At 45.9% G+C, this 140,294-nt stretch overlaps 2 protein-coding genes and 1 long non-coding RNA gene across 3 annotated transcripts; all 3 read left to right on the top strand.

Moving 5' to 3' along the window:
• Positions 1-84,223: 84,223 nt before the first annotated feature.
• LOC119401364 (uncharacterized) lies at positions 84,224-91,698 on the top strand. The gene is made up of 5 exons (XM_037668092.1): positions 84,224-84,424; positions 87,631-87,806; positions 89,050-89,123; positions 89,794-89,874; positions 91,440-91,698. The coding sequence occupies exons 1-5, from the start codon at positions 84,305-84,307 to the stop codon at positions 91,613-91,615; spliced, it is 627 nt and encodes a 208-aa protein (XP_037524020.1). The 5' UTR covers positions 84,224-84,304; the 3' UTR covers positions 91,616-91,698.
• A 15,446-nt stretch (positions 91,699-107,144) lies between these two features.
• LOC119401363 (shematrin-like protein 1) lies at positions 107,145-119,454 on the top strand. The gene is made up of 5 exons (XM_037668091.2): positions 107,145-107,353; positions 113,226-113,401; positions 116,139-116,212; positions 117,958-118,038; positions 118,901-119,454. Exons 1-5 carry the CDS (start codon positions 107,225-107,227, stop codon positions 119,347-119,349), a joined length of 909 nt encoding a protein of 302 aa, XP_037524019.1. The 5' UTR covers positions 107,145-107,224; the 3' UTR covers positions 119,350-119,454.
• Positions 119,455-124,556: 5,102 nt separating this feature from the next.
• Positions 124,557-132,939, top strand: LOC125759696 (uncharacterized). The gene is made up of 3 exons (XR_007417317.1): positions 124,557-124,800; positions 127,323-127,492; positions 132,868-132,939. It is a non-coding gene; the product is annotated as an uncharacterized LOC125759696 (long non-coding RNA).
• Positions 132,940-140,294: the final 7,355 nt, after the last annotated feature.

The following is a 140,294-nucleotide window of genomic DNA, read 5'->3' as shown; positions in this document are numbered from 1 at the left end:
AGCAAAAAGAGCGCACGCAGACATTGTGGCTCGTGTTCGTGGCTGGTAATCACACCGCAGTTCATATTTGAAGATCGGCAACAACATTAATTACCCACTTATTGACGGGGGCAAAGCAGATAATTGTGATGTATTTATTCTATTGATTTCTTTATCCGTGCGTGTGTTCTGCAGTCAGTCATGAATCAGTACCAACTCTCCCAATTGTCAGTACGGTTGCATAATGTTCTTACAGCGGACCAGTACGACAACGCCCTAACGCTCCGAAAAACCGCTCCCATATAAATAAGATATATCCTCTAAGCACCAGTCACTGAAAATGCAATGAATCTATTTCGTATGTTACATGTTGCAAACGAAGTAAACAAGTGCTAAAGGTTTCTGCACTCATTCAAAAAAGACAGGGCGTGCAAACACGGACACAATAAAGAAGTCAGGACGCCTGACTGAAAAAGTCATGTGTCCTGACTTCTTTCTTGTATCCGTGTTTGTACGTCCTGTCTTTTTAGAATGAATACTTACCAACTAGTTAAGCTCTCTGTTATTCTAAGTTTCTGTACTGTTCTAGTTGTTTTTTTCTTCCGCAGTAGTCACAGCTCAGGAGTGATAGAGTTACATTGATGAGCACGAAGTCGCAGTTAGGATTCCCGTGGCCGCTTTTGTTCTTTTTTGTGAAAGAGGCATGAAACAACATGGCTAATCCCTCCGTAATAGGAATCGCTGTAACACGAAAGTGAAACGTGTCTCCACAGAGGTAGTTGATTGTTTACTGTGTGTTGATGTATGAGAGCTTGTACAATGTCTATTGGTGTTTGGCAGTCGCTGCTATCGCCCTCAAAGCAGTAAATGGCGGAGAAACCCCGTTATTGCGTATGGAAGTTGCACTACTCTGACAACGAGCCGCCACACTCTAAAACGACGCGAAATTCAAAGCACGTAAATGCGTCTAGGGCGCCCCCTCGATGCCAGCGCGGCCAGCGTTCCTTCGCTGGCATCGAGGTGCCCTAACTGCGTTAACTCCCTATCGGCGCTCAATGGTGTCATGACGTAGTACTTCACTTCACCGCTCCCAGACGTCGACACCGCCCCGCCATCCAAGAGCCCCATGCGAGAGAGATATAAGGCGTCTTTGTTAAGCCTCATGCATGCGCTTCGATAGCGCAGTGGGTAGAGCTCCCGGCAACTATCGTCGCGGGAGGACAGGTCATGAGTGATTCCGTCAATGAAACTTTTTCTTCTATAGTTTTTTTTATCTCTTATACATTTTACCAACGTCCTATCCGTGACGGAAATACGTCAGTGAAGTCTTCGTAGACACCGGCACAAAGCACTTTTGTGTTAAAAACCCAAGGTAGTCGAAAGAAACAGTAAAGTGCGCGAGTTCGTACTGATTAGTGTGACATGGGTAGCACTAGAAGTAACACGAAACAAGAGAGACCACGGGCTCCCTTACGACATCTGTCACGTCCAACCGGTGCTCTTTTTTAAATAGACAGAAAGTTGACCTGGTTGGTACGGGTTCATGATAGAAGAAGGTAGGCGCGCAAACACGAACACAAGAGAAGAAATCCGAAAAACTTGGAGGACGCTTGAGCAGTTCGCTTTCAAGAGTAGACAGCGATAGCGTAATCGGACCGTGTTCGTATGGCATTCCTATTCGCAAGCCTGGCCTTGCTTCTCGGTCGACACATAAACCTTGCCCCAAGGAAAGCCCGAGAGCGCACGCGCGCCGACTCATATGCATGCGGCACCAAAGAACACGGACAGCGCGCCCGTGGGCCCTCTGCGCCATCTCGCGGGTTTTCTGTCAAGCCGCTGAAGAACCTCTGAAATGTGCGTTCCACCAACGCAAAATGGTGTATATAAATAGCTCGCCGTTAGCATGCTCTAGTAGAGGATGTATGCGTGGTGGCCGAGTGGCCAAACGCCCCACGCCATGGAGCGAGGGGTCGCATATTCGAATCCCCGATCCCACTCGAACTGACTATTTTAGATGCGAAGCAGCTTATGGCGGGGGCTTTGTCCCTCACTTCCGCGTCTCACGGCATCCACCCCCCACTGCGCATGCGCGTCCCCTCCCTCTCTCTCTCTCCTCTCCTACGTCCCCCTCTCTATCCTCTAGGAATACGGAGCGGCGGGCGGCCTCTCCCCCTCTCTCTATCCTCTCCTACGCTCCCCCCTCTCCTCTAGGAATCCTCTACTCTACGGAGCGGCGCGCACGACAGGTGGTGCAACAGCTGCACACTCCGCTGGGGGCGCCACGGTAGTTCTGCGGTATCAAAACGACGGAGCGCGCGCGCCTCATTCTCTCTCCTGTGCAGCGCCGCGATGAGCGCGCGGGCCACTGCCGCGAAACGGGAGCGGTGACGTGGCGATCCCGAACTTCGGGCTCGCAAAGCCGAAAGGAAACGTGAACGGCGGCAAGTGGACCCTGAACTCCGGGCTTGGAAAGCCGAATCGAAACGTCAGCGTCGAGTGGCGTTTTCTCTCTTCTCTTATACATTCTTATTCGTCCTCACAATAAAATTACACCATCTCCCGCTCAAGCTAACCATCTCCCCGCTGCTTCGCATCCACACATGGTTCCCTTTATCGGGTACTGGTTTAATTTTTTTCATTATGACTATTTGCATCTACCTCAAATTTTCGCTCACTGAAAATGCTGGTTTTTCGCGCACTACTGAAGACCCGATGTCTCCGACGCCGGAATTTCTACGAAACGTGCTCTTTAACGCTATCGCGTTAACAACACATGACTGCTTGTGTTGTTCTGATCTCTTCTGCTGTGTCTGTGTCTGCACCTACCTTCTCTCATCACGAATACGTTGTTTCGCGATGTTAATCATCACGTTTCTTCTTCTGGTTTGGGTCACACAGGTTACGGTTGCACCTTGTGGCGGCGGTCATCGACGTTGCAACAGGCAGGCGACTGCTGCGAGTTCATCTACGCCGAGAACTGCGGCACGACGCCAAAGTACCAGATATACCAGCCGTCGTGTTTTCCAGGACTGGGGATGCCGGCATCTTAGGGCAATGCTTGAGTGTGGTCATCATGCTTGCAAATCATGGAGGAAGGAATACTAAGGAGAGGCCCTGACGTCACATTCGTGAAGCCTCCACATCGCAAACACCCGCATCGCCTCCTAGCGAAGGCGCAGCGAAACATTTCGCGATTTCCGTTGCGACGTTTGCAAGCGCATGCGCGCATCGCGAAACTTTGCAGCCTTTTTTTTGTTTGTTTTTCGCCGTGCAAGCGGTGTATAGTCGATTCACGCATGCTGCTCTTTGTGCGTGTTCTTTTGGAAAGCTTCGCAATGCCCAGTGCACTGCGGACAGTACCGGGTGTCACTTTTCATGTGTACGTATACGTTCGCTTCATTACTGATCACTAAGGTACTCTAACTAAGGCATGGTATTTGCGTGCGAAGCTCTCGGATGTGCGCTCTGTTGCTTGCTACTCATTCCGTCAACTCGGAACACACGTGAAATTTTGTTTTTGGCGTCTGACGCGCCGTACACACCATGCGCTGAAGGCATCGTACGTTTTAGAGGCTGTGTCGTTCAAACGAAAGGGCAATAAACTTGTGTTGTTGTTATCGGACTACGTGATGTATGTATTATGCGGTGTGCGCTCGCTGCGTGCTTGTGTTGTGTGCGCACTGGAATTACAAACTTTACGTGCACGATCGCGTATACAATACAGCGGTGTCCTCTTTTCGACGTGAGGTTTTCGACGTCAACTATAGGTTGGCGTTGCGCCGAATTGCTACTAGGCTTACTCCATATACACGAACAAAGAACCGCTAATCGGGCAATAGGTCTGGAAATCGGGCTACGAGAAAGGAAAAGAAAGGTCTAACGCCGAGCAGAACGGGTAAGTCACTGTTAGGCGAGTTCGAATACGATGAGGCAGGGGCTGAATGTTTTTGATTACGGCACGTACCGGTACTTTCTGTACTGTTGCACAACGCTCCACGAAGAATTTCAGCACGCAGCGCTCGGGCCTGCCACGCACAAACGGCCTGGTAAACGTCTGCTTGCAACATTTTACTGCGTGCGAACCGCACAATACGCGCTAAGTTTACGCCAGGACTACAGATTCTAGCAGAAGCGAACCACCGCGGAGAGCACGCCGCGGGGCGTCTGCTGTTTTGTTTGCCCCATACCGGTTTGTTTGCCCCATAAATCTGACGTCACTTCCGCCACACTTTTCGCAATGCATTGGGATACGATAGGGCCTCTCCTTAGTTTTTCCTTCCTCCATGTTGCAAATGGTCCATTTCGGGCGTTTCTCTCTACGATTCTTCTCGGCTTCTGAAACGCTAATGCGTTAAACGTCGTTGTAGTGAATGACGGATTAAAATGATCTTCCTAAAGGCGCACTTTATTGTAAGTTGTACACCGTATTAGCCACACGGTAATTTGAGGGGTTAATTAAGGCTGAAGGTTAACGGAACTTGTTGTATGGCACGACATTCGACACACAAAGAAAAAATACACAGCGGAGCCGGCACCGACTGACAACAATATCCTATCTGAAAGAGCAGCAGCAGCATGAAAAGTGACAAAGGTTATTGAATTTTCACACACTGCGCACAAGTGACAGCGCAGATTAGTGAACAATTATCGAAGAAAGAGAAGGCGTCCAACGTTTCGATTATTGAAGCGAAGAAGATGCACATTGGAGTTTTGTGTATGAGCACGCCTCTACCATTTTTCTTCTTTTTAAGTGTGGTTTTGATAAGGACTATTCTGTTCAACAGCGCAGCATATGCGCATTTATTGCAGCCACCTGGTTTTTTATTGTGTGTGTGCGTGTGTGTGTGTTTCGTACCATAGGTCGGCAACCTCACTCATGAGTCGACTCACTCAGACTATGTCGGGCCGTGAGTCTGAGTTTTGGTGAGTGAGTAATATTTTGGTGGGATTGAGACCCAGCGAGTCCCGTTGAGGAAAACTTTGGTGAGTCTGAATCCGAGTGAGACCTAAGCGCGAAATATATTTCTTGAGGGAGTCTGAGTGCCCTACACTTTTTTGTCGAGCTGTCATTTTGTATCGACTGACCCAAGGGCACAATATTATACCTTTGTTGTCGCTTCGTTCAGTAGTTCTTGCTGTGTATCGACATTCCAGCGCTTTCTTTACCGAACTCTAGCTTAGTTGCGTCACGTTTGCACTCCCCCAAGCGCCCGCGCAACGAGCTACCATACAGAGAAATGCATAGCATGTACGAAGGCTGCTCAGGTTAACTCCAAAAGACTCTCAGTTCTTCAGCAGCAAGTTGTAATGGCTCTTTCGTAAAATAATTATAACACAACAAATATACGCGCAACGCGATCAGACAACAATGTCAACTTACTGAACGGGTCGCGACATAGTTGCACACAGTGTCCTGTAGGTATATGCCTTAAAGGGGCCATGGGACGCCTTTCCAAGTAATTGTTGATTGGCTACATTTCAGATGCCTATTGCCTCACGAATCGACTGCCGCAAAAAGTTTTAGAATCCGTCAAGGATGAGCTGAGTAACGGGGATATTTGTCGCACGCTCCAAGCGCTTTCTCCCTCCTTTCGTACTAGCGAGTGCAGTGCACGCTAGCAGCGAGCTGGATAACAAGGGGGCAAGAAGACGCGTCCCTTCGTCAGCGCACGTCATGACCTTGAGCACACTCTTCTTTTTTACTTGGAACCCGCGGCTTACTTTCAGTGTGATCGCGAATGCGCGCGGGCACTTGGCGGCATCCCGCGGTGGCCACGGTAACTATGCAGCTCACGATGCTAAAATCAGCCGATGGCCGCGGACTTTGGGTTTATGGCGTGGTCATTTGGGTTTATGGCGTCATTTGTTGAGAGAAGATGGAACGATTTCTAGCTGAAATTGAGAATTAATTGTGAATTCCAAAGCGCGTGCTGAGCTTTAATGTTTGGCTCTCGTAAGGGGGCTTTCCGAGTCGTCCCTCGGGACCACACTAAAGTTCATTATCTATCTATCTATCTATCTATCTATCTATCTATCTATCTATCTATCTATCTATCTATCTATCTATCTATCTATCTATCTATCTATCTATCTATCTATCTATCTATCTATCTATCTATCTATCTATCTATCTATCTATCTGTCTGTCTGTCTGTCTGTCTGTCTGTCTGTCTGTCTGTCTCGTGCTCGTGTTCGCAGAAACCTCGACTACCGATCAGCAGCGTTTTCTGACCATGATGGAAAAATGTTGCAGGGCCCCTTTTAAACTGTTAAGCCAAAGCCAAAGGCGAAACACTGAAAGCGATAGCGACGCAGGCGTCTCAAACGCTGGCTTGATGACAAGCGTGACGGCGGCACTAGTTTCACACCAGAACGGCATATGAGTGATTTGATTAATAGCGTCACTATTTAAGAGAAGGAAAAAAATTGAACATTACGGGCGTAATAGTATTCAAACTGTACAGCGCCATCTCTCGACAATCGCATAAGCTCAATCCGCCATGATTTGTTGGGCGTTGAAACGAAACCAGTCACATATCGCAGCCTTTCAGGTGCTAGCTGCTGGTTTTCTTATCTTCGTTCGGCGATGACTTCCCAATGCTTCGTGCGCTATTCACGCAACAAGGGAGCACTGGCAATGGCGGGAACAAGGTAACACTAATTTAAATCGAATTTATCAGTTACCTGAACGAAGAAAAAGAAGGTGCCGACGCAAAATTGTTTCGTAAACAAGATCGGCACTGTGCTTTGGTTCGGAAATGACCGGCGCGCGCGAGAGTGCTCTTCAACCTCAGTTTTTATTTCTCCGTGCAATTTAGTTGCTCGCCTGCAACATAAGCTAGACTTGCCGAACAATATTACGATATAAGCATTTCAAAACAGACTGCTGACGTCGCACACGCGCGAGAGAGCATGATTGATCAACATTAGCTTGTCAGTGTTGCAGATCGGCGAAAGCAATTATTTACGTATATAAAAGTGTCTAAGGAGTTCCACAGACGCTTCTACGCGCGTCCGCGGAAAATCAGTGCCGCCAGACGAGACTCGATTGGCGTAAAGATCCCAACAGGCACCTCTCTGCAAGCTTCGCAAGATAGTGTGCGCCGAAGTACATAGTCCGCATGCCGCGTCTGCCCTTCGCTTTACACCTCCTTATCCCTCCCGTTTTATTTTAAAGACGGTAGTCCTTCTTGGGGAACTTAAACGCAGAAATGTTGGTTTGTCTGTCTGTCTGTCTGTCTGTCTGTCTGTCTGTCTGTCTGTCTGTCTGTCTGTCTGTCTGTCTGTCTGTCTGTCTGTCTGTCTGTCACCCGACTCAGCCACCCGGCCAAAGTTGAACCACTTGCCGAAGGCCCAGCCATCTTGAACTGCTGACTAGGTTCATACTTGTGTATATTGTTGATCAAAACGCAAACATTACGCATATCTGAGGCGCAACATCACTAGTTAGGTGTTGTGTTCCTTTAATAGAAAATACATAGATACGTAATTGTAAAGGCCCTAGTTTCTTAGGCTACGCTGAAAATGCGGCTGCGCTGAAAATGCGACGCGCCGACGAAAGCCCTCTGCCACACAGGAAGAAAAGAACTTTCCTCCTCCGTGCCCTCTGCACAAGCTCGTTTCCCGACGTATTGCCAGATGGCGCCCATATGTCACGCAGCGCTCCTCTATCGTCTTTCGACGACATTTGCAGTGAAGCACGCAGATACGCGGCCAATTTTTTTCTGCTGCTTTCTGCGGTCAGCGTGCGCTGCGAACACAGAGCAAAGCGTTACGGAGCCGTACAGTAGAGAGAGCTGTTTGTTCGGCAGATCATCGCGCTCATCGTTCCGCTGATCGCGGGCCCTCATATGCAATTCGCAATAGCGCACGATGATATGTAACGCCGCCTTGGGATGCGAAAGCAAAGAGCGCAATATTTTAAAAATATATGCCAATCGCACACATACAGCGTTCAAGAAAACCAGAACAACAATACTAAATCCGCGCGATAGATTACGATCACAAGGCATCATAGACAACCAGTGTGCAGTAAAAGATCATTACTCGGGCCGCTCTCTTTGTACACAGTTGAAACGCGCGCGATCAGTATTTTTGTTTGATCTGCGGCGCACCGCTCATGCACATGCCCATGCCTTACTTCGGAAAAACTATGATACACGTTATTGAGCAGGGTGAGGCTGTGGCGAAAGAAATGAGCCGAGGGAAGCAGCACAGGTCTGCATAGGTCGCGCAGAAACAACGTGGTGTCGATATCTGACAAGCGTTTGACGCTTGTATGTAATCGCAGCGGGCAATACAATGAGATGTATTGCCGTGCAAGGTTATCTTAGAACTTTGCCAGTCACATCTCCTCTGCAACGAACACTTTTCTTGAACGCCCACCTCAGATAGGAAGCGCACGCCACCAGAGAACAGCAGTTCGGCTTTGAGAAATGGTACGCCTCTTGCAACTGCCTTCAGGATGAGTTTTTAAGCGCGCAGAACTTCAATGTTTTGTTCTCGTCGGTGGCAGCACAGTGAGATCCACTGACCGTTAGGCACTGGATGACGAAAGAAACGGCCGCATTTTCTAGGGCCGAAAGCTTCGCCAAGGACTGTGGCTCAGCCTCTCCTTATGGACACGCTAGCAGACGATTGCGTGACTGCGCCCAACAAGATATGGCGGGCGCACCCAGTGTTGCCGGAGCACCAAGCATTGTGAATATCCCGTATATGCACGCGACGATAGTCGTGGTTATTCGTATCTCCGTAAGCAGTTTAATTCGCCCAGACAGGCGATGCCGTCGTTCCACGCACGAGCTTAGCGAGCTTCTTCCAGAGAAAGGAAACGTTGCCGTGAGACGATGGCAAATAGTCAGAATTCGTCAACCGAGTGGTGGGCCGCGCCACGCACCCCGAGGACCTCGACGAGCCCCTGACGTCTTATCATGAAATAGCCCAGCACTGTCGCCTCGGGCGTCGAACGAAACCACCGCCGCATCCCAAACTCACGAAACCAGAAGAGATCGCGTGGCGTCGCCTTCAAACAAACTTCTTCCCGTGCCCACAGGTGCACGCACACATTTACCCTGATCTGTTCAGTCACACTGCTCGCAGTGTGGCTCCGTCACCTCCCTCTCTCACATATTATGGGACTGCAGCGAGGACCCATCCCCACCTGATCTTCTGACCACTTCCTTGCCCGAGGCGTGGGAAAGTGTACTCTGCAATACGAGCCTCGAAGTACAGTTCCGGGCCATACAAAGAGCCGTGGAAGTGGCGGCCAGGCATGGCCTGACCGCCATCCCCTGCGTGGAAATATTTTCACTTCAATAAAGTTGCTTCTCTCTCTGTCAGTGGTGGGTGATCAGGCCTTCAGATAAAAAATTAGCCCAGCTTCATTGACTTAACATCGCGAAGGCTGATGAAACTGCGAAGCGTTTTCCGTCGCTTCGTCCTGCCATGTTTTAAACTCGGGGTCCGATGCAAGGTGTTCACGTCTAACCTCAGCTTCTCTCACTCGAACCTTCTGCCCTCCGCCAGCGCTTGGCTTCGGCATCTCATGCGCGGGCTTCTGGATCACAACGACGTCGACGTAGCCGTTCACGTGCCGATCCCCGTCGACGCTCCCGACGGGCACTTCTTCTTGCCCGACTTTAGCCACCGCCGAACATTCGAGAAAGACCGCCGGACTTCTGGATCAGACACGTATGCCTCCTGCTGGCACACGAATGCCGATATCGCATTTATTGCATGGCACGTGGCCCGCGAGACGTTAAGGCTAGTTAAAGACAGCTTCTTCATCTTTTAGTGAAGCGGAGGTGAATAGTGGGCTTTGCTCAAGTTATGTGGCGTAACGCGGCTGCCAGTCGCGTTAAGCCGATAGTCACGGCAAAACCTTGACAAAGCGCAGTTTCGATCTTAAAGAAAAAAACATCATACGTAAATATACCTTGTAATTCCTTACGGAGTTCATAAACATCTGCTCAACAGATACGCTAATGTTTGCACGCGCATTTGTCACGCGCATTGCTCTTTGCGACACCTGAAGAGAGAGCACAACTTTATTAAGAGTCCAGTGCAGACGCAGAGGTTGCGCAGCCCAAACCTGAAGCGAGAACGCAACTCTGGCGCCAATAGCAAAACTAAGCGGGATGTGAAGGTGCGTCGCTCGTCGCATTTGTAACCACACACATGACGATCGATCCAGCATACAAAATGAAACGTACTGAACCTCATACTGCCCCATCACCCTCACGATTTTCCTTCGTGCCTTTCGGCGACGCTTGCGTTCACGGGCGAGCACGCGCTGGCGGTCCCAAACGTGCAACCAACTTGGCGTGCATGGCGCGAAAGGAAACCTTCATTAGTGATGCAGTGGCACCCGCTCCCCTCCTCATCTCCCTCACTTTCCTTACGCACCCCCATGTTATACTATACTATACAGGCTATGCTGTGCGTTAACCTCCCCCTCCTTCACGTCACTCCTCCTCACTCCACTACTATTTCTCACCCCTTGCTATACTATGCTGCACATGGCTATGCTACACTTTCCCTCTCCCCTCCTCCTTTCCTTACTACTCACCCTCACATCACTCCTCATTTCCCATCCATTGCTATACATGAGTACGCTACACATGGCTGTGCTATACATCGTCTTGGCTACGCGACGCCAAGGGACGACATGACAGGAGATGGCATGATATGACATGAGACGACCGCCCAAGGTGTTCCGCCCTTAAAATTCGTGGACACCAGCAGACCACACGCAACGTGCTATGACGCGAACGTTTATTGAGGTAGGTGCCTAACCAGATGTCTTGTAAGTACAGCGGTCTACATACGAAGCCGTCTGCTTGCTTATCATACACACCCATTGCTATTAGACCTTAATATAAGTGACGAAATCTAACTCTAATGAAGCATTAAACGATGGTACGTCCTAGAAAAAAACAGAAACATCAGATTTTACGCGACGACGGGAAAGCCTAACGTATAGGACACTCGTGGCATCAGGCTCGTGCGCTTAGTCAAACGGGACCTAAATTGGACCTCTTTAGTTCTTGACGAGTGCATCCGCTCTGGTGTTTTGCTCGACTTAAGTTGGTGCATTGAGGATGTTCAATTAGGTGCCGTTTGCAGTTTGACATGATCTTGATCATCCGGTTTCTGCCTGACTTGCGTCGGTGAGGCCTTTTTTTTATATTTTCTCCCTAAACGCAGCTTTGCTTAAAGAGAAAGCATTTAGTGTTCACACCATCTGCGAAACCCCACGTACAGTTACAGCTATAGCGACATGCGGCCAGCAATTGCACTCCTGCTTTTCGGTCAAACCCTGCGAACTTTCTCTCAAGAATATTTCTATCCGGAGCTTAGAAGTGACCTTCAACAGTTTCAAGACTCTAGCAGGGTGAGAAAGTCCCATCTCATCTTGCAACAATGTTTTATCTCTAACGAATACTTGGTGTTCACATTAAATAAATGCTTATTGTGGTATACTACAAAGGACACGGATTCCATCTCCATAGTACAGGGTAATGCAACAAGATTAACTCAACGAGCAAGCTGTCCGTGCACTCTGAAAACGTGAACATGAACCGGGAATAAGGTAAACTGGTGCGGTAAATGATGATTGCAGGGTAAACATTTATGATTCTGTGGATAACGCGGCCATTGACGTTTTGTTGTCACGAATGAAGCCGCAGGCTCGACTGCTAACCGCGACAATCGCACTTTGATCGGGCTGGAGTGCCATTCACACTCATTGGTCTGCAGGTATCAGATCTGTAAAGAACCCCAGGAAATCAAAGTTAATCGGAGCCGTCCAGTAGTGCGCCAATCATATAATTTAATCAGTTATTGCTCCAGGCACCCATTTTGCTCGTCGAGGTTAAACCCCTTTAAGCTTCTACTGTATACGTCGCTAATCCTTCCCGTCATTGGCTACGCATGTGTCATCTGGAACTCTTATAAGGAGTGCGAAGCAATAAAGCAATAAAGAAAAAAAGCTGTAAAACTTCTAGGTTATCCTTATGACGACAACTCCTCCCCATCTTCTGCATCTCGTTCATTGAATTTCACTTCGCTCTCTTCACGTTGCCAAATCAAATAGTGAAATTTCTTGCGCTGCATCGTCAGATTTTTGCTTACATTCTCAAATAACAACTGTACTAAACTCGCGTCAGGGTCATCAACGATATGTCATCACAAGTTAAACGCGATATCTGCATGCGCTAACATGTTTAAATGTTTAAATAAACCTTTTCACCCGTGCCATTGAAGAGTGGACTTTATTAACCTGGTTCTGCTAAGGCACGTTGCCGGGCTAGTTGGTTGGGAATAATAATTCCCAACCAACAATAATAATTCGTATGGCGTAACGCACCTCGACAGGGACAGATAAGAGGGACGCACACGCAGCACTGTGTGTGTGCGTCCCTCTTCTCTGTCCCTATCGTGGTGCGCTACACCATACGAATTATGATGCCTGGTTCTGTTCGTCTATATGCACCCAGTAGTTTTGTATCAGCCGTCTAATACATACATCGATAACACATTCTCGACTGATGGCCAAATGTATTTATTACCTTATTTATATCATTTTTTAACCCTGTATATTTTTTCCTGTGTACATGTAGCTCGTTAACTCACTTCCGTGATAGCGCGTACTATGCTGTAGCATGTGCAAGAAAATCAATCGCTAAGGAACGATGTCATCGTATGCTCCACGAAGTGCACAAGGATAGGTAAGGTTCCATAAAGTACTGATATATTTAACATATACGCATGCAGTGAAGAGAATACCGGATTTATTATTATGCTTGTTTCATGCCCAGTGCTATCCAGACGTCGGAGAGTGGTATCAAATATACAGGAATTACAACTATGACCCAGTTTTCGGTGGAACTGCGAAGTGCGTAAAGTACAGTCGATACGGAACATACCAGAACTTCACAACGTCATCAGCGTTCTCATACGGGCAAGGAGTAACCGAGTTTGTGTAAGAGATGCAATTTTTTTCTGTGATCTCTACTAAAAGAGTACAGGCTAATTTATTTCGTAGAGGAAGTGTGGACTTGAAGGTGTGCGTATACTCTCCCACCTCCTTTCATATTCAAGTTCGCCGAGCGAGGCTTTAATATTTATTTTTTTATTTTATATTTGGGTGCAGATTTACGCCTACTGAGGTCACCGCTCCACCATTACGTACCACACAATGAGAGGTTTTTAAAAGCTACAAAAATGTAATAAGATTATTAACAATAATAATATGATGTTTGGCAGTTGTCGGAAGAGCATAGAACCAGTACCGTGTGTATCACAATTAAAAGTTGTCCGCGCATTGAACATTTTCTGGGGTCATTTTTCTGATGACGATATCTGCACTTATTTTCCTTTCCGCTACAACCTCTAGAAACTTAGTTCATTTTGTCTGAAGAACATTAAGAACTGCCATGTTTGAAACAATATATTCTTATTGGCAGACTTTAATTTAGGTTATGTACCATTGCTAGTTGTCCAAAGCAACCTGTTCTGGCAATACGATCTAATTGTTGGCCTAATAATCTGAATTCACATTTCAATAGCTGCAAATCTACTGATGCGGAGTGTTCCTTGGGTCTCGGTGTTTACAACACCAATTCGTGTTTCAGAAAGGGCGAGATGACCTTGAGTCCATCATCATGCTACTCGGCCAGAAACACTCTAAAATTTGTGCCATATAACAGTGAGTGACTCATCAATATGTTGTTCGTGGAAAGAGACGGATGGTATTGCGGAACAAATGCTGTTGATGTGCCTGTTGGTTCACAATCTTAAACGCAGGATAGCGCAGATTCGACGCACGACAGAGCAAGAAGACTGATGTGCTCGCTCTGTGCATCAGTGCGCCTTCTAGGTCTAAGTCGAATCAGCGCTGGCCAGAGTTTATGGGTATTTCTGAATAGTGGCTGGTTCGCATGGCGACTCTTATTCTTCGGAGTGCGCCAAAACTTTAAAATTTCTGATAACGAATACACTAGATACCATTCGTAAATATAGATCTTTAATGCCTTATTGCACACATTTCGCACGTAAAGCTCAACTGTGCGTAATACACCATACAACTAAAATGACATCACACTACATTTTAACTCCGCAAACACAGGATATACATAAGACACGATAATTTACGCAGTGATGCAGGCAACATTGCTGAAGAGACCAGACGTGATCGGCGCCAGACCACTAGTTCGCGCTCTGTGTGATAGCAGTTCAGATTTCGATGCTGACCGCTTTTTTTTTTTTTTTTTTGCTCCATCTGTGTTCAACCAGCAGCGTTTTTTACGGGCTTTCTCACGTTAACGAAATTACGGTACTTGCTACCGTTATGAATATTATAGGATGCGAACACTGCTTCATATAAATTGTAAGAATGGTCTGCTCAGTGCTCTTTGTATTCTGAGAATATTCGATGAGCGATTTGATTCGTTTCTAGCACTATTCGGTTCGTATTCCGCTTAGTATAAAAAATTACTCTTCGCGCATGACTATAACGATTATTGATGATCCTAAGCAGTGCAACGAAAACGGCGCAACTGAAAGGAAGACGGACACAGGCGCAACGTAGCGCCTGTGTTCGTCTGTTCCTTTCTGCTGTCCTGTCTAGTTGCGATACTTACGATGCTATTTATGTCCAAACACCAACTCGCCCAACGTTCAACGCCTTTGAACCACCCTATCTCCACGTACGTTCCACTATCCCGTCAAGTTTATGCAAAAATATGCCATGGCAAGTGAAGCTCATGTTGCTCATGTTGAACGAAGTGAAGCTCATGTTGAACAGTGTAGTTATGATGTAAACCATCATAAGGAGAGGGGGGGGGTATCCGCAAAGGCTTGTGCCTGTCTCCTTGAGGCTTTGTGCGTGCAATTGCACTCGTCAATTAAGTTCACAAAAATAAAAAGAGTCGATGATATCAACGTCTACAATTTTTCGCGTGCATTTTCATCGAGGTGCTTCGTATTGAACCTGGTAAAATTGTAAATGGTAATACTACGCACGCGAAGGACAGCTCGGTGAATAGAGTTGGAAGGGAATTGTGTCCAGGCGAAAATATGCCCTGACGTAGAGGGTCTTCAATGCTTCAAACAACGTTTCGTGTCAGATATGCTTTTTTTGTTGTTGACGTTATGTAAGGAGCTTTTGCCGCATAAATAAGGCGCCAGCTACTCCTTAGCTCTTAGAGGTGTCTAACATAGAGCGCATATGGTCCAAATTCCTAAGCACAACTAACCCGCAGTACATACAATATACAACTTAGCGTAACGGTCACGGCATAACATAACAGTCAAAACAGCATAAACAATCACATATATGTTAACAAAAAGAAGAGCAACCGTTGCATAGCATAACCAATACAAAAGTAGTCAGCAAGCACATGAATATACACTGTGCCGTTAAAACAAAACAAATCTTCAATCCGCTAGTAAGGGTTGATTGCTTTCCAACTATGGCGGACGTGGATTCTTCGACATTTCTATCATCGACGCTCCCGTAGAGATTTCTAGCGTGGAGTACACATTCAGTCAACTTGGCAGAGCGCAGCGAGAGAACAACTTTATGAAAATGCCTGCAGAGAGGATTAGGCTCCCTCCACGCAGGGAGGACGTGCTTTCATCGCGACGCCGCAGCGAAAATTAAAAATTTCTTAGTCGCTCTGCGTCTGTTTGTGTCGAATTGTTCGGAATACGTCACATTGTAAGCATACAAACTCGGGCACCAAAACCATAACTGTATAAGAACACGAATACCCTACGACACGCGTAAACAACGCATGTGCGCTTCCAGAAGAGTTGGCCGCGCAAATATAACGAGGTGAAGATATTACACTGAAAGGAATTTACTGCTTGCAGTAGCAAAGTGTTATGCACGGTACTAAGCACTACGTTTTGCAGACTCTGGTGACGTGATTGAAGAAAAGTGTCAAGTAATTTACACGGACTGCGACACCTGCTTCATATCTCGTCATCTTTACGTTAATGACGGTAGGTGTGGCAAGTTTTAAACCAAAGTGGTTGATAGTTGTGCTAACATTCGATCCTGTTATGGGAGGTTCGCGTTCTCTAGAGAAACAATGCGGTTACGAGAGACATCTTAAAAGGCTCCAGAATATATATGACCTCCTATAAGTGCTGGAAATCCACACGCATTAATTACACTAGCGTTGTTTCACCACCCTTTTCCTATTACCATTAGGGCAAGGTACGACATTATTCTCTGCAGCTGAAGTTCACAGCCGCTGAGCCACCCATAGCCGATTCAGTAACACTTAAAGGGACACTAAAGGCAAATATTAAGTCGACGTTGATTGTTGAAATAGCGGCCCAGAAACCTCGTAGTGCTACTTTTGTGCCAAGGAAGTGCTTGTTTTGAAATAAAATCACGTTTTAGTGGTCCGCGTCGCGTTAGCGCACTTCAGCTCCCCCGCCTGAAAGCGGTCTTTCTGACGTCACTGTTGTCGTGCCCAACGTTGCCCGCCTTTACTGCGTGGCGGCGTGCACTGGTGGCATGCACCATTCGGACATCCGGCAACATCACATGCATGCGGCATTTTGTCGAACTTTCTGCCAGAGCGACTTTCATGAGCGCGCAAAACACACGCGGTAGTACGCGATACCGAAACTGCCACTGAGACGCGACCGCGTGAGCGAAGCAGGGCGCCGGGCGAAGCGCAGTTCGGCAAAAACCGAACCTTTGAACCATGCGCGCGTTCCCCATGGCAACGCCAAAGAGGTTCTTTTTTTATTGCAGCTAGTTTGATTACGAGTGATTAATTGTAGTCGGACTCTCTCACATCATCGGGATCATTTCCAAAATGTGCCGCTCGTGGCGATCATCGTGTGATACATTTATCTTAATTTCTCGGTAAGTAGTGCACTGCTGTTGATAATATTGCCGTTTTAGACATTGTCATACATTGAGCTTTCACTCTGACATAAACTGTTACTTGCCTTTAGTGTCCCTTTAAACCACCGCAAAAAAGGTCTATGGCTGTTTAGATGCAAATGTGAGATGAACGCGTTAGGATTACCTTGAGATACGTGGATAGATATACCCAGTCAATAATTTTCAACATGAAATGGTAAGGTTGGTATTATGCAAATAAATAGGGCAGGCTTCAAAACCTCGTTCACTCTTTGCCGAAGCATACCTCCTAATACTAATCCGTTCGAACGGCATCCTAACTAAAAGGTCACAATTGTGGCTTAATTCCTTATGCAGGCTACATTTGGCATTTCCGCGAAAGGGCTACCTTAATTTTGATGCATATTGTTATCAGCTAAAATTTTGTAAGCTACTGTACAGCACTCTCTGAGAAATTTGCATGACTCTTTGCCGGCGGTGGTTCCGCTTTCAAGCACGAGATCCCACTTATTTGAACCCCAGTCTCAAGGAGCTGCACCTAGACGGGAAGCCGAATGTAAACAAACTCGTGTAAAGCGGTTTCACTTTATACCTCAAAAGAAAAACTCAATCTTATCTCGTATGAAATGCCGAGCGTTGGAATCGCATCTCTAACCGGGCCAATAAATTGTGCGGAATCCACATTAAAAATAAACCTGCAAAAATATATATAAGAAAGGAACCGCAAACATTTGCCAATCGATGTGCTAGGTACTTCGTGATAACCCATTTAAAAAGCTTCCATTTCGAAAGTACTGTAGGCGGTCCGATAGGATTCAGGAGACCGTTACAAGGCAAAAGCTGTACTAAGGCTGAATGTTCAGATACTGATATCAGGTAATTACAATAGATGTCGCAACATCTATACTTACGAAGCTGTACCTCATTTATCAATAAATTGTGAACATATTTTTACTGAGTAGAGTGCTGGTTTGGGCCAGTTGGCGTTAGATAATTAATTAACGAGATGGGGGTGAAGCGCTTAAAGGACGACGTGTACTAGGGCGGACAAACGACAGGCGCTTGTTTGCAACTTAGGTTTCTTACGAAAAACACAACTATCCTTTTAGGGCTTCACCCCCCAAGTGATGCAGCATTCACTTTTCACCTGTTCACTTACTCGTATGCGCTGCTTCTTTCGTGCAGGATACGGCTGCACCTTGTGGCGTCGCATATCGACGTTCCATCAGCCAGGTGACTGCTGCGAGTTCATTTACGACGAGAACTGCGGCACATCGCCCAAGTACCAAATATACCTGCCGTCCTGTGATCCAGGGCTGGGGATACCCGGTGTCTAGAAACATGCGTTATAATGCGCATCATGCGTGGTTGTGGATGGCTTGTACTAATTTTCAAACACCTCGTTATGTTCTGAATTCCGCAATTGTCAACCACTACAGAAGTTACTGATACAATAAATATGTGTACGGATTTCACAAAGTGTACAGATTGGTTTAGTCAGGCTATACTAGCTGGGTTTGCAGATCGATATTGTTGTCTAGTAGTTATTTCCAGTAATGCAACAGACAGCCGATTTTGAAACGTTTAGTTCCAAAAATGCCTCGCTCGACAGCTCTAAACAGCGGCGATCGAACATTCCACAAAAAAACAGTGTTCCACGCTCGCCGTCATGGCAACGAGCGGCGCTGGCTAACACTAGAAGTTTTACATGCAGAGAAATATCCAATAAGGTGAACGGGGGCATGACTGTCCCTGCAGCTTAATTCATAGAGCACAAGACGCTTTACCCGAAGGTTCTAGGCTCGGTTCCCATCGGCGGCAAGTTGTCGTTTTGTTCACTTGAATTTTTTTTTACATTTATATCATAATCATTACACTACAGTTAACGGTTACAATTAAAGTAACCTATACATTGATTGGTTTCATTGTCTGTTGGCTTGATTCGGCTGTGTCTAACACAGAAAACGAGTCCTTGATTCATTTCCCCTTCTTGAGATGAATAGTTTGACGAATAAAACTTGTGCTCAAAGCCATGGTTGCATACGAATGACGATCTTGCGTATGCTTTTTTACACAAACTGCGTCTTCCCATAAGGAGAAACATATCGAAGGATACTTCATCAATAGGCATTGGCAGAAGGCAAAGAAAGTATAGTGGAGAATAAATAGGAAAATCTTTTTCTAGAGTTTCCTGAAGGATATGCTAGGATGGAATGACATTATTGCGAACCGTCACGAAAAACAAAGCATGAAACTATTTGCGACAGATATAAACGAACTAATCTGAGCCCTCCCTCTCACACATGCCTGAATAGGCTGTCCCGTGCCATAGGTTGGAATGTCTAGGGCCATACGAAAGTTGCGAAAATCCCATGGAAGCGTTGCGTATGAAATCTAGTGCAACGAATTAGTTGAAATACATAGTAAAGCTTCGTAGCTAAAATGTATTGCAAGTTTCGGCTCTCCCAAAGATGGAATGGCGACGTGGAGCAACCACGCTTGCCGAGAGCGCGTATATATAAACCGCACTTGTAATGCTCTGTACTCGTGGCGCAAAACAAATGTGGACACTTTCCATGAAGCCTTTCGTTGTGGCGGAATAAAAGCCCAGTGCAGGACACGGCGAATTGTCAGGAAAAGTTTCCCTTTGCTATAATTTACATTAAAGTTCTTCCTGTCTGTGTCTGCTATAATTTGATGGCAAAAATGTGTTTCGGTGGTCGCGCGACCCGCCTTCCAGGGGGCTGCTTACGAAGCTAACGAACGCTACAAAAAAAAAATCACAGCATATCCACGGGTGAATGATGAAGAGCTTGGGCGAAGCTCCTGAAGCAATCGTGGTTACACCGTGAAATCTCCAGTGGTTTCGCCCAGCAGTAATCAAAGCGATACCCCGGTACATCATCAAAGACGTGACAAACACTATATATATTTATACAAGAAATTTTATTAATCGTAAGCGGTAGCTAGACGTGGCTTACGTTCCCCCTTCATTATAACGGCTTTATGGTCGGTGAAGTGATGGATCGGTGATGGGTCGTAGTGGGATGTTTGCAAAGACGAAGTAGTGGGCAGTTTGCAAAGGATCGCTGATGGGTCGTAGTGGGATGTTTGCAAAGACGAAGCAGTGGGCAGTTTGCAAAGGTGGTTACGCCGGACAACGGCGACGTGACAAGGTTAGACTAAGAGGAGCTTCGCCCCTAAAAATTCACCGACGATTACGATACCGCCTAGCGAATTCTGAGCGCATCTTCCTGTTGGGGCAACGCCAACTGTGTTTGAAGTTTTTGCTATCCGAAGTCATAGCAATGAACATTCGTTAAATGGTGCCACAGAAACTGCCAGAGCTCGAGTGCTACGCACACTACTGTGTTCAATACAGGCGTCGCGAAACAAGCGAAACGTCGACCACACTCGAGTGTTACTCACACCACTCTGTGCATTGCAGGCGTTGCGAACCAAGTGAGAAGCCGACAGCGCTCGAGTGCTACGCACACCCATCTCTCCATTGCAAGCCGCGCAAACCAAGCGAAACGCCGACAGCCCCGTTACGACAAGCGAAGCCAGCCGCAGTGCACGTGCCCGCCCTGCATGCGCACAAGCGTCCGGTATATACTCTTTAGGTGGGGACTCTTCTAAGCTGAGATGCAGAGCGCGTTCGACCGACCAGATAAAGTAACAACGGCGCGCGTCTGTTGTACCGGTGACGGCAGCGGGTATCTATCGGCGGGAAGACGCAACTTATTAAGGAGAGATAATGTTTTCTACGTGGTCCGCCGTAAAGCCGGCGTCCACTGCATGTTTTGTTTTTTGCTCTTGAAAATTGCCAGGCCTGCGCGGAAAGCGCCGCACAGTCACAGCGAAAGCTGATAGAAACGCCACTTGCTACGGGAACGCGTTTTAAAGACGATAGTCTTTCTTGGGGAACTTAAACGCAGAAATTTTGGTCTGTCTTTCTGTCTGTCTGTCTTTCTGTTTGTCGGCACGTCCCTCGATTCAGCCACTCGGCCAAAGTTGAACCACTTGCCCAAGGGCCAGCCGTCTTGAACTGGTACGGCTGTTCATCCTTGTGAACGTTGTCGATCAAAAAGTAACTATCATGCATATCTGAGGTGCAACATCACTAGGTAAGTATTAGGTGGCGTGTTCCTTTAATAGAAAATGCATACATACGTAATTTTAAGGACCCTAGTTTCTTAAGCTGCGCTGAAAATGCATAAGAATGGAAGCTTGAGCGAGTTGGTATGCGTTCATCTTTGTTGAAACAGCGCTCACTAGACGACGACGAAGTAAAAGAAGGCACAGGACAGGCGCTGCCTGTCCTGTGCCTTCTTTTACTTCGTCGTCGTCTAGTGAGCGCTGTTTCAACAAAGCTGAAAATGCGACTGCGCTGAAATTTGCCTTCCTCCGTGCCCTTCGCACGAGCTCATTGTTGTGTTTCGGTTTCGGTTCTGTATTGCACTGTACGAATGCCATGGGTTGGTGTTGAAAAACTTTAGTTTTCAGAAGGCCAAGAAGGTGAAAAAAATATTCAAAAAATGAAAAAGCAGCGTTGTGGGCGGCCTTCAGGCTGCCGGTTGTGGGCGCCGCTCTGGCGTTCCTGTTCTACCCAGGCGACGTGTAAATAAAAGAGTGTGTGGAGAGTACTCGTTGAGTGCGGACGTTTCTCTGCAAAGGTCTTCGCCTGCTGCTGCGCCGGGACTACCAGCACGCAACACAGCACTCATGTTTCCCGACGTATTGCCAGATGGCGTCCATATCTCACACAGCGCCTCTTCTATCGTCTTTACACGACATTTGCAGCGAAGCACGCAGATACGCGGCCAATTTTTCTGTTGAAGTTGCATCATCTAGCCAATAGGTATCCGCTGCCGTCAGCAGACCGACGGGCGCTCGGCGTTGTTATTTTACCTGGTCGCTAGCGTCTCGCGAGTGTCCTCACACGTTCACACGATCGTGAAGGATCGGCCACCTTCAGAATAATACCGACCGGATCATCCCGTCGATATTAATCAGAAGGATCGCGCATGGCGGCAGAAGCAGACCAGGAGAAAATGCAATGTACCTGCGAATCGGGCATCATTGTTTGCGTGTATAGTGTTGTGGCACGCCTCCGTTGCTTGGTTGACTGGGGTCGCAGGTGTGCGGATGTCAGCTCCGGCGGTTGATTCAAGCAACCCATTTCTTCTGTCCAAGGCAATCAATGACCACCGATCAAGACAATAAATGAGTTGGTACCTTTGTTGAACATTCTGTGTCACCTCTTCCTCGTGTGCTGAACAGCTACCCTGGTCATCCACCTTCACGGAGTGTAATGGCTCACAATTCATGCGCCGATGCAGTTATTTAGCACGAAAGTGTTTTCTGCCGAGGTACACCAAAACTTCAGTGACATCATTTGCGTCTCGAATGTGACTTGGTTAAAATGCACACGAACAGGTGACAAAGAAAAAGCAGAAGAAAATGTTCCGTTGATTTGGATGACCTGCCATGGAGTCCAACGCACGACCTCTCGGCCCGTAACGATACGTGCCGAGTGGTCTCCCTTGCGTTACCGATGCTCATGCATGATGCTTCAGAAAGGAGCCTTACATGTCAAACACCTTCTCCTTGGTTGGTGCGTTTGATCGTGTGTGCGTGGGGTGGGGTCGCCGTCTGCATCATGACACTAACGAGCGCCGACAGGGAGCGCTTCCGTAGTTTCAGCTTTCGGTGCTGCGACAGACACGCCAGCGGGAAGCGGAGCGCCTTCCCGCGTTCACGGCTCAAACTACGAATTCTGCCTCTCGCATTCCCGAAGCGACGGGTGGCATACGCATGCGCACAGGCGTAGGTTAAGCTATAACTGGGAAACGCACAGCTTGGCCTTTCTCTCCTCAAATGACGACGCTTTGAGTGAGTGCATTTCGAGTACCAGTGCTATGAGCTTGCTGATGACATCTTTGCGTGGGATTCAGCATATGATGTGTCCTGATGTATCTTAACTACTTCAGCAACCACAAGGGCGTTAGTCGTCGAGATGTAGATGTGCCACTAGGCGTCAACGTGGGTGCATCCACGTCAAACGGTGCTATTGCTGATGAACACCAACAGACATTGTGCAAGCTCTCATACATCAGTGTACAATACACTGTTCACTTTCGTGTTTAACCGATTTTTATGACGGAGGTATCAGCCATATTTTTATGAGTGCATCCGGTCTGGCGTATCGCTTGATGTGACTTGGGACATGGAGGTTCTTCGACTAGGGGCCAACACAATTTGTGACGTAGTCTCTATCATGCGTTTCCTGTGTGAACGGCCTCGTTACAAATTTTTCTGTTTTCTAGCTAAACACACATTCCTTTGTTATAAAAAGATTTTTGTGTTCACATCGTCTGCCAAGCCTCCCATACTATTGCAGGTATAGCTACCATGCGACCAGCGACTGTTGTCCTGCTTCTGGGTAAAGTCCTGTTATCCTTTTCTGAAGGCAAATTATATCCCGAACTAAGAAGTGACCTGCAACAGTTTCAAGATTCTAGCAAGGTGAGAAAGCCCCATATATTTGCGGTGGTATCTAATGGCAAACTTTTATAGCTCTTACAAATATATCGAGGCCGGGGAGGATCAGTGCTTACGGTGAGGTACTGCGAAGGACACAGCTAGGTTCCGTCCCCGTGGCAACAACACTCTCTCACGAGGAGCCAAGCGTGTACTTTGAGAATGCGATGAACATTAATGGTGAGAAATTATGTTTGTTGTGTTTCGCATCAATAAGCTTTGCGAAAGCCATGCTGAGAGTGCGTGAAAAAGGAATTAAATTCTAGATAGTTAGCTAGATTATAAAATAATATATGCTCGAAAAGTTTACACGGGATGCTGGTGAGTGAAATGGGGCGGTGAATAAACCGAGAGTGCTTGTTGCCTCATTTATGAAGAGGAATCACCTTCTCTATCTTCCATTCCGCCGTGACAGAACCCATATCAAGTGATTGTTGAAAGAGTTTGGTTAGAATTATAGAACTGTAAACACTCGAGCAGCAACTGCGATCTTTGCAGTAAAACGCGCAAGCGAAAACAAGGAACCAGTCGAAGAGAGACGACACGTTCACAGGGCGCACCAGCAACTTCATGTTTATTAAGTAGGTGCGCAGAATAAGTACTGGTTGTACATGAATAAACAAAAGATATGGAAACAGAAGAGATATGACCGTGCATCAAATGGCCACTCGTATGCTGCGCGTGCAAAACGTGTCTTGTAAAGAAGTATGCAAGCATGAACCAACTAGCCCAAAAATACGTCTTGCTTGATGTTGAAAGACATCGCATGATGTTTCGTGTACGTGGTGTGCTCTCACCGCTCTGTGCTGAGACGACAAACAGCACGAAAACCGCTTCGCTCTCTGGAGCGGCCGCATTCGCATAAACCAGCGTTTTGTATAGTTACGCGAGGTCGGATCCAAGAGAGTTAGCTGCTAGCCTTACTTCGTATAACATTCCAATTTGTTGTTATGGCATTCACTGCTTCCACCTTGAAGCGAAACAGGGATTTTTTTTCACGTCCTCAGAGTGTTCTCGTAAACTTCTCTTGAAATTGCCGCTTTGACCTGTGTAGACATGTGTGCAGTCCGCCCATGGGACTCCGTAATCGGCATCTGTAAAATGCTTCCACTCTGACTTATCCCTAACGTTCGAGAGGGTGTTTGCGAGTTTACGCGCTGCGACATGTGAATCAAATCCCGTCCGCGACGGCTGCATTTCGATGGAGGCGAAATGCTAGAGGCCAATGTATTTAAATTTAGGTGCACGTTAAAGAACACCAGATGTTGGAAATTTCCACAACCTTCCACTACAACGTTCCTCATAACGATATCGTGGTTTTGGGACGTAAAAGCCCAACAATTATTACAGGGTCATGCGAGACGTACACATTGTCACTGCCCAGTGTGCCTCATGTGGAGCGTCAATCATATATTACATTGCATGCATTGACTTATTTTCTCTTTTGTTTACGACAGCATTCTTGCATTTGAAGTCAGGTCAGTTCACATAAACCTCAGTTGGAATTTATGGATTGTGCACGTCTCGTCTTTCTGTGTTTAATTTGGCGTAATGCGAAGTTAAAGTTTACATTACATGACCATTTGTAGAGCAGCTGCGTAAAACGTAATTTAAGAAAAGTGACATAAGCTAACCTGAACGAAGCATGCATTCAAGAATGAAGCCAGTGTAATGGTTAGGGCCGGCATATTGAAAGCAGCGGAAGCGCGTGCGTGAGCAAGCCTTCGATTGTCTTTCCTAAATAAGAAATGAAAGCTTAAACGGTTATCTCTGACGTAGGTTGCTCTACCATACCTGCGCACGCGCAGATAAGTTTTGTGTCTTCTACTGCGCTGTGCGTTCTTTCAATTGATAGTCGGCGTTTGTGTTGTCCTCCTATTTTCTTTTGTGTCCGTGCCCGTACGCCTCACCTTTTTTGACGTTGCGCCCAACCAGAACAGCGCGCTCTTTATACTGGATAAGGCTCGGTTGAGAAGTTCCCATTGGCAACCCATCAGAAACATTTGTTAGCCCTGTAGTTACGTGTTGTGCCCTTAATGTTTGGTGACGGTATAATTGCTCACTTAGTGCAGACATTTCTCATCCGTGAGGCCGACCGGGATCGGTTGCTTTTGAAGTTTCAGGAATGATAAATCAGGCTCGTGCGCTTAACGGAACAAGCTCTAACCTGTACCAATTTAGATCTTGACGAGTGCATCCGTTCTGGGCTTTTGGTTGACATAAGTTAAAGCGTGCAGTTTCTACGCTTAGGTCTCACTGACAGTTATGACACGATCTCTATCATCCGGTTCCGGTGTAACTGGCCAGAGTTATGTTATTTTTCTATGTTCTCCGTAATCAAAGCTTTGCTTGTTTAAAAAGAAAGCTTTTCGCTTTCGTATTCGCACAGTCTGCTGAGCCTCACATACTGCTCCAGCTTTAGATGACATGCGGCCAGCGACTACAATCCTCCTTCTAGGTCAAATCCTGATAACCTTCTGTCAGGAACAGTTCTATCCGGAACTGAGAAGTGACCTACAGCAGTTTCAAGACTCCAGCAGGGTGAGAAAGCCCCATCTCGCTTTGAAACAATGTTTTAGCTTACCAATAACCTGTTGCTGGACGAGCTGGTGAATACTTGACGCATCTTGATTTTCGCACTGAAAAAAGACGAATACAGGAGAGAGAGAGAGAGAGAGATATACGAAGAGGAAAGGCAGGGAGGTTAACCAAGCTTTGGCTCGGTTGGCTACCCTGCACTTGGGGTGGGGGAAGGCGAAATAATAGAAAAGAAAGGGTAAAGAAGAAAGAAGAAGAGTAAGAAAGGGATGGATGAACTACACAACATGAACTCGCGCTGTTAGTTCACAGGCGCTCGTGAAGTCCGGTGGTCCTCAAGAAGCACAAGAGGGCTTTCGTGGCCTTGCGCGTATGCGAGACCGTAGGCCAAGGTCCCAAGATCTTCTTTTCTGTCAGCGGTCTTGAGTCCAGGTGACGGAGCTTGGCTTCCATACTACGTCGTTGAGCGTGGTATGATGGGCAGTGGCATAGAATGTGTTCAAGCGTCTCCTCGCAGGCGCAAATGTTGCATGCCGCACTGCTGGCCATTCCAATGAGACACGAATACGCATTCGTAAATGCCACGCCCAACCACATGCGGCACAGTAAAGTTGCATCGCGTCTTGAGAGCCCCGATGGCAAACGAAGTTGCAAATTTGGGTCAATCGAATACAGGCGCGCGTTGGAAAAACCCGGCGTATTCCATTGCAGAAGAGTGATACGGCGTGCAAGTGATTGTAGTCGCCACGCGGCGTCTGTTCTCAAGAGTGGTATGGGTGTCCGCAGATCTTGGTCATGAGCCGATCGTGCAGCTTCATCCGCGCGATCATTGCCGACAATTCCGCAATGACTCGGCAACCATTGAAATATAATATCATGTTCTTCCTCGAGTGACGGCAGGACGAGCCTGTGTCCTGTCATCTCTCATTTGGGCTTCTTTTTTAGCGCTAAAATCAAGGTGTCTTCAGATGTTTTAGCTCCTACGAATACTTTGTGTTCGCAACGGATCGATGTTCACAATTATGTCCTCCAAAGGACACGGTTTTCAAATGCACAGATCTGAGTAATGCAACAAAATTTGCTTAGCAAGCGAGCCGTACGTATACTTTAAAAATACGACAAACGTTATTCGAGAATGAGGTCCACTGCAGAGATCAACAGTCATCGCAGAGGCAAACTTTTACAATTCTGCGAATTACGTGACCATTGAAATTTTGCTGTCAAGAAGAAAGCCGCAGGTTCGACTACCAACCACGACAGTCACGCTTTCATAGAGCTGGAGTGCAATTCACGCTAATTGGTCTGCACGTATCCGTTCTTTAAAGAACCCCAGTGAACCAATGTTAATGGGAGACCTTCAGTAGTGCGCCAGTCACATTATTTAATCGTTTATCGTTCCAAGCATCCATCTTGCTCGTCGAAGCTAAAGCCTTTTAAGCTTCTGTTGTATAACTCGCTAATCCGTCCTGTCACTGAATGCGTATCTGTCATATGGACCCCCTATAAGCAGTGCGTGATTAACAGATCAGAAGCAATGAAGAAATAAGCTGTACAACTTATAAAGATCATAGTTATGATGGTGATTTCCCACCCCCTTCTGCACTTCCTTCACGGAATTTAACTTCGATCTCGTAGCGTCGCCGAATTAAATTGCTAAATTTCTTGCACTGCATCTTCAGCTCTTCGGTTAGACTCTCAAATAACTGTACTAAATTCTCGCCAGGGTCATCAACCAGACGTCATCACAACTTAGACTTGATACCTTACTATGCACGTGCCAACATGTTTAAATTATGCGTTTCCCCCATGCCATTGAAGACTGGAATTGATTACTTGGTTCTGTTCCTTCATGCCCATCCCGCAGTTTTGATTCAGCAGTGCAACACATGCATCAATAACCCATCCTCGTCTGTTGGCCATGCGTATTTATTAAGTGCACTGCACTTATAGACCGAAGGCGAACGGCAGCATAGTCACACAGTTCCAAGCGAAACATCCGCCGCGCTTCGCTGCTAGGCAGAGAAACGCTAATGTCTGACATTGTCGTTGTGCTACTTACGATTCAAACTCACAAACGGAGAACGAAGACCATACGTTTCGGTAAAGGCACTTTTCAATTTAACTTTCTGGAGGTGAATCTGCCCGATCTTAGGAGTTTGTTGCTTCGCGTCCCTTGTCTTCATTGAAAAGAAGTTCATTATACCCGGTCAAATGCGTAGGCCTTTAGTCAGCACCCGCGACACTCGACAACGCGTTGAGAAACCGCGAACTGTCACCTTGTTTCTTGATTCTCTACTCGCTAGCGAGTCTGGTTCAATACTCTGCTGTCTAAGTATACCGTACCATAAACCTTTTAAGCGCAATGCACCTATAGACTGAAGGTGAACGGCAGCATGATCACGCAGTTCCAAGCGAAACAGCCGCCTAGCTTCGTCGCTAGGCCGAGAGAGGGCGCCACTATCCCGTAATTGAAGGCTAGGATGCAAAATGTCTTTGCGACCACCCGATGCAAAGGGAAAGCCACATGGTGAATTCCAGTGGCGGATTCGGAGTGGCCGACGAACTCTACGCCGGAGCACTCCACTCCGGCGGAGAGCAGCCGAAGAAACCTGCCAATGGAACACAAGCGCCCTCGCCAGAGAAACCGGTAGGGGGCGCTAGTGCACACCTGCTTTGCAAGCGCCCAGTATTCCTCGCGTTTCGCGCCGTTTTCGCCTTCACGGGCGCGAGCGGAGATAACGGGCGCGGTCGGATAGCGCATTTCATCGCGCACACGGTACGCCACGCTCTGCGCACGCGCGGGGAGCTTGCGACTTCAGGTCGAATCCGCCGCTTTTCGCGGAGTAGAGAGAGCTGCTCCGTGGAGTGAATCTGGCGCAGGAACTGCTCGAGATATCTGCCAATGTAACATACAGGGAGCACTCTCAATCCGCCAATGGAACAGACTTGCTCCGAATGGAGCAGGAAAACTCCTATCGGAAGTGCTCCGAATCTGCCAATGGAATTCACCAACAGTTTCATCATCAGCGTCATCGGAAAGTTTGTGAGGTTTTCGCCGCTAGGGGCGATCCCACGCAGCAGCCAATACGAAGGCGCTGGCTGGCGGAAGGTCTTTTCGGCCATGGACGCCGCTGAGGCTCCCCGAGAACGACAGCGCGCGCTCGCGCGAGAACGGCGGTGTGACAAAAAACGGATTCGTTAGCCCCGTCTTCAGGGCTAAGCGAGCAGAGGAAGAATGACTACGTCGATTGCTCAACTCTGCTATAGGAAAACCAGGACACAGCAGCTGAACGGCCACAACGTAAGGAAAACCCCAAGGGCACAGCAGAAGCAATACAGGCGAGCCGATCGCGAGAATTGACCCGATCCCAAGGTGCTGGTGCGAAAAAATGCTGGGAAACGAGAGAGACAGATATATATAACAGTCTTTAATCAATTTGCCGGAGATGTTAGCCTGGTTTATCGCCTGGTTTACAGCCTTGTCCCTGTGTTGCGAAAAGAGCAACACAGGGACCATTTACACCGGAGCTGTTTACCAGTTTACCTTTCTTTTTTTTTTCGCTTTCTAACGCCTTCTATTTTTTCCTGTGTACATTCGCTTCTGTTAACCCCCTCAAGCACATAATAAACACTCATACTCGATATGCACTTATTCAAGGTGTCGTGAAACGCGAAGAGAAACGCTACGCGCGTCGAGTCTTCCCTCTAGCCTGGCCATTATTTCTCACAAGGCGAGCGGAGAACGCGATGCGATAGCCAGGGTAGCGTCGGAGAGCTATTTTTCGATATGAATGGATGTTATGAGCTAGGCTAGGGCTTAAGTCACCACCTCGCGGTGTGTTAAAGCGTTGACAAAATTACATTTCTATTGCAAATGCGCCGAATTTGACGGCGGTCGTAGCAATGGCGGTTTTCTTTTTCGATCCTGTTGGCACACATGTCACCACCCCACCCCGTTATAAAGGGGACGCTCATAGAATCCATTCATCCATCCAACAGCACTGCGAGAGAAAAGTGTGAAAGATAAAAGGCGCGTTCGTGTAGCCACCGCTATGTATTTGGCGGTAGCTCAGTGGGCTAAACGCCCGCCAGCCATCGTCACAGACCTAGAGGTCGTGTGTTCGACTCCTGTCAACGGAACTATATCTTAATCGTTTTTTTTTCTTTGCCATTTGATGGCTTTTGTTTTGCTGACGTATTTCCGTGACGGAAATGCGTCATGAAAGTCTTGGTGGACCCCGGCATAAAACACTTTCGTGCTAAAAATCAATAATTAAAAACCATAGTAATGTCCTACTATCCTGCACTACATGCGCGCTGTAGAGAGGGTTCCATAAAGTACTGATATACTTAGTATATGCGTATGCAATGAATTTGGGAAGAGTAAGTTTACCATTATTTTTGCTCTATGCGCAGTGTTATCCAGACATTGGAGAGTGGTATCAAATATACAGGAATTACGACTATGATCCAGACTTCGGTGGAACTGCAAAGTGTGTCAAATACAGCCGGTATGGAACGTACAAGAACTTCACAACGCCATCAGCGTTCACGTTCGGACAAGGAGTAACCGGTTCTTTGTAAGATGGCATTTTTAATTCGATTTCTCATCAAAGCGTAGAGAGAAATTTATTTGGTATAAAAACTGTGTAGAGTTGAAGGTACACGTAGTCTCCTGCCTTTCTTTTAAAGTTCGGCGCGGCTGTAATTTTTATGCCTTTCTTTTAAAGTTCGCCGCGGCTGTAATTTTTATTTTTATGATACTTTGATGGCGCTTGACGCCTACCGATGTCATCGCTCCACCGCTACGTACCACGCGATGAGTGGTTTTGGAAGCTATAAAAATGTAATAATATTATTAGTATTGACATTACGGTGGTTGGCAATTGTCCGTAGTGCATAAGACCAATACTGTGCGTCCTACAATTAGACAGTTCTTTGCGCATTAAATGTTTCCGGTGGCCATATTCCTGATGAAAATATATGCACTTATTCTTCTTTCTGTTACAGCTGAGAAACTTAATTCATCTTGTCTGTAAAGTGTTAAAGGGACACTAAAGAGAAACAATGAATCGGTTTAGATCGATATATTGTGTTCTGAGTACTCTAACGTCGTTAATGTCGCCATCATAGGTTTATTAATAGAGGAGAAAATCAAGTTCGAAGCTTCATTTTTAAATTTCGCGCCGAAATCTCCCCTCGTGACATCAGGAATTTCAAAGTGTAATTGTCCTATTTTGGCGCCATTGGCGCAACAAAATTACCCCGAACATGGTATGTTAAGTATATGGCCCCCTCAGAGGACAATGTACCTCCTTTTTACCGATTAGGAACTACGTAGTCCCTAGTAGGCTCCGTCAAAACATGTGACGTCACGGCGAATGGTGCGGAAACTTGAAGGTGGCGTCGCCACCCACATTTTGTCCTTGCGCGTTTTCTCGCTTACTAAGCGTCTTCTCGGAGCAAGCATGGTGTTTTTGGTATCGTGAAAGGGTACTTTACTAATGAGTAAAATCGTTTTGCTCTTTAGTGTTTTTGATGATTCGCAGTTTAAATTATTAATATTTCTAGTTATCTACAGCAAGCTGTTCTGAAAACGCTGTCGTTTTCTTGCCCAAGCAGTCAAAGTGCAGAGTTCAATAATAGCTGCAAATCCAGTGATGTGCGGCGTTTTTGGGTCTCGGAGTGTTACAACACCAATTCGTGTTTCAGGAAGGGTGAGATTAAATTGACTCCGACATCCTGTTACTCGGCCAGAAACTCCATCAACTTTGTGCCATATAACAGTGAGTGACTCATCAGTATGTTATTCATGGAAAGAGATTAAGGATATTGCTGTTGCTGAACAGTGGCTGGTTTGCGTAGCGAGCTCTGATCCTAAGGAATGCACGAATACTTGAAAATTTTCGATGGCTAATAGACTAGATACGACTCGTAAATATAGATTTTAATCTTCTATTGTGCAAATTTTGCGCGTAAAACAGCAATAATAAGCCGTAAAGGTAAAACGACATCACACTAAATTTTATCTCTACAAACACAGGATAGCATAAGACACGAAAACATACGCAGTTGTGCAGGCAACATTGCTTGAAGACGTCAGGCTTGATCGGCGTTACACCCATCATTCGCGCGCTGTCTTATAGCTGTCCACACGAATAAAACCATTTTTTTGTTTTTTTCATTTGTGCATTTAACATGCAACGTTTTGTTATGGGCCTTGTTACATTAATAAAATGACAGGAACTTGCTACCATTGTTTGTAATATGGGATACGAACATTCTTTCATGTAAATTGTGAGAATAGTCTGCTCAGTGCTGAGAAACTCCGTATTCCGTTCCATGTGCGATACGATTCGTTTCTAGCACTATTCCACTCGTATTCTACATGGTGTCGTAAATTACTGTTCACGCACACCTATAACAATCTCCTCTGGCACAAGTTTCACTAAGCACGTGAAGTATACGCTTAAAAATATGTCATCATAATTGAAGCTCATGTTGAACGATGTTAACGGTGTACTTATCGAGTACAAAAAATAACGGAGGAGGAATATCCGCAAGCGCTTGTGCCTCTTTTCCTGAGGCACCGTCTGTAAAATTCCACATTTCAGTTAATTAGAGCTAACAGACAAGGAGGAAGGAAACAGAAAAAGGAGAAGACAGGGAGGCTAACCAGAAACACTTCCCGTTGGCTACCCTACACTGGGGGATCGGGGAAGGGGAATAGAAAGACGAGAAATAGAGAGGAGGGAAGAGAGAGAGAAGAGATGCAGTGAATTCACTACAGCGTGCGGGATTGCACCACAAGTCAGAGGCGTTCCCACAAGCCTGTCGTTCTCAAAACACACAAGACTCACTGCCCTCGTTTTGCCTCGGAGAGACAAGTACTGTCCTACGCACGGCGGCGACTGGATGATCGGCCAATTTCCGTGCAGGTGCTACTACAGCACCGCCCACATCTCTCGACGGCCCACAAAGCAGTGAAAGAACTAACAGACAATAAAGCCAAGGAAAGCATAGGGGATGTTATTTGCGGTAATTATGATATAAATGTCGAGAAAGTAGATAGGCTTCAACCTTATCTACTAAGTGTTAGTCAGCGCCGCTATTAGCCATGACGGCGAGTGTGGAACACTTTTTTCATGCCTGCTGGCGTCACGAAGCACTTCTTGACGCTAGCGGCGCTGACTAACACACCAAGGCTTAAATTCACATATATATCCCATAAAGTGGACGGAAGGATGACCGCCACCGTAGCTCAGTGGTAGAGCATCGGACGCGTTATTCGAATGTTGCAGATTCGCCCCCTACCGGCGGCAAGTTATCCTTTCTTCCACTTTACTTTCTTGACATTTACACCATAATTACTGCAAATAACGTCCCCTATGCTTCCCTTGGCTTTATTGTCTGTTAGTTCTAATTATTGTCGCGTCTAGCAAATAAAAAACGAACCCTTAAAATTCCCTCCTTTCGTTCACTTGTAACTAAGTACCAAAAGAGCCTAAGCATTGCTGGTTATAATATCTGCAACTTGTCCTGGCATTTTCATCGAGGAGCTTCGGATTGAACGTGATAAAATTGTAAATGTCAATAACGCCCGAAAAATGTCCTAGTGAAGGAAGTTGAAACGTAGGCCGTTTGGTGTCACGGTGTCCATGTGCCCTCAAGCGGCGGGTTCTCAATGCTTCAGGCAACATTTCATATGAGATATTTTTCGTGTTTGAGTGCGTTACAACTATGGCGGACGCGAATTTGTTCGCGTTTCTATTGATTACATTCCTATAGATATCACTAGCGTGCAGTAGACATCCAAGCAACTTGACAGAATGCAGTGGAAGATTAAACTTACTGGCTCGGTTTGCATCTGTGTGCGTTCATTTGTTCGGGAGGCCTCACAGTGTAAGCTCGCAAACACGGGCACAAAAACAGCGAAAACATAAAGGCACTTCGACGCACGGAGATAAAGTATGCGCGTTTCCAGAGGAGTTGCTCACGCGAATATAACAGACATGACATTGAGGTTAATTCACTGATTCAAGTTGTATATGTCTTATACATGTCAACACGCACTGCGCTTGAACTTGCTTTACAGACACGGGTGACTTGATTGAAGAAACGTATCAAGTAATTTATACGGACTGCGACACCTGCTTCGTCTTTCGTAATGTTTATGCCAATGGAGGTAAGCATGGCAAGCTTTAATCCACAGGATTCTGTTACGGAGTGTTTAAGTTACCTAACGCAAAAATGCTCTTGCAACAGACCGCTTTGTGGCCTCCAGAATATTTCTGGCCTCCTATGATCGTTCTTGCAGTGTTTCAGCAACTTTTTCTTAATACTATTAGGGCAAATACGGTATTGTACCCCGCAGATTAAATTAGCAGCAGCTGAGGACCTATAGTCGACAGAGTAACACTTAGACGACCGCAGAAAAGACCTGTGACTATTTAGCAGCAGATATCAGAGAAATGTGTAAGCAATACTTTTAATTCATTCCTGTTTATTTCCAGAATAAAACGAAAACATTACATTCTGGACTGTCTTCTGGGCTAAAAGCTGTAATTAAACAGCTTGACTAGGGCCCAGAAGACCAATTACATGGCAATAAGTGACAGCTGAAAAGATTTCCACCAAATGTACAAGTCATATCACACATGGTAGAAAAAGATTATTTACAGAAACAAAGCATATAACAATACCCGTGTAAGCGTAACAGGGAATGATTTTTGGATAAACAGATTTTTAACAACTGTGATGAGGTTTATTGGTGTAATGAAGTCGCGACGAAAAGGGACCGTACACTGACACAGTGCAAGGCTGGCAAAAAACGGCACAGGCTCTCGCGCAATCAGAACGCGGGTCGTTTCTCGTCCTCCTTCACAGGCGCATACTCGGTCGTGCATCTGCCCCACTACAATGCCCCCGGGGTGAAGCGTAGCCATCCTGGCGACTCAGGGAGTACGTAGAATGATGGGGTCGTAGTAGGGCTTGAGACGGTCAACGTGTACGGTCTCGCGTCCTCGACAGCGCAAATCTGGCGATTGTGTGAGGGTCTCGACGAGGTAGTTCACCGGCGAGGTGGCACGAATGATACGGTAGGGACCATGGTACCGCGCCAGAAGTTTAGAGGAGAGGCCAGGGACGTGGGGGGGTACCCAAAGCCAAACAAGGGAGCCAGGAGAAAACGTAGGCGCTGGGTGATGAACGTCGTCATGTCGCGTCTTTTGTCGACCTTGTGCTTCACCTGTCAGGGAACGAGCCAACTGACGGCAGTCTTCGGCGTATCTGGCGACTTCAGAAACTGGAGTGCACTCAGAGGCATCAGGTCGGTACGGGAGTATGGTGTCCAGTGGGTGGGAAGGTTCGCGGCCGTACAAGAGAAAGAACGGGGAAAAGCCGGTAGTCGCTTGCGTCGCGGTGTTGTAAGCGAACGTAACAAAAGGTAGTACAGTGTCCCAGTTGGTGTGGTCTGAGGATGTATACATCCTCAACATGTCGCCGAGTGTGCGGTTGAACCGTTCGGTGAGACCATTTGTCTGTGGATGGTAGGCGGTGGATTTCCGGTGAACGATGTTGCATTCAGCGAGGAGGGCTTGGATGACCTCCGACAGGAACACGCGACCCCTATCACTGAGTAGTTCCCGCGGAGCACCGTGGCGTAGAATGAAGCTGCGAAGAATGAAGAGTGCAACTTCGCGGGCGGTCGCTGCCGGGAGAGCTGCAGTCTCAGCGTAGCGCGTCAGATGATCGACGCCGACAATAATCCACCGGTTTCCAGAGCCACTATACGGGAGGGGGCCGTAGAGGTCGATACCCACGCGGTCAAATGGGCGAGCCGGGCACGGGAGCGGCTGCAACGTGCCAGTAAGGTGTCGCGGAGGTGTCTTGCTTTGTTGGCATGTAGGGCAAGACTGAACGTATTTCTGCACAAAGCGATACATTCCTCGCCAGTAATATCGCTGACGCAGCCTTTCGTAGGTTTTCAGGGCGCCGTTGTGAGCACTTTGGGGATCCGCGTGGAAATTCAAGCAGATGTCAGAGCGCATATGGCTAGGGACAGCAAGGAGCCACTTCCGACCATCTGGCATGTAGTTGCGGCGGTACAGAATGTTGTCTCGCACGGAAAAGTGGACTGCTTGACGGCGTAGCGCTCTCGTCGAAGGGACAGCAGACGGATCGGTAAGGTAGTCGAGCAACAAGGCAAGGTGTGGGTCTTTACGCTGCTCCGAAAGCATGTCATTGGTGCTGAGTGGTGACAAGGTGGTAACGTGAGGTGACAGAGAAGCCACATCTGGTGTTATTGGCGAGCGGGAGAGTGCATCAGCATCCGCATGCTTGCGGCCGGAACGATAGACGACACGAATATCGTATTCCTGCAACCGAAGTGCCCAACGGCCCAGGCGTCCCGACGGGTCTTTCAAGGTGGAAAGCCAACATAGGGCGTGGTGGTCTGTCACCACGTCGAAAGGACGGCCGTAAAGATACGGGCGAAACTTCGTCAATGCCCAGATGATCGCCAAGCACTCCTTCTCTGTCACGGAATAGTTTAATTCAGCCTTCTTTAGAGCGCGACTTGCATAAGCGACAACGTATTCACCTTGGGTGCCTTTGCGTTGTGCCAAAACAGCGCCAAGACCGACGCCACTTGCATCGGTGTGAATTTCTGTGGGAGCGGTGGGGTCGTAGTGACGAAGGATAGGTGGTGAGGTCAACAGGCGGCGCAACTGGCGAAATGCGTCATCACATGCAGGTGACCATGCAGATATACCTTTGGTGGTGGCAAGCAGACTCGTCAAAGGTGCGATGATGGACGCGAAGTTACGCACGAAGCGGCGAAAATAGGAGCAGAGGCCGACAAAACTTCTGAGGGCTTTCATCGTGGTGGGCTTTGGGAATTCGGCGACAGCTCGAAGCTTATCGGGATCCGGAAGAACGCCGTCTTTGGAGATGACATGTCCCAAGATGGTTAGCTTCCGTGCTGCGAAGTGGCACTTCTTGGTGTTAAGTTGTAGGCCCGCAGAAGTTAGGCACGTGAGAATTTCGTGCAGACGAGCAAGGTGTGTCGGGAAATCTGCGGAGAAGACTACTATGTCGTCCAGGTAACACAAGCAAGTCTTCCACTTGTGGCCGCGAAGGATGGTATCGATCATGCGCTCAAATGTTGCAGGCGCGTTGCAGAGCCCAAATGGCATGACGTTGAACTTATATAGGCCATCGGGCGTTACAAAGGCTGTTTTAGGGCGATCACACTCAGCCATTGGCACCTGCCAATACCCAGAACGCAGATCCAAGGATGTAAAGTACTCGGCGCCTTGCAAGCAGTCAAGAGCATCGTCTATTCGCGGTAGCGGGTAGACGTCCTTTTTTGTAATCTTGTTTAAGCGGCGATAGTCGACGCAAAATCGAATGGTGCCATCTTTTTTCTTCACCAATACCACAGGTGATGACCAAGGACTTTGAGAAGGCTGTATGACTCCACGTTGAAGCATGTCATCCACTTGCTCCGTAATGACGCGGCGCTCTTCGGCGGAAACGCGGTAAGGCCGCTGTCGCAGGGGCGAGTGGGAGCCGGTGTCGATAGTATGACTGATAGTCGTGGTGCGGCCTAACAAAGGTTGTTGAAAGTCGAAAGTAGAGATAAACTTGTCAAGGAGAGCAACAAGTTGGCGGCGATGAGAGGGGGAGAGGTTTTCGTCAATGGCGTTGTCGAACGCTGACGAACTTGATGGCTGAGATACAGGAGTGATTGAGGCAGTGTGACATGTGGTGTCATCGGGAAGATCAAGATCATCGATGTGGTCGACAGGTTGTACAGATCCTAAAGTTTCACCACGGAGTAAGGCAATGGGGTAGGTGCAGGGGTTTGTAACCAGCATTATGGTTGACCCAGAGGCAATTGTGAGTACGGCAAATGGGAGAACGATGCCCTTGCGTTCAGTAAACACTGGAGATGGCGTAAACACTACCGTGGCGTCAGGTTCAGAAGTACACGAAAGGGTAATAGGGACTGAAGCTTCCGGAGGCAAGGTCGTGTCGGTATCAACGATGAGTTTGGAGGGAAGAGGACGGTCGGGCGATGACAAATCACATGTTGGCACAAGGGACACTTCCGCACGGGAACAATCGATGATAGCTTCATGACGTGAAAGGAAATCCCAACCCAGGATGAGGTCATGAGAGCAAGATGGCAGAACAAAAAATTCAACGATGTACATAATGTCTCGGATGACGACGCGCGCCGTACACACAGCTGAGGGATGAATGCGTTGCGCGCTAGCTGTGGACAGCACCATGCCAGAGAGAGACGTTGTCACTTTCTTGAGTCTCCTACAAAAGTTCGCGTTCATCACAGAAACGGCGGCCCCGGTATCTACAAGCGCTAGTGCGGCGACTCCCTCAACAACGACATCAATAACGTTGTGCGGCGAAAATGGAGGACTTGAGAATTGCGCACAAGTTGCAGTTCTTGCCTCCGGAACTGCACTGATTAGTTTCCCTCACCAGAAGGTGGTCGACGACGCATAGGCGATGGCGACCGGCGACGAGGAGAAGGGAAACGAGCACTTTCTGAGCGGCGATCCGAGTTGGAGTGCCTCTGTTCAGACGCTGATGTGGTGGCATGTGGCGGCGCGTAGGTAGGATTTCCGAAGGATGCGTACGCAGGTGTGGGACGGCGGCGGCAGACGCGCGCAATATGGCCAGCGACGCCACACGCGAAGCAGATGGGGCGGTTGTCATGAGTGCGCCACGCGTCTGATTGACGGAAGAAGTGTGGTGGGGGCCTGTAAACTGGAGGCGAGGCGCGATGGGGTGGTGCCGATAAGGAGCTTGGATGCGGTGGGGGCCGCGCAACCACAGCTGCGTAGCTGAGAGGTGGAGATGGAGCAGGCGGTGCGTAGCCGGCACTCGAGAGGGGGGACGGCATGGAAGTGCACGGGTAAGACCCCGGAACTGCAGGGAGGGCCCCACAAATTTCGGTGCGTATGGCCTGCTGCAGGGTTGGGGGCAGGCTTGCGGTGGGCGCGTCGCTATGAGGCAGCAGGGAGAGCTGTCGGGCCACTTCCTCTCTGATAAAGTCCTTGATCTGGTCTGTAAGGGTGCCCTGGCAAACGTTGCCGTTTGCTACTGCGAAGGCCGAGATCGAATCTGGTGGTGGGAGACTTTGCCGGGCGATGGACCGCTGACGGCGCAATTCGTCAAAGCTCTGGCACAGGCTTACGAGCACTGCCACAGTGGTCGGGCTTTTCGCCAGCAACATCTGGAATGCGCCATCTTCGATACCCTTGAGAATGTGTCTGATCTTCTCGTCTTCCGGCATAGATGGGTTAACCCGCCTGCAGAGGTCCAGCACATCCTCAATGTAACTGGTAAATGTCTCGCCAGGCTGCTGTGCTCGGTGGCGGAGACGCTGGTCAGCGCGGAGCTTGCGCACCTCTGGTCGGCCGAATGCTTCGGTGACGAGAGTCTTGAAGGCTGACCAGTCGGCGATGGCGGATTCGCGGTTGGTGAACCAAAGTTTAGCGACGTCAGCCAAGTAAAAGATAACGTAGCCGAGCTTAGAGTCGTCATCCCACTTGTTGCTAGCGCTCACGCGTTCGTACAAGGAGAGCCAGTCTTCGACGTCGTGCTCACCACTTCCGCTGAAGATGGGCGGGTCTCGTTGACGGGTAGAGCCGGGGCAGGGGGTCGGGACAGCCGGTGGTGCTGGCTGGGCAGTGACTGCGTCAGTCATGTTGTCCGGTGGTCGCTCGGCCAACTTGCGAGAGCGGAGCTCCAGGTCTGGTTGGGAATCTCAGCAACCTCCACCAAATGTGATGAGGTTTATTGGTGTAATGAAGTCGCGACGAAAAGGGACCGTACACTGACACAGTGCAAGGCTGGCAAAAAACGGCACAGGCTCTCGCGCAATCAGAACGCGGGTCGTTTCTCGTCCTCCTTCACAGGCGCATACTCGGTCGTGCATCTGCCCCACTACACAACAAACAACACTAACAGAATACTCAAATTTATTTACAGAACAGAAATGGTAATACTGCAAGTACAAGAAAAAAACAGCAATAGTACACCTGTAATTCTGGCAGTAAACTACACGAAACAATAATATCAACACAATATAATAAAGGGAAAGCATGGCAGCTAATCATATCAGCAATATACAGTGGAATACAGTACAACATTATGAAATAATTGAAATGTGTGAACATTAGTAATTCACAAATATTTCACGTAATGTATTAAGCGCAGGTTTATGTAAATGTTGATGCTTATTAAGAATACATGGCAGGTTGAAATGACTGAAGTTTATAGTCAGTGCGAAAGCGCGGTATACGCCAGCCTCCTACATTACGAGTATTGATAGCGTGACTGTTGCGTTGCAGTACAGCGGTTAACTCGATAAACTGTTTAAATGAAGAAGAACATATGTAAAATGACCGCAGGATGCGGAACTCGTACATATATTGGATTTTAATTATACTGTACTTGCGAAAATATATCGATGTCGGTGATAAATAACCAGTGTTGGCAATGTGACGGACAGCTTTCTTCTGCAAAAGCAATATTCTGTTGATGTTACGTTGAGTCGTAGTAATTAAGCCAAACCAGACTGCAGTAATTTATATGTGATTGAAACAGTGCTTGGTATATGCTGACTTTTATTTGTGTAGGGAGAATCTCACGACAATGCGACAGAGCTCCCGCAGTAAAGAAAGTTTCTTGCGCTTATGCAAGAAAGTTTCTTGCATAAATGACTTACGTGAGAGTCCCAACTTACATGAGATGAAAATGTTACACCGAGAATTTTTACACTGAGAATTACCTTGCTTGACCACACAAACTAGTATTATTCGACTTTAAACCATACAGTTTGTACTATGCTAGTAAAATACGGTAAGCTTCGCACATTTGGCACATCCCGTACAGGTTTTGCCGCAGTATACTTACGATTAACAAGGCCTTGAAACTTGTGGATAAACGCTACTAAAATCCACACAATTGTAATCTGATTCCTTGTTCAGGCAACAAATTTGCGTGTGTCCTTGCCTGCTGGGTTTGGGCGACTATGACGTGGTTTATAAACATGAGGACCACTCGTTCGAATCCCGGGCTCAATTAGCTGCACTCAGAAAGGAGTCAGCAGGGGCGTTGAACCCTCCTCCTGAAATTTCTCTGTTTTGCATGTGTATACATTCACGCAGACTGTGTGTATGTGTGTCTGTATAAACACACGCACATACACGCACACGAACATAAAGTATGATTGAACCCTCCCCTCTCTTCCAAAAAAAATTTCTGGTGACGTTACTGGGAGGCAGTGTCTAAACACACACGCTTGGCGTAGCTTTCACGAATGCCTACTCCTCTCGGATTCGAATGGCCAACAACCCTGCATGCAATAACTGCAGCTGCGATAACTGCTAAGAAACGATTGCCCACCTTCTCTGTGAATGTCCCCGCTCAAGTGCTCCAACACAAGAACTTCCCAATACGTTAGATAGACCTGATAATCACTCTTTGTTGGAAGAAAAGGTTCTGCGGCACTGACCGAGTCCGTTGAAAGCGTTGTCTCGCTTTTTAAGGTAAACCGGTCGTAGAGACAGAATTTGAACAGCGTTGTAATCTACTTTAATTTTTTTTCTTCTTTTTCTTATTTTTGCATATGGTTCTTTCGTTTTTGTAGCGTCTCTTCTATTCTCTTTCATTCGCCCTCCCCCGAGCGCAGGATAGCCAGCTGGTCTAAGAACTGGCTAACCTCCCTGTATTTACGCTTGTTCCTTCCTTCCTTCCTCTCGTTTCTGGCGCTTTCAGTACACATAAAGAACACTTCAATCTTAGCATGTATCAACTCCAGAGTGCTGAATTGACCCCTGAAACCAAGTCAATAAATTGTGCAGAAAGCATATTGAACGCAAAACTTTAAAAATCAAGAAGGAAGATATAAGGCGTGCACATGTGGTAACTGAAGTGCTAGATACTTCGTGATAACCACATAGAAAGATAAATTCATGATGACAGTCATATTTATTCATCAGAAAATGAACTGGAACGCCATTGGCCCAAAAGCCCTGAAGGCGGCTCGACAGGAATCAGATGACTGTTACATGGCAGAAGCTGTACTAAGACTGCAAGTTGAGGTACTGATATCAGGTAATTACAACACATGTCACAACATCTCTGTTATGCGGCTGTGCTTAAAGTGCCAATAAATTGCGAATATATTTCCACTCGGTCTCAGTAAGCTGTAATTACATGGAATCTCCCGCTAAAGCAATTCACTTTGTTAAATTCTAGTGTCCTCACAATGTGTAAATACGAGGTATGTACGGCACACCTGTGCGACAGCGGGAGGAATTTGCTGAATGAAGTGAAGCAACATTATCTTTTTTGTTCTTGTTCACTCGTATGCACTGCTCATTTGGTCCAGGATACGGCTGCACCTTGTGGCGTCGCATATCGACATTCCATCAGCCAGCTGACTGCTGCGAGTTCATTTACGACGAGAACTGCGGGACATCACCCAAGTACCAAATATACCTACCGTCCTGCGATCCAGGTCTCGGGATGCCAGGTGTTTAGGACCACGCCTTATGGTGGGCACCATGGTCGTGGATGACTTGTACTAGCTTTCAATCACCGTACAATACCTGCTGACTTTCGTAATATTCCGTAACTGCAGAAGATAGTGATAAAATAAAGTATGTACGGATTACACGAACTGTAGCGATCGGTTTACAAGGGCTGTAGTGAATATGTGCGCAGAACATGATTGTTTCTTACACATTACCGGCCAATATACCACACACGTCAAATTCGGGCTCATTTTGTTTAAAAATGCCTAGCTCAACTGTTTTTAACCGTCGCCATCGAACATGCTGCTTGCGCGAATAAGACCGTAATCTGTTAGATGTGGTAGAAGTTCAGGGGAAGATGGGATATTCAAGGCAATGAAAAATCCTTGAAACATAAAGTGCTGCTAGAGGAAACGTTCAGGCAAGCGGGCTTGTCTTCAAGGCTGCAGCGTTCCGAACATTTATAGCACCACTATAGGATGAAAATAAGGTTATATAGATGCATTCACAGAGTGTGACAGTGCGTTTATTTTTTCGTCTCTTTACGTCACTTTATGTTAACCAGCATTCCTTTGACCGTGGCCTCCGCGATCACCTCCGGTATCGACTCGTAGCAACTTCGCGTTGCCGGATTGAATCGCGGATGCCATGCTTTGGCAAACTCCACGGTGGCAATTTGACAAATGAGGCAAATGCGGGTAAAACGGCGTTGATCCACTAACCCTTGACCACGCACTTGGAAAACAAATGTTCCACGTCATCCAGGCAGATGCGTTCGCGTTCGCTTGTGCAACCAGACACCACGGTAGTTAATGCACTTAGTACGCGAATGTTCTGTCCGCCTAGCCGCGTTTTTGTTCTTGGCTCACAAGTGCCTCTTTCGCGACGCTTAGTCACTTCGTCTTCATCCACGTGGCAGTGTACTACATTACACAGCGAAGAGCATCACAGCATGAACATTACAATGGAACAATGCGAGGCACTGCTGTCCAGCCGGGACCTTCAAGATCCGCTTAAGTTGGTCAAAAGGGCAGAGAGGGTGACAAGGACCAGCGGAGCCCTGGAGTAGGGGCCCCAACCATTAGCGACACTCTGCCTTCAGGGGCCACAGAACTTCTAAATGTGCATTTAAAGTTTATTCTCTTTCTCTCCGTCTACGGTTTGCGTTTCTCGTACAGACACCTCCGACGACAGCAATTTGACTAATGGGGCATTTACGCTTGCGCTTAAAACAACTTCCATGCGATGCGGCATTGATGTGGCATTATAAATAAGTTCTCACAGACCACTGGAAAGACCACTGCCAAACAATGCAAAGAACACTAGCCATGTATAGCCTTGCTGTGTATGGCTAGTGTGCTGTGCATTTTTCCTATGCATCCAGAGACCCCTAGAAATAAATAAAGCAAGACAAATTTTCTTGGTGGGGCTGGATTTCAAACCGGGCCCCCACGCACCCGAGGCGAGTGTCTTCTCCACGGGGCTACGCAACCATTTTTTTTTCTTTCAAGTTATTCACTACACTGCGTACTATACAACGGGGCTGTAGGTGGCATACCTCCTTGGTTTTGCGTCCGTCCGTTAAAAAAAATATAACAGCCCTAATAAGATTTGTTGGGGTTTTGCATCCCAAAACCACGACATGATTATGAGAGACGCCGTAGTGGAAATTTCCGCCCCGGAATTTTCGACCGCCTGAAGCTCTTTAGTGCACTTAAATGTAAGCATGCGGGCCTCTAGAATTTTGGTTTCACCGAAATGCCGCCGCCGTGGCCGCAATTCCCTCCCGCGACGTTCGCGTCACCAGTCGGGCACCATAACCGAAAGACCACCGCGGCGCGTAGCGCGGCAGAACGCCAAAAAGGCGCACTGTAAGCGAATGATCCGGTCGGTAATGACTGCGTGCGGTGGCGATGCGAGTGGACTACCAAAAAACGCAACGCGCCTGCGAATCGGGCCTCGTAAGTGCGTGTATAGTGTTGTGGCGGGCCTTCGTTAGTTGGTCGATGTGGGTAGCAGGTGCGCGGACGTCCGCTCCGCAATAAGATTCACACATCGCGCTATTTTCAAGGCACTCAATGACCACCGATCAAAACTTTCGTACCTTTGTTTAAAATTCTGTGTCGCCTGAAGGACCGACGGAGGTCGGAGTTGCCATGAATGGTTCGATTGATGCAGTCTTGCGCGAAGCTTGGAGCGTTCCACTCCGTCAGTGTGAGATTGCGGGCCATATTGTCGAATCTGCCTTGCAGCGTATGTCCTTGAAAGCGGAATCAGAACCGAAGATCGAAAGGCATGGCCTTGAACTCGAAGATGCCGTCTGGTGTTTTAAAGGCAGTCTTGTCTCGGTCTCTCTCATCGACTTCGATTTGCCAGTAGCCGGTCTTGAGGTCAATGGACGAAAGGTACTTCGCGCTGTGGAGTCGATCCAGGGCGTCGTCTACACGTGGGAGAGTATACACATCCTTCTTTGTGATTTTGTTCAGGCGACGGTAATTGACGCAGAAACGTAGGGTTCCGTCCTTCTTTTTCACTAACACCACGGGTGACGTCCACGGACTCTTGGACGGCTGGATGATGTCGTCGCGTTGCATTTCGCCGACTTTTTTCTTACGGCCTCGCGTTCTCGCGTCGAAACTCTGTACGGGCTCTGACCAGGGCTGGGCAGAGATACTCAAAAATGTATTCCGGAATACAGATATCAAATACATGAACTGGAAGCCTAAAATACAGATACTGAGATACATTTGCTTTTAACGTAACGGGATATTTCGGAGATACTTTTGCAATACGACGAAAAAAGTATTCCGGAATACAGTTACAGCGATACAGATACTGGAATACTTTTTTTATTTGAAGGATGCTTATACTACGCAAAGACACTTATTAGTGCAGCATAATGTTGTTATTAAAGTTACAGCGCATCGAAACATTCAGTTCATTTATTTATTTATTACAGTACCCTCAGCTCCATTAAGACATTGCAGGGGAGGGGGTGAACAAGGTACATAATTAGCAATAATGACATAATAACAAGTATCAATTGCAATAAAAATACGCTATTTTACAGCAACAGTAACAAGGATTGGACACCGAAATCGACATACTTCTGCGAACAAACTAAGCTATGCAAGAAATAGCACACATTAAGCAAATCACTCGAATCACTAATGAACACAAGCGAATTGAGAAAAAGTATGCATTTACTTTGCACGTAAGATTTACTTTGCTGAGAAGGTTGCTGTGTGAGCATCTCAAATAGGCTGCCTTCTAACAGCGTCGATTCGGCCTCAGCACAAGACTCACGAAAGAAAAAAGTCTGTCTACCGCTGAAGGCGAGCACAAATTCGTGTTATAGTGAATAAATATCGCCTTCATAGCCGGATTGCCCTGCAGCGTGGCGATATCTGTTCTCGGGTCATATAGATACCGAAACGTTTCCGCCCTCACTTTGGGTGTTCTGACTGTTCAGAATCCGAATTCTGTCCCCATCTTCGGAATCCTAAGCCGTCTGACGCTGTCGGCTTCAATGAAGCTGTCACCACCACCGACGCTACCAGCACCCATTTCAGAAAGCCGCAACAGGCGTAGTCGGCTCCGGCGGTGGGGGCGCCTGCTATCACAAAAGACCGTTTCACGCATGTAATCAATTAGGAACGCACCCTGACATTGGAGAGGTGGCTGAAAGCGCGTCAAAGATAGCCATATTCTAGTCCCTTCCGCCGCGACTACGGGAACTGCTTTTGGAAGTGCCGCCGCTTTGAGAACAGAATGCACGCGAAGCATTGCAAAGCCTGTTCCAAGGCGGTATCCGCGCGGGGGGTCGCGAAGTAATAGGTTGCCACCCGGAAAAAATTAGGCGTGCTGCACTGACCTTGAGAGACAACGACTTTCGTCGGCAGAGGCCGACAACATTGCCCCCGCGATTCTGCCGTCTGCGGCGTCGCGCGCTTTACCGCATGGACCATTCTGTGCTTGAGCGGAAACCATCGCCGCCCTATCTGTCGGCGACCGGCGGCGCGCCTTTGCTTGTCTTGGCACAAAAAGAACGCCATTCCCCCATTGGAAACACGCCTCAACTCATTTCCGACACAAAAAAAACAATGTAACGAGATACCCGTGTCCAACATAGTATCGCGATACAGGCGATACATCGTAAATGTATTTCACTACTCAGATACAAATACATTTTTCAAATGTATCTCGATACAGAAATACAGATACTCAAAAGTATCTCTGAGATACTATCGCAATACTCTTGTATCGCGATACTGCCCAGCCCTGGCTCTGACGGAACCGGTCTGGCATTTTTTTCTGTATTGATGCGATGTTTTACGACTCAGGTCGGTCGAATTCTTGACGACAAGGAAAAGCTGTCCTTGTATTGCAAGAGCAGGGTTTTCAGCTGTTCTTGCTTATGTTTCGGAAGGCTAGGACTGACGTCGAAAGCTGGTTGAGGAGCTTGATTCGTCGGAGTAGGCTCGGACGAATCGGCGAGGGCGAAAGCATTGGTGGCTTCCACAATTTCTTCGAGGTAGGCGGCCGTCGTGCCTTTGTTCACGTGCTTATGCTCGTTGCTGAAATTTGTGAGCATCACTGTTGCTGTCGCTCCCCGCAACTCGGCTACTCCTCTGGCGAGCAAATCTCGCAGTTAATCAACTGGTGCTGGTCGCCTTCAACGACGCCTTCAAGGTCAGCTGATTTCTGAGTGCCGACGGAAATGATGACGCTGGAGCGAGGGGGAATCGTGACATGGTCTTCCAGCACATTCAAGGTGTTCTTTCCTGGCGGAGTGTGCGGCAGTAGTGCTTTTTCTGCGGATAGTGTTTGTAGAGGGCACATGTGTACCAACTACCGATATAACTCTAGCCGAGTAGGTTATGGGGTGCCCTCTAGTATTTAACATGAAAGGGCGTGTTTGGAATAAACTGGCACACTTCTGCTGGGGACTCGGAGTGTGTGCCTTTACTCCGCGGCCCTCGGGCTTCAGCCGGCCTCCTCGGCCGCCTCGGCTCGAACCCTCCCACCACATGGTGTCATAAGTCGGATGCCTGGTTCCCGCCACTAAACATGGCTAACAAAGACTCTCCAGTTCCTGCTCTCGCTGCCGCCAGTCTCCAGAATCTTTCTCCGTTCTCCTTCGACGATGCCGGTGAGTGGCTGGCCTGGTTACAGCAATCTGAGGACTATGCCTTCGCCACCGGCATGCACGCAGCCCCTGACGAGACTAGGGTAAGGACTCTCCTCTACTGCTTGGGTCCCCGTGCACGCATCCGCCTCAGTTCACTCATGCGCGACGAAGACGCGTACAAGTCCTACGCGGAAGTCACCCGGCGGCTTACAAGTTACTTCGTGCACCCCGTAAACGAGGTGTGCGAGAGCTCTCGGTTTCATAAGCAGACCCAACAGCCAGGTGAAACCGCGACAGCTTCTTTACGGCTCTTCAGAACATGGTGCGCAAATGTAATTATCCGTCACCAGCCATTGAAAAGCGCCTCGTTCCCGACCGTTTCGTCGTGTCGTTGGCGGATTCGCATCTTTCGGACAAGCTGTACCGCATCCTGAGCCTTTCCCTGGACGACGCACTCGCGCAAGCTCGCCAGCACGAAGACGCCGAATGCGAAAAACAACACCTGTCCCTCACCGCTTGGCAACCGCCGACGGCAGCTCACATGGACGAGGCTACTTCGGGGAAACCCGCGCAGCGTGCACACGGACGACGCAACTGACGGGACTCAGGCAACTTTGCTCACTTTGCGTCACGTGAGGGGTCCGACGGTTCGCACACGAGTAACATAGCTGGCGAGGCTTCGAAAAGCGGCCTAGGCTGGCAGTGCCAATTCTGCGGTCACGAGTTTCACCGACGGTCTGGTTGTCCAGCGGCCAAAGCGGTCTGTAACCACTGCAAGAAGCGAGGCCACTTCGCGTCGGTACATTCTAAGAAAAAAAAAAGAGTCAAAAGAGGGTCACGGCAGCGTCACTCTCTTCGGTGTCCATTTCACCCTTTTTGGAAGGTAGATGAAGAGAAAGAGAGTTAGCATTTCGGCAGGAGTCACTAGGCTCTCCTGAAGCGCCTTTCGATTGGCTTCCTTGACGAAGGCGCCGTCGTATACGCCATACATATTGCGCGTTTGCCGTTCGGCGCCGTTCTGGTGCGGTGGTTCGCCTCGCTCGCCGACGGCGCCGGCCGGGCTGGTGCCGCGCCTCCGCCTCCTCTCTCAGTCTCCTCGGTCTTTTGGAATGCGTTGCGTCGGTTGCGCGGGTTGGGTCAGTTACCCGTCGTGCAATTTTGTGTTCGAACAAAAAAAAAAACGCCAGGCCTGCGCGGAAAGCACAGCACAGTCACAGCGAAAGCTCGAATAGCGGCATTTCTAGAGCTCGTTATAAACTCTCTTGTGGCTACTGATACAAGTACACAAGGAACGTACCCACTACGCCACAAATCATAATTTTTGTGAAGTTGGGAAGCACCCACCGGGACATAACTCGTCATTCTGCGGAGAATCGAGGTACCATCTGTAAGGCATTATATGCACTTTGTTGATGCGATGGTTGATGACGATGAAGAATTATGGCTGACCCCTTTGTAATGGGTTGGAAGCTTTAAAGGACCCATTAATTACGTAATTTGCATTGTGTGACGCCCGGTCGTTATTTCATTTTCCCACTACGCTTTATAACATACGCTAACGTTAGAAAGAGATAGAGAGAGCGAACTAACCTTATTGAGACCCTGAGCAAATGGATCGTGGGAGCCTTATGGGCTTCCTTGGCAACCAATAGAAGCGCACTTGCGAGGAACCCACTACGCTATAAATCATCATAATTTTTGTGAAGTAGGGAAGCAGCGACCATGCAATTTTTCTTCATTCTGCGCAGAACCGTGGTACCTGCTAAACACCTGTAAGGTATTATGTGCACTTTGTTGATGCTGTGACTGATGACGATGAAGAAATATGGCAGAGCCCTTTGTAATGGGTTGGAAGCATTCGACAACCCACGCGTTGCGCAATTCGCATTGTGTGACGCCTGCTTACAGAATTCGCGTTGTGTGACACTTGGATGTTATTTTACTCTTCTACCACGCTACATCGCATGTTAATGTGGCTCCTTCCCGATATGAAGCCTGTATAGGGCACAACTACGGCGCCAAAGACGGCCCTTGTTGTGATCTCATAACAGCTTTCGCTGTAAAATGCGCATCTTCGGTGGCGTTGACGCCAGGCTCCGTGCTCTAAGTCACGCTAGGAGGGCGGAGTATTCATGGAGCTGCGGACACGGACAACGTGCGCCAGTTAACGGTTGAGTGTACTGCTTTCGTAAGTACTAATTATACAGCTTTAGCTGGGAATCTGCAGCAGCTCTGCGGAAGTTATCTGCCAGCCATTTCCAACAGCTGCCTGCGTCCGCGGGGCTGTTGCGGATGCCCAACTAAAGCTGTCAGTTAACGAGTTGACACCGTTATGCGCGTTGCTGTACAAGCTCCCGTAAATTGAGCGATGCAAACAATTATCAAGGGTCATTTTTGGCTCGTAGGAACACAAAACACTCGTAGAAATAGAAAACATCACTGTATTTTCAATTTTCTTTACGGAACACTTACTCTGACCGCGGCGCTCAGTCTCTCAGCGCAGGCACAAAGGCGTAAATATCTCATAGTGTGAATAGATCGTCATCATCTCAATCTGTGCTAGAGTCTCCCACTTGGCCGAGCAGACCTGGTGTGGAGCACCTGTTGAAGGCGAGGCCTTAAACTCACATCTCGAGTTCCGATGACGCGGATAGTTTTCTCTGGCAGCTCGTAGTTGAAGCACCCCTTTTTGTGCCTTTTCAGCCCAGCTTGATGACCATGATGGCATTAACTGTGCTGGGGGAGAGCCTGTCTCGGAGCTTTGTCTACAAGTTCATCTGGCTGAACGATTGCTCAACTTCAGCGTTCGAGTAACGTAGTACTAGCATGGAGATGGCGAAATATGCTAGTTCCCCGAACGGGTTTTCCCCATTCCGCTAACTAATCCGCCATCCGCTAAAAACAAGTTTTCGTCGCTAAAGTTATATAAATTCTGCCAGATCTAGCGGAATATACGCTGAGATGGCAACACTGCAGGCAACCGCCGCAACCCGCGCAACCAACGCAACGCATTCCAAAAGAGCCAGGTGACTGAGAGAGGAGGCCGAGGCGGCGTGACACCCCGGCTCCGTCGGCGAGCGAGGCTAGCCAACGCGCCACAACGGCGCCGAAGGGCAAACGCGCGATACGTATGGCGTATACGACGGCGCGTTCACCACGGAAGCCAATCAAAACGCTCTTCAGGAGAGTCAAGTGACTTCTGCCGAAATGCTCTCTTTCTCTGCTTCTGCCTTCCAAAAGGGGTCAAATGGACACCCGAAGGCAGTCACGGTGTCGTGACCCTCTTTAGATATTTTTTTTCTTATACTGTAGGCCGTCACGCTCCAAGTATTTAATTTAAACACAAAATTCCTGTGTCCACTCGAGAATCAGGTACATCACATTGTTCTTGCACTTCTAGCTTGCAAGAACAATGCGAGAGGCGCGTGAAGTACTCCCTGCTTACTAAAAGGGTCCAACTCCACGCTTGAAAACAAACGCATCCGTAGCTAACACCGGCACAGCGCCGCCGCCGCTGGAGCCTTTGGGCGAGGCGCGAAGAAACGGTCATGTGTCGCCAACCGGCCTATCGCAGGGCGCTGCGGCTGGATCAAAACCTTACGCGACTTTTGAAAGATAGAAGGGCTTTAGTTCAACAAAGTTCCGGAACATAACCGCTAGCTCCGCTGAAATGGAACGCGCCGGCCACCATACGCCACCGCGTTGCGCGAGCGGTTGGCGAATGCGAAACCGTGGAGAGCCGCCAGGGGAAATGAGTGAAGATCAAAAGAAAGAAAAGTGTGACGCGCACGCGGCTTCTGTTTCGTTTGTAATTTACTTTAAGGTGCTCACCAACATGCGAGCAATGGACCCCACGCAATTGGAACCAGCCAATACGAGGCCTCCTTCCCTTCTATAGTCTTTTAGCCGTCTGGATATATCTGCTCCAGTGCTTCCCTTCTCAGCCATGCCGAAAGAGGCCCAGGAGTGTGTTTACTCGACAGCACACACTAGGCTCACCATGATAGAGAATAAAAGGAGACCGTTTTCTGCGACGTGTGCGGGACAAAGGACTATTGCACGGCTATGTTTAACTATTGGCGCCTTCAGGCATCATATACAATCAAATTTTTTTTCGCTTTCCTGTCGTAGATACAGGTCGCGCACGTCTTTGTTTTGAACTTCTTTGCATTTATGTAAAAATTTATTCTGCCTACATTTATGACGTTGGAGACCTAAAACGCGCTTGCCTGCCCATTTTTCACGCCTAAAACGTTGTTTTGCCTGGCTATTCTTGGCGCCTAAAATGCGCTTTTTAGTGCCTAAAATCCGGCCTCTAGTGATCGGTAACCTATCTTGGTCACCATATCGATGCAGAGGGATTACATCCGTCAGAAAAAAAAATGTTGACGCTATGAGGCTAGCTCCGGACCCACGAAACGTCACCGAATTGCGGTCAATTCTTGGTATCATAACATTTTACAAGTTTTTGACGAATCTGTCTACGTTGCTCGCTCTATTATATCGGCTTTCAGAGACAGGAGCGAAGTGGGTTTGGGGCAAGAAAGGAGAATGAGCTTTCGAAAAGGCCTGGGACGTTCTGTGCACTGCGCCGGTCTTAAGCCATTTTCACCCAAAACGGGAGCTACTCTTGGAGTGTGACGCTTCGCCCCATGGCGTCGGAGCGCTGCTTTTCCATCGCATAAATGGCGAGAACAGACTGATTGGATTTAGATCTCGGGCATTGACCGTAGCAGAAAGGAAATACTCCCAGTTCGAACGCGAGGCTTTAGCGCTGGTGTGCGCAGTTACTCGGTTCCGGGATTACCTTCTTGGACGTTAAATCACGTTGGTCACTGATCACCGACCCTTGCTAGGCCTTCTGGGGGCACATCGCCAGACCCCTACTACGGATGAAGGTATGGACCGCAGACATACAGATCAAGTGCGCAAGCGTTCTGCCGACACATTCGGGAACCCATCCACCGAACCACAGCAAGACCCGATGTCCACAGAGGAGAGGGCGCTGGAAGAGTCCTGTAGCGCGTCGGACGGCACGAAAGCCCCGCCCCATCTGCGGCGTTCCGCTCGTACGAAGAAGCCGGTAGAGCGCTGCGGTTATTAAGGAGAAAGGAATGCTACCAATGTTACGTCAGGCGAATATTAATGCGGCAACCACCCATGCGCCATGTGCCACCTTTTATTGCGATATCAATTATATGGACACTCTCGGCTGGTTTTTGCGACGCGGTCGCCGTCCTGTCGCTCATACATATCTGTATGTATACATAAAAAAAAGCCATAAAAAAATAAATCGGAAAAAAGAAATTGCAGAAGTGTGCCACCGGGATTCGAACCTCGCTCCGCAGCGAGCCGCTATAAACAACTCGGCCACGCACCACCGATTGGTTAGGATGCTAACGGCGAGTTAACGCTCGCGGCACGCAAAGCTCGGAGGTGCTTCAGCGTGTGCAGTATCATCTGTGAAATTGCGCGAAGGGCGCGCTTTAAAGCAACGCTAATACATTTTTCTTCAGTTTGAGAACTGCCCTTGAAACACGTCCTAAAAAGTGGCCCATTACTGTACCCACTCGCGATGTGGAACGCCGGGTAAACAATGCATCGAACGCCTCCGCGCGGCAAAAGACTCGAAGGAGTCACTCCACGCGCGGCAGTTTTCAAAAAAAGAAAATCTAAGAGCGATGCGTTGCAGTGCGCTGTTCTAACACGAAGAAGTAACAACTGTGACAGTTATTAGTTCGCGCTCGTTCAGTGTATACCTGTGCGTTCTTTTCGAGCGTCCTTCCTTGTGTTTGAGCAGCGCGCTGCAAGCGTCGAGCTGTGACCGTTCTTTGTTCATCTGTGATGCAGTGGCGCCCTCTCCCCTCCTCATTCCCCTACTCCCCACCATCACTTCCTTTCCCCACCCCCTCCTTATTTCCCTCCTCCTCAACCTGACTTCCCTTTCCCACCCTTTGCGATCCAAAGCTTCGTTAACCTCCCTGCCTTTCCTTTTCGTTTCTCTCTCTCTCTTGCTATACTATACCATACTATACTACACTATACTATACTATACTACACTATACTATACTATACTATACTATACATGACTATGCTATACATGGTTTTGTCTGCGTGACGCCAAGCGACGACATGAGATGACAAGGTATGATATGAGATAATATGAGACGACAGCCGGGGCCCCTAAGGTACTCCGCACTTAAACATGGATCGTAGGAAACTACATGGGACGCGGTATGATGCCAACGTTTATTGAGATATGTGCCTAACGAAATGCCTGAGATGTACATCGGTCCACATACGAAGCTGTCTGTTTGCTTACCTTACAAACCCATTCATATTTGAATGTAATTTAAGAAAACTGACAAAATCTAACTAACCAAACATTCAGCGATGGTACAATAGAAACATGAAAATTTACGCGACGGCGGAAACACCTAACGTATAGGGCACTCGCAGCGTCTGACACGTGCGCTTAGTCAAACGGAAGATAAATTGGACGTCTTTAGTGCTTGACGAGTGCATCCGGTCTGATGCTTGCTCAATTTAGGTTGGTGCATTGAGGTCATTCGATTAGGATACGTTCGCATTTTTCCATGACCTCTATCCGCCGTTTCCTGTCGGACTTGCCTTGGTGATGTCTTTTTTTATATATTTTCTTCCTAAACGCGGCTTTCCTCGCTTAAATAAAGAGAAGGCATTTCGTGTTCACGTCGTCTGCAGAGCCTCACACACGCTTGCAGCTATAGTTGAGATGCGGCCAGCAAGTGCACTCCTGATTTTGGGTCAAATCCTGCTAACTTTCTCTCAGGAACATTTCTATCCTGAATTGAGAAGTGACCTGCAACAGTTCCAAGACTCAAGCAGGGTGAGAAAGCCCTATCTAATCTTACAACAATCTTTTATCTCTTACGGATACTTCGTGTTCGCATTGGATCAGTGCTCGTGGTGGTGTAGTGCAAATGACACCGATTCCATCTCGATGGTACAGGGTACCATAGATATAGAACAGGGTAATGCAAAACGATTCGCTCAACGACCAAGCTCTCCGTGTACTCTGAAAACGTAAATCGAGAATGAGGTCCATCGCTGCGGTCAGTAATGATCGCAGGCTAAACTTTTATGAACCTGTGAGTTACGCGACCATTGACGCTTTGTTGTCACGAACAAAGTCGTAGGCTGGACTCCTAACGAAGACTACCGCACTTTGATAGGGCTCGAGTGCAATCCACGCTCATTGGTATGCAAGTATGTGCTCTTTAAGGAAATCAAATTTAATCGCAGCCCTCCAGTACCGCGCCAGTCATATCGTTTAATCAATTATGGTTCCAAGCATCAATCTTGCCCACACATGACAAGTTCACATTCCGTAACTAGCAGTGCCTCAAACTTTTCTCTGAGAATCAACGGAGACTTTACTTGCGACAGCGGCAATGTTATCTACATGCTTGAGTGCTACACGTGCCGCAAGCAATACATCGGTTAAACCGAAACGTCATTCAGATTACGTTTTAACAGCCACAGAGCCCACGCTTCTAACCTACATCACCTTCCGCTGTCAAAGCATGTCCAGATGCCAGGTCACTCCTTTGAAAAAAAGTCAAGGCCACAATACTACAGTCTGGTTTTAAAACTCATCATGAGCGAGAAGTTCGCGAATCTTATACCTCATTAACAAATTCAACTGCATTCACTCATAAACGAAAGCATCGGACGCGTTGCCTTTCTCTCTGTGTAACAAAGTTAGTCATAACCTCACCTCCCCCCAGCAGCCCCTACGCACACACACACCTTTTTGTATATTTGCATTTGCAGTGGTTTTCTTTCACATGCTGCATTGAAATCGTCTGCTCCAATGGTAGTATAGTGACCGAAGTGACTGTTCAGATATTGTTTACTGATCTTTTAGTATCCTAACGTGTGCACTTGATATTTCTTTTGCCACGCATGTTGCCCTAATCTCTCGTGTCACAGCTTAATCAGTGTTGCTTTGCTTTTAACATTTGCCGTGCGACTGCTTCTTGTTTTTACTTTGAGTTACAGCACTTATCTTGTCACTCGAGGTGGCATATCAAAATATATTGTCGCTACGGTTTGTTTTGAGACTTCTGCTGTTTTTCTTGGAATCATAATTATGATTGATACCGCATTTTGAGTGGCCCTTAAAAGCGGCACATGCCTTGTATATTTTTCACTCTCTGACGAAGGCCATGCCACGACCGAAACGTTAGACGTAAAGTATTGCTTTCTCGCACGTGTACCCGCTTGTTTCCTTAAACGTACTGGACCCACTGAACTTTCCATCTGAATATATATATAGACAATTCAGAAGAACGATCTGTAGGTACGGTGTACATGTAGTCAAGAAATGAACGAGCACGCTTAAAAAATCGGATATTTTTACTGATTAACCTTACGGCCTTGGCACGGCCAAAACGATAACCAGTAAAAATATTTTATTTTCGTCAGCAGGCTCGTTCACTCCTTTGCTATATATATATATATATATATATATATATATATATATATATATATATATATATATATGTGTGTGTGTGTGTGTGTGTGTGTGTGTGTGTGTGTGTGTGTGTGTGTGTGTGTGTGTGTGTGTGTGTGAGACTGGACTTATCATTAGTTTTGTCTCATGCGCAGTGTTATCCAGACATTGGAGAGTGGTATCAAATATACAGGAATTACAACTATGACCCAAACTTCGGTGGAACTGCGAAGTGTGTCAAATACAGCCAGTACGGAACATACCAGAACTTCACAATGTCATCAGCGTTCTCCTATGGCCAAGGAATGACCGAGTCAGTGTAAGATATGTCATTTTTGCTACGATTTCTCCTCAAAGCGTACAGGCCAATTTATTTTGTAGAGATAATGCGTAGAGCTGATGGCACACACATTATTCTGCCTCATTTCAAGTTCACGCTCGCCGTGGCTGTAATTTTTATTTTTTTTTATGACCAATGACGGCTCGTCACCAGAGCCCGGGATGCGATTGCGGCCCGAGGGTTCTTGGAATAAGGGACCCTCCCACGTAGAGTGACCTTAAGCTCGCCCGCACAGAAAATTGTCTCAGGAATAAACGCTTATTTCATTCATTCATTATGTCTGGGTGTCGATTAACACCTACTGGTGCCATCGCTTCCCCTTTTCGTACAACGCACGGACAGCTTTTTAAAAGCTATATAAATGTAATAATAATAATAATAATAATAATAATAATAATAATAATAATAATAATAATAATAATAATAATAATAATAATAATAATAATAATAATAATATTATTATTATTATTATTATTATTATTATTATTATTATTATTATTATTATTATTATTATTAATGACAATAATATCTGGGGTTTTACATTCCGAAACAATGAACTGATTATGAGAGACGCTGTAGTTGAGGGCTCCCGAAATTTTGACCATCTGGTGTTCTTTAACGCGCCCTGACATCGCACAGTACACGGGTCTCTAGCATTTCGCCTCCATCGAAATGCGACCGCCGCGGCCGGGATCAAACCCGCGACCTTCGATTCAACAGCCGAGCACCATAACCGCTACAGAAATGTAGTAATAATATTTATGATATTACGTGTGGAAGTTGCTGGAAGCGCATAGCACCAGTACTGTGTGTATTACGATCAAGATGTTGTTTTCGCTCGCCATTTTTTACCTATGAAGATATCTGCACTTATTTTTTCTTTTGTTACAACCCCTGGAAACGTGATACACCTTGTCTGGAGAGTGGTAAGAACCGCGAAATTTGAAACTTGTTTTCTTCTTCACAAACTTTACTTTAACTTATTACCGTTGCTAGTTATCCACAGCAAGCTGCTCTGACAACACTATTTCTTTCTAACGAGGCGAAAACAGCGCACACTTGACGAGGACGGACCGAAGGAACACAGGGCACAAGCGTTGACTAACGAGGCGCTGGCCTCGTTATGATCAACCAACTAGCTCGAGATGTGTTATTCTATTTCTCTGCCAAGCAGTCAAGAGAGAGAGAGCGCGCGAAATAGATTAAAAGAAAACGCAGGGAGGTTAAGCTGGCGCGAGTGACTGGTTTGCTACTCTGCACAGGGGTGGGGAAATAGGGGGTAAGAAAGAGGACAGAGAGAGAGATAAAATGAAAACCAAAACACACACACACACACACACACACACACACACACACACACACACACACACACACCAGGTCCGTAGCCAGGAATTTTTTTCGGGGAGGGGGGCACTTGCTGAAAGCCTTCACTATTTGAGAAAAACATCTATTTTCATTATTTATTTTCGGTAAAACATCATGTATAAGAAAAATTACGGGGGGAGGCGCCCCCCCCCCCCCTGGCTACGGGCCTGGCACACACACGCAAGACGTTCCAAAGTGCACAGTTCAATAATAGCTGCAAATCAACTGATGTGAACCATTTCAAATGCGAAGCCTTTCTTAGCGAACTGCTGGCACTATCTATCTATCTATCTATCTATCTATCTATCTATCTATCTATCTATCTATCTATCTATCTATCTATCTATCTATCTATCTATCTATCTATCTATCTATCTATCTATCTATCTATCTATCTATCTATCTATCTATCTATCTATCTATCTATCTATCTATCTATCTATCTATCTATCAAAATTGGCATAGGAGGACGGGAATAAGCCATGAACACGATTCACAGGTCATCACAAGAATAACGCGGCGTGCCTGTCGCGTGAGTCATGAAACCCTTTCCACCAGTCACGTGTGGCACATACCCGCATAACACGGCCCGTGGCACCTGGGTATGCGCCACAGGTGATTCACTGTCTATATCTAATAAAGCACAGCGAGAAGTTACTTTGGAAATTTTATCGCGGCAGCATTAAGGAGCTCGGGTTGCGGAAATTCTGGTGCCGGCACCGACGGCGTTCTCAATGGGCGAAAAATCCCGATGGAAGCAAGGAATAAAAACGATGGCTCAAGCCGGAATCGAAGTCCAGCATTCTGCACGGCAGTCAAGTATTCTACCACAGAGCCACGCCAGTGCTTCGAACTGCCTAAAAAAAGCTAATGCAATCGTCATGTAGGCGCAACGCCACTTGTGGCTGCAGCTTTCGCTATCCGTGTTTATACCAATGGAGTAAATTATGATACCCAAGCTACAGTAAAGCGTTGCTTGAATGCGCTGATGACCGCTAATTATGATATGCCCATCACCGCACCGTAGAGCGTGCACTTTTTTGCGATAAAACATTGCTTTATAAATTGGCCGACGTTACGTCGGACCATGTGTCTGACCATGGGTAGACTAGACTACACTTTAGACGCCTGTGTAGACTGGCAAGCCTACGATGTACGCACAAGTACTCACTTTATCCAAAGATCTCGGAACACCTGACATGAAGCGAAAAATCTGGCATAGACCGCTGCTCGCCGACTGCTTCACACGATATAGATTCCCACAATGCGTGAGATTTTTTTGCGCCTCAGAGTGTTACAACACCAATTCGTGTTTCAGGAAGGGTGAGATGACCCTCACTCCGTCATCCTGCTACTCGGCCAGAAATTCCGTCAATTTTGTGCCATATAACAGTGAGTGACTCATCAATATATTATTCATGGAAAGACGTGGAGGCTGGTTCGTGTAGGCAGCTCTATTCTTCGTAGTGCGCGAATGCTGGCATATTTCTGACAAGGAATGAACGGGATACGATTCGTGAATATAGATTTTTTTTCTTCTCTTGTGCACAATTCGCGTGTACAGCTCAACTAAGAAACCACGAAGTTCAAACGACATCACACTAAATTTTATCTCCGCCAACACAGGATATCCAGAAGACGATAACTAACGCAGTGGTGCAGGTAACATGGCTCAAGAGGCCAGGCTTGATCGGCGTTACACCAATCATTCGCGCTCTGTGTTAGAGCTGTCCGCACGAATAAACCGATTATGTTTTGGTATGCTCCATACGTTTTTTTAACAAGCAACGCTTTGTCACTGGCTTTGTTGCGTTATTGAAAAGACGGGAACATTCTACCGTTATGAATAACATAGTATGCGAACATAGTTTTATATAAATTGTGAGAGTGATCTTCTCACCGCTTGAAAAGTACGCATCCGATAATACTCGATGTCCGATTCGATTAATTTCGAGCACTATTCGATTCCTATTCTACTTGGTATTGAAAATTACTCATCGGCTATGTCTATAATAAACTCCACATAAGTTTCACCATCACTTGAAGTATGATCGCAAGTAAAGCTCGTGTTGAATGATGTTAACAGTGTAGTTATGGTGTGCAAAAGAACAAGGGGTGGGGGAGGGGGGGGGGGTATCCGCAAAGGCATGCGTCTGTCTCCTTAAGGCATTGCGTGTGCAATTGCAAGCGTCAATAAAGGGCATGAAGAGTGAATGAAAAGTGCATAAAGTGCACGTCGGTGGTACTGCGTTCAGCTGAATTTGATTTTTTTACAGGTTTCTGAACTAGCACGTGCATTGAGAGTGGCCGATTGTTGGATGTGACGCATGGTGTTATTGCGCATATGTGGCATGGTGTATATAGTGCGGTGGATTTGCAAGAATAAAGTTAGTTGCAAGTCGACGCTCTTTCTTTTCGCCTTTCCTTCGCGGTGGTTTGTGTCGTCGAATTTTTTTGTAACATGCACCAACTAGCCCAACAAGTTTTATTATTCATGAAAAGAGAAAGATCATTCATGATAACAGCGTCAACAATTTAACTCGTGCATATTCACCGAGGCTCGTCCAACTCAGTCTGATAAAATCGTAAATAAGAAAAATACGTGAAAGATACCTCACATAGGCGTGCGCATGGGTGGTGTGGGAAGCGGCTGACCCCCCCCCCCCTCTAGTAGCCTAAGAGAAGGGGGGGGGGGGCAAAGTCTGCCCCATATATTAACTTAAGGGGAGGGCTGCGATGAACCTTCGCAACCCCCCCCCCCCCCACACTGATGGGAAACCCTGTGCACGCCTATGTGCCTCAGTGTAGGCCGCTGCAAGGTGCGTCATTTCGTATCACGGTGCCAATGCCCCCACTCAGCGCGTTCTCAATTCTTCAGGCAATATTTCATATGAGATATATTTTTCGTGCTTGACTGCTTTTCAGCTATGGCGAACATGAATTCGTTGACATTTCTGTTGAGTACGTTCTCATAGAGATGTCTAGCGTGGAGTACACTACCAGTCAGCATGACAGAATGCAGCAAGAAATTCAAAGTTCCTGGCTCGTTCTGCGCCTGTGTGCGTTCTATTGCTCGGGAGGCGTCACATTCTAAGCTTGCAAACACCCAAATCAAGAAAAACACGAATACACTACGACTCACGTATGTGCGCTTCTAGAACAGATGGCTGCGCAAATATAACGAAGTGAAAACATAAGACTACGATAATTTACTGCTTGACGTAACTGGTGCACGTTATGCACGGTAACAACCATTGTGATTTCATTCATTTTACAGACTCGGGTGGTGTGATTGAAGAAAAGTATCAGGTAATTTACACGGACTGCGACACCTGCTTCGTCTTTCGGCATACTTATGCCAATGACGGTAAGTGTGGCAAGTATTAATCATGGCGGCGGATAATTATGGCAACGTTCGCTTCTGATTTGGGAAGTTTAAGGTTCCTGAAACTACAATGCGGTTACGAGGGGCACCTCGGTAGGTTCCAGAATGTCTCTGACCTCCTATGATTGTTTTTGCGTTCTATCTTATCAATTTTATCTTATCGCTATTACAGCAAATTATGGCCTTGTTGCCCGCAGCTGAAGTCAACAGCCACTAAGCCCCGCATAGTCGATAGAGTAACGCTTAGAGAACCGCAAAAAAAAAAGTGGCTGTTCAGAAGTAAATGTTAGACGAATGCTTTAGCATTACCTTAAATTACTTTGATAAGCAACACCAGCCAACATTTTTCAGCATCAAACCGTAGGGATTGTGTATGCGAGTATAGAGGGTAAGCTTCAAAAACTCGTGCACTTTTTGCCTAGCTATCCCTCCTAACACTGATGCATTAAAATGAGATCGTAAACAGCACTCATAAGCGAACACAGCTGCGACTTAATTCCTAAAGCAGACTATATTTGGCATTTTAGAGAAAGGGTTGCTTGATCTACCTTTGAATCAGCTAAAAATTAGTAGGCGACAGTATGGCATGCTGTTGATTGATCAACAAATTCGCATGTGTCCTTGCCGGTTGTGGCTGAGCGGATGTGGCGGCATGTTCCTAGGCATGAGGTTCCACTTGTTCGAATCCCAGCCGCAAGTATCTGTACTTAGACAAGAGGTAGAACGTAAGCCTACTCGCTTGGAGTGATTTCACTGTATAAGTCAAAAGAACAATCCAAGAAGTGCATAGGTCAAAAGAACATGAACCAAATCCCTATTGCTGAACAGAAATTTTAAGCCAAGCCCTTGAATCGCGCAGAAGCCGCACTGAAAGTAAAGAATAAAAAAAAGCCGGCAGATCCCACGCATTGTGGGAATCGTTGTAATGCGAAGCAGCCAGCAAAGAGCTGCATACATCGTCTTGTATGTCACTAAGGAAAATGTGTGTCATGGTTTTCATGTTAACTCCTATTATTTATGTTCGTCACACAGTAACGTCGCGCAATACCAACTTCGGGGTAAATCAAGCTAGCGAAACGGCCGCCAGCGCATCATGAGCGTGGCACGTAAGTCACGCTGTACATGACATGTGTGTCATGACTTTCATGTTAACTCATGTTATTTATGTTCGCCACACAGTCACGTCACAAGATACCAATTTTGGTGTATATCAAGCTAGCGAAACGGCCAGCAGCACCCCATGAGCGTGGCACGTGTCATGCTGTACATGACATGCATGTCATGATTTTCATGTTAACTCGTGTTATTTATGTTCGTCACATAGTCACGTCGCAAGATACCAATTTTGGTGTATATAAAGCTAGCGAAACGACCGCCAGCGCACCATGAGCGTGGCACGTAAGTCATGCTGTATACATGACATGCGTGTCATGATTTCATGTTAACTCGTGTTTTCATGTTCGTCACACAGTCACGTCGCGCAATACCAATTCCGGGGTAGATCAAGCTAGCGAAACGGCCGCCAGCGCCCCATGAGCGTAGCACGTAAGTCATGCTGTACATGACATGCGTGTCATGATTTTCATGTTAACTCGTGTTTTTATGTTCGTCACATAGTCACGTCGCAAGATACCAATTTTGGTGTATATAAAGCTAGCGAAACGACCGCCAGCGCACCATGAGCGTGGCACGTAAGTCATGCTGTACATGACATGCGTGTCATGATTTTCATGTTAACTCGTGTTATTTATGTTCGTCACATAGTCACGTCGCAAGATACCAATTTTGGTGTATATAAAGCTAGCGAAACGACCGCCAGCGCACCATGAGCGTGGCACGTAAGTCATGCTGTACATGACATGCATGTCATGATTTTCATGTTAACTCGTGTTATTTATGTTCGTCACATAGTCACGTCGCAAGATACCAATTTTGGTGTATATAAAGCTAGCGAAACGACCGCCAGCGCACCATGAGCGTGGCACGTAAGTCATGCTGTACATGACATGCGTGTCATGATTTTCATGTTACCTCGTGTTTTTATGTTCGTCACACAGTCACGTCGCACAATACCAATTTCGGGATAGATCAAACTAGCGAAACGGCCGCCAGCGCCCCATGAGCGTGGCACGTAAGTCATGCTGTACATGACATGCGTGTCATGATTTTCATGTTAACTCGTGTTTTTATGTTCGTCACACAGTCACGTCGCACAATACCAATTTCGGGATAGATCAAACTAGCGAAACGGCCGCCAGCGCCCCATGAGCGTGGCACGTAAGTCATGCTGTACATGACATGCGTGTCATGACTTTCATGTTAACTCGTGCGTTATTTATGTTCGTCTCACAGTCACGTCACGCAATACCGATTTCGGGGTAGATCAAAGTGGCGAAACGGCCGCCAGCGCACCATGAGCGTGGCACGCAAGTCATGTTGTACATGACATGCGTGTCATGATTTTCATGTTAACTCGTGTTATTTATGTTCTTTAAACAGTCACGTCGCAAGATATCAATTTTGGTGTATATAAAGCTAGCGAAGCGGCCACCATCGCACCATGAGCGTGGCACGTAAGTCATGCTGTACATGACATGCGTGTCATGACATGTTAACTCGGGTTTTTATGTTCTTCACACAGTCACGTCGCGCAATACCAATTCCGGGGTAGATCAAGCTAGCGAAATGGCCGCCAGCGCACCATGAGCATGGCACGTAAGTCATGCTGTACATGACATGCGTGTCATGATTTTCATGTTAACTCGTATTTTTATGTTCGTCACACAGTCACGTCGCACAATACCAATTTCGGGATAGATCAAGCTAGCAAAACGGCTGCCAGCGCCCCATGAGCGTGGCACGTAAGTCATGCTGTACATGACATGCGTGTCATGATTTTCATGTTAACTCGTGTTATTTATGTTCTTTACACAGTCACGTCGCAAGATATCAATTTTGGTGTATATAAAGCTAGCGAAACGGCCACCAGCGCACCATGAGCGTGGCACGTAAGTCATGCTGTACATGACATGCGTGTCATGACTTTCATGTTAACTCGTGTGTTATTTATGTTCGTCTCACAGTCATGTCACGCAATACCAATTTCGGGGTAGATCAAACCGGCGAAACGGCCGCCAGCGCACCATGAGCGTGGCACGTAAGTCATGCTGTACATGACATGCGTGTCATGGTTATCATGTTAACTCGTGTTATTTATGTTCTTTACATAGTCACGTCGCAAGATATCAATTTTGGTGTATATAAAGCTAGCGAAACGGCCACCAGCGCACCATGAGCGTGGCACGTAAGTCATGCTGTACATGACATGCTTGTCATGACTTTCATGTTAACTCGTGCGTTATTTATGTTCGTCTCACAGTCACATCACGCAATACCAATTTCGGGGTAGATCAAACTGGCGAAACGGCCGCCAGCGCACTATGAGCGTGGCACGTAAGTCATGCTGTACATGACATGCGTGTCATGGTTATCATGTTAACTCGTGTTATTTATGTTCTTTACACAGTCACGTCGCAAGATATCAATTTTGGTGTATATAAAGCTAGCGAAACGGCCACCAGCGCACCATGAGCGTGGCACGTAAGTCATGCTGTACATGACATGCGTGTCATGACTTTCATGTTAACTCGTGTGTTATTTATGTTCGTCTCACAGTCACGTCACGCAATACCAATTTCGGGGTAGATCAAACTGGCGAAACGGCCGCCAGCGCACCATGAGCGTAGCACGTAAGTCATGCTGTACATGACATGAGTGTCATGATTTTCATGTTAACTCGTGTCATTTATATTCGTCACACAGTCAAGTCGCAAGATACCAATTTTGGTGTATATAGAGCTAGCGAAACGGCCGCCAGCGCACCATGAGCGTGGCATGTAAATCATGCTGTACATGACATGCGTGTCATAATTTTCATGTTATGACTTGTGATTTTTGTTCTTCATACAGTCATATTATGTCATACCAATTTTGGTGTACATTCGATTAACCAAGCGACCAGGAGAGCACAAAGTCGTAGGCGGCTAGATAGATAGATAGATAGATAGATAGATAGATAGATAGATAGATAGATAGATAGATAGATAGATAGATAGATAGATAGATAGATAGATAGATAGATAGATAGATAGATAGATAGATAGATAGATAGATAGATAGATAGATAGATAGATAGATAGATAGATAGATAGATAGATAGATAGATAGATAGATAGATAGATACGCTCAAAGTCGCAGAAGTTCGCTAAGAAATGCTTCGCATTTAAAATAAAAAAAGAAGCAATCAAGCTAAACGTTTTCTAATCGAAGTGCTAGACACTGCATATTAACCAATTTATAAAGATAACATGATAATCGGATTCGGTTATCTGACGAGAAGCTGCCAGGTCCGCTGGCTTGAATGCCCTGAAGGCGTCTCGACAGGTTTTATGTGATCGTTACATGGCAGAAACTGTACTAAGACTGTATTAAATAAAACTTCATTTGGGCCTAGTTGGTACATATTCCTGAGGTTAAACTTTCAACGCAAACACAAAAGAGTGTGTTTCTCGTGTCTTTCCTTCGCGGGGCGCCTTGTGTGTTTGCGCTGTAAGTTCATCATCAGGAAGACTGTAAGTTCAGACACTGATATCAGGCAATACATGTCGCCACATCTATACCACGCAGCTATGCTTAAATGTGCCAATAAATTGAGCTAATATTTTCATTAGCGAGTTTTAGTATAGCGGGAAACGCTTACGTTAGCGTTAGCGTGCGTCTCAACGCTAACGCTAAAACGGAACGCGCTGCGTGTCAACTGGTGGTCTTTTAGTACAGCGGAAGGCATTCCCGCTAACGCTAACGCAAGCACATACAGCGCCGTCTAGACATAAAAACACTAAATGCACTGTAGAATCCACAAAAGCGCCACCAAGCCGAGCTGATCCAAAGTCACCACTGTTGCGTCTCCATGTCGCGTTTGCAGAAGTGTTGAGTTCTGACACACTGGTTTCTGTCGACATGCCGCGTTCGAGAATTCTTCAAGACCCCTATTACTTGGCCTTTTTAAGCTGGGACGCATCACGCGTCACATTCATGCACTGCCGCGAAAGGCATGAAGGGAAACGACGCCTGACATGTATCTGCTTGACTTGTGGCCGTATCTTGGAAAGAGGCGACTAAAGACAGCGTCGCCATCTCTGCGCTGCTACAGAAAACTTGAGCGAACCTTGCAAACAAATCTTGCTAAGCCTTCTGCAGCGCAAATCCACTTTGTATCTCAAAAACGGAGCTATTTGATCGGCGGTACACGGTTGGCGAAGCCTCATTACTCAAATCTAAATCAAATACGAACATTATTAGGGAATGAATAAGTTTAATAATGCAGGACGACGGCTACAAAGATTCGAAGTGGACGGCTCTCGCTTCAACAGGCACCGCCATCTTGCCTTACGTACGGGATCTCTTGCGTGCGTTAGCGTTGAACGCTATATTTCAGAAATAGCGTTCGCACGTAAGAGCTCGGGCTACGTTTACGTTCTGCTCATGCGCAGTTAGGAGCACGCAACGCTAACGCTAACGCTAAATCCTTGCGTGTGCTGTTATCCGCTATACTAAAACTCGCTATTCTGTCCTAATATGTAATTACATTGACTCTACCGCTAAAACGACTCACTTCAGTAAGCTCATCGTCCTCACAATGTGGGAATGTGAACGACACACTTGTGCGACAGTGGGGGGAACTTACTGAATGAACTGAAGCAAGATCATTTTTTGTTCTTGTTCACTCGTATGCGCTGCTTCTTTCGTGCAGGATACGGCTGCACCTTGTGGCGTCGCATATCGACGTTCCGTCAGCCAGGTTACTGCTGCGAGTTCATTTACGACGAGAACTGCGGTACATCGCCCAAGTACCAAATATACCTGCCGTCCTGCGATCCAGGGCTGGGAATGCCAGGTGTCTAGGATCACGCTTTATGGTGGGCATCATGCGTGGTTTCGGATGGCCTGCACTGGTTTTCGAACACCTCGTAATTATGTACTGACTTTCGCAATTGTCAACCACTGCAGAAGTTACTGATACAATAAAAATTTGTATGGATTTCACGAACTGTGGATTCATTTAGTCTGGCTACAGTTGCTATCTGCGCAGACAGCTTTGTAGGTTAGCGCTTATTTGCAATTATGCAGCGCACAGCCGATTTTGAAATATTTCGTTCCAACAATGCCTCGCTCAACAGCTTTAAACCGTGGCGATCGAACATGCTATTCCACAAAAAAAAAACAGCGTTCCACACTCTCCTTCATGGCTACGAGCAGCGCTGGCTAACACTCCCAGTTTTACAAGCACAGGAATACCCAATAAGGTTAACGGGAGTATGGCTGCTGCTGCAGCTGAAGAGTGTCGGACGCTTTATCCCAAGGTTGCAGGCTCGGTTCGCACCAGCGGCAAGTTGTCTTTTTCTTCACTTGAATTTCTTTACATTCATATCATAATCACTGCACTACAGTTCACGGTTACAATTAAGGTACACTGTACCTTCCCTGGCTTCATTCGGCTGTGTCTAACGAATAACGTGAGAGTTTGGGCGAGTTGGTAGTTCATCGTAAAGGAAATTTCAACAGCGCGGGAATAAACACGAATGCACGAAAAGAGAGCTGACACGAACAAGCGCTGACTTTCAACTGATTTTTTGTTCAGAAAATACACGTATATGTAGTGAAAAATTGCGCAACCAACTTGCGATAACGAAATAAAATAAAAATAAAGTACAGACAACTTTATCTTGCGAGAGCATGCGCATGCGAAAGTTAATCGACTTCTTTTTTGTGCAAGACAATGGAAGGCGTGCTAATGCATCTAGTGAGCACATTTTTGTTTTTGTAGATTACCCCTAGTACCTTGGGCCCTTTTTCGTGTTTAACTCTTCATCCCTCCACGCTTGTGACAATAATTTCTTTCGCCGAGTGCCGAGCGCGCACCTTTTCGAACTTGGTGCGGGCCAACGAAGTTCCCTCTGAAGTGCTCGGATTGTTCGGTGGTTTCCACCCGTCGAGAGGACGCCTTCGGAGAATGTGCAAATTTCTTAGTTCTGAGTGGCACTGGAAAGCCCGATTCTACAGAGATGGTCTCCGTGTGAAGGTGGTTCAAGAGGAGGGGCATGCGTTTTGCAAGAAGTGGAAAGAACTCTCGCGGCTCATCGATAACGCAGTGGAACACCTCTGGAGAAATCAACTCACTCAGTTACGGGCCAGTCGCCCGAAGAAGCGCCAGGCTTCCTGCAATGTCGCCCACACGGAGGGAAACGTACGCCTCCCCGAGTCCGTCCAGCCTATCCTAGGCCTTGGTCCGAAGTTCGCCGTGGAACACCGATTGGCTGAGCCTGATTTCCTCACGCTTGTCAGGCAAGTGTCCCAGCGTGTGTCTGCTGACGATGGTGGCCGTTGTATCTCCGAGGGTGTGGACGTTATTCCAAGTTACAAGCCTATCCGCAACACTCTGCCAGTTAAACAAGTCCTCGCGTTTCTCAGAAACGGGAACCTGTGTGTAGTGCCGGCTGACAAGGCGGTTTTTCGGTGCTCCCGGTCGACGTTCTGCAACACAAGGCTCGTGAGGCTCTAGATGCCCCGTTCTGGCACCTTGACGACGTTTCTCTGAACGAGGTGACAAAAAAAGGTAAGCAACTTTGCGAGCAGCTTAACTTCCATAAGCTAGCTCTCAGTGTCGGCAAGGCACCAGCGTGTGCCCTGGAAACCCTGGTTTCGGCAAAGACGCACAAATCTGGGGCCCCCTTGCGGGTTATCTTCTCTGAACGAGGCACCTGGCAGAAGTCTGTCGCGTTGTTCTTGCAACAACAGTTTGGCCTGCTGAATGTTGACGATCCGTTTCTTTGCAAAAACTCTGTGCCTGTCGTTAGCTTTTTGAAGGAAAGGTCAGGTAAAAGATTTAAAGCGTTTAGAATCGACATTAAGAACCTATACTATTCGCTGCCTCACAATGAGGTCATGAGCTGCCTAGAGGAGTGTATTGACACTTTCGGAGCAGTGGCCTTCTAGAATAAGGCGGGCGTGACCACTGGTGGTTTTCTGGAGCTAGTTTTGTTCTATCTAAAGTGAACGTTTGTGGAATGGCAAGAAGATATATGTATTCAGAAAAAGAGTGTTTGTATCGGCCCTTGTGTCGCCCCAGTCATCAGTGACTTGTTTCTGGCAGCTATTGACCGTAGGTTGACACGCCTCTTGGAAGGCACAAATGTGCTTCGGGTGTTCCGTTATGTAGATGATTTTCTCATTATTTTTACCCTTCAGTCCAACCCTTTCACTCAGCAGTATCGCCCACCCTGGAGGTGTTCCGGACGTCCCTCAAACCACTGGTACTCACGAGGTTCCGGATGCTGAGAGCCTTAGGTTTCTGGATGTCCTTCACAGGCGATCATGTATGCTGAGAATATGAACCCAGAGCTAAAATGCCGCTTTTGTCCTTCTCTTCAGCCCACTCCAACGTGGTGAAGCGCGGCATTGTGAAACTCAGCCTCTTAAACGCTCTCAGGGTGTCCTGTTTTCCCAGGTGTGAGAACAGTTTTGCATGTCAGGTGGACCGCCTTAGAAAGCTGGTTATCCACAGCATATCCTTGCTTCTTTTGCTGGTCAACTTCTCAAAGAAACCAAGCGCTCTCACCATAATGAACGCCGCGACAAGGGTGAGAAGACAGCTAAGGTGGCAGCTAAGGTGGTCCCTTACTTACACCAAGTTTCGCACCGCCTGAAGAAGACAGGGCAGGGCGCTGGCGTGGAAGTTGTCTTCTCCGCGCCCCAGAAGCTGGAGAAACTGTGCAAACTAACGTCCCCCGCTAACAAAACAAAAGACGCCTGCTAGATAAAGCATAGGGACTCGTTCGTACCGTGTGATGACAACGTGGTGTACATCATCCCAGTGTTATGCGGGAAGAAGTACGTCGGAAAATCGTCAAGATGCCTCAATATACGCCTACGTGAACACCGGTGGAACGTGCAGCGCGGCAACTCCGGACATTTGAGCGCGCATTGTAAGGGATGTGGGTGCCTGCCTGCCTATAATCAAACTCAGGTAATCTACAAAAACAAAAATGTTCTCACTAGAGAAATTGTAGAGGCGGCCCACATTGCACGTTTGGGGGAGGAATGCATTAGCATGCCTTCGACTGTCTTGCACAAAAATGAAGTCTATTATCTTTCGCATGCGCATGCTCTCGCAAGATAGAGTTGCCTGTACTTTATTTTTATTTTTATTTTATTTCGTCATCGCAAGTTGCGCAATTTTTTCCTACATATATGTATCTTTTCTGAACAAAAAATCAGTTGAAAGTCAGTGCTTGTCCGTGTCAGCTCTCTTTTCGTGCATTCGTGTTTATTCCCGAGCTGTTGAAATTTCCTTTACGGTGTCTAACGAAGAAAACGAGCCGTTGATTCATCTCCCTTCTTGAGATGAACAGTGAATCGAAGAAAGCGGATGCTAGAAGCCATGGTTGTATCCGTGTGGCGATCATGCATGCGCGCTTTACACAAACTGCGCCTTCCCATAATGAAGAGAAACATGTGAAACGGCGCTTCTTAAAGAGACGTTGGCAGAAGGTAAAGCATGGTGTGAGAATTAATAGTAAAATCTTATGTCTAGAGTTCCAAGAAGGATATCCCAGAATAGAATGGCATCTTTGCAGCTAATAAAACATTGCTATATATTGTCTCTGGTACATCCCAGAGACGGCAGTTTGCTGTAAGAACAAAAATGCCGTTTCTTTACAACCGTGATCTCGCTGGCAGTGTGCCAGAATGGAGTTTATAAAAGCTTTTTGTATTAGGAAAAATACAGAGTGTTTCAAGAATTGTATCCGAAAATCTTGAGAAATCAGGGAAATGCGACATTTGTTCGGTGCCTTCACAGTTGCTTTTTCTGAAGCGGCAGGCATCTTAAGATGGCCGAAGACATGATTTGGGTCAGTAATTAAACAGGTTAAATTCATTAACATTTTAATTAGTGGTGTTACGCGGATATGTCAAATGGGAAAATAGTAGTCCTTCATGCGAAGAACCCATAGCAGCTTTGAGATTTCGGAAAAGTGAGTGAGCGTCGTTACATCAACCATCGTTGTCTAGTTGATATCGTTGTCTGGGTGTGCGCGCTGCGCTTGCAATTATAGCACGCATGGCGCAGATACGTTCAAAACGCGGAAGAACTACACCTCTGTAATCGTCGTCTTGAACAGTGACATCATTCTTGTGCTGGCACACGCGGAAAATAGAAAAATAATATTTAGTTGTTGTTGTTGTTGTTCGTGGCACTTGTGCAATGCGTATGCTACCAGTACTATGTTCATTACGATTAAAAAGATTGTACAACAAAGACCTTAACGTGTGGTTTATTTTTCTGATAAAAATTTCTACCCTTACTTTTCATTAAAAACCCTAGAAACCGAATTCACCCAGTCGGAAGACTGTTGAGAACAGCCACGTTTTCAAACAATTTTCCTCATTGGAACATCTTAGTTTAAATGATTACCTTTGCTACATGTCCTTCGCGAATTGTTATGGAAACAGGGTTAAATTTTTGGCCAAGCAATAATATTCACAGTTGCATAGTATCTACAAATCAGCTCATGTGGAGTGTGCTTGACGCCTGGGCGTGCTACGAAACTAACTCGTTTTTCAGGAAGGGTGTGACGACGCTGACTCCATCATCCTGCTACACGGCTAGAAACTCCGTTTTATTTGTGCCATACAACAGTGAGTGACTCATCAATAGGCAGTTGATGGAAAGAGATGGAGGGTTTTGCTGAATCGTGGTTACGAACTTTTTTTTTCATTGGAGTGCGCGAGTACTTGCATATTTTTTCCACTAACGAATCGACTAGATACGATACGCGTATATAGACACTTCAGACTATTTATTGTGCACATTCTAATAGTCAGACCACAATTACGTGCAATAAACCGCAAAGTTGAAACATCAGCGCAATAAGTTATTTCCGCCAAAATAAGCAGTGAAGGAGGCTATATCCTTGAGGAGGCTTGTCTTGACCGGCTATCCATCAATCATTCGAACCGTCTGTAAGAGCTGTTCAGAGAAACAGATTTTTTTTTTCTCTATGCTTCATTTATTTTTTCGTTTATTTAACAAGCCACGGTTCATAACGCGAGACGAGCTGACGGGAACTCGCTACCGTTATGAATAATATAGGATGCAAACATTGTTTTATATCAGTCGTGAGAAGCCGCTCAATATTTAAAACTATTCTACGAATACGTGATATTTCATTCGATAGCTTCTAGCACTTTTCAAACCGTATTCTACTTCACATCGAAAATAACTCTTCGCAGAACCACCTAATGATCTCCTGTCACATTTACATATCACGTCACATTACAAAAAATGTGTTATCACAGGTTAAGTGCATGTTGAGCAATGTTAACAGTTTAGTTATGGCACCCAAAAAACAATCAAAGGGGAGGGGAGGAAGGATATCCCAAAAGGCAGGTGCCTGTCTCTTGAAGCAGTGTGTGCAATTGCACTCGCCAATAATGCGCATAAAAAGAAAAATCACTAAGGAATATAACGACTAAAATTCGTCGCAGGCATTTTTATTGAAGCACTTCAGATTGAGCATGATAAAATTGTCAATGAAAATAATGCGCGAAAGATTCCTCAATGAATGGGGTTAGAAGGGAATGGTGTCCCGTTGTAAACTATCCTTCACGCCTTGCTTCATTGTTTCAAGCAACATCTCATATTAGGTATATATATCGTGGTTGGATGCTTTTTAACTAAATCGGACGTGAATTCATTGACATTTTTATTGATGACCCTTTCGTACACAGCTCTAGCATTTAGTAATTGACATTCAGTCAATTTTACAGCACACAGCAAAAAATTGAAAATTTCTTTGTTCTGTGTCTGTGCTCGTTGAATTGCTAGGTTAACATCCCATTCTAAGCTTGCAAACACGGGCACAAAAGCCGCGAGAACACAAAGGCACTTCGACACGCCAAAATAAACTACGTGCGTTTCTAGATGAGTTGATCGCGCAAATATAACCAAAAAATTAACTAAGGATAATTTACTGCTCTATGTTGTATATGTGTTGTACATGGCAACACGCATTGCGCTTTAAATTGTTTTACAGACACGGGTGACTTGATTGAAGAAACGTATCAAGTAATTTATACGGACTGCGACACCTGCTTCGTCTTTCGTCATCCTTATGCTAATAGAGGTAAGCGTTGCAGGTTTTGATACCTATGGTTGATAATTGTGGTAACGTTTGATTCTGTTATGGGTTCTTTAATTTCCTAAAGCAACAATGCAGCAACGATCGAGAGACAGCCTGGTAGGCTCCAGAATATTTATGTGGCCCTACGATCGCTTGAAATCCATGCTAATTCTTACACTAGCGTTGCATGATCAACTTTATTTGTTATTACTTTATTTTATTACGGAAACGTACGACATTGTTCCCCAGAGTGGAAGTTCACAGTCACTGAGCCACGGTCGATAACAATCCAAACAAGACAGGACGAGAAACGAAAGAAAGGTAAACCAGACGCGCGTCCGGATGGCAACCCTACACTGCGGAGAAGGGATCAAAAAAGAAAGAAGAGGGAAGAAAGCCCTACCAGGGTACATGTGCGCCTGTCCATTACACGCTTACAAGTTATCGCTTAACCCGCTCGACCTTAAGAGCAGCATCGAGGCCCGTATCGCTTTGCTGGACTGCGACGCGTAGGCCCACGTTCTGAGGATATCTCTATTTTTCTCTCGCGTCACTCCTTTGACGCAACATTACTGTGCCACCAGTGTTTACGTGTGGCTTTCATGAAAGCATACTCTTTTCGCATAAAAATGGCTGGCACCTTCAGATGTGACTGGTGCAACAGTGAGGAAACGATAGAACACCTGCTGTGCGAACGCAACGTCCTTCGGGCTGCGCTAATCCAATTAGACAATAGACCGTTTTCGGACGAGAGGAGGAGAAGGATGTAAGAAAGGCAGGGAGGTTAACCAGGGTTGAGGCTACCCTGCACTGGTGACGGAGGAAACAAAAATGTGAGCGGTGTACCCGTATAGTATAGTGGGTGACGTTTAGTTGATGAAGTCAGGCAGTATACGTTTTCCTCTCAGTAATCACTTGTATGCAATGCTCTTTCTTTGGCACAGGATACGGCTGCAGCTTGTGGCGTCGCAAATCAACGTTCAGTCAACCAGGTGACTGCTGCGAGTTTGTTTACGACGAAAACTGCGGCACATCCCCCAAGTACCAAATATACCTACCGTCCTGCGATCCAGGTCTGGGCATGCCAGGTGTCTAGTGCCACGCTTGATGATGGGCGCCATGGTTACTGATGGCCTGCATAGGCTTTCAAACGCCTCAACACCTTCCGACTCTGGCAGTTGTCAAACGATGTAGAAGTTATCGAGGCAATAAAGTATGCACGGATTACACGGACTGTGGTGACTGGTTCAAGCAGACTACGGTGGATGTCTGCGCAGAACGCTCTCCTTGTTTAGCCATTATTTGCAAATATGGAATACACGCCCGACTTGAAAGCATTTTGTTCCGACAGTGCCTCACTGATCAATTCTAAACCACGGCGATCGAACACGTTATTCCAACAAATAAGACTGTTAACTCTGTTTAGAAAAGCACCAGCCATTTATAGTAACGTTTAAAACAGCAAAAAAAAGTTTTCATACATTCGCACAGCGTGACGCTGCTTATATTTTAACGCTTTTATTGTTAATGTTACTTTAACCAGCGTGACAGCGAAGAACTGCGCATCAATGAACACGTCGTGATTTGTCTAAAACAGTTTTTACGATTTTCACATATTGCGTAGCTGGTTTGTTAGGCTTTTGCTTGCTCTGGCCTTATAAATTCATGCCCACAAGCCACTGATCCCATAGTGCCCATGCCGCGGAAAGCCCGGAAATGGGTGAAAAGCGCAGTTGTTGAGAATAAAAGCATGTCTTCATAATTCAGCAGTGCATGCGCCTTAATGCGTAAGGTATACTTTACGCCTCGCCTGAGACTGTACAAAACAGTCGAGAAAGGGAGAGAGGAAAAAACATGGATGATCCCTCCGTCATAGGAATCGGTATAACACGAAAATGAAACGCGTCTTCACAGAAGTATTGATTATTGTGTAGTGATATATGAGAGCTTCTACAATGTTTACTCGTGTTTGGCAGCTATAGCACTTTTGAGGTGAATGCACCCATGTTGACGCCCAGTGGCATGTCTCCATCGCGTCGACTAACGCCCATGATCATGCTTAAACCGTTGTGGTAACTGAAGTTAATAACGTATATTTGGACGCAGCGAATCGTGAATCCCGCGTAAAGATGACATCAACAAGCTCGTAATCAATACTGGTGCCCGATATGCATTTCTTCAAAACGTCGTCAATTAAGGAGAGAAATGGCACGGTGTGCGCTTTCTAGTAATGAGTAACCGACGCCTTTGCTCACGCATACACTACCACACTGCGCTTCAGCAGCACGGGAGGCAAAGGTTTTCTTGGTTCTTTTCTGACTCACCTGTTGGCGCCCATTTTATCAACGCCATATCCGTGACAGAAGTACGTCATGTAGCCTTAGTGGACCCCGACATAAAACACTTTCGTGTTAAAAATTTTATCGGTGCAAGAATAAGAGGTCTTGCTGGTAGGGTGGAGCCCTACGAGTTCAGGGCCCCATTGGCTCGTTAATGCATTTATCTGGGCTAGTTAATATTGACTGAATGCTTCCATATTACTAGCGAACACGCACAGGACCCATTGGCTCGCGTCACTCCATGTGCCCGCTGGATCAGCCGACGCTGCTCCTGCGGCTCTGATCTGCTCAGCGCAGTCGCCCAGGAGGATTGTGAGGGTGAAGGAATAGGGGGGTAGAATAGGGAGGGGGTAGCCTGGTGTGTATGCACATTTCTGGGCTTCGCTCCACAGTACGAGCAGTATGATGGATATGTTGTGGGGTGGAAGAGATCAAGTATGAAAATGCCGGGGAATGAATTAGTCTGAAGCTGCCGCCACGCAACAGCTTCCTCTCTGTTGAGGGATTTGTGTGGTGGTGGGAAGTACGTACGGTTGAGTTCCTTGTCTGGACGCACTTGATTTTTGCAAAATTTTGCAATTACCTGTCAGGAAATATCTGCTTATTACCTATTACGATATTGACGATTTCTATCATTCAAAAGATATAGATGATTGCAAAACTTTATTGATAAATTATTCATAGTTAAATGAATTCTTCAATGGTATGTGATTTGATTTGTTTACGCAATTGAGACATGCATTTTATGGTACAGAAGTTTCATGATACACAGACAAACTGGGTCACCTCGTTCGACGAACTGTTCAAGGGCGTAGTGTTGTTCTCGAAACAATGCTTGTCAAACGTTTCCGTTTTCCGAAGCTTGTGCTCGGTCTACCACGATTATCTTTAAACTTTTTTATGATAGTGTGCGTGCCACGTTTTCAAAAATAATGTAAGCAATGGTTGCACTGCAGTGTTTTCGTGCAATAAGAAAACAAACGCCTAAGGTTAGCAGACACATCTAGTTTAGAATGCCAGTCGCGGCAGTTTTTGACGAAGCTATTTTTCTTTCCGATGGTCTGATGACTAACACGTCTCTAACTAGTTGGATGAGACGAGTCAGACGCTGCCACAATGAAGTCGCAGTGTTCAGGCGTTCTCCTCGGAAATAGTATTGTTTTCATATGTTGGCGGTCACTGTTCTACAGTGTTGGTTGACCAGTCGCGATTGTTCAGAATAAGCGGCCGTTGGTTAAAGAAATACGCACTTTTTCTGTGCCGAATCGCTAGTATGCGCCTTTGTTCGTAAGTTTCAGCTTCATTGAAATAAACGAGGTTTAAATATTTCAGTGAATGGCAAAAGGCTATGGATATGCCATTCAGAGTTTTAGACTAAGAAACCACCGCCAGCTCATCGGCCTACCGCAATGGGGCTTGCGAGCCGCGGCCGCAGCTTCGTTCGCTCAAACCAAGGCTGAGAGCTGCATGTTCGCTGCGTGCGAATGCGCTAGTAACGTGGTTTTTTTACAGCGAAAGCTGTTATGAGATCATTTCACCGGCCGTTTTTGGCGCCGTAGTTGTCCGCCGCCGCCGCCGGTGTCCGTAACCAGTATCGCTCGAAATAAGAAAAAAAAACGAAATTAGAAAAAATTCCAGGATGGAACGAGGTTCGAACCTGGGCCCTCTGCGTGGGAGCCCAGTATTCAACCTCTGAGCCATGCCGGTGCTTGAATCTGCTTTGCAAAAATGTCCTATACAGGCTTCATGTCGGGAAGGAACCACATTAGCATATGCAATATAGCGTGGTGGAAGAGTAAAATAGGAACCAAGCGTCGCACAACGCGAATTCTGTAACCAGGCGTCACACAATGCGAATTGCGCAACGAGTAGGTTGTTGAATGCTTCCAACCCATTACAAAGGTCTCTGCCATAATTCTTCATCGTCATCAGGCACAGCATCAACAAAGTGCGCATAATGCCTTACATGCGTTTAGCAGGTACCAACGCTTTCCGTAGAACGACGAAAAATGGCACAGTGCCTGCTGCCCTACTTCTCAAAAATTACAATGATTTATATCGTAGTGGGTTCCTCGCAAGTGCACTTGTATTGGTTGCCAAGGAAGCCCATAAGCGCATGATCCATTTCCTCGGGGTCTCAGTAAGGTTCTTCGCCCCCCCCCCCGTCTCTCTCCCACGCCAACGTATGTTATACAGCATGACGGGAGATGGAAATAGCGACCGGGCGTCACCCAATGCAAATTACATAACTGGTGGGCCGTTTAAAGATTCCAACCCATTACAAAGGGATGAGCCATAATTCTTCATCGTCATCAGTCGTCGCGTCAACAAAGTGCCCATAATGCCTTACAGACGTGTAGCTGGTGCCTCGCTTCTCCACAGAATGACGAATAATGGCTTAGTAGGTGCTTCCCAACTTCACAAAAATTGTGATTTATGGCGTAGTGGGTACCTTTCTAGTGTACTTGTATTGTAGCCCCAAGAGAGCTTAACGGGCTCTAGAAACGCCGCTCTTCCAGCTTTCGCTGTGACTGTGCTGCGGGTTCAGCGCAGGCCTGGCGTTTTTTGTATTTCGCGGGATTTCTTTGCAGCTTGGAAAAAATGGTATACGTGAGACTTTCTTTACCGCAAATAATGCAATGGGGGTTTCCGAAGACACTTTCGAACTTTGCATGTCGCATTTCTTGCCTGAAGTCAATATTTAGCCATTTAGTTAAATAATCCTGATTAACAAATTAATTAATTACAAAACAAAAATTTACCTGTAGTGCGCAAGGTGGCTGTCAGCAATTTGCAACTCATTTCACTCGCCTGTCTCTAATATTGCCTGTTTTAACCTTTGGCTAAAGATAGCTGGGACACCCGGTACATGCACAAGACAAACGATCGTGTCACGCGTGCTTGAGCGATGACTGCCCCAGGTACATTCAAACGACGATTTCAGAGGACACTTACATTTTTCTTTTCAAACTTCAAAGCAGCAGAGCATTATATTTCCGCAGCAGGCTCCGACGTCACAATACTCAAACTAAAACAAATATAGCTTTGTTTTTATTTGCATTATGAGCGTAAATGTTTCATTTGTGCGCTAAGGAACTCAACGTAACCTATTTCAGCAGTTCTTACTTTAGTGATGAGAAACTGATGTCGTGCTTGGTACTTTGTGCCGTAAGATGACAAGAACACGAGTACAAACGTATATAAACATGCATCTATATTTAAACCTCCTTGTATCCTTCCATAATACATTTGTCGCAATTTATTTTTCTTTAACAGAAGTCCCGTCAGTGTTCGTGGCTATTGCAACATCTACAGGGTTCCTTGCACAGCGCCATTTCGTTGGTACCCACAGTACTCAGCTAAAAACTTGAAATCAGGTTTTCAGCAGCACATGTATTCATTGCCATAATCACAAGCACCTAGAAAGTTGTATAAAGCATCCAGCAAAGGGTATACATGTTTGAATAATAATTGTTGGTGTTTTACCTCCACAAACTATGATATGCTCATAAAAGACGCCGGAAATTTGGTCGCCCTGGGGTTTCTTAACGCGCACCTAAAACTAAGCACACAGACCTCTAGCATTTGGCCTTCATCAAAATGCGACAGCCGCGGCCGATCTCGCGAACCCGATATGTATCAACAGATATACATTCCCGCGAAGTTCAAGAAGATATGAATGAGTGGGTCTATTAATTCCGCCTAAAATCTCGACAACAACGACATTTTTTAATCCACATTTCCTTTTTTTTAAGCAAAAATATAAATTTCGCATTTTTGCATTCCTAATGAGAAGCGTAAATGGTATATTGACACAACATGCACGTGTGCCCATCATCGCAAGGTTGATGATACATAACATTTTATTTCAGCCGCCCAAAACGAAACAAGATGATGCCGCGAATAAACTGCGCTACTTTTCACCAGACTGGAATCGGGGCTACATGTCCTCGCTGACCCAACGGACAGAACACAATCTTGGTGGATACTTAATTACACAGTTCAGCATAAGACATACGCAGCAGAAAGAAGAACTCAGATAATGTGTACACACCACATATTTCTCAATGTGAAATGAACAGCACAAAACATGACGGAACCTATACATTACTATCAAAGCAACGTGCAAAAGCAATGCATTAAGTTGTTAAAATATGCTGTGATAAATTCTGAATCTTCAAAATAAGTTGAGGTTCCTCCTAAAATCGTAATTTACGTAACAGAAAGCAACGACGTCGATTTATCAAATAAATCTAGGCTAGCAAACAGTACTAAAGGCCAAATAGAAATTACGCGTATGTGGACGAAAATTCCATGTGCTGTGTGTGAAGAATATTCTAAGCCCTTTGTTTTTCACATAGTGCTACACACCAAATAACTGTTTTCCAGTCCGAGAATCTCACCGCCATGTCCTCGTGTTGTCACACGTGACAAGGCCACTGTTTTTCAAAATTCAAGCACTGTTCCTTTTTTAAACGCCCTTCAATTGTGCTAGTGACCTTCCCGTCTTCCTAGCGCCAGTGAGGCAGTCCTTCGGTGTTTTCGAAAAGTCTCGGAAGAAGATAAATTTCGCTCTTGTTTATTTCGTGCACAATCGGGTTAGCAACCGGAAAAAGAAACAATGGAGGCGAACCCAAGCTTTCGCAATGCTAGTGCTCTTGCCAACTACGTCCCTTCAATGTAACGACATTAAACCTGCGATGAGGCATTGACTACTGATGTCATATTCTCCTTTGTGGACCGCTCTCCGTTCTTTTTATTAGATGAAATTTCATCACTAAAACACAACGAAATCTATTGCCATGCTGTAGAGTTAAATACACCACATAAAAATACGACCCCAAAGCTGCCCATATTGCTGTTGCACCATTCAGGAGGCTAATAACGTATACGTTCAACGTCAAGGACGAGAACGCTTGCCTTTGTTATATTACGCTAAATGTAATGAACGGCGTTTTAACCGGTTTAAACCTGTTGTATATTTTTGCACCTGGTATGATACAGTATGTTTTTGCGCCCTTCATGTTGTATTTAGGGACATGCCAACGAGTACAAGAGCCAAATCTGCTAGCGGAAAAGCATAGAGGGCGCTTAAGCTTCGGCTTCAAGAGTGAGACGTTATTGGTCCGCGTCGCCTTCTCATTCGCTTGCCCACTACGCGATCTTAATTGCAATACGCGCCCTTACGAAGCTGCACACTTTTTTTAATGCTGTGGCCGATAACGATAATAAATTATGCATCGTAATCATATCCTGGTTGGAGGCATAAAACCTAACAAATTATTATTATTATTTGAAACAGACTTCAAAGTTGAAGGACATAAAGACGACTGTAGCATGTGGTTCCAGACTCGACTTATGTGTGGCTCAAAGGATACACTGATACGTCAAAGCAACTCCGACATTTGAACGGTGGTATTTGCATAACGTCGCGGCAGGTACATAAACTGGGGCAGTAAAGAGGATTTGATATCAACTGTTGCCTGAGTGATGAATGTTATAAAGTATGCACAATCTAGGGATACGGTCAATTCTCCTACACCAATTTTGGTACACACAAACTTGAGGCGGTGACCACGACAGCACCTAGGCGTAGGCGGCTAGATAAATACGGTTGGAGTGGCTTCGGTTCACCAAGAAATGCTTCGCATTTGAAACAGGAGCGTGTGCGTTTAGGCCGTTGGTTCGCAACTTGCTAGGCAGACAGCGCAAAGAGCAGTGTAATGGAAAAAGCCAACGCCGCTGTGCTTTGTCCTTCTTTCCTTTGCGGTCTCTCCTTTGCGCTGTTTCCTCAGTTGCATGTTATTCTGATTGAATTTTACCTCTTTCTAATGTAAGGAAATATAAAGCGGCAGGGTTAAACTACACATTTTTATTGTCGCGCTGTGCCTGCCAGCTCGCAGAGTGCAATCAGTTGACCTACATATTGAGTACGACCTTCCAAGACTTTCGTGCAAGCTCTTAAACTGTGTGAGCCTCGGACGTCTCATAACTGTTCGTGTCAGGAACTGCTATTGGAATGTTCTGACCAGAACGTCCGTGCGGCCGCCCCCACGAGCATGACGGGCACCACCGACTCATCCACCACATGTGCCTTCCTTAAAGGGACCGACAACTGGCAAGAAAATGCCATTAGACCATGGTGGAAATGAAAAGACCGTGAATTATTGCGACAGATTCAAGCATCCTTTCAGCTATCTGAGTAGAACTTATGTTTTCAAATCGCGTTTAAAAGTCACAAAGAACATGTATAGCGCAAAGTCTAGCAGAATAGCCTTGAAGCTGGATTATGTAGTTGTTTACTTTGCTGTACGTAGTCTGATCCCTTCATGCGCACCATAATCAGTGCTCGAAATTAGAGTGTGTATATTATTATCCATCCCCGCTCTATTCTGTCGCGCTCAGGAGGTAAAAGGAGTTGCACGCTGACGCTGCCCTCGCGGCAACTAGAGGAAAATGTCGAGCCGCGGCGCATGCGCAGCAAACCGCCGCGCACGAACATGAACTTCTCTCGCACTCACCTCCCAGTTTTTGCACCATGTGTTGTATGTATACGACTTCACAATTGCCGCAGATCGAAAGATTTCATTATAAATGTCTCATGGTGTTTTTCGCGTTACCATTTCATAATCACACACTGACCGGTAAGCTTTTCGTTGCGCTAAAGAAAGCAGCTACCATAAAAATTCTTGTCGGTCCCTTTTAGCACACTAGCACAGCTAATGAACGTTGGCTGCAGCCCAGCATTGTGCGCCATATCTCATTTATCCGTCTGGGTGAGAGAAATTTTGCTTGTTTAATTAATTTATTAGCTGTTGGAAATCTTGCGATGAAACACGGAGCACAAGATGATAGGACGGGATGAGGCTCGAAATAAATTTAATCGCCGAAAAAAATACCATCCCTGCGGCTGGCCACCTTTTTATCTGGATCAAATCGCCACTCTGGTGCAACAAACATATAACTATCTTAGAGTATTTGGTGATATAATGAAGTGAAGTAGCCGCCGGCCACGAAATCCTGCAACAGATTTCGTAATTTTTGTATTAATCACATATTTTTCAGATCAAATGAAGTAGCCCGAATACTTTATTTCGAAACTGTACTCAACATTTCTATCCGTTCTGACACCTGCACAGTTTTTCTTTGTACCAGATAAACATGTTTACTAATATTGCTCTAACTGCATAATCATGCAAACCTGTGCGCATCCACGCATGTTTGAGTGTAAATATCTATTAGGCTTATAACAATTCCGAGTCATTACTTTTCTATATCACAATTTGTCTCGTATGTGTATGCGCATGCATGGAATCAATGCATGCACATGTACGGAGTATTTTGCATCATTACTTTTCTCTGCACAAAACATTTTTGTTCAGTATAATAGGCTGCCTTGTGTACGCTCCCCCAGACATCTTCCAGCTTCAATTGGCCACTTTTCGCCTGGAACTGTCAGGTAGGAAATAAGCTCTTTTTACTTTATTTATTCAATTAAAAGAAATCTTATTTCAAGAAAACTATACGGCGCAACCTAGAACACGGACGAAAATGTACTCAGGAACAGAACTGGCGCTCCTTTTCATGGTATCCCTTTTGCCCGTGTTTTAGTTTGTGCCGTAAAGTTTTCTTCCAATGTGAATCTTCACCAATTAGCTCAAACCAAGACGTGCTTGAACAGAGATCCTTCAATTTTCATTTAAGCAGCACTATGCATGGCATGCCCTCAGAAATGAACTTCTTGCTGAGAAATAACGACTTTTTATATTAAAATTGCATGTATTTGCGTAGGGCTGTTCGGTTGCTCGCAGGTGCGCCGCATGCACCTTGTTCCGCGCCACATTTGGACTGTCAGTCGTGGTGACGTCGAGACTGAAGTTTTGCGCAACACCAGCATACTGACCTCGTTTCAAAGATACCCTCTAAAACAGTCTGTTTTCTCATCACGTGAGGTCCATCGTTTCGGGCCTGAAACGGAACACAATGTAAGAAAAGGCGGTGCATCTAAACTTACAACGCAAATGCCTCTCAAGATATGTTTTAAAACAATCACAAAGACTCCCAAGTTCGGAGGATACTTCCTGCTTGCAGTGCTGTCACACGTAACGGGAACTTGTCGGGCTTTTTTTTATATTTCGGTCTGTATCAATCACCAGTTTTCCTTTGCCACAACATATCCGTCACGAAACATTTTTTTTTTTCAGATATTGTCTCGCCATCTCTTAGCTGACCTTGTTTTTTCCTTGTGACTCGAATGACTTATATCCAAAGCTTCGCGTCGATTGAAACGGAGACTGACCCACGGAAATTAAACGAGCGTACGAAAAACAAAGGAACATTGCGTGTGGCGTCTAAAATTATACCGCGAGCAGTATGGGCTTTCTTCAGATTTCCTTCGGCTGTTCATCCTTCTCTCTCTGATGTAGCAAATAAAAGCCAGCTCCCGGTGCACAGTGGTCACCACTTTCCTCTGAGTGATCGCGACAATGTCGACTCTTCTCCGCGCCCTACTGGCCACCGTTGCCGTCTTCGCTCTGCAAGAGGGCGCCTGGGCACAATATCCCGAACTGAACCCGGGCCTACAGAGATTCCAGAACCCACCTCGCGTAAGTCCCCACGCCATATTCCCCTCGTTTCATTCGGTGTAAACGTTTTAAATGTAGTCGCGCACCGTTCGCATAAGTCCAATCCACTAATCTCTCACGCCGTCATGAACTGCATAGTTATTTGCACTTTAACGTGTATCATTCTCATTAAATTGTGGTCAAGGATTTCACCCTCCCTTGAGAACCAGCGGCCGGATTAGATTATTGGCTTCCGATCTAGGACTCTGATTGGCACTGCAGTGAAAAACGCTTATGAACGTAAAAGGCAAAATTAAGCAATTTATAGTGCATCTTAATCATTCGCAGTTTTCGACTGCTTAGTGTGCTTGATGACCTTTAACTACTCGCATCAACCAAGGATGCAAGTGATTGCACGACCTCGTATTTATGGCATTGCGTGCTGACTTGAACAAGAATAGCGAACGACATCTGTGATGGTAGGAGCACAAAGTTTTTTTTTTTTTTTTTTTTTTGGGGGGGGGGGGGGGGAATTCGCTGCAGCCCACCTTTTGCTTAGGGTAGAGAGCTGCATACTAACAGTGCTAATGCTAATTAGTGGTTCAAAAACTTCTCGCTTAGTGGCTCAGAAACTGGTACATCGCTATACAATAAAATGCATACATTGTTTAGCACTTAGAAAGATTTTCCAAGTACTTTAATGGCCACACCAGCAGAGGTGCAATGCAGAATTATAGAAACAACACAATGCACTAGAATACATATAAAAATGACAGCAGTGACCAGAGAGAATACGTGCATGTATCTTATATTCTATTTGGGAATAAAAGCGTATGGAGGTGGGAATGCTTGAGGCCCGTGTACTTAGATTTATGTGCACGTTAAAAAACCCCCAGACGGTCAAAATCTTCGGAACCATTCTTTACGGCGCCCCTCATACAGTTATAGTTTAGCGTTAGCGTGATAGCGGGGGTTAAGGGAATAGCGTTACCGTGCCGCAAACGTTTTTGGCGGACCGCGGGTTTTGTTTAGAGGGGCAGCGTTTACGTGCCCAAGCTGGGACAGGGGCGTCACCTAGCGGAGGGTGAATGCGTTAAAAAATGTGAAAAGAAAAAAAAAATGAGAGTGCTCGTCTGTATCCCAGCACGCATCAATATACAACTTTTTTAGTGACCATAAAAGTAAATAAATATGAACCACGCACGAAAAGCGAAAATTGTTATATTGCAGATTTGTTTACATCAATCTTCTAGTTAGGCCTAGGGACGTTCAAAGTGGGAAGCGATCTCAAAAACTAAGCCAAGTTAGCCGTAATACTCGATCGTCGACGCTACCTGAAGGCAAGCGAACCCATTATACGCAGTCAGGGACGTAGCCAGAAATCTTTTTCGGGGGGGGGGGGGGGGTTCAACCATACTTTATGTATGTTCGTGCGTGCGTTTGTATGTGCGCGTGTATATATACGCCAGCAAAACTAAAAAATTTGGGGGGGGGGGGTTGAATCCCCCAACCCCCCCCCCCTCCCCATGGCTACACCCCTGTACACAGTCGTTTGCTTCGAAAGAAGTGGATCCGTCCACATCAACGCTAAATTCAGTCCGAAGCGGGCGTCGAAAAGCGCCGCCATGTTTTACGAACACTACGTGAAACACGCGAACACGGCAACGCTAACTCTGAAAAATAGAGTGCATGCCTGCGGTAAACCCTACAGGTCGTTTAGCGTACTGCGCATGCGCATTTCGATCCCGCTATTCCGCTAAAGCCGCTAAACTATAACTGTCTAATGATATCGTGGATTTGCGCCGTCAAGCCTCAACAATTGTTATTATGGGAATAAAAGCGAGAAGAAAATTTAAGCAATAAACAAAGAAAGTGGTGCTACTTTTGTATTTAAAAAATATAACTGGTTGTGAAATATAGTTACTGAAAGAAGGTGGGGGAATGCCGAGAGAAATAAATGCACTCGCAGCCTTATGCTAAAACACAGGATATAATAAGAATGAAGACAAAGTAAAGTGACACATCTCGATGGTTACTGAACAAAAAATTGAGGTCTTAGTCCTAGAAAAGAGGCTTTAATGAATGCTTTTGTTGGTGCTGAGGATGATGTGAGCAAATCAAGTATTTCCTATGTGAAGGTTGCGATGATGACACGTTGAAAACAAATCAAACAATTTGCAACATTTAATTAACGAGTCGTTAAGCGTGCATGACGTCTACGCAGAGGTCTTTCCATTGCCTTAAGAGAAGGTTCTCCCACTGTAAGTACTGGCCCCATTTTAACGTCGTAGCGATTTAAGGTCGAGGTTAATCCTTGATGGGGGTAGTGCATATCCTCGCGGGTATGTGCCACAGGAATTGGGAAAGCCCCACTGCTCACCTCCGGTCTACTAAAGGTTATGAAAATGAAATTTGAATGAATGAAAAACTTTATTCTGGCAAAAGAATACTCCCGGCTAAGGTGGATCTCTCAGTTCGGGTCCCCTGTGGCCATTGCCATCTTGCGAGCTCTGTCGATCAGCTCGAGCTGTTCTTCAGCGCAGACTCCCACTGCTCCGGTGTTTGTGTGTTGTTTATTGGCACCACCTTTGAGTGCTGGCAGGCCCATGCAACGTGGTAAAGCGTTGCGTGTTCCCCGCATAGCGGGCATTAGTTGTCATATGTTGCCGGATAGATTTTGCTAGGTAGACTCAGATTTGAATGTGTATTAGTCTGCAGCTGTCTCCAGGCAACCGACTGTTAGCAGCATCACTGACTTAACGTCGCAAAGACTGGTAATAATAATATCTGGGGTTTAACGTCCCAAAAAAACGATGTGATTATGAGAGACGCTGTAGTGGAGGGCTCCGGAAATTTCGATCACCCGGGGTTCTTTAACGTGCACCTAAATCTAAGTGCACGGGCCTCAAACATTTTTCGCCTCCATCGAAAATGCAGCCACCGCGGCCGGGATTCGATCGCGCGACCTTCGAGTCAGCAGTTGAGTGCCATAACCACTAGACTACCGTGGCGGGGCTGTCGCGAAGACTGGTTAAACAGTGCAGATGGTGGCAAAACTACTTTATAGCGATTTCAAGCAATGTTATAACATTATGACTCCACTAGGCCCGCTGTTTAACCAGTCTTCGCGACATTAAGTCAGTGAAGCTGCTTCAAATTTAGGTTTCAAAGCACTGGTTATATAATTCGCCCTGCTTTATGACATATAGGCCACTAACACGTTTGTCCTATTTTATCCATATACCCAGTGCTACCCCAACAATGGCGAATGGGTCATGACGAAGCGAAACTACCCGTATGATCCTCACTTCGGCGGAACCGCCAAATGCGTGAAGTACGAGAGAATCGGACCCGTCGTCGGGAGCAGCATGAACGTCAGGTTCTCTTGGTGCCAGGACGGATATGGACGCGGATGTGGATCAAAGTAAACACTCTCATCAATTTTCAAAATCACAGAATCGCGAACGTGAATATCGTAACACATGAAATCTAATTACACAAAGCGCCTAATGTACTTCGGCAAGGGCGTGTGCTTTTACCGCTGGCGGGGGAAAAACTTGTGAGAAGAGGCAATTTGCCCACCGAAAATGTTTCATGGAAATAAGATAAATTGGGAACTATTTACAGCCCTCAACAAGATTGTTGTTGTTTATGTTGTTGTTGGTGGTGGCGGTGTTATTGTTGTTGTTAATATTATTATTATTATCTTTACATACGTATACACAAGTACACAGGGGAAAGAGGGAAGGAGCAGGCTGTCGCCTAGAAGGCCACAACGCCTGGCTATTCTTTCGAGAGGAAGAAAGACAGAGGAAAGATAGGAAAGTAAAAAAACAATGACGAAGACATGGGCGAAAAGAAGTCAAAACGCGAAAAAAAAAACGTCTTTAAATTTAATGCATGGCGCGTCTCCTGCTACAGCTCCTCTAGACGCCGCTAAGAATGTGTCCTAGTACAACTACACTTGCACCATCGAATTTAGCGTAGCAATATTGTGCATAAACAGGCCGCCCAAAGTATTGTTAAAATCTAACGCAACGTTCACGTGTAAGAACAAATCTACTTCTTTGAGCCTTAATGCAGTAATACAGGGCGCAAAGAGACTTGTTTAGCTTTGGCATCAACATTGCGGCTTGAGACATGTGTGATGTCATAATCATCAAATGATGTTATATGCTTACATTACCTAATTTTACAAACGAAAGTACTTTACATGACTGTGTTGCCTTACTGTACTGCATCACCTAGTTACCACTAGAAAATTAGCGATACTAGTATCACTATACAGAAAAAAGTACATATCGTGGCCTTGCTTTGTTCTGCTATTGTATTGCAGTTTTTCATATTGCGCGGTCATAACTGGTTAAAAATTGGAACGTACTTTATATCATATCGTGCTGTATATGGGGACTTATTACTGAGCAGTCAGAAAGTAAGAAATGTTAACCGCAGAACCCTTGACTTAATAGAACACACTTGCATGCATCTTCCAATACGTCATTTGAACATTAAAAAAAAAGCTGTTTTATATCAAGAAAGTCTCCTCGTAGTGAAACAGCTATATTATTCATGTTATTCACTGTAATACAGTGTACAGTGCTCATTTAACGTATGACGTAGTAAATTTCACACGACACTTACGTTTAACGATCTCATTTATTTTGCAGCGTTGGCCGTTACGTCCTCACTGCGACGCCGGGATACAGCACGAGGAATCAATACAACTTCATGGCATTCAATGGTATGCCAGTGCAAAAGCGATGAGTCATGGTGCGCGAAAGTCGAAGTGCTAGCAAGATCGGTAAAATGTAGAAACCTTACACTCGAATGTCTTATTTTATATTTTATCACCCACCACTTACGACCTAGTGATCGTGCCCAATGATAATGAACCCGGAGGGCAGCTTCGTCCAGTTTAAAAACGTAATCAAGACAATAATTGCGATAGAATTGTTCCACCGTCACGGCAGAAGGAGGGAAGAAACAACCGGAAAGACAGGAAGGTTAGCCAGTTCTTAGACAAGCTGGCTACTCTGCGCTGGAGAAAAGGGAGAAAAAAGAACTTCGTTAAAAATGGACAGATCCCTTCAACAATTTTTGTAGGATATTCCTCGGCCACTGCCTCTCATTTTGGGCGCACCCAAGGGCTGTATTCTTATAGTCACTAAACGATCATTCCGAACACTCGGCACATTTCGTTTGAAATTAGTCTAAGTGACTTTTGTTTCGTCATTGCTTTGGTAGGGGTGGTTTGTGTGGCTGACTGTTTTCCTTGAGATATGTATTATTGTGCTGGTTATTATTTTACAGCTGTTTATTCATGTACATCACTTGCTTACAACGCAACATTATGGCCCCAATGGTTCATCTGGATCGTGAAAATGCGACTTGGACAAAATTTTCATTTCCAGGTGTAGGCAGTTTCAGAATGCACACCATCTTCAAGGACTGCGGCACCTGCTTCGTCGGACGTTATCGCTATGCTCTTAACGGTAAGTTCTGCAATAATGTTTCTTCATTACTGAAGGCACAAGTCGTAAGCGGCATACGCCACTTGTTCTAGTCCATTATGGGCTGCTTGTTAAATAACAAAGTTATTGACATCAAGGTGCTTATGCAGTCATTGGGAGCGTAACGACTAGTCATGCATTCTATAGCACCATGTCACGCGGCTATCGCGATAGTTACAACAAAACAAGGAATGTTTCTATAAATGCACAAAAACAATGTAAGAAACTGACTCCGATGGCATCCCTAGCGCGACCGTAAGGCATCGTCATATAAGATAGATAAATCTTTTTTTTTATCTTTCATTGAACGCCAACTCCTATTTTGCAAACGCACACTTGCACCACTAGGCTGCTGTGCCATTCAACTGCCAGCTTACTACGGCCGTTCAGCAATTCTTGTCCCTTATGCGCACTGAGTTGTTTCACTAGTTCTCTTGGAGCGGGACGCGACCAAATTTTTATCTCGTAACAATAAAACTGTTCCAATAACTTCGACGAATCTGCCGTGCCTACAATATTCAGATACACCAAAATAATCTAGTGATGTACTTGAGCATTGTAACTACAACGCTGAACAAAAATACCAGGGGCCGTATTCACAAAACTCTTTCGTAAGTGCGTTTTTCCAGTGATCAGCCGGCTTGGCTAATGATATATCCCACATCGCGATTGGCTGAAATATTCTCCTGCGAATATTTTTAGCGTAAGATGTTTTTATGAATACGGGCCCAGAATATTAGTGTTCTTTGATACAAAGCGATTGTGTTATATCAAGTCATACAGCCCTACGTAAAACTATGTTCAGAAAGCATTCTGAAGTTCCTTCAAAAGTACCAGCACAGATAGGCGCAACACATCTTTTTAAAAAATGTATTTCAACCAATATAGGGAACAATATTTCACTCGCACCGCACAAGTAACCAGTTCCGGTTATCCTAAACATCTTAAGGACCATAAATTTTAGCGGAAGTGAAGCTAAGGCACATATTACAAGGCTAAGAGTTTAACGGGGAGGAACGTCAGCTATAGATCAGACTTAACGTTTTGCACGACAGAACTTGATTAACGTCAATTTCACTATTTATTCGCAATAGCGATCACGCGTCTGTACTTTCTTCCTTGCTTTTGTATAGCATAGCATAGCGTCAGCATAGTCAGCTGCACATAGTGATGAATATCCGGCGACAAAACTGTAATTATATGAAATCATCTGCGTCACGCCGCTAACGTAGTTTCACAGAAGCTCTGCAGGGCATGTTAAACATTTAAAGGAAAAAGTGTTTCGATTAGTTATTGGAATCTACATCGATTATGATTAAAATGTTCCACTTGGTGAAAATTATGCGGAATTAAATCGGGATTTCACGTGCAGCTACAAATGCGGCGAGAAGCTTAGCTGAAGGAAATGGGCCACTAAGGCACATCCACTCCACGTTTGATTCCATAACCAAAGTAATTACTTCAGAAATATGTTCTTCTAAGTGAAATTGATGTGGACCGCGATTATTACAGTACTAATGACATACACAACTTGTAATTTTTTCTAGGATACGGATGCGTCCAGTGGCGTCGTTTGTCCTATACTTTCAACCGACGTGCCGACTACTGCGACTTCATCTTCGACCTGTTCTGTGGCAACGCCCCCAAGTACCAGGTGTACGATAACTCCTGCAGTCGTGTGCTCGGAGTGTACAATGGCAATTACGGCTGGTGGAAGAAATAATCAGTCACTCACGAGGTTTCGGCCGTCTTCTGAGCATTTAACTGACAGCACGCTTACTGCAATAAAAGGTTCGTCAGCTTAAAGTGTGGTCTTTGTAGTGAATATGCAGAAGACAATGGGCAGTCTTAGAATAGTGTACCCACCGGTTTGCCTATGCCAGGGGTCTCAAACACGCGGCCCTCGGACCTTTCGCTAGCGGGCCTGCCCACATATGACTGTCTTCGTCCCATATCTTTTTTTTAAATTTTCTTAATAAGTATGTTCGTCAGCTACACAGACGTGACTGGTCTAGTGATGCAGAACTATCGAGGGTACTATCGATACTATCGATAGCTGAGTCACTATCGAACTATCGATGGTAAAAAATACTATCGATAGCGCTATCGATAGTATAAAACCAACAGCGCGAATTCATTGCAGAATAAACTTGGTTCCCCGCGCGCGTAGTACATAATGGAGCCGGAGGAGCAGGCTGAAGGGCAAGAAAGTTGACATGCTTGTGTTCTTCACCAGTGTGCTTTGCTGACCCATGACCATAAAGTCAAACTACTCAACCGTAGCGGAAAGGAAGCCGTTACATGGGGTGGAACTGCGCGGCTTCAGATTAATATTGCATTTGATGATTTCAAAACAAAAAAATATATCAAGAAGTAAGTTTTTTATTTGTAAGATGTAACTGGTTGCTTTTGAATATGAATTTATGACGGATATATGCCGCCATTTTCACAGCAGGAATAATTTGTCACCAAAAATTTGCTCATAAATTAAGCGAAGCTGACTGTAGGCTATCGCGAATATTTTGGTAATTTGGCCAGCCAGCAACAGCATTTATATTCTCACCACTATGGATTAGTGTTGAAGATTGGGCGAGTTGGTTGGTCGTAGATGAACTGGTATAGCGCATTACGGGGAAGAAGAAATAGCCTAGCAGACCGACACAAGAGGACAGAGCACTAACTTCCAACTGAGTTTTATTGTCAAACTGCATCAAATATGTAGACTTGCGCAAGCATACAAAAACACCCTAACGCAACGCCAAGATTAGGCACACCATCGCACCGTCACACAACACAGATTCATAGACGGTTTGCCTGGTTAAGAAAGACCACTTAATGTTCAGATAAAGCCAAGGAAGGGGCGCTGATACATGTGATGCCAGCTCTTGCTATACAATGCTATACAATAATGGAAGCGCATTGTATAGCAAGAGCTGGCATCACATGTATCAGCGCCCCTTCCTTGGCTTTATCTGAACATGAAGTGGCCTTTATTAATCAGGGAAACCCTCTATGAATCTGTGGTGTGTGACGGTGCGATGGTGTGCCTAATCTTGGCGTTGCGTTAGGGTGTTTTTGTATGCTTGCGCAAGTCTACATATTTCATGCAGTTTGACAATAAAACTCAGTTGGAAGTTAGCGCTCTGTCCTCTTGTGTCGGTCTGCTAGGCTATTTCTTCTTCCCCGTAATGCGTTATACCAGTTCAAGCACTAAGGATAGTTTGTCACGTGGTTGTGACGGTGAAGAATGCTCCAGCAAGACTGAGAAATACAAAGCTCTTTATTTGTTAGAACTTGCGCCCAGAAAATCAAACCTCAAAATACAAGCTATACACGCTGCGCACTGATAGCGGCGACAACAGTCGCCGGCCGTCAAGTAATTTGATACTCGGTGGGGCGCTTCGTCTTTTATACATCAGTCATCGAACCTTCCAACGTTATCGCTGGTGCTGGCGTAAGCTCGCGAATAAACTTGAATATTCGCATCTGGCACGTAATCTTAACAAAATGATCTCAAACAATCCCGAACCTACAAACAATCGCGGTCTGCGTCAAACGCTGCTAACAGCCTAACCCGAATAGCCGGATACATCAAAACAAAGTAATAAATACGCGCGGCAGTAATATGGCGAGTAATACTACCGATGGTACTCCCGATTGGACTATCGATAGTTTGCCGATAGTAGTACTATCGATAGTTTGTTTACACTATCGATAGTTTCAAAGAAACTATCGATGCTTTCGATAGTCAATTTACCGATAGTTATACATCACTAGACTGGTCTCAAGCATTTTTTTTTCCGTGCGGCAACCCATGCGGTCACTGTGTTGAAACATAACCGCCGAAAAAAAAAAACTCAATATTTCAGAATCGGCGTCCACATTTCAGTCATTCTGGAGATTGTTTCTCGATTGATGACGTGAAATACCCTCTCGAAACGACCCATATATGAGATATGGAAAGGCCTCCTTTCAATTTGGCAACGTCAGCTATGATCGCCAAATGTTAATAGCGCATAGACGGTTTGGAAAGGCGCGGGACAAACAGAGGCAAAGAGCGCTGTTAGCTAACATTTTCTTCAACCCCCCCCCCCCCCTCCCATCCCGCTCTAACACTCTTATATGACCCGGCCCTTGCCGAAGTTAGGTGAGTATGAGAGCCCTGGCCTATGCAGTCGCATGGGATGTCACCACTGTGCACGCGTCACACATTAGCCACTCTTTGCGTTAGCGTTCCGGCCCGTATTTTTCACATATAGCGTGCCAACCCCCCAACTCCAACCCCACCTCCAAAAAAAAAATATTCTCTGCGTTTTATCTCGTAAGTAAAAATCCAAGCGCGATTCAGTTGCGTTCGGTTTAGGGAGGACAAACGCTCTTCTAAAACATCCACTGCGCGCTTCTGCAATCCTAACGAGCTCAAAAAACCCCGTCAGCCAATTTAGAATTGGGTAACTGGGTTTCTTCAGCTCGTTTGGCTGTGTATGTTAGGGTGTAATAAAACGAGGTAGTCGTCATCATAGCGGAAAATGTTTGTAATGCCTAGTCCCTCCCACCGACAACTCACTAACAGATTTTTATGGCCTAGAAGTAAGTCGCTCAAACAAGGCACAAAGAGGAGCATATATCGAAACGCCAGTTCTTTTAATGATCGCAGAGAAGTAACTAAAAATAACATGATCGCAGAAAAATAACTGTTCTTCCGTATATTCATGGCGTATTCCACAAAGTGAAGAAAATAGGAAGTGGGTGCTGACGTAGTCTTTTCGGCTCCTAAAAAAACTTTCACAGCCTTGTGTTAGGACTAATCCTGTTGCCAAGGCGCGTAGTCCATGTAGTACTAACCATAACAAGAAGTACGTTGGTTATTCAAAAGGAATAGTGTAAAAGATACCCGTGTCTTGCGGTCTGTCCTACGTAGGGCAGACAGGTAGATGTCTGAACATATCCGACTACAAGAATACAGCAACAAAGTGGGGAGAGGGAGAGAGGGCTTTCTTGGTGTGCATTGCGCACAATGCGGCTGTGTTCCGTTCTTTGAAAAGACGGCTATACTAGCAAGGCATCCTAACGAGAATACAAGACTCATCATTAGAAGTTGCAGCAATCACTGAAGGTGGCTCTGTTAGATAGCCTTCGATAGCTTTAACTGATAAAGAACTTGCTTTCTTGCACCCACACATGCGCTAGTTTTCTTTTGGACAGGGCTGTTCCCGCTTTGTTGTTTTAGAGTGCTTGATCATGTTGGCTTCGGCGTTTCGGAGGGGGTGTCATTTATCGTATGCAATTTTTATCGTATGTCGTTTTTCATAAATTGCTTGTTCTTCACAATAAAATTTTAGTTGGTAGTCAGCGCTCGACTTCATTGCTCTCTGTCTCGGGCCTTACTTTGCGCTGTGATCACAATTTGGAATGTATTACCAACTAGCCCGTACCCAGACCTTGCTTTGAATGAAGTTTGAGTCCCCCAAGATGCTAACGCTGTGCTGGCTTAAGATCGAACAGTGTGAAGTTCTGAAAAAGCACCGGCCACAAATCACGCAAGAGATTATATAAGCCGATTCTATAGCAAGGGCTGGCAGCTCCTGTGTCAGTGCCCCATCTTTGGCCCTATTGCACATGAAATCTTTCTTAATCAGCTGAACCATCAATGCAACACCGATATCTGTCCTGTGAAGGTATGGTGGTGCAGTCTCCTTTTGGGGTGACGCTTGGGCGTTATTGTAAGTTTGTGCAGGACTACATGTTTGACGCAACCTGCCAATAAAAACCAGTTGGAAGTTAGCGCTCTGTCCTTTCGTTCGTTTCTTCATTTTCCGTGATCCGCTACACGAGTTCAAGTAGGAATGCTAAGGTCGTTGCCGCTTTAACAAAGAACTCCAGTCACGCTAGGAAACGAGTAGACACGTAATTTATTGTGAACAATCAAACTATCGTACACAAGATGTCCTTAGATTATATATATATATATATATATATATATATATATATATCACCCATCAAGCACCTGGCCGCATCTTTACCTACGACGTTAAAAACTGAGGAAATGTGTGTCCTCTCCATAGTATAGCAATTTGTCTATTGCCATCTGTGTTGGTGGGAGATTCCCAAATAAAACTCTTTTTCTTAAATAAGAAAACGCATAATTTTCGCTTTTGATGAGGCATCTAAGGCCTTCGCCCTGATAAACAGTGTCCAGCGTTTGTTTCATGCTGACTGGCGACGGGTAAGGGCACAGCATTTTCAAGCAAAAGATTGCTTACCATCTTGCAACAAAGGACTTCCGGTCCATGTATACTGCGCCACACATTCCTCACGCAACGGAAGCGCAGAACGCACGAATTCCTTGAAATCCCTAGCTAAAGTAAGCCCCGTAAGGAGAAACAGGGTGCAGATATGCGTGTTCACATTCTCGTTACTTTTTTGAGTTGCACTCTACGCGATAGTTGAGCGTAGAATACTAGCCCTTTATTGGAACCTCCACACTGCCCTGAAAATTCTGAAGCCCTACCAGGACCCTACATGTACTAAACCGCCACCTTCAGCATATTTCAGCAAGGTGCTCCTTCGCTGGGTGCTATGGCTTCTAGGTCACGTTGTGGAACAAATACGGGATTCGGAGGGCGTCGTCGCAGTCACGTGGGAAAAGGTCGAAAGACTTGAGCTCAAGCCAGTGACGCCATTTCTTCCTTCATTGCTCCAGTGGCCAAAACTACAAGGCACTCTACGGTTTCTCTGGGCCAGCATAACACCAAGCTGGCCCCATGTCTACCCGTGAATATCGGACTGTCATCTCTCATTAGTCTATTACGGGCCCTCCTTTCTGGAGGCGGAAACAAGTCAACTCTGAGGAAAGGAAAAAACATCGACTCCATTACAGATTGGGGAGGGTCCGGCATCCTTCCACACATCGATTACTTAATAAACAAGTGGCCACCTGGCTGCTCCTTCAAGCCAAAACATATCTTAGATTTAGGTGCACGTTAAGGAACCCCAGGTGGTCGAAATTTCCGGAACCCTCCACTACGGCGTCTCTCATAATCATATCGTGGTTTTGGGACGTTAAACCCCAGATATTATTAAGCGAAAACATATCCCAACCGGTTGGCTTACAGCCATTACTACCGAGGTCAGTATTCGAACAGATGCCAATTATGCGAACAACGTGTGGCACTACGATGGATTTGATGCTATGAGCATCCCCTTTATAACGGGGCGATGACTTATGCGCCACCAAGCTCGAGAAAAGTCTTCTTTTTTAAGTCGGCCTAAGGCTTTCTCAAGTTCAATCAAATACACCTTACTATAGAAAAAAGACCGTAAATTTACAGCCCAACTCTCTACCCCTCACGGCAGAGGGCTATTATAAAGACCTGCCCTGAAGTGACCCGACAGGGCCACACAATAAATGGCGAAGGGCCGTGGGAGACCGCGCTGCTCAGCTCGGTTACTGAGGACCATCGATGGGCCGCCAAACTGGCCGAAGACGCCATCAGGGCCCAGGAGCAACTGGGCGCCGTCTAGGCGGCGACTTATCAGCCGTAATCGGCGGGACATTTATTAAAGTAACGATCTCTTCATCCTCCTCGGCCGGATAGATAGAAAATAATATTTAGAGGAGTTGCGACTGGAAAGAATGCTCTCTACCCGCCACTAGAGTACAACAGCAGAAGGCAGGAGGATGCTTTGTGGACACAGGCTCAAACAGATTTCATGCAATGACCGTAATTAATAGCGCAGCACATGAAATGGAGACAAGAAAAGCCCTTCTGCGAAGCATGTGGATACTTTCTAGGAATTTATATCATGCTACGAGACTGCCGAAGGAGTCAACAAGCCACAAACGGCAACCTCGTCTCCCTTCTCTAAAAGAACAGCTGAGGTCACTGAAGGAGTCGCTCAAAGACTCCATCCAGAAAACAATGAAAGCCATGGTCGAGCTCATAGGAAAGCTGTCCCTGGCAGATTGAAGAAGCAGTAAGCCGAACAAGGGTGTTTCTTTTTTTTTTTTCTAATGAGCTTTATTTTCCCGCTCTGTACTTCCTTCCTACATTGACCACGGGAGGAAAGTGATTTGAAAGCTGCACAAATTGGCTGATAGCTCGTGCACCGGCCATGTTCGTCTTTTCAAAGTCATTGTTTGATTATTTTTGCCTGCATCACTCACAAGCGTTTTTGTCTGGGCGTGCTTGTTGTGAAGCCCATCCCGATGCTGTCTTGCCATGTATTCATTAGTTCACATTGTTTTGGGGCATTCTGAATTAAAAAAGAAAGAGACATCGTTTCGGGGAATTCTGAATGAAAAAGAGACAAGCAGAGGACATGCATAACTGAGAACATACTGTTTTAAAAATCTCGGAACTAGAAGGGCGAACAAAGCATTTCTTGTTTTCTCCATTCTTTATAGATGTCACGGTTTTCACAAGCAAAAGTTCCGCATTGATTCGCACAGATTATACGCGTCTCCCTTTTACAGCGAAGATATCTACGGCTAGGTTCTGGCGGATTGCGTCCGCGGACGGAAGACTCGCAGAACAACATTTTTAGGCGAACCGAATAACTCCACTAATCCAGTGTTATTGCGTCGAAAAAATGGACATGGCGTAAAACGAAACATAAAGGCGTATGATTAAGTCCACATGACAGAATGGCGCGAACAATTTTGCCTCAATGACAAGACCACTTGCATAAGAAACGAACGTCGTGTCATTTTTGTACTTTCGAAACAACGAGGTTTCTTATGTACTGCAGGATTTTATTTTGAGACCACCACTGACCGCAGTTGATGAGATAATATGCGTCATGCGCAAGAGAAATACCGGTATATTTGAGTGTATGTCTGATTATTCACTGAATGTAGTATATAATAATAATATAGAGGGTTTCACTGTTTACTAACCCAGACCTTGGACCGCTTCCGGTTTCCTGCGCTGGCGTAGGCTAGCAGGATTGGCGGGGAACAAAAGCCTTGGCGAGTAGCCCGTAGAGTTTCAACACTTTTCTCCCTGTGTCTAGCAAAATATTTGAATTAAATATTCTTCTAAGCAACACACAACACTAAAAGAGTTAGTCTTTAACTATAAGCGCCTTTCTTTTATGTGAAACTGGAAAAAGAGTATTCCCTTACTCTGACAAATCTTTAAAAAACGCTTTACGCTTCGGTGTTGCAGAATAATAAATGAGGTGACCGGAAGTTTCTTGGGGTACACCACGTGCTCCTGCTATCGCAATCTTGAAACCGTCTATATAGATTCCCTCTCACACTATACTAGACCCACTATAGTCACAGCTTCGCTGGCTTCCATCTTCTCACTAGTGCAAGGGCTCCGAATTTTTGTCAGTGAATCTTAGTCGGATGTCATAGAAGTTTCTGTCAGGAACACTAGAAGCCAGCATCGTCCCTGTGTATGCAGAGGAGGAAATGTACATAGAATAGTTTTCGGAAGCGTTGTGCTATCAAAGCTGAGAGCTGTGCATGACATATAGAGACTTGAGTGCACATCGTACGTCGAGGGTTTATAAGATTTAATATTACTGCTGATCGCGATTACTCCATGCTGCTATTAAAAAGACAGAACTGTGAATTTCAAATTATTAAAAGTACAGCAGAATTGACTGAGCTCCTTCGTATAACACATATTGCTTTTAGTTTACTCTCTAGTGATGTTCGCTCGGCCTGGTGCGGGGCTGGTGGGCAACGATAATTTTCGTAACATCATCAGTGTTCCAAGATAGCCCATAAATGGTTCTAAAGTTAGTGATGTAACCACTCGAGTTCTCTACCTGAGAGTATTTTAAATCTCTAAACTAAACGATCATTAATACAATCAGAATATCTAGGCGTCAGTGTTTCTTAATATCGATGTCCATGTGAGCAGAAAATTCACCTGTGTGGAAGAAAATCTCATACGCTTTCTAAGAATTCGAAGTAAGAGTACATTGCATCCACTGCTTTTTCTTCCCTGCTTTTAAAAATAATTCCCAACAGAAGGCAGCTTCTTACCTCGCCTGTATATATTTAAAAATTATATGCATAGGACTTCTCTAAAAGTACAATAATAAGCATTGACTAGAGTTCAATGTGCGGATCTGTATAAGTAAACATGTTATGATTATGTCTGTACTACAACAAATGACATTCTATAGCGAGCGGTCATTGAAGTAGACATTGCGTCTCTCTTATTACGTCCTTCCTTTGTGTGTCCTTTAAACAATATGCAGCTTTTCCAGGAACGATGGTAACCACTGACAAGGACATGTATTCAGCTCCTGTCTGACTGCACTATGATGGACTGCGCGTCTGCCTAGGTGTTCCGCGAGCGACTTCCAGTAGCCTTGTCATAGCTGAGACTCGGCAAGCACCCTTTCCAGTCATGAGAACAATCGAAACATGCTGCCATTTTTTTCGCTTATAGACGCAACACAAGGACCACCCATTGGCACTGGAGATTTTACGAAGGGATAAAAGCAATGCTCATGCAGAAATACAGAGTAATGTACATATATTACCAAGAAATGAAATTTGGAGCTCTGAAATGGACTATCCTCCATGGCTACTTGCAATACCAAGCATTGAATTCTCAGTAGATGGCATAATCAGAAAGAGAGACATGTTCATCCAAGCTGCTCAACAACTAGCGCTTTATCAGATACACATGCGGTATCCAGGGTACATACAGGTTTACACAGATGGCTCAAGTATCACAACGTCTTCAACATCGGCATTTATCATACCACAGCTCAATATTCAGGAATCATTTAAATTATGTCGTACGACGTCATCTACTACAGCAGAGCTTTTCGCTATTCTGTATGCTATAAAGTTTATAAACTCGGCAGCAGACGCGAGAAAATGGGTACTTTTCAGCGACTCACAGGCCGCATTAAGATCACTCTCGAGTATAAACACGACAGTAATTAGTGATAGCATGACATACGAAACGCTGAAAGAGCTCACCAAAGCAAGCAAGGCACAACATGAAATCAAATTCCAATGGATACCTGGCCATTGCAACATTCCTGGAAACACAGCTGCCGATGAAGCGGCGCGACAAGCACATCGTAAAGATGTTACTATTCCTTTACCAATTTCGAAAAATGAATTGCGTGGTCTTATAAAGGCTACAACTTTCAGAATGAGCAAAACTGCTTGGTTTGACCAAAGTACAAAGAGCTGTGATTTATATCACATCGATCCATTCATTGAATTCAAAATTACGATAGCATTAGATAGAAGTATGGAAACTCTTATTCGCCGATTGAGGCTAGGCACCGCATACACAAAACATTTTTTGCACAGAATTGGTAGAGCTGAAACTCCTGAATGCGAATGTGGATTTATAGATGAAGACATATGTCACCTTCTCATAGACTGTCCACATCATGACACGCCGCGACGCCGTCTTAAATCGGAACTGTTGGCATTAGACCGCAGACCGTTTAGCTTGAGGAAACTTCTGGGCCCGTGGCCAACTAGAGTTTTGCAGACGCAAGCTTTAAAAGCGTTAACACGTTTCTTACAAGACAGCGGCATTGCTGACAAGTACTAAGAAATACCGAACTTTCATTTCTATAACACATGTCGTACTTATTATGCGCAGTCTCATATGACAACCATCATATGTGTGTGCTGAAGTGAATAACGTATCGACTGTTATGTACTCACGAGCGAATACATCTTCTTAAAGACCAGACGTGTGCTCTGCTGTTTTGTGCTGGTCGGACCAAATATTAACGACGGACATTATCAGAGACTTCATTCGCTGTCTTTGGAACATTTCTTTATCATTTTGTTGTGATATGTGCCTATAAGTGTGTTTTTGCATGTGTGTGCCCGAGTGTTCTATTTTACATGAACTGCCTTGTATGTTTTAATTTAAGATATGTGTTCAACTTTCACTCAAGGGCTAAGGAGTAGCCGGCGCCAAAAGTGTGCGCCAACATCTCCTTATATATCATATCAATAAAAAAAAATGGAGGAAGGCATAGGAGAGGAAGAAGAAAATGTTCTTCTGCCTCTGCCTTTGCTGGAATCCCGCCGTGGTGTTCTAGTGATTATGATGCTCGACTGGTAACCCGAATGTCGAGGGATCAAATCCAGGCGGCTGCAGCCGCATTTTCGATAGTGGCGAAAATTCTATAGGCCGTGCATTTAGATTTAAGTGCACGTGAAAGAACCTGAGGCAGTCAGAATTTCCGGAGCCTTCCACAAATGTTTCCCCCATAATGGTATCGTGGTTTTCGGACGCAAAATTCCAACAATTATACAGGGTGTTCAAAATAAAGCTTTATGGTTTTCTTAAAATTCAACACTGGGAACTACGTGAAAACCACCTTTGTAGATAAATTTTTGAATCCAGGGGGACACAAAGTGAGACAATAATTATCACTGTCAGCTGCCCGATTAACTAACTTAATAGCGAACTTTTTAATGAGTGCAGCAAGCGGGCACGTTTGTATTGAAAAGTTGGAGGCAGTCTCGTTTCTACACAGTTCCACTTAGAAAAATTCTTCTAGCATGCCTGTGCTCTGAGATATTCTGCTCACAAAGTTTGATTGCGGTTTGCATAATGACGCATGCGAGACAGTGAGCACTGGCGCAAAGCTCCTCCCCGATGTGGTGCAGCTATGCCAGCCGAGTTAGTAGAGGAGCTGGGACACGAAAACTGAGACAGCATTGGTCTTAGTGAAGTTAGAATTATAAAATATAATAATAATAATAATAATAATTGTTAGGGTTTGACGTCCCAAAACCACGATATGATTATGAGAGACGCCGTAGTGAAGGACTCCGAAAATTTCGACCACCTGGGGTTCTTTAACGTGCACCTAAATCTAAGTACATGGGCCTCAAACATTTTTGCCTCCACCAAAAATGCAGCCGCCGCGGCCGGGATTGGATCCCGTGACCTGCGGGTCAGCAGTCGAGCACCATAACCACTACACCCCCGTGGCAGTTGAAATTGTAAAAGCTTACATGGTTCTGGACAACGGGCACATCCTCTGTCACAGATGGCTTCCTGGTAAGAAAGTATGGCGTGGGGTTTCTAATGCACAAATATATTGCGGACGTTTGGTAATATCAACCAAAGAATTCTATAGTATCAATGAAGAACTCTAGTATCAACGAAAGGGCAGCAAGTGTCGTGATAAGAATAAATAGGAGATATAAACTAATGATAGCTTGGGTTACGCTCTAGCGTCCGACCGTGACGACAGAAATATGGAACGATTTTATGCGGAAGTTGAACTAGCAATGCACAATGCGTGCGCACAGTCATGGTGCACGCATCAGTCATGGGAGACTTTAACGCGAAAGTAGGAAGAAAACAAAGGGAAGATGCAAACTGTAATTACGGTATTGACTACGACAAAGAGAAGAGATGTTAGTGGAATTCGCCGAACGAAACCAATTTCGCATAATGAAAACCTTCTTCCAGAAGCACAAGAATAGGAAGTAGACATGGAATAGCCCTAACGGGAAAACACGACATATACGCTTTATTACGCAGAGATCCAAGCATAGCACAGGTTACAGACCTGATAGGCAAATAAAATGTGACAATCATATGTAAGTGCTGGGAATAATAGCCCAAGACCTGAGGAGAACAAGAGTAAATTTAATCACTAAAGAACTGGGCAACCTAGCGTTGGTCAGAATAAAAACAAATTAGTTTAGAACAACAGAGAGCTGAGCTAGCTGGTAAGTATTCATTCTAAAAAGACAGGGCGTGCAAACACGGACACAAGAAAGAAGTCAGGACACCACAAACGCCGACTAACAACTGAAGAGACGCACAAAGGCTGAAAAAAAAGAAGGCACGAAAACTTATCTACGCATGCCCATGCAACAGGCGAACCTATCAATCCGGCACGCGTGGCGGTCTACGTGGAAGATAACTGTTAAGGCATTTGATTTCACCTTTATGCAAGTTAATTGACGGTTGGCTCACGCATGCGCTACCACTATTCTCGATATGCCATGCTTCAATCATCAGGCGCGTTTCTTCATTCCTATGACGGTACAACACTGCGCATTCATCGAATTTTGGCGTGCGCTTACAATCTCGACAATGTAAAGATAGATTAGAAGGTGAGCCTCCTGTTAGCGGTCTCTTATGTTCCAACAATCTCTGGTTGATGCATCGGCCCGTCTGTCCTACGTAGAAGCGGCCGCAGCTGAAAGGGATCTTATACACCACACTCGTACGGCAATCGGTGAATTTGTTGGTGTGTTTTACGAAACAAATATCGGTCCGCTTCTTGTCTTTTACTCGCTCATTCTTCCTCTGCACAGCGGCACAAATCTCACCTAGCTTATTGGCAGCCGTGAAAACAACATTAACGCCGTATCTAGTTTCTACTTTCTTTAGCCTGTGAGATACGCGATGAATGTACGGTATACCTACGACAGTTTAGAGTTGCACTCTAAAACAAGTACCAAGTTTTAAAGCAAGATACCGAGATAGAGGGAATGAATGATGCAGATAACCGAAGCAGCACTGGAAGTTCGGTGTAAAGCACCAAGGCAAAAAAACATGGCTGATCCCTTCGTCATAGGAATCGGTATAACACGACAGTGAAACGCGTCTGCACAGATGTACTAGAGCGTTTGTTGTGTGCATTGTTTCGCCTCAACGGCGAAGCAATGAATTCGATAGCAACAAATTGGAATGCCACGCGAAGTACGGCAAGCAGCTTGGAACTTGCAGCGTGCTGCTCGAGCCCAAAGGACGCACGAAAATAACACACACAGGACGAGCGCGACCCAACAACTGTCACAGTTGTTACTTCTTTGTGTTTGAGCAGCGCGCTCGTTTAGCAAGCAAACGCGGTAGCTGCAGCGAGCGCAGTGTCCTTCGTGCAATTTGTAACTTCAACGTAAACTTGCGGTGAAAGCACAAGATCACGAGATAAGCGAACCATCGCAAGCGAGCCATTATGTGATAACCACGCGCGCACGGGTGACCTGCCCTGAAGGGCAAAGTACAGGTGGGGGCACGCGCGCATCGCAACCAGCGGGGCGACGACCTTTAAAGCGCGCATTTCGCGGCCTTCGCGCAATCTCGCTGGTGATAACGAAAACAAGTACCTCCGAGCTCTGCGTACCGCCAGCGGTAAATGGTGTATATAAATAGCTCGCGGTTAGTACGCTGAAGAACGTAGGCTTTGTGGTCGAGTTGTTTCGCGCCGCGCGCTGCGGAGCGATGGGTCGTGGTTTCGATTCCCGGCAACGGAACTTTTTCTTCTAGTTTTTTTTTGCCATCTCTTAGTGTACATTTTACAGCGTCATATCCGTGACGGGAATACGTCAGTGAAGTCTTGGTGGACCCCAGCATAAAACACTTTCGTGTTAAAAGTAAGCAAACATCCTCAGCCATGAAAATCTTGATGAGACGACGGAGACTAAGACAAGGTCAAAACTAGAATTTGTTCAGCTAACAAAGCTGATCAACGAAAGAGTGACAGAAGGAATTCTAACGTCAGAGAGATAGCAGCAGCCCTAAAAACAACAGGCAGCATTAAAACAGAAAATAGGAAAAGGCTTGCGAAGAGTCAAAATTTACGCACTAAAAAGTGAGCAGGGCAAGGTTATTAGCAATTTCAATGAAATAGTGAAGGTAGCAGAAAACTTCTACTCAGTACGGTACAGTTCACAGTTAAGTAATCCGTCCTTAATTGAAACACTGAAAACAAAGTAGAAAGAAGCACTGGTGTTCCTTATGTAACTACATATGGTCGGTGGGGCCCCAACCCAAATCAAGCTTGTGAGTTCGGGTCCCACCGAAGGAAAGGGTATTTCTTTCGTTCGCTTTAATCCATTTTCAGTTTACGCCGTAATTACTACACTACAGTTAAGAACAACAAAGAAGTCCCATATACTTGGCTTAACTGCCTGCTAGTGTCCTCTGTGGTGGTGTAGCGGTTATGGTACTCGGCTGCTGACTCAAAGGTCGCGGGTTCGATTCCGGCCGCGCCGGTCGCATTTCGATGGAGGCGAAATGTTAGAGGCTCGTGTACCGTGCGATGTCAGTGCACGTTAAAGAACACCAGATGACCAAAATTTCCGGATCACTCCACTACGGCGTGCCTCATTGATCATATCGTGATTTTGACACGTAAAGCCCCATATATTATTGTTAATGGTCTGTTGGTTTCATGTAATTCCGATACTGAGGTCATTCGATGATTACTTGGAAAAGTGATTCAGCACCCCTTTAAAAATCAGAAAAGGCAGAAGTTCAGGGGGAGCTGGAAACTTGGGGCGATGAAAAATTCGTGAAGATCACGAATTTTTCATCTCTTTAACCGGAAGTTATTTTCCGTTCACCATGCGTATCTTCTACACCGGGTTTTTTTTTTCTACCGGTGTTCTCCTTTATCATACATTCTGATGAAAATTTTTATTGTCGACATCGCCATTCACCCCTCCCCATGCAAGCTCTGCGCATTGTAGCTATGTCTAACATATTACTTGGGAGAGCTTAACAGGTTAGCGCCATTTCAGGAAATGAAGCCTAGGACCTTCAACAGGAGCATTTAAATGGCCAATTCATATGCATTTATAGGGAATTCATACACTGTGAAGCACAACAAACCCTGCATTCGGTTCAAAGTGTTTGGGCATGCTGGCTGTGTGCCTTCATAGAACATATATTACATATGAGCTTGCTCATATGTATCATTATTCTTCGTGTCATTAACGCAATAGCGTCAAAGAGCTCCTTTCGCAGAAATTCTGGTGTCGGTGCCGCTCTCGGCGTCGTTGGGTCTGAGCGAAAAATCTTCATCTTGTCCGTGACCGAAAAATTGAGAAAGATACAAATAAAATAAAGAATAAAAATCTTCAGTTTCAAACAAAAAAAAACCTTCGGTTCAAGTCACAATCGAACCCAGGCCGTCTGTGTGGCAAGCAGGTGTTCTACCACAGAGCTACGCCATTGCTTGAAACTGCTTCGTAAAAAAAAAAAACACTATATGAATGCCATGTAGCAGGAGGAGTCTCCTTGACTCAATAACAACCCGGAATTGTATATTCAGCAAAGTAACCGCTGTGTATCTGGAGAAGGTCGACTCCAGCGATGCCATTGTTTCAAAGCGACTGCCCTTAGGATGATATTAGAATAAAGACAATGTATATCGAGTGCTCTCCTTTGTTTACGAGACACGTTAGCAGGGTGAGGCTTCTGACGTCGTCGCATATTTTACCTTGAAATTGAAGAACATTACGCAGTCATCGTCTCACGCGTCGCAAATTTGCATCTCAGGCAGTATAAAAGATACCTGCCCCAGGCGCATTCTCGTCGTTTCTGTGGGATCAAAAACGAGAAGCATGTCACACCCGAGTACCTTGCTGGCACTCAGTGCAGTCTTCACCTTCTATTTTTGTCTGAGCACCGTGGTTGGGTATGGTTACCCGGAACTGCGAAAAGACCTGCAAAGATATCAAAACCCGACCCACGTAAGCTCTTACTTCTAGCGTTCACCTACACTGTTGTGATAGAGACGTGATGAGAGCAGATTGATTTAGCGTGTTCTGAGCACAGCAGGTGTTTCTCTTATATTGCGTTTCACATACTTATCTCTAGCTTGTTATGAAAAGCGTCAAATAGAGGGGGAAAAAAATTTAATAATACTGTTTAGTTCGACGCTTCGCCAGGCGATAACTTGTAGAATTATTGACTACCTTGCTCTGCTATGCTCGTAAACTAGCGAACTTGTCGGGCACTTCATCCCGCTACAAAACTCGCACACCAGAGGCATGGAAGCTTCTGCGTTTTAGAATTTACAACCTGTCATGACTACTGGATTCCTAGAATATAGAAGGCTGCATACGATCCATTTGTACGATATCAAAACCTGTGAGAACTTAATTATTTGAGGCTGTCTGTTCTTCAGCGCTAATACATGTTGTGAAGTTCAGACTCGAAATGCGAAGCATTTCTTGGTGAACCGAGGACACTTGACGGTATATATCTAGGGTTGTTCGTTTTCGGGTAAAACCCGATTTTACCCGATTCTTGCACCCCGAACAAGTTTCAGGAGAATCGGGTTAAACCCGATTTCTCCCCGAATAAACCTCCCTGTAGCGATCTGCACAATCGTGAGTTGCTGCTAATTCGTGTTGATGCTCTTCCCCTTCTCTTCTCACCACTACCTGTCTCCTTTGTCACCCCTTTCTCCTCTCTATTCTTTACATCCCCTCTCTCCTCTGCACGCACATGCGTGAGAGCGTACATGCACCCCCCCCCCCCCTAAAATATGCTTGCAGAAGAAAGTGGGAAACACGTTTGAGGCCGGCCACGCTTCGAGTACATTGTGAACAAATTTAGGGTGAAAGAAAAGCAAAGAAATCTGCCCCTTTGCCCACTGCAGATTAGTCTCGGGTATGTGCACCTGCTTCCAAGAATTTCACGCGGAAGGGACGGGTGACCAGTCGGTGGGGGAGAGATTGAGCGACGAAGAAGCCAGCCATACCCTCCCCCAGCGTCCAACCCCGCGCGAACGCCCCTCACTCTCTCGCGCGACACGAGACGAGACGCATATCGCCATCCTCACTTAGCATTACCAGGCGCGTCTTGTGAGCGCAAAGCCACCGTCGCGGACATAAGGCGGCACCGGAAACTTCAGCGTGGAGATGGGAAGAAAACGAAAGACACTGGATGACTGGTGTAAAGAACATGAAGATCTCCAGATCGCAACGAAAGACAGTGAAGGCACCCGCACTTTAGTGTGCAAATATTGCAACACCGAGATGGTCACCGATCCAGCGAAGAAGCCCTACGACCGAATTCGTGAGCATCTAATGTCATCTCGTCATAAGAAGTTCAAGACGGCTTCCAAGGAAGCTGAGACTGCGGGAACGTCTCAGCAGACGCTTTTTGATATGTCCTGTAGACAGCGTGCGAAAGAAACTGAAGCGGACGGCGTTATCCATGACTTTGTTCGTGCCCTAGCGTACAGCGGAATAAGCATGCACCAGGCGGACGGACCGCTGGGAGACTTCGCACGCAAATACTGCAAGGCCGCGAAGACCATGCCAACAGGACAAAGACTTCGGCTGAAATACCTGAAAGAAGCTTTTGACAAGGACATGGAGAAAATCCGCGATGATATGCGAGATGTGAAAGTGAGCGTCATCGTCGATGAATCCCCAGACATCACTGGTGTGCCTACCATCAACACTCTCCTGTGCTACTATAGCCAGAAAAACGTGAAGAAGCACGTTGTTCTGGTCGACGTCGACAGGGTAAATGCATCGAACAGTTACACGGTGGCCAGCGCAGTTAGCAAGGCACTCCTGACGGTTGGCAAGACGTGCAAAGACGTTGTGGCAGTAGCCACAGACTCAGCGGAGTACATGCGAAAGATGGTTCGAGAAATCTGTCAGGCTGAAGGGATCCAAATCTTGCATGTGAAAGATATAGCACACCTTATTCATGTGAGTGTTGACCATGCCATTTCTTTACCATGCATGTCTGATGTTCGATCCGTAGTGATCAAGTTTGGAGCGTTATTTAAGCACGCTAACAAGCTTTACCAAAAGTACACTGAAATTTGTTCTTCTAATGGCCTCTTTGGACCTGACATTAAGAAGCCACCTTCTGTTGTCCCGAATCGATGGCAAAGCTTCTACAAGGCACTTGTGGTAGTCGTAGAAATGTGGAGCTCGTTAACAGAACTTGCTGAAAGCTCGCATGATAGCAGCAAAGCGGAAGCTATTCGAGGGATACTTTCTGAAAAAGAAGTTGTTTATGCGAAGGCAATCTTGATGAGAGATGCACTCGGCCCACTTTTGGAAGCCCAGAAAACGCTTGAAAGTGGGAAGCTTTTGATGCCCAGCTTTGATCATCTGGTAAACGTGAAGCTGCAGCAGATTGTCGGGGAGCTTTCGGCGATGATCGGTAAAAGCGATCAGGCCAAAGCTGTTTTGTCTATGTTACCCAAGCGCAGCGCTAATTTAGTAAAAACATGTTCTGAAGAGTTCTGCACGAAACTCGCCACAAAATGGCGCTGCACTCTTGGACGGAACGTCTCAGAAAAAGAGGAAAACCAGCTAACTTTGTGGAAGTTGGGAGCCGTCCTTGATCCGTTTCAGAAGCGTCTGCTGGGGCAGTCATTTGAGGACTACCGACCTCTGTTCATGTCCGTAACCGACAATGTAGATTCCCTTAATGACGAGTTCAACCAGTATTTGCTGGAAGCGAGCCCCACAAACCCAGCTGTCGAACTAATCGAGTATTGGCATGACTCTACTTCTCGCTACCCAAGGCTTGCAAAAGCTGCACTGACATTGTTGTGCCTAGCTAATGGTAGCTGTGATGTGGAGAGAACTTTCTCCCAGCTGAGATATGTTCAACGACCGGACAGATCTCGAATGGAGACTGACATGTTGCGCATGCAGATGATAATGTATGTCAACAAGGACGTGTAAAAAATCGATGACCAGATTTTCGAGAATAAAATGTATAATTTCTAAGAGTCAATGTTTACTGATTCATTCATTTTCAAACACCACTGATTCATTTTCAAACAAACACAAAATTTCGGGTAGTATACTGTATTTGCTATAATACTCTGGTGTCTGTCCCAATTACCAGCTTGAAACACCAAATTTAACGTGTTATACTTAAAAAGCCCGTGATACGTTTTGATAAGCTCAGTGTAAGTTCTGATAAGTACAACCGTATATTTAACCCGAAAAAACCCGAAGTAAGGAATGGTTTCGCAAAAAAACCGATTTTTCCCCGAATATCAGTTTGAAAAATACCGCCCGATTTTTACCCCCCGAATTTGAAAAAATATAAAACCCGAAAACGAACAACCCTATATATATCTCGCTATTCAGCCGCTTTAGTATATATCAGAATGCACATGACATAACAAGAGTAGATGACGTAGATTGAAGTAGTATCGAAGTATCCAAGTTTATTGCCACATAGTTACAAAACATGTATAAACATCAAGGATGGTGGGATAAAAGCTGCGTATAGGCAGCTTGTTTGGTCCTACCTCCCCGTACAATGACAGCAGCAACGTGGCAAGAATTCCCACTTGTTGCAATATTAAATAGAAATACACAAAGCAAAGTGATAAAAATCAGCAAGAAACACGCGTTTTCAATAAACACAAAAGCAAGAGGACAAGCTCCTCCCACAGCAGTGTACCGCAGCAGTGGCTACATGGTTGAGCGTCCGCTTCCAATACGGGAGGTACCGGGTTCGATTCCCAGTGCCGTCCGGGAACCCACCGATTTTTCCAAAAGGGTGGAGGAGTACACCTACCTGGCGCTCGGTTGTTAATGGGTACTCATCTCGAAAGGTGGTCCCATAAGGTTCTGTGAAGGCCCCTGGGCACAGCCTTGGTGAAATATTTGAGCATTCGCCGCTGCTGTGGGAGGCAGAGAATTGCTGCCGCCGGGTACCTACCGGTAAAATTGAGACAAGCGCACTTCCGGCCTGGTGCTCGCCAGAACGAGGCACCCAACCTGTGGAAAATTGGTGGCATAGGACCGCCAGACCTAAAAATAAGGTCATCCTCTTTTTTTTTGGCATATCGAGAATAGTGGTAGCGCATGCGTGAGCCAACCGTCGATCAACTTGCATAAACATGAAATCAAATGCCTTAACAGTTATCTTTCGCGTAGGCCCCCACGCGTGCCGGATTGAAAGGTTCGCCTATCGCATGGGCATGCGCAGATAAGTTTTCGTGCCTTTTTTTTTTTCGCCGTTGTGCCTCTATTCAGTTGTTTAGTCGGCGTTTGTGGTGTCCTGACTTCTTTCTTGTGTCCGTGTTTGCACGCCCTGTCTTTTTAGAATGAATACTTAACACCTAGCTCAGCTTTCTGTTATTCTAAGGACAAGCCCACTTGTCGAAACGTCGGCTCGAGCACCCACCCTCTGTTTACGGATTTTTTCAAAAGTACGGTTGACATTCATAACATTAGTTGAAGCAAGGCGCTTTTGGGAACATAACGTATGTTTTCAATGCATAGTTTATATTTATTTAGTGTGGAGGGAAGACAGTAGGAAAGTGTTTGAGGACCATGGTTTGTGCGTGGTCGCGGAACTGCGCAATGTTTGGAACTGAGCAATGCAGCCACGGCGCGACGGACGCCTGAATATCCACAGGCCGGACGCTGGTGCATCGCATAGAGCAGCCATATACAGTAAATCTAGCGCCGCACGCCGCGTGGCGCCATCTCTCGAAGCGGCGGCAAAACCCACAGCGCGTCACTGGTTGCCCGGATGTCTCGTTTTCTTCTCGTTCGAGTCCATGGATGGTCTAGTTTGAGTGCCGGAATCTCCCCTTTTGAGTATCCAGATACCGACGCTCGCTTCTGGCTGAAAGTCGCTCGAAGGTCGCCGACAGCGGTCGTTAACCCTTTCAGTCCCAAATTAATTTATTTTAAATGTAAGCAACCAGTTTTTAAATTTTGAGATGTGCATGATCATGGCAACTAAATAATGAAAAAAAAAACTTTGCTCACACTTTTTAATGAAGAGTATTTAATGTCGAAATTAATTTAATTATTAATTAGTGTTTAATAATATTTCCATTATTTTTACCTAATTCATTACTGCACTCTAAGCCAAAATCGAGTATTTTGGGAGTGTTTCTGCCACACAACAACAATCGTCATCCACCTCGCGTGCTTTCCTCGCGTTATCACCGCGGTCGCGGCACTTTCCGGTCACGAACGGCGCGCGCGTTATCAGCGTGACATAGCATTCTTGACAGGAAAGTGACGAGAGCTGGGTTTTCAAGAAAGGAAACGCGAGCAAGCCAGATGACGATTATTGTTGTGTGGCAGAAATACTCTCCAAACTCTCGATTTTGGCTTAGAGTGTGAAACAATAATTTAGATGGGATAGCATAATGCCCAGTAGCCAACATTCCAATTTTCCACGCAAAACTAAAATAAATGCCATATCTCTGCATGGTAAAAGAAGAAGCTGCCTCAGCGAAATGCGCGAACAGCATGACCGCTTCTGTAATTTCTTTGTTCACAGGTGACCTCGCTTTGTTGTACGTACCAGATTGGCACCATACGTAGAGCAGATGTTGAGTATGAGCTCTTGAAAAAGAACAACGCTTTATCTTTACCAGGTGCTTGCTGAGTGACCTAGAAAATTGATGATTCCAATTGGAATCACTGGGCCTGAAAGGGTTAAAAGCATCTCATGCTTAATATGGCACCAGGTTGTGTTGAATTATTCTCTTCTCCGTTTGTCTTCACTTGAAAAACGACAACAGCTAACAGATTTGTTTCATAAATTAAGAATAAGAGACTACTATGACTCGTTTTCTTTTGCTTTTAATTGGCTCTGCAGTGCTATCCCCCCAATGGCAAGTGGATCATGATGAAGAGGAACTACCCGTATGACCCATACTACGGCGGAAACGCTCGCTGTGTGCTCTACGACAGAGTTGGGCCGTACAGAAACTACACCATCCCAGCGAGATTCTCGTGGTGCCAGGACGGATCTGGACGTGGTTGCGGATCAGTGTAAAAACATTGACGTGTTGCAGGCGGTATTTCTTGCCAGGTTTAGAAATGCCAGTAATGCTTTAAAGGGCCCCTAAACCACCGCCCGATATTTTTTTTTTACATTTCAAGCAAAGACATGCATTGAGTTCAGAGTGCCGTCACGATCAGCAGTGTCAAACGCGGCAGCGCTACGCTCAGCGGGTGCCGTCCAAAAAGAAAGAAATCCCCCGCCCATTTCTCGGCCTTTCGGTATCCCCAACATCGGCCGTGTCGCCACTAATAGAATCTGGTCATTTTATCGGCGGAAATAACCTGTTTGTCTGCCCATGCGAGGAGGACCACTCGGCCAGGAGGGGAGACGAGCCAACAAACGGAGCGTAGCGAAGGAAAGAGCGAAACGAGTGATGGCCGCGCATTTCGATAATCGAACGTTACGAAAAATCCCCGCGGCGACGTGTTCGGTGTAGACTCATGCACAACTGCAACACCACAGCTAAATTTCTACCTCTAAGTGGTTTAGGGGCTCTTTAAGAGACAGGGAAAAAATTTCACAGAAAATACGACGCACATCATAGGCTTGCGCATAGGCGTCGCACAGGGGGGGGGGGGGTGCAGTGGGGGGGGGGGGCGGCCGCCCCCCTAATAACCTAAGAGGGGGCGCATAGTCTGCCCCATACATTGACCCCCTCCCCAGTCACCTAAGAGGGGGGGGGGGCAAAATCTGCCTCGTACATTGACTTACAAGGGGGGGGGGATGCCGCGATGAACCTTCGCCCCCCCCCCCCTAATGAGGAACCCTGCGCACGCCTATGGGCTTGCGTATACGTTTATCAGTGTCTAGAAGCTGCGTTTAATTTATCGCGTGTAACTAACAACCAGAGGCCAAAATCATTGCTAGTTTTTTTTTTTTTCTAGTGACAAGTATCGACCACTATTGCATATTTCTACAGTAAAGCGGAAAGAAAACAGCGCAAAAGAGGGAGCACAAGAAAAAGGAACCACAAACAGCGCTAACTTACACTGACTCTACTGTAAACTTTTGTTTTTATATTCCCGATCAGTATTTTTGTGTAGTAATATTTATTATATTATCAAAGTAGTAGATTAGGTGCACTAGTGAACTCGTACTGTTGATTATCAAGTGTCTATTCTGAAGGTTCTGCGACCTAGCATGGTGTATCTAATTGAATTTAGCCTGTAATGTATTGTTGCAAATGAAATATACGCGTAATGTGAGCTACTCCCGTTACTCATTTATTTTGAGGAAGCTTAAGTGTCAGCTTTGCGTCACTTATGTACTTTGCGTAACCCTCTAGTTATATTAACTCGTAATACTGGTCATACACAGGCACTTTCTTAGGTGAGATTCAAATTCGAATTCTTTTATTTTGCAGATATACAGCATATAAATTTACCAAAGATTGGTCCCCGACCATTAATGTTATGGAACTTTATTTACGCTGAGAAAGTATTTTTTAAGCACAGATGAGAAATTGTTCGCCCATTTTATTTCTGCCGGGTGTTTACTGTAAACTTTTTCCCCGGAAAATTGCAGGAATTGCTGGCCATAAACGTTCTTAGTAAGAGCGGGATTAAAGTTTCCGTACGTTTGTCTCCTAGTCGCGCGAGAGTTTAAGCAAAAAATAGAAATGTGAAAAGGTGGATCTCACCACCACTGCTGTAGAAAGGGGGGCGGGATGTAGAGGACTTTGGGAAACCTAAATTATAGAAATATTTCGAGAAAAGAGTCTTAAAGGACGACACATACCTTAGAAAACGTCAAATATGAGGCATCGTTTACACGCTCGAAACATGGACATGCTTTTTTCACACATATGTCAACACTTCGCGACGACTAAGATGCAAATAGGGACACCCGCTTGACCTATGCCACAATCTGCAGGAATTTGTCAGATTATTTTTTTGCGATTCCAGATAACCTCTATATGAATACGTACCGTCAATGTGTATAGTTACACAGAAGTCACAAGCATATACTATCCGATGTACTCGGTTCTGCAGATGTTCATTTACGGCTATCAGGCGGCGGCTCTTTCTTGTGTGTATATAACCAACGTCATTATTTACCGCTATTTCAGCTTAGATACAATGCTGGATTGATTTGAATGTTTATGCTGTTATTATTTCACTTTACACAACTCAGTCACCGTTCTTCTAGTGGCCACTGCATCGTAAAACTGCATAAATTGGCTCTCTGTAAACGAAAAACAATCAGCCACTAAACTTTAAAGGCTAGGGAAATATTCTGGACAGCTGACATAAGGCATGACATCAATAAATGTACTTCGACATGGCGCATTCAGTGGCGGCTCCGAAAAAATTAATATTCCGCTAATACTCGACACAAGACATAAAACTGTTATTACGAAGTCTTATGCGAAGCATTTCTTATTACGGAGTTTTAAGTGAAGTAATTGTCATCACAATGTATTTTGCGAAGAAAAGTGCAATTCTACAAATCGATTTCTTTCCTAGCATTATTCTTCGCGAAACTCATTTAATAGAGCTGCCACCATTGTCTGCAGGTGCCAGAAAAATAATACTCTAGAAATCCTATTACTCCGTTGTTTATATAAATTGCCCGTTGTATACATGTTTATTGGGGGATAATGTTGCAAATCACCTCTTATAACAATGCAACAAGATAATACATGTCGACTACTCTGAGTTTGTCAATAAATACTTATAATTTTATTATTGAAGTTTTCTACAATATCTTTCTTTTCATTTTCAGCGTCGGTAGTTACTTACTCTCGGCAATCCCAGGATACTGGGCAAGAAACTTGTACAGCTTTTATCCCAACAACGGTAAGTCTAGAGGAAAGAAAAGATGTATATTCATCGAATGCGTATGGCATCCTGGTCTGCAGATTGGTGCTGCTTTTATCAAAACGTTCCGAACGCGCGTTTCGAACGCGCGTTCGAACGCGCGTTTTCGAACGCGCGTTGCAAACAATTTTTTTCAACTTCATGGAAGGTTCACGAATGATCAGTTGTTATGACAGCTTCTGATCCTAACAACCTGAAGGCACATTCTAGCAATTTTGTCCTTTAATAACGTCGTTGCAACAAGTTCCTTCCAGCTTTTAGTGGAACAAACACATCTTTTACGACTAAATTCAGTGAAGAGAAGCTGAAATAATCGTATATCAGCACGGCTACTTGTAGCGTTGGCAAGCGATCAGTTCAGGCTTTTAGTCAATTCAGTTCAGGCTTTCAAAATATGATTTTTGAGTGCCTTATTAAGACAGTGGTAAAATGGTAAGTTGCTTCAGATTCATTGCATCGTGTAGTACGCACTACTAAAATAGATACAAAAAATTAGGCAGCCTCGCACTCGTGGTGCGAAGCCTGAAGGAAGAGCGGAGCTGGACGGCCTTCTATGTTTACCTTTAGTGTTCCCTTTCTTTCTCCCCCTTTCTTCTCTCTGTTTTTTTCTGTGTTTTTGTCTCTGTTTATTTCTATTTCTATTTCTTTCTCTCTATTTCTCTCTTGCTTCCTCTTTCTATCTTTCTCTCCCTCTCCATCTTTTATTTCTCTTTCTGTGATTCTCTCTCTCTCATTCTTTATATGATGTGTTTTACTCTCTCCTCTCCTCCTTTCCCACCTCCCAACACTCACTTCCCTCCCCCCCCCTACCCTTACTATACTACTCAATACAAGACTATGCTACGCTTTGTTAGCGTGCCTGGGTAGCCGAATGGTCAAGCCGCTCCCCTTCGGATTGTGGGTACGCGGGTTCGAATCCCGCTTCGCCAAGAAACTTTTTCTCCAAAAATTTCTCTTTCTTTCTATATCTTTATTTCTCTCTCTGTACTCGTTCTCTCACATATTAGTTATTGCAGCGCGCGCCGGAGAAATCGACGCACGTGTACTGCGAGCGAAGCGGAAGAGGACGACGAAGTGAGCGCGTGTTAGTGCATGATGATTATCATTTCGGCTCACTCGTCACAAACCAATGCTAGGCATAAACCGCTCCGCTGTTAAAACGTACCCAGGACGAGTCCAGTTATTGCGGCAACAGCAGCAATGACATAGCTTCAACTACATTTGATTCACACGCATCGTTTCCTTGAAGACTAACACAACACGTAATCGCAGCTCATAACAGCATGATAACCCAAAGGCAAACCGATTAATTATGAGCTCATCGATAATTTCTTTATCAGCATGCTTCTTGTAATCTACCTCTCGAAACTTTGCTGCTTTCGGAGTGTTCGTACTTTTTTAATTAAACTCTTGCCCAATAAACCAATTATTTATTCTTGTAATTTCCGCCAACACAAGCGAACTGCAGATTTGATTACGAAAGCTTTTTCGTTTTTTTTTTTTTTGAACACGCAATGAGCGCTCAGCACTGAGCCTGACTGTTCAATACAAGACAATCTTTAGGATAGAGAACATCGGACCATCTCACACCGTCTCTGTACCACAATAATGTTGCAATGTAAGTAGCTTATCACACACGTAAATATTAGATACACACGCTTACATTGTGGTGACCCGTGGTGTTTGCATATGTAACGTTTTCTTCTTGCTTCCTGTTCATTCAGGTCACCTGGCGTGGCAACAACATGCGATCTACAAAGACTGCAGCACTTGCTACATCGGACGTTATCGTTACGCTCTTAACGGTAAGTTTCGCGTGATGTATACTCAAATCACCAGTTCGTTGTGTAATGACTTTCGTTGGCTAAGCACTCGAGAGACCGACAGGCAGGCAGGCAGGCAGGCAGGCAGACAGACAGACAGACAGGCAATGAACGTTATTTAGGTCCTGAGAGACGAGCGAAAAAGAAAGAGACAGAAAAATTTTCTCTGCGGGAAAGCGCGCAGTTGAGGAAGGAGACCTAACCTTTGTCAAAATTGTGCGCACGTTTCTCGAGTTTTGCAAGCGATGAGGCATCTCTGAAACGAACGTCACTAGATAGATAGATAGATAGATAGATAGATAGATAGATAGATAGATAGATAGATAGATAGATAGATAGATAGATAGATAGATAGATAGATAGATAGATAGATAGATAGATAGATAGATAGATAGATAGATAGATAGATAGATAGATAGATAGATAGATAGATAGATAGATAGATAGATAGATAGATAGATAGATAGATAGATAGATAGATAGATAGATAGATAGATAGATAGATAGATAGATAGATAGATAGATAGATAGATAGATAGATAGATAGATAGATAGATAGATAGATAGATAGTAGATAGATAGATAGATAGATAGATAGATAGATAGCTAGATAGATAGATAGATAGATAGATAGATAGAAGATAGATAGATAGATAGATAGATAGATAGATAGATAGATAGATAGATAGATAGATAGATAGATAGATAGATAGATAGATAGATAGATAGATAGATAGATAGATAGATAGATAGATAGATAGATAGATAGATAGATAGATACGGTCAAATTAAATTCGACTAAGTACCGTTATTTTGAATATAATGTCTCATTGCTTCTCCGCAGGATACGGCTGCGTGATGTGGCGTCGCACGTCGAGTATCAACAGGCGCACAGATTTCTGCGACTTCATCTTCGAGGTATTCTGCGGAGCAGCTCCCAAGTATCAGGTCTTCGAGCCTTCGTGCCTTCGTCTCCTAGGTGGAGCCTATGGAGGCGGCTTTGGGGGTAGTTCTCTAGGAAGCATTGGAGGAGGTTCTCTTGGAGGCATTGGAGGAGGCCTTGGTGGTGGTCCTCTGGGAGGCGTTGGAGGAGATCTTGGAGGTGGTTCTCTGGGAGTCATTGTTGGAATTGTTGGAGGAGGTTCTGGAGGAAGCTTTGAAGGAAGTCTCGGAGGAGGTTCTCTAGGAGGTCTTGGAGGAGGTTCTGGAGGAAGCTTCGGCGGAAGTATCGGGGGAGGTTCCGTGGAAAGTCTGGGAGGAAGCGTTGGAGGAGATGTTGGCACCAAGGGCTGAATATAACGCACTAATTCGTACCCGACTGGCCTTTCCTTTCGTCATAGTGTGATCTTATTAGAGATGCGAGGACTAGCCTAAATAAAATTGTGGTCTATCAATATATCTCCTATACTATGCGTCAACGCTTTGTTGTCTTTCAAATAAACGTAATTCACTTCAGAGAGCCTAAACTATAACAACGACAATTACTGCTCATTTAAACATATGTATCGCCACACGTCTACAGTGGAAAATTGCCTCAGGAAGAGACTATTTCACCTACCCCGCTGTAGAAGCTAGAAAAAAAAGGAAGGAAGGAAAAAATGGAAGACTCAGAACGCGGTGCAACACGTTCCATCACACTAAAAATATGAACACTGCAAAGCAGACATACAGAACTGCAAACAGTAAGAAAACTAGACAATGATTAAGCGAACAGAGCACACAAGTGACATCAAGAGGAATGCGGATCACGGTATGTGTGAGATCATCAAGTCTTTTGCCATTATCAACAGCGGCCCTTCATGCCTCATTTCAGTATCCATACAATCAGTTGTCGAAGAAATTCCATTGCATACCTGCAAGATTAACTCCTCCCGGTGTTCGTGCTCCTGGAACACCCATTCGCTCAATTTTCCGTCTTTAACACATGTTTTATCGGTTTTCTGGGTCATCCCTGGCTATTTTTTTGACATCTTGACCGCACATGAAAGACGAAGACAGTGGGAGGTACGGCGACACGGATCTCTGGCTATATATCTGGCTATACCTCTCATTCGCGCAATAAACTTTTTTGTGTGCATAAGACAGCGCTCGCGTCGTGTCCTTCCTTATTTTTTCTGCCTTTTCTGCTGCACTTTACATTATCGAGCCTTCGAACAAGCCCGGTAACGACTGTTTTTCAAGTAGAGGCGATTCCTATACTTGTCAAAGAGTAAAGCTCAGGCTTGTGACCCTCGTATCCAGTATAATCACGCCTACTCTAGGAAATAAGTATTAAGTTCGAGATAGAGCATTCTGCTGGACCTAACTCAGTAGTAAACAGCTACATCCCTAGCCCTTGTACCTTCCAAAACTAAGAGCCCCATTGCTTCAGTGAAGTCACCACGCTCCGGACAAGTGCTACGATTGCGGACATCAGATTGCATTTTAGAGTGGATGGCATGCGGCCAATGAAATTGCTAGAGCCAGTAGGTCATGCAAAGGAAGGACGGATGGAAGGAGGTGATCTTATTTAGGTTAATAAATGACACAAACTGACAATTATAGGTATTTTGGCACGGCTATGTAATTATGTTCAAGCTCTGTTTTGATGTGACTACGTCGACAGTACATAGATACCTAACTTCTTATTTATGCCTGGTCTCCGTCCATCAACCGGTATCTTTTCAAACGTGTCCACTACAACTTTAGTTTTTGTAGTCGGCAAGAGAGCAATGGGTTAGTTGACCACGTAGTTCGTTAAACTAGTGGTCCACATCGTAAATGGAGGTGAAACGATCCAGTAATATAGCTTCATCTTAACAGAAGAGACAAGGAAGTTCAGAACTTGTTTGGAACACTAGCTGAGTGAGCTGTTTTCGTGCGAAAAAATATGTTCCAGAAGTCAAGGGAACTCACACTTCAATGTTTTTACCACTGGCTCACGAGTTTAATTTTGATAACGTGACAACGTTATCAATAACAAAAGCAGGGCGGAATATTGAGATAAGCTGGCGTGCGGAATTGGGTGAGTGAAAGGAAAGAGGAAGCACATCAGTAAAAAAATCACATCAAATCCACGGAGTGAATGATGATGAGCGGGCGAAGCTGCGGAGGTTCATCGATAAACCGTGAATCTTCCGTGAATTCTGCCCAGTACATCATCACCGACGTGAGATCGGGCGCGTTTACACTAGATGTTCGATGAGAGTTATGACGACTTGCAGCTCACTTTAATTTTACATGTACGCTGTGAATCTTCATTGTTTAGAAAACCATTGCTTTAGAAAACATCTGGCGTCTTTTCGTCTTGCTTTTAGAAAACATCTGGCGTATTTCGTTGGTTTATTTCATCAATCAACGGCGTTTTGAACAAAATTTTTATTGTTTAATCACGCACAGGAGAAATCACACCAGGCACTACCTTGGAGGTAAACAATGGCTGCTAATGGGAATGAGAGACAGAAGAAGTCGGCTTTTAGCTAACACTTACACTTCTACTTCTACTAACGTTTCCTACTGGAACATGCCCATGGCTGCTAATGGGGAATGAGAGACAGAAGAATTCGGCTTTTAGTTAACGCGCACGCTGCGAATTTTTTATTGTTCAACAACGCACAGGAGAAATCTCCCACCGGCACCACCTTGGAGGTCAAGATCTGGTACTAGCGTTACGACTGGTTACGCACTACGAGGGACGAACGGGTGCCGCTTTAAGGAGCTTCGCCCCTAAACGGCAAATAAAAGTCACAATTTCACCACAACGGTGAAGCAATGAATACGATAGCAATAAACTGTTCTGTTATACGAAGTGAGGCTGGCAGCTAACTGCTTTGTATCCCATCTCGTGCAACTACAAAACGCCGCTTTAAGAGAATACGGCTGCTCCAGGGAAAGATGCTCTGTCCGCATAGTCACTTCGTGTTGAGAGTGCAGAACGTAGAGGGGTATAGGAGCCACCCGCTGTGATGGCTGGCGGGATAGCGCGCGCGCCAGCGATCGCGACCGGGTCCTTACATTCAAAGTTCAAGCCTGCTTTCGCGACACCCCACCCCCCCCCCTTGCGTCTTTTCATGCTCGTTAAAGACGGCCGGGGCGTTTCCTGTCTGCTTCAACGGCAGGCCTCCCGAGCGGGGTGATGTTATCGCATGCACCCTCCGAGCGACGGAAATGGGCCGGCTCGTTTGACCTCTGCTTCGGCCGCGATCATCGCCTCCACTCGCGCGCTTTCAGCCGTGGTAGACCATACGATGCGCGGGGGATCTTGTCAATTTAGACTTCATACGGGACATGACGGCAACGGCGACGGCAAAAACCCGTCGAGAGTGTGCATATAATTGCTATCGCAATAAAAGAGAAGAATAGAACAGAAAAGAAAGAGCACGATAAGACGAAACGAAGGACAAGAAACGAAATGAAAAACACAAAGGTGGGGGGGGTGCATTTCGCTGAATCTTGGTTGTCAAAAGTCAACACCACAATGACAATTTCACGGTGATCAGAACGGCTAGGTATTTTTAGAAAAAGCAGCTTAAGTCTCGCTGTTTTTCGTTGCGTGTCTCCTATAACGGATGAATTCAAGAGCCCGCCTTGAATTTTTTATACCTACTGGTGTATTAAACTTGTGAATAAGATATGGCTCCCCATATTTTTTGTCTCGGGAACTGGAAGTTTCTCTGAAGTATGCAAAGTTTGAGCTCAGGGAAGCTGTGGCCTGCAACATTAAAATGCTCTTCCAGAAGACAGAAAGAAAGCATGAAGAATAATTAGCAGCTGTTATTTCTGTTCCACACACACAAAAATAACAGCAGGTTTGCAGTACGCATTCAAGTGTACTGGAAAGTGTCCCATTGCAGAAACAATTATCAAGCACATTTTTCAGCTATACACTTCCGGATTTTTCTAAATTTATTGTGCCAACAAATAATGGACATTAATAACATCACAATGTCCCCAAGGTCATATAATTCATTGTGACAGCGAGCATGTATTACCGTGCGATGTAGAGGGCAAGTGCCAAAGGAGTTCACGCTCTTTAGAACACAACATGCTGATGCAAGCTTCGTCACACTACATGGAATAAACTTTTATTTCTTAGTTTTGTTAATGGCCCCGTACGTGAAATAATTCAATAACTTGGTTCTGCTGTTTACAAGAGAAAGGAAGCAGAAGCCAAAGGCCTTATGGCTTGACAAAGGCTTCTGCTGTTACCACAATTTGGCAAGCAAGCCGTACGCAGCACGCAAGTCATACAAATATACCGTACATACCGAATTCAACAGAAAAATTGCGAAAAGAAACTAATATGTCTACAGGAAACGTTCATACGGCAGAATACAATTAAGCTGCAACAACCGCAACTATATATATAACCTGGAATCGATAATAACAATAACATTTTCCAGGATTGACACCATCGTAAGTTACTTCCGCCTGTAGCGTGTGTCGTGCTGCATTACATTAGGCAATCTTAAATCAGCCTATCACGAGGCCTCATCACTCAAACGACCATTTCCCGCTAAGGGCCGATGACGTCTATATTGAGAATCAAGCGTCTAACGGTATTGAATGCTATGCAACCTGACCTGCACACCATTTTAATCTTGTTTGTAGGGTCATGCAAGAACATTTTGTTCAATGGATTTGCTCAACTTTCCCACAGTTCCCTGTCTCTATGTGTTTCAACAGTTACTACTACTGTCATAGTCAAGGCGTCGGTAAAGCTTTAGAGACGAGGCTGCTGAACGAAGGCAACAGTATGCCTGGAGCAGCATGACGATCAGAGGCCGCGTTTTCAACAATGATACAAAAGCTCCTTGAAGTATCACAAGAGATAGGCAAACAATAAAACGTTGTATTTTTCATCCTGTGTGAAGGTCATGATAGCGTATTAAGCGCGGTCTCTACAAAGGCATGTTTTCGGAGACTGCCTGCACAGGGGACAAGTAAAACGATGAATAATGTGTGTTCTTTCTAAGAATTCATAAGCAATTCTTCAAACTGGCATGGGGACCAATGTCACGTGCTGTGTTACTATGCGCGAAATTAAGTTCACAAAATCGTTGCGAAAGCTGCGGCGTTGGTGATCCCTAATTTTCTTTGGAGTTATTTTTGTCGAGCACGTGCACGTCCTTGTGTATGTCTCGCTATAGTACAATGTACGACCTTAGTTTTCGTCAATTTCTAAATCATCTTTGTGCTGTTATTCAAGCGCGTTTGCTCACGACCCTCAATGTCACTTCCCAGAAGACATTTCTCAAAGACATAAACATATACCTTGTCACGGTGTCCAATAACAATCCAACAAAAAAGATGAAGACAGAGACACATACATCTATATTTTAGAAGGTCGCTCACTTCAAAACCTAGGACAGGAACCTTAGAAAAACAAGCGAATGACCTCAACTGGCTACACAATCGAGAGACAGCTACAAAGCACTAATAACTTAGACCTTGATGTAAAAAAGCCCCCATAACCGTCTAATTATATAAATAAACTCAACTGACATTACCTCTGCGGGTGTAGAAGTGCATAAGTACTGAGCTTCGCAATAACATGCAGCTACATCTTCATATCAATAGGGGAGCAGGCAGCATTACACAATCATGCGTTATTACAATCAGCTGCCCATTACAATGCATGCGCCGTGGTATCTGTGGCTAGGAACTATTGCCATCTTCGCCTTACAACTTGACCTCAGTTTCGCCGAGGTACCTTCTTACCCGGAACTCAGACCTGACCTTGAGAAATACCAAGATGCCCGAAGGGTAAGGCCAGAGTCATTCAATTCTCTTTATGGTCACGAAACTGCACCGTCACGCTATGGGCGAGCTTCATACGCTGCTCGAAAATGCCGCAACGCGCCGCCGCTGCGCCACAGAGGCGATTGTCTGCGCCGTCCGCGTATTGAAATACTCGCGCAGTGCGAGACAAGCTGCTGGATATATGTTCAAGTTTGAGGAAACGCTGTCGCAGGACTAGGATGCCTAACAGATGTTGCGTGCCGGGGTGCCGTTCCGGCTACAAGGGAAGCAAAACGGTGTCGTTGTTTTGTTTGCCATTAGACAAGCAGCAGCGCGAGAAATGGAAGCGGGCCATACCGCTGCAAGAAAGCGGTGATAATTAACTTTGAGTCGAAGTATACACGTGTGTGTGCGAACCATTTCAACGCCTCGGACATTATCACTGCGTATGATTTTAACATCAACGGCGACTCCGTGTCGCAGAAACGCGACAAACCAACGCTGAAGGCTGACACCGTTCCAAGGATTTTTGAGGACTTCCTTCGTATCTCACAAAGCGCAAACCTCGATCTCGCTCATCTACAGTGCGACCACCATGCGAACGACCACGTGAGTCACCCTGAGAAGAGCTACGAGCGTCGCCGACGCCCTGTTTAGACCGCACCGTAGTGCGTGTCGTGCAGAAACGCCTGGCAAGAAAGGGACCAACGGGGAGTGTAACTGCGCGCCGATCACCTGCTAAGTGCTGCACTGCTCGGCCCTGTCGGCTAGACGAAAACAAGTCATATCGGTTGTACGCCAGAGTGAAAGCGAAGCACTATTACAACGAATAGAAGCTGTTATGAGAGTCAAGTGCAACTCTCGCCGGCGCACGCAGCGAGCGCGCTCACCCACGTTTCTTCCCTATCGAGCTTCCGGACCCAAACAAGTGCAAGCCTTCGAGCCCGGACGCCACGGATAACTCGCTTCAATGTGCCGAATGAGGAAGAACTACGAAGAACACTGCCAGCTTTAACAAAAGTAAGCTGTTCGTCAGCGGTTGTATTCCCGCAGAGTTACCTGCCACAACTACGAAGCGATACGAAGTAGGCTTCGCTACGTCGTCGGCACCAAGCCGGCCGGCGGCCGGTGTGAGTGCGTTTCCCGTGCAGGTGAAAGAAACGTTGCGTAGAATATGCTTCACAGAGAATAATGTCTTCTGGAATAAAGTACAGGTCAAACTGTGTCTTTCTCTACATGCCACAACTGTTGTCAAACATCTAGCGTGAAGGCGAGACGAATCAATTTGCGGCCGGCGGCGTACAGCGAGCGAATTACGAGCATGGTGAAACAGCTGTGCCTGAAGGTGCCAAAAGTCATACAAAAGTCCCCTGCTACGGTTTTCGTAATTATATATCTTGGTATTCTGTCGTTAATCCCCGAATTTTTGTATTTTTTCTGCTGATACCACCGCGAGCTGCATGTTTTAATTGAGCTGGTTTTTTTCCTCCCGGGTGCTCATTTTAAAACAGAAAACGCGTTCAGAAATGTATTTATGCATGCTGAGTGCTAGAAGTAAAAGCGTGAAAGCAAAGCGACCGTTGCGGAAGTTTAGAAAGCTTAAACACCGAGGCTTCCCACACACAACCCCAGCGATAGCAGCGTTCGCATCGCCTCTCAAGCACAGCTGCGCTTCTGGCGGCGGCCGCTGGCTCCATATGAAACTGACGAGGCAGTTTCGTGACCATAAGAAGCATTGAATGACTCTGGTAAGGCTTACGTTTCATTCCCCAACGGTAAACGGTTTAGTCTGTCTTCTGTTCCCTCTTATTTTGTCCCTCTCTTTTGAGCGCGACAGCTTACCTCCAGATATTATACCAACAATTCCAAGTGGAAACTGTACTGGGGATCTAAAACTTTATGGCCAATAAAAGGCTGTCATTAGAACACTCATTCAAAAGCATACATTCAATCACTGGTGTAGCATTGCAGGTGAGCTCCCACCGTTGCTCAAGCATAACTATGCATATATATATATATATATATATATATATATATATATATATATATATATATATATATATATATATATATATATATATATATATATATATACTTGCGCTATTTATTAGCAGCAATTACTAGACTTCTTGCTCGACGCTTCTTAGACATGCAAGGAGCACGATATGAAGGGGAGTATAATGAAATGGATTCGAAGTATTGATTCATACATCAATCAATTTTTGCGAAGCGATAGCGAATCTACGCTGACACAGCATTGTCCACTATTTTGGATGTAGCAAAAATGAACCGATGTACCTATCAATACTGCGACTCAGCATTGTATACAGCGATATCTTGTTCCCTGACATGTATGCTGATTGTGCTTTTTCTGTATGTATTGACGGGCAAACGCAAATAAATATCGCTGCTCGTCAGCGCCGTGTTTGTGTACACCCGTCTTCGTGTTGTTCTAGAGCTGTACCTTCGTTCAAAATATGCATGTACCAAGCAGCCCAATTCAATAGGCTAATAACGCTTGTTTCGCTCTTTACTTTCGTACGAAGTGCGGGCTGAAGAACGAAGACTACCAGCTCGTGTACAGAAACTACCTATATGATTCGAACTACGGCGGAACGTCAAGATGCGTCAAGTTTCATGCAATTGAAGTTTTCGGAGACACCCACACGTCAGCGAAGTACTCCTGGAGCACAACCGGCTTTGGACGCCGATACTTGTGATATATATATATATATATATATATATATATATATATATATATATATACATGTGGGTCATTCCATGCCAAGTGTCCCAGACGTGGCGCTCGCACATCGCAGATTTTGCTCATAAAATTTGTGCCTTTTTCCTGTGGCACATAGAGTATTGTGGCAAAACATTTTTGCTCGAAAAAAATTTTGACGATCACGGCGCCCCCTCGAATTTCGCTTGTATTTGTTAAACCGTGCCTTATAGAAAAATGTGTATAAAATCCATTTTTGTGTGTTGAGCTTCAAAACCACGCTAGCGCCATCGCAGAGGTTCTGTTTAGTTGTCCTATTCTTTAATTCCGAAAACTGTGTTTCACTACCAGCTACGTATCTTCAAAAACTACGAAAATCTTCAAAGTTCGTGATTTTTTCTTGAGCAATCTGGAACTCTCCCTAACCAATATAAATAATAGTATGATTTTCAGGAAAGTGTATTTAAGTACAAAAATGTTTAGGGGTAAAATGGACTTCAAATGTTCCCGAAAAAAATTGTGAAATTAGAGAAAATATGCGATTTGTCGCATGTTTGACCGTATTTTTCATACTGATGCGTTCCAAGTAAAAATCCTCGTCATGCGGCGTTTGATAGTAGACTACATCGTTAAGTAGTGAAGAAAGTCTAATCAAATCATTTTTTGTTTTAAGGAAGAAAATAATTTTTGAATTTGGCCCTCCGAACGCGTCCTGCATTTCTTTTTGTTGGTGCTTCGCCGCAAAGCACGTGGTCGCCCTTGCAGCTGACATTCGTCACAGGCAGAGGCAAGATGCGAGATGTATGTGAGTGACTCTTGAGTGGTCGAAAGTCTTCCCGCGTTGATGTCAGGGCGACGAGTAATGAATTCGCGTTACATTGGGAGCTTGCTTGGCGGGCCCAATGGTAAGTATGGACCATAGCTCGGCACACTCACTCATGAGTGCACTCAATCACACTCACTCACACACTCATTTGAACGTTGTGAGTGTGAGTATGAGTGAGTGCTCATGAGTGTGAGTGGACGTGAGTGTGAACGTGAGTGAGCACTCATGAGTGTGAATAGGCGTGAGTGTGAACGTGAGTGAGTACTCATGAGTGTGAGTAGATGTGAGTGTGAACGTGAGTGAGCACTCATGAGGGTGAGTAGGCGTGAGTATGAACGTGAGTGAGTACTCATGAGTGTGAGTAGTTGTGAGTATGAACGTGAGTGAGTGCTCATGAGTGTGAGTGGACGTGAGTGTGAACGTGAGTGAGCACTCATGAGGGTGAGTAGGCGTGAGTATGAACGTGAGTGAGCACTCATGAGTGTGAGTAGTCGTGAGTATGAACGTGAGTGAGTGCTCATGAGTGTGAGTGGACGTGAGTGTGAACGTGAGTGAGCATTCATGAGGGTGAGTTGGCGTGAGTGTGAACGTGAGTGAGTACTCATGAGTGTGAGTAGATGTGAGTATGAACGTGAGTGAGGACTCATGAGTGTGAGTGGACGTGAGTGTGAACGTGAGTGAGCACTCACGAGGGTGAGTAGATGTGAGTATGAACGTGTGTGGGTACTCATGAGTGTGAGTAGGTATGAGTATGAACGTGAGTGAGTGCTCATGAGTGTGAGTGGACGTGAGTGAGTACTCATGAGTGCGAGTTGGAATGAGTATGAACGTGAGTGAGTGCTCATGAGTGTGAGTGGACGTGAGTGAGTACTCATGAGTGCGAGTAGGAATGAGTATGAACGTGAGTGTGTGCTCATGAGTGTGAGTGGACGTGAGTGTTAACGTCAGTGAGCGCTCATGAGGGTGAGTAGGCGTGAGTATGTACGTGAGTGAGTGCTCATGAGTGTGAGTAGTCGTGAGTTTGAACGTGAGTGAGTACTCATTAGTGTGAGTAGGTATGTCCTCGTCCCTTCTTGCTCGTGTTTGTGTCTCCTTGCGCTGAAACTTAAGAATAGGTATGAACATGAGTGAGTGCTCATGAGAGTGAGTAGGTATAAGTATGAACGTGAGTGAGTGCTCATGAGTGTGAGTAGGCGTATGAAAGTGAGTACTCGTGAGTGTGAGTGGACGTGAACGTGAGTAAGCACTCATGAGTGTGAGTAGGTGTGAGTGTGAACGTGAGTGAGTACTCATGAGTGTGAGTAGACGTGAGTATGAATGGGAGTGAGTACCAATGAGTGCGAGTAGTGTGAGTAGGCGTGAGTATGAGCGTGAGTGAGTACTCTTGAGTGTGAGTAGAAGGGAGCTGTATGTGAGTAAGTATTGACGAGAGTGAGTGGACCTGAGAATGAATGTGAGTATCGACTGTATGTTGCCATGAGTATAACGTGAGTGATTACCGATGACTGTGAGTAGACGTGAGTGTGAACGTGGGTGAGCTCTCATGAAAGTGAATAGACGTGAGTATGAATGTGAGTATCGACGAAGGTAAGAGGACGCGACTATGAACGTGAGTGACTACCGATGAGTGTGAGTTGGCGTGAGTATAACAGTGACTGAGTGCTCGTGAGCGTGAGTAGATCTATGAACGTGAGTGAGTACCAGTGAGTGCGAGTAGGCGATAGTGAACGTGAGTGAGTACTGATTTGTGTGAGTAGGCATAGTATGAACGTGAGTGGGTACTCATGAGTGTGAGTAGAAGTGAGTACGAACGTGAGTGCTGATGAGTGTGAGTATACATGAGTATGAACCTGAGTGAGTGCCAGTGAATGTGTGTATCGACGGCTGTGAGTGGAAATGAGAGTGAACGTAAGTGAGCCCCGATGAGTGTGAATATAAAAGAGTATGCAAGTGGTGAGCACCAATGAAGGTGAGTGGAGTGAGTATGAAAGTACCTAAATGTGCGAGTAGAGTGAGTAGGAAAGTGAGAGCCGATGAATGAGAGTATAGACGAGAGTATGACGATGAGTGATTACCGATGTGTGTGAGTATACGCGAGTGTGAACATGAGTTCTGGGAGAGTGATAATTGAGTGTGAACACGACCTGTGAGCGTGAGTAGATATGGATATAAGTGCGAATGTATGACTGAGTATGACTGTAATTGAGTATGACCGTATCAACATGAGTTAGCGCCATTATTGGGAGTAGACCTTATTATGGACGTATCGGTTAGTGTGGGTAGGTAAATAAAACTGAGTGATTGATGAACCATGGTGTGTGCCTTTGAGTGGTAGTCGGCATGACTTTGAATGTAAGTACTCAGGAGTGAGAGTTGAGGTTAGTATGAAGGTAAGTTAAAAGCACCAAGGAATGTGTGTCAGGTGTCGGCAAAGTTTATGGCACAAACTCACTCGTTCACTCAAAAAATATGCTGCTTCTTATGGGCTCACTTGGTCTCAAACTCGCTAAAACACTATTCAGCCAAACTCACTCACATTCAGGCTAAAGAGAAGTTTCCTCATCCGGATTCACGTGGACTTAGAAGCATCAGATTTTTCTCCAAGTGAACGCACGCGGACTCCACCCTAACAATATTAAGAACTGCCATACCGCACAGCAACCTCACGAGAGCGCAGGCCACTGTCCTCCGCCGAATTCAAACGAACACTCTAACCACTCCTCAACGCTTAGCGATATTCACAGGCGGGGAGGTTGACTCAACATGCAAAAATTGCGACAAAAATGCCATAGCAAACCAAAGTCACATCCTCTGGGAATGCGAGGGCCTTCCCCCACCCAGAGAGCTTCTGCCAGCTCCCTCCGAAACGACATGGGAGACCTTAATACGGTCCCCCGACGAAAAACTGCAGAAAGCAGTCATTGCATGGGCAGAAGAGGTCGCCGCAGACAAGCGGCCAGCTCCAAACCCATGAAATTTCTTTTGAATAAAGTTGTATCCTCCTCCTCCTCCAGGTTCGCTGGGACTCAACATCACCAGTTCGTCCCAAACGGTCTCACTCAACGACTACAAAAAAGATCAACGACCATAGCTCGGCACACCCACTCATGAGTGCACTCACTCACTCTCACTCACACTCATTTGAACGTTGTGAGTGTGAGTATGAGTGAGTAGTCATGAGTGTGAGTGGACGTGAGTGTGAACGTGAGTGAGCACTCATGAGTGTGAGTAGGCGTGAGTATGAACGTGAGTGAGTGCCTATGAGTGCGAGTAGGCATGAGTATGAACGTGAATGGGTGTGTCTATGAGTGTGAGTAGGCGAGAGTATGAACGTGAGTGAGTGCCTATGAGTGTGAGTAGGCGTGAGTATGAACGTGAGTGAGTGTCTATGAGTGTGAGTAGGTGTGAGTATGAACGTGAGCGAATGCCTATGATATATATATTGAAGTTTCTCATTTTTCGAGAAAGTTATAATGTACAATGACACTACACTGACATCTCTAGAGGATTGACAGCCTGGCTAGATGGTTCATGACCAGATCAGAAACACGTAAGGAAGAACCAAGTTTGATTGTTTTTAATTATGTCCGAACGAATCAATGGGTTCAGATTAAATAATACAATACTTGCGGGTGCGGGAGTGGGCTAAGCACACAAATAGCACACAAATACAGTATGGTGTCTGGCGTCCCCTTCTGATTCTGCGAAATATAAAGTGACCGGCCAAACAATGGCCTCGGCGATCGGCTCCGGTAGGGGCGTAGGCAGATTTTTTTTTTAGGGAGGGGGGCGCACCTCCTTTATCTGAAGCGGGGGTGGCAGGCAGATGTGGTTGACTGTCAATTTATGTTCTGCATGTCATGGCAAAAAAATTTCGGAGGGGGGGGGGGGGGAGGGGCACGGGCCCGGCGTGCCAACCCCTGGCTACGCCACTGGGCTCCAGCGGCGCCACGGCGCACTGCCGGAGCCGATCGCCGAGGCCACGCATGCTCGAGCTCGGAATAGGTATGGCTCCCAACACTCCCATAATATCCTAGGCTCTTCGTCATGAGAAGACAACTTCGTGGCTATCACGTCCGGGTCAGAAATGCACATTATACCGATGCGACATGAATTCGACGCCCAGTGGTGGCCGACACGGGGGCACATCGCAGCAGAAAAATTTTCGAACTTAGACGTACTGTCACAAATAAATTACAAAACGCAATTACACGCGGTGCGATGTGTCAAAAGCCGAGCAGCTCGTCTTGATAAAATGTTCATATATGTCTAGTTATTCATTTCACGACACTCCGAAATTAGTGTTAAATGTACAACAAAAATGGTTCAATACAATACAAAGATGAACGAGCAGTTCAACGGGAATTCTGGTATGACAACGCCAAACAATGTAAGACACTAGGCGAGGTGCCAGGGTTCGTCGTATTCAAGATACACAAAAATTTCTTTGCACTTGTTCACATATTACAGACAGCTTGCTCCAAGAGTTTTACAATGAAGCGAAGGTCTTTAATAAGTTGGCCAACGTTCTTAAATTTCACAGGCATGGCCGACAAACTCTCGCTTCAACGCCAGGATACTCGATTAGAAATCTGCACACTATTACTTCTTACCACGGTGAGTAAACGCAAAGAGAAATTCGTCTGACATGCATGACATGCATGTCATGGTTTTCATGTTACCACCTGTTATTCATGTTCTTCATAGTCACATTGCGCAATACCAAGTTTGGTGTATATCAACCTAGCGAAACGGCCGCGAGTGGGTCATGAGCGTGGCATGTAAATTATGTCGGGCATGACACGCGTGTCATGATTTTCATGTTACCACCTCTAACTTACGTTCTTCATACAGTCGCGTCGCGCAATACCAATTTTGGTGTATATCAAGCCAGCGAAACGGCCGCGAATGCACCATGAGCGTGGCACGTAAAGCATGACATACATGACATGCATATCATGGTTTTCATGTCACCACCTGTTATTCATGTTCTTCATTCAGTCACATCGCGCAATACCAATTTTGGTGTATATCAACCTAGCGAAACGGCCGCGAGTGCGTCATGAGCGTGGCATGTAAATCATGACGTGCATGACACGCGTGTCATGATTTTCATGTTACCACGTGGTAGTTATGTTCGTCATGTCAAAATGTCTCGTCATACCAGTTTTCGTATATATCCATTCATTTGAACGGTCGCGAGCGCCCCGAGACCATGCCATGTAAATCATGCCGCACAGGACATGCGTGTAATGATTTGCACGTTAGGACCTCTCATTATTTTCGCCATGAAGTCTTGTTACGTCATACCAGTTTTGGTATATATGAAATTAACGGAATGACCGCAAGAGCCCCAAGGCCGTGGAATGTAAATCATGCTGTTCATGACATGCATGTCATGATTTTCATGTTATGACATGTCATTTATGTTCGTAATACGGTCATGTTATTCCATACCAATTTTGGTATACATCCAATGAACGAAACGGCCAGGAGAGCACAAAGTCGTAGGCGGATAGATAGATAGATAGATAGATAGATAGATAGATAGATAGATAGATAGATAGATAGATAGATAGATAGATAGATAGATAGATAGATAGATAGATAGATAGATAGATAGATAGATAGATAGATAGATAGATAGATAGATAGATAGATAGATAGATAGATAGATAGATAGATAGATAGATAGATAGATAGATAGATAGATAGATAGATAGATAGATAGATAGATAGATAGATAGATAGATAGATAGATAGATAGATAGATAGATAGATAGATAGATAGATAGATAGATAGATAGATAGATAGATAGATAGATAGATAGATAGATAGATAGATAGATAGATAGATACGCTCAAACTCGCAGAAGTTCGCTAAGAAATGCTTCGCATTTAATATGTTTATTTTTCACAGCGATGCTCTTTAACTCTAGCCCATGTCATCCCTAGAGAGGGGGGAGGGGGGGGCGGGGGAGGGATTTTGGTCGGCTCATGTCCGTATGTTGAAAAATGGAGAAAAAATGGACAAAGATATGTTGACAATGGAGACGCGCAACTGGCGGAACGCGGCGCCGCTATCTGGTGGCGCTGCTGCGCTGTGACGTAGACCACTGCGAGAAACTGAAGGCGGCGAGACACCGAGACGGCGGAGCGCGTTCATGCTGGCTAACGAATCGGAGAGGCGCCGACACTTTAGCGACGCCAATGTAGACGGGCAAAGCGGGACCGCGCAAAAGCGAATAACGTTTCCATAGACTACGAGTGCGAAGCACAGCGTCACCTTTTGAAGTCCCTCACGCTGGAGAAACGATCGCACATCCACTGGCGCTGGTAATCCATCACCGTATAAATGTAGCCGGTCCACGATTTGCTTTTCCTATCGCAAGGTAGATGATAGGAAGAGATGAACTGTTCTGCGCCGCCCACGGAGCCGACAGTTCAACTTAGACGCTTTTTGATGGTCAAATTAGCTCGCAAGATTCCTTAAAACAGGCCGCATAAACCTGGACAATAAGTCTATTCTCACGTGGTCGTGACGTCGAGGAAGGCAGCAGTCAGCACGTCCGAGATGAAACTTTTTTGGCCGAATGGTGGCCGGGCAACTGAAAGTCAAACTACAGTAATACACTGATTGCGGCGAACAGAGCGTCGACCGTCGATCAACTGACAAGCGGTCAAGCGCGTCGGCTTTTATACAGGCGCTGTCGAACTTTCCAGCGATATTGCTGGTGGCGGCGTTCAACTCATGAAACATAAGACGCGCGGCAATGTCCCCCTCTGAAAAAGCATCGTCCCGATGCTTAAAAACAAAACATGAATACATGCAATACTAAAGAAAACTAATACAGCAAGCAAACATTAGTCTCAGGTGCGTTAACGAGCATAGTACGGTTTGAGGCGCACCACATTCACGACTTCAGGTCGAGCTCGGCGCCTCTGAGAGTTCGTGATCCCGTCGGGGACGACCTCGTAGTCGAGTGCGCCGAGACGTCGAAGTACCCTGTACTGTCCTGAAGTATTGTCGAAGAAGCTTCTCGCTCAGTCCGCGTCGTCGTATTGGCGTCCAGATTTTTCCTGTATTCTGGCGAGCGTGCGGGAAACGCCGAGGTGTCCAGCAGTCGGGTCGTCGTGTAGGGCCTGGAGGACTTCTGGTCGCAATAATGAGGGCTCGACAAGAAGGTAGTCGGTTCGAAGTGGTGAGAAGTTCTTCAGGAGAACGCCATTCCGTAAGAAAAATGACGACAGTCCTCGCTTGAATACCTTCGGAACAACGGCGGCCTTGCACTCGAGGTACTCCATAAGGGCCCCCAGTTCCGCATCGGCTCGTTGACTTTCGGCGAAGTCGTCGGCACTTATAGTTCCGAGGAAGCAGTCGTCGTCGTCGTGTTGCGGCGGCGCGTCGACGGGGGTGCGAGACAGGAAGTCGGCGTAAGAGTGTTTTCGTCCGCACTTGTACACTGTCGTCCTTTATGAAAGGGAACACGCGAGCGCGCGGCTGCGCGGCCTGCGCGCTGCGGCAGCTATAGCGTACAGCACCATCAACCGAGAGCTGAAGAAAGCACGTCCGCTTCTGGCGGCATCGCCCGCTGCGCGACCAAAGCGGGAGCGTAATCTAGCAGCGCTTGTCCACCGGCCATGACTTGTTATTTTGTTTGCCAATAGATGACGCCAAAAGCGGGTGCGCTTTCTTTCGCTGTCGGTTGATGGCACTGTAGGCAGCCGCAGCAGAGCTCAGGCCGCGCGCTCGCGTGTTCCCTTTCATAAAGGTCGACAGTGTACACTACGGTAATGTCGAATTCTTGAAGCCACAGACTCCATCCTACGAAACGACCTGAAAAGTCCTTAAAGTTAGCTAGCCAACATGAGGTGTGATGGTCACTGATAACTTTGAAGGGCTTGCCATAGAGGTAGGGGCGAAACTTTGACGTAGCCCAGATGATGGCAAGGCATTCCTCTTTTGTTGTGGAATAGTTGGCTTCTGCCTTGGATAGTGACCGGCTAGCATAACTGATAACCCTTTCAAGCCCGTCAGTCTTTTGCACAATGACGGCACCGAGTCCTACGCTGCTTGCGTCGGTGTATATTTCTGTATCGGCGCAATCGTCCAAATGCGCAAGTATGGTGGCGTCTGCAGGCGTCGTTTAAGTTCTGGAAATGCTTGCACTTGCGCCGTTTCCCACCTGAATTCCACGTTAGTCTTCGTGAGAAGCGTCAGTGGTTCGGCGATCCGTGAAAAGTTTTTGACGAAGCATCTGTAATAGGCACATAAGCCGAGAAATCGGCGCATGGCTTTTTAGGGGCGAAGCTCCTTAGGGTGTGGGTGGTTCCCTCCTCTGTAATAGTATGTAGCCACCTCGCCCGATCGGCAACGGGCATCGGCAACGGACGAGCGCCGATCGGTAAATCACCCCCCTCTCTCGCCTCGCGACGCCGACGCTCCGCGCTCGCTGCGTTGTAAATGCGTGCCCTAGGAATGCGCCGCGGAATAGGTCCCAAGTTTGAAGTGAGGACTCCCGATTCTCAAAACAGGTTCTTGTCGCGTCTTCCAGGTAGAAGTAGACGTCGCGCAGTTTGTCTTCGGTGCTCCAATTGTTAAAGGCGGCCACACGGTCGTACGTTTCAATCCAGGTTTCCGGGTCCTCGAATGATGAACCGCGGAACGTTGGCGGCTCCCTGGGTTGCCGGAGCAGAATCGGTGCAGGCGGCACAGTGGCTGTCATCGTCGCTGTTGTAATTGTCGCCGTGGCTCTTGGCTTGTCCGGTAGGAGTCCAAATTGAGGGGGAAGTCCTTTCAGTCTGCGGCTGGCTCTACTGTCACTGATGGTGTCGGTGTCTTCTTCGCGACGTGGGCTGGGTTCACGGCTTGACGGGGATGTCCGGTACATGAAAGAAGCAGCACCTCCACCATATGTCACGTGGTCGTGACGTCGACGAAGGCAGCAGGCAGCACGTCCAAGATGAAACTTTATTTGGCCGAACTTGTGGCCGGGAAAATGAAAGTCAAACTACAGCACTACAATGATAGCGGCGAACAGAGCGTCGACAGTCGATCAACTGACAAGCGGTCAAGCGCGTCGGCTTTTATACAGGCGCTATCGAACTTTCCATCGATATCGTTGGTGGCGCCGTTATCTCTAGACAAAGCTGGAACATTCGCGTGCGGCGCGCAATCTTAACGGAACGTTCTAAAACAATCGCGACGCTTCTTACACATCGCGGCGCGGCCTGCGCAGCACGTTGCCAACAGTCTTTGTCTGTAAGGCTTCAACTCATGAAAAATAACATGCGCGGCACTATTAGGTAGTCGCGATGCCTCCCTTCCGCGCAATGTGTGAACCTAAAAACTCGCTCACTGCTCAGTTACGTTCTGTATTTAGAAAAAATGCCAAGTATCATTAAGCGAAACAGAACCAGCTCCTGAATGCGCGTAAACGGATGAAATAGCAAGCCTCGAAATGATTCGCTGTGCATATATCGAATCGACCCTGAAACACTTTTAGAGCATATAATCAGAAAACGCTGTCAATCTGTAGTCAAGGGCAATCTGTAGCCGGTGCGGACCATGGACTCACGTAGCCCGTATAGAATACAGCAGGACAATGCGCGTAGCTTCTTTACTGCTGCGTCGTGCACAGCGTCATAGCAATGCATCATAGTCATATACGTACCGTGGGCACCACGAGGTGCCGCCACTTGACCACTCCGCGCTTCTCTGAATCGAAAGGGGTGACGACCAAGTTAAAAGAAAAAAAAACATTGTGGGTGCACATCAAGTTTCCGTTTACGTTCACTCGGCGTTTCCGTTAGTGTGTGCTGTGATTATTTAGTGTGTGTTATTACGTAGCGAGCCCTGCGCTGCTGCTGCTCCGCGACGATCTCTATCTCGGCAGAAGTTCGAGTGGTGCTGCAACTGCCGCCGACGTTGACGTTACAACTTATCTGAACGGGAGCGAAGCGAGAATGACTGAAGCCGATCGAGCGCACGCGATTATATGAAACGGGGAAGGGAGAGGAGAGAGTGGGTTTACAGGCTGCAGCGCGGGGGGAAGAGAGGAGAGAAGGCGACCGAACGCTTGCGTAAAGGAGGAGAGTGCGCGGCTGCAGCGCGCGGGGGGGGGGGGGGGAGCAGAGAAGGCGACCGAACACTTGCGTAAAGGAGGAGAGTGGGAGAGAGAGCAGGCGCATGCGCAGTGCAGAGCGGACGCCACCGGAGAAAGCTCGCTCATAAGATGCATCTAAAAATAAGTTTCGCGGCAAGGGCGAAGCAATGAATGCGACAGCAACAAATTTTAATGTTATGCAAAATTCTACGCGTAATTCTGCAAAACTCTGATTAAAGGCATACGGTCGCTCCGGGAAGGGAAGCTGTTTTCATGCTTTCTGTCATCTCACCCCGAAGTAAGCGGCGAGAGCGCAGCACGCACAAAGGTATACGAGACGTCTACCGACGAAAGACGGCCGGGGCGTTTCCTGTGTGCTTGAGAAGGCATAGGCGGCAGGCCTCACGCGCGGGACGATGTCATCAAATCGCCATTCGTGCGTCGGAGATGGCCGGCTCCTTTCGTCTCCGCTTCAGCCGCGTTCAGCGTCAGCGCTCGTGCGCTTCTACTCGCGTCTAGAACATACGGTGCGCGAAGCGATGTTATCGATTAGGGGCTTTTTAGGGGCTTTATAGGGGACATGACGACGACGCCGACAGCAACCCCCCCCCCCCAATAGTGTGCATATAATTACTATCGCAATAAAAGAAGAAATGAAATATGCTGTGGTTGAACGCGCTTAAACGAAGTATGCCGAGCGATGTAGGTTTTGCTCCGCACAGACGCTGCTCGATGCCCACGGCATTCTTGGCGCGAATGCGCAGTGAACTTTGATGCCACCAGCGTCTGTGGCGGCACGAAGGACTGACCTTGAGCCACTGTTCGTTTTCTCAACGCCTCGTTCATAAATTCTGATGCTCACTGTTCGACGGCTCCGTTCCTCCTTTTTCTTCCTGCATGCTTGCTTCCGACGGCATCGAGAAAGGGAAGCAACGTAAAGAGCGCTCACTGCAGTTACACAGCCATGCAGAGGAGTCAAGCTGGAAAGAGGACCGAGAGTGTGCTTTCCTTCCGGGGCGCCACAAGCGGACGGCAATATGTCCTTTAGCGAGCGACGCGTGCTTCCGAAACGGTTGAGTGTTTATCACTTCATCGCATCCAACGGACAATACATTTGTGACACGCTTGCCCGTTTGTTTTCACCGTACTATGGCCAACTGATAACGCGAGTTCCGAAATAAATATGTAGCTGGTGGCCACGAAAAGCGCCACGAACCTTTCATAAGATGAAAAATTACTGAGCACAAGAAAAAAAACCGCAACGCACAAGGAAGATACACAAGGGAAAAGCGCTTTCATAAGCTTTAGCGACGCGCCTGATTGCTAGATACGGTGCAGCTACGGCAATCAGTGTGCCCTAAGCCTAACTACGGAGTGCACCGAGGGACACAAAAGTGAGGGTTCTCACCTTTCTGTCGTCAGCTGCAGCAGGCGTCACCGCAGTGCCGTGTTCAAAAGCGCCACTGCGCCGCAAAATGTCGCTCAAAACCACACCGTGAACAAGAAAAACAGATGCAGCCGACAATCACGCACGTGAGCAGCACTCTTTCCGTAGCTGGTCTGGCGATGAGGTCGTGGTCCGTTTGGTCTCCGCTTGGTGGCGTAATGTTCACGAATTTTCAACTTATCTTGCAAGCAAATGCATTTGCATCTAGAGGAAAAGAATTCTAAAAAACTAACAAACAGACAAAACATTTGTTTTAGCAAGCCTTTCTCAGTCTTTTTTACTCTACATGCGCCATCTATCAAATGATTCCTGAAAAGTTGATGAATCATGGCGTCCGAAATTTGTCGTGCCGAGAAATCTTGGAGGCCATGGATGGACGAAAACAAAAGTGCAGAGGGGGGGGGGGGGTTCGTGCCC

The sequence above is a fragment of the Rhipicephalus sanguineus genome, chromosome 8 (genome assembly GCF_013339695.2).
Source record: "Rhipicephalus sanguineus isolate Rsan-2018 chromosome 8, BIME_Rsan_1.4, whole genome shotgun sequence".
Taxonomy (NCBI): Eukaryota; Metazoa; Arthropoda; class Arachnida; order Ixodida; family Ixodidae; genus Rhipicephalus; species Rhipicephalus sanguineus.
Note: the sequence above shows the minus strand (reverse complement) of the source record. Positions and strands in the feature narration are given on the sequence as shown.

What these genes read in the sequence shown, in the direction of transcription:
- LOC119401364 (XM_037668092.1), top strand. Translation starts at nt 84,305, where the DNA reads ATGTCGACTCTTCTCCGCGCCCTACTGGCCACCGTTGCCGTCTTCGCT. An exon ending in GATTCCAGAACCCACCTCGC is followed by an intron (nt 84,425 to 87,630) that starts GTAAGTCCCCAC and finishes CCATATACCCAG; the next exon opens with TGCTACCCCAACAATGGCGA. An exon ending in GGACGCGGATGTGGATCAAA is followed by an intron (nt 87,807 to 89,049) that starts GTAAACACTCTC and finishes TTTATTTTGCAG; the next exon opens with CGTTGGCCGTTACGTCCTCA.
- LOC119401363 (XM_037668091.2), top strand. Translation starts at nt 107,225, where the DNA reads ATGTCACACCCGAGTACCTTGCTGGCACTCAGTGCAGTCTTCACCTTC. An exon ending in GATATCAAAACCCGACCCAC is followed by an intron (nt 107,354 to 113,225) that starts GTAAGCTCTTAC and finishes TTGGCTCTGCAG; the next exon opens with TGCTATCCCCCCAATGGCAA. An exon ending in TTATCGTTACGCTCTTAACG is followed by an intron (nt 118,039 to 118,900) that starts GTAAGTTTCGCG and finishes GCTTCTCCGCAG; the next exon opens with GATACGGCTGCGTGATGTGG.